This window comes from Fusarium poae, chromosome 2 (genome assembly GCF_019609905.1).
Source record: "Fusarium poae strain DAOMC 252244 chromosome 2, whole genome shotgun sequence".
Lineage (NCBI taxonomy): Eukaryota > Fungi > Ascomycota > Sordariomycetes > Hypocreales > Nectriaceae > Fusarium > Fusarium poae.
The window spans coordinates 3416314-3517319 of NC_058400.1; the positions used below are offsets into that span (position 1 = coordinate 3416314).

At 47.0% G+C, this 101006-nt stretch overlaps 31 protein-coding genes across 31 annotated transcripts; 16 read left to right on the top strand and 15 right to left on the bottom strand.

Moving 5' to 3' along the window:
- Positions 1–4252: 4252 nt before the first annotated feature.
- FPOAC1_005029 (uncharacterized protein) lies at positions 4253–5465 on the bottom strand (the record flags this gene model as incomplete). The annotated part of the gene is made up of 2 exons (XM_044849560.1): positions 4253–4534; positions 5325–5465. The coding sequence occupies 2 exons, from the start codon at positions 5463–5465 to the stop codon at positions 4253–4255; spliced, it is 423 nt and encodes a 140-aa protein (XP_044708270.1).
- Positions 5466–5540: 75 nt separating this feature from the next.
- Positions 5541–8397, top strand: FPOAC1_005030 (uncharacterized protein; the record flags this gene model as incomplete). Its single annotated transcript, XM_044849561.1, has 2 exons — positions 5541–5841; positions 5894–8397. The coding sequence occupies 2 exons, from the start codon at positions 5541–5543 to the stop codon at positions 8395–8397; spliced, it is 2805 nt and encodes a 934-aa protein (XP_044708271.1).
- A 1183-nt stretch (positions 8398–9580) lies between these two features.
- On the top strand, positions 9581–10069 carry FPOAC1_005031 (uncharacterized protein; the record flags this gene model as incomplete). The annotated part of the gene is made up of 3 exons (XM_044849562.1): positions 9581–9913; positions 9992–10003; positions 10055–10069. The coding sequence occupies 3 exons, from the start codon at positions 9581–9583 to the stop codon at positions 10067–10069; spliced, it is 360 nt and encodes a 119-aa protein (XP_044708272.1).
- A 3669-nt stretch (positions 10070–13738) lies between these two features.
- FPOAC1_005032 (uncharacterized protein) lies at positions 13739–14668 on the bottom strand (the record flags this gene model as incomplete). The annotated part of the gene is made up of 3 exons (XM_044849563.1): positions 13739–14071; positions 14124–14313; positions 14520–14668. 3 exons carry the CDS (start codon positions 14666–14668, stop codon positions 13739–13741), a joined length of 672 nt encoding a protein of 223 aa, XP_044708273.1.
- A 992-nt stretch (positions 14669–15660) lies between these two features.
- On the bottom strand, positions 15661–17199 carry TRM44 (tRNA(Ser) Um(44) 2'-O-methyltransferase; the record flags this gene model as incomplete). Its single annotated transcript, XM_044849564.1, has 1 exon — positions 15661–17199. The coding sequence occupies one exon, from the start codon at positions 17197–17199 to the stop codon at positions 15661–15663; it is 1539 nt and encodes a 512-aa protein (XP_044708274.1).
- Positions 17200–19269: 2070 nt separating this feature from the next.
- Positions 19270–20046, top strand: SUI1 (Eukaryotic translation initiation factor eIF-1; the record flags this gene model as incomplete). Its single annotated transcript, XM_044849565.1, has 4 exons — positions 19270–19297; positions 19529–19603; positions 19756–19848; positions 19898–20046. The coding sequence occupies 4 exons, from the start codon at positions 19270–19272 to the stop codon at positions 20044–20046; spliced, it is 345 nt and encodes a 114-aa protein (XP_044708275.1).
- Positions 20047–20774: 728 nt separating this feature from the next.
- FPOAC1_005035 (uncharacterized protein) lies at positions 20775–21866 on the bottom strand (the record flags this gene model as incomplete). The annotated part of the gene is made up of 4 exons (XM_044849566.1): positions 20775–21020; positions 21105–21252; positions 21325–21380; positions 21459–21866. The coding sequence occupies 4 exons, from the start codon at positions 21864–21866 to the stop codon at positions 20775–20777; spliced, it is 858 nt and encodes a 285-aa protein (XP_044708276.1).
- Positions 21867–22727: 861 nt separating this feature from the next.
- FPOAC1_005036 (uncharacterized protein) lies at positions 22728–24239 on the bottom strand (the record flags this gene model as incomplete). The annotated part of the gene is made up of 3 exons (XM_044849567.1): positions 22728–23991; positions 24056–24112; positions 24166–24239. The coding sequence occupies 3 exons, from the start codon at positions 24237–24239 to the stop codon at positions 22728–22730; spliced, it is 1395 nt and encodes a 464-aa protein (XP_044708277.1).
- A 9443-nt stretch (positions 24240–33682) lies between these two features.
- FPOAC1_005037 (uncharacterized protein) lies at positions 33683–37430 on the top strand (the record flags this gene model as incomplete). The annotated part of the gene is made up of 10 exons (XM_044849568.1): positions 33683–33815; positions 34280–34313; positions 34370–34450; positions 34505–34693; positions 34747–34876; positions 34930–35020; positions 35067–35254; positions 35304–35544; positions 35592–35659; positions 35718–37430. 10 exons carry the CDS (start codon positions 33683–33685, stop codon positions 37428–37430), a joined length of 2868 nt encoding a protein of 955 aa, XP_044708278.1.
- Positions 37431–38592: 1162 nt separating this feature from the next.
- Positions 38593–40932, top strand: FPOAC1_005038 (uncharacterized protein; the record flags this gene model as incomplete). Its single annotated transcript, XM_044849569.1, has 5 exons — positions 38593–38654; positions 38716–38795; positions 38867–38899; positions 39490–39834; positions 39884–40932. The coding sequence occupies 5 exons, from the start codon at positions 38593–38595 to the stop codon at positions 40930–40932; spliced, it is 1569 nt and encodes a 522-aa protein (XP_044708279.1).
- A 465-nt stretch (positions 40933–41397) lies between these two features.
- On the bottom strand, positions 41398–42433 carry FPOAC1_005039 (uncharacterized protein; the record flags this gene model as incomplete). The annotated part of the gene is made up of 2 exons (XM_044849570.1): positions 41398–42089; positions 42202–42433. The coding sequence occupies 2 exons, from the start codon at positions 42431–42433 to the stop codon at positions 41398–41400; spliced, it is 924 nt and encodes a 307-aa protein (XP_044708280.1).
- Positions 42434–42922: 489 nt separating this feature from the next.
- Positions 42923–43761, top strand: FPOAC1_005040 (uncharacterized protein; the record flags this gene model as incomplete). Its single annotated transcript, XM_044849571.1, has 2 exons — positions 42923–43001; positions 43049–43761. 2 exons carry the CDS (start codon positions 42923–42925, stop codon positions 43759–43761), a joined length of 792 nt encoding a protein of 263 aa, XP_044708281.1.
- A 171-nt stretch (positions 43762–43932) lies between these two features.
- Positions 43933–46391, bottom strand: FPOAC1_005041 (uncharacterized protein; the record flags this gene model as incomplete). The annotated part of the gene is made up of 4 exons (XM_044849572.1): positions 43933–45083; positions 45129–45436; positions 45489–45582; positions 45629–46391. 4 exons carry the CDS (start codon positions 46389–46391, stop codon positions 43933–43935), a joined length of 2316 nt encoding a protein of 771 aa, XP_044708282.1.
- Positions 46392–47402: 1011 nt separating this feature from the next.
- Positions 47403–48172, bottom strand: FPOAC1_005042 (uncharacterized protein; the record flags this gene model as incomplete). The annotated part of the gene is made up of 5 exons (XM_044849573.1): positions 47403–47448; positions 47591–47598; positions 47652–47811; positions 47935–47959; positions 48031–48172. 5 exons carry the CDS (start codon positions 48170–48172, stop codon positions 47403–47405), a joined length of 381 nt encoding a protein of 126 aa, XP_044708283.1.
- A 508-nt stretch (positions 48173–48680) lies between these two features.
- On the top strand, positions 48681–50771 carry FPOAC1_005043 (uncharacterized protein; the record flags this gene model as incomplete). The annotated part of the gene is made up of 6 exons (XM_044849574.1): positions 48681–48708; positions 48758–48770; positions 48819–48864; positions 48921–49053; positions 49100–50582; positions 50708–50771. The coding sequence occupies 6 exons, from the start codon at positions 48681–48683 to the stop codon at positions 50769–50771; spliced, it is 1767 nt and encodes a 588-aa protein (XP_044708284.1).
- An 899-nt stretch (positions 50772–51670) lies between these two features.
- Positions 51671–52529, bottom strand: FPOAC1_005044 (uncharacterized protein; the record flags this gene model as incomplete). The annotated part of the gene is made up of 3 exons (XM_044849575.1): positions 51671–51963; positions 52012–52274; positions 52330–52529. The coding sequence occupies 3 exons, from the start codon at positions 52527–52529 to the stop codon at positions 51671–51673; spliced, it is 756 nt and encodes a 251-aa protein (XP_044708285.1).
- Positions 52530–54183: 1654 nt separating this feature from the next.
- On the top strand, positions 54184–55047 carry FPOAC1_005045 (uncharacterized protein; the record flags this gene model as incomplete). Its single annotated transcript, XM_044849576.1, has 3 exons — positions 54184–54478; positions 54533–54877; positions 54929–55047. 3 exons carry the CDS (start codon positions 54184–54186, stop codon positions 55045–55047), a joined length of 759 nt encoding a protein of 252 aa, XP_044708286.1.
- Positions 55048–56355: 1308 nt separating this feature from the next.
- On the top strand, positions 56356–56813 carry FPOAC1_005046 (uncharacterized protein; the record flags this gene model as incomplete). The annotated part of the gene is made up of 3 exons (XM_044849577.1): positions 56356–56406; positions 56466–56663; positions 56733–56813. The coding sequence occupies 3 exons, from the start codon at positions 56356–56358 to the stop codon at positions 56811–56813; spliced, it is 330 nt and encodes a 109-aa protein (XP_044708287.1).
- A 1107-nt stretch (positions 56814–57920) lies between these two features.
- Positions 57921–61461, bottom strand: FPOAC1_005047 (uncharacterized protein; the record flags this gene model as incomplete). Its single annotated transcript, XM_044849578.1, has 5 exons — positions 57921–58007; positions 58218–60631; positions 60683–61170; positions 61227–61367; positions 61427–61461. 5 exons carry the CDS (start codon positions 61459–61461, stop codon positions 57921–57923), a joined length of 3165 nt encoding a protein of 1054 aa, XP_044708288.1.
- A 1928-nt stretch (positions 61462–63389) lies between these two features.
- Positions 63390–64056, bottom strand: FPOAC1_005048 (uncharacterized protein; the record flags this gene model as incomplete). Its single annotated transcript, XM_044849579.1, has 3 exons — positions 63390–63720; positions 63836–63951; positions 64021–64056. The coding sequence occupies 3 exons, from the start codon at positions 64054–64056 to the stop codon at positions 63390–63392; spliced, it is 483 nt and encodes a 160-aa protein (XP_044708289.1).
- A 65-nt stretch (positions 64057–64121) lies between these two features.
- RPS9 (40S ribosomal protein S9) lies at positions 64122–65153 on the top strand (the record flags this gene model as incomplete). Its single annotated transcript, XM_044849580.1, has 5 exons — positions 64122–64129; positions 64365–64385; positions 64438–64503; positions 64582–64680; positions 64742–65153. 5 exons carry the CDS (start codon positions 64122–64124, stop codon positions 65151–65153), a joined length of 606 nt encoding a protein of 201 aa, XP_044708290.1.
- A 464-nt stretch (positions 65154–65617) lies between these two features.
- SLU7 (mRNA splicing protein) lies at positions 65618–67009 on the bottom strand (the record flags this gene model as incomplete). Its single annotated transcript, XM_044849581.1, has 1 exon — positions 65618–67009. The coding sequence occupies one exon, from the start codon at positions 67007–67009 to the stop codon at positions 65618–65620; it is 1392 nt and encodes a 463-aa protein (XP_044708291.1).
- A 334-nt stretch (positions 67010–67343) lies between these two features.
- FPOAC1_005051 (uncharacterized protein) lies at positions 67344–72480 on the top strand (the record flags this gene model as incomplete). The annotated part of the gene is made up of 2 exons (XM_044849582.1): positions 67344–67578; positions 67631–72480. The coding sequence occupies 2 exons, from the start codon at positions 67344–67346 to the stop codon at positions 72478–72480; spliced, it is 5085 nt and encodes a 1694-aa protein (XP_044708292.1).
- A 978-nt stretch (positions 72481–73458) lies between these two features.
- On the bottom strand, positions 73459–75459 carry FPOAC1_005052 (uncharacterized protein; the record flags this gene model as incomplete). Its single annotated transcript, XM_044849583.1, has 1 exon — positions 73459–75459. One exon carries the CDS (start codon positions 75457–75459, stop codon positions 73459–73461), a length of 2001 nt encoding a protein of 666 aa, XP_044708293.1.
- Positions 75460–77224: 1765 nt separating this feature from the next.
- FPOAC1_005053 (uncharacterized protein) lies at positions 77225–77734 on the top strand (the record flags this gene model as incomplete). The annotated part of the gene is made up of 1 exon (XM_044849584.1): positions 77225–77734. The coding sequence occupies one exon, from the start codon at positions 77225–77227 to the stop codon at positions 77732–77734; it is 510 nt and encodes a 169-aa protein (XP_044708294.1).
- A 1530-nt stretch (positions 77735–79264) lies between these two features.
- On the bottom strand, positions 79265–80416 carry ATG3 (E2-like enzyme; the record flags this gene model as incomplete). The annotated part of the gene is made up of 3 exons (XM_044849585.1): positions 79265–79318; positions 79371–79845; positions 79896–80416. The coding sequence occupies 3 exons, from the start codon at positions 80414–80416 to the stop codon at positions 79265–79267; spliced, it is 1050 nt and encodes a 349-aa protein (XP_044708295.1).
- Positions 80417–81060: 644 nt separating this feature from the next.
- Positions 81061–82047, bottom strand: FPOAC1_005055 (uncharacterized protein; the record flags this gene model as incomplete). Its single annotated transcript, XM_044849586.1, has 1 exon — positions 81061–82047. The coding sequence occupies one exon, from the start codon at positions 82045–82047 to the stop codon at positions 81061–81063; it is 987 nt and encodes a 328-aa protein (XP_044708296.1).
- A 396-nt stretch (positions 82048–82443) lies between these two features.
- FPOAC1_005056 (uncharacterized protein) lies at positions 82444–83046 on the top strand (the record flags this gene model as incomplete). Its single annotated transcript, XM_044849587.1, has 3 exons — positions 82444–82611; positions 82766–82794; positions 83004–83046. The coding sequence occupies 3 exons, from the start codon at positions 82444–82446 to the stop codon at positions 83044–83046; spliced, it is 240 nt and encodes a 79-aa protein (XP_044708297.1).
- Positions 83047–84243: 1197 nt separating this feature from the next.
- FPOAC1_005057 (uncharacterized protein) lies at positions 84244–85182 on the top strand (the record flags this gene model as incomplete). The annotated part of the gene is made up of 2 exons (XM_044849588.1): positions 84244–84502; positions 84557–85182. 2 exons carry the CDS (start codon positions 84244–84246, stop codon positions 85180–85182), a joined length of 885 nt encoding a protein of 294 aa, XP_044708298.1.
- Positions 85183–90015: 4833 nt separating this feature from the next.
- Positions 90016–95715, top strand: FPOAC1_005058 (uncharacterized protein; the record flags this gene model as incomplete). The annotated part of the gene is made up of 3 exons (XM_044849589.1): positions 90016–90486; positions 90547–95530; positions 95579–95715. 3 exons carry the CDS (start codon positions 90016–90018, stop codon positions 95713–95715), a joined length of 5592 nt encoding a protein of 1863 aa, XP_044708299.1.
- A 1434-nt stretch (positions 95716–97149) lies between these two features.
- Positions 97150–100160, top strand: FPOAC1_005059 (uncharacterized protein; the record flags this gene model as incomplete). Its single annotated transcript, XM_044849590.1, has 2 exons — positions 97150–97625; positions 97676–100160. The coding sequence occupies 2 exons, from the start codon at positions 97150–97152 to the stop codon at positions 100158–100160; spliced, it is 2961 nt and encodes a 986-aa protein (XP_044708300.1).
- Positions 100161–101006: the final 846 nt, after the last annotated feature.

A 101006-nucleotide genomic window follows, 5' to 3' on the forward strand; every position in this document is an offset into this window, starting at 1 on the left:
AAATTTATTAAAGAGTTTTTATATACTTTTAATAGTTTTTTTTAATATATCTCTAATAATTAAAATAGCCTAGTTATTAGTATAACTATATTAATTATTAATTAGCTTATTAGCTAATTCTTTATATAGTAAATATAGAATTAATAAAATAAGTAAGCCTTATAGAAGTAAATTACTTAAAAATAAAGTAAAAGTAATAATATAGGTTTTATACTTTATATAGGCTTTTTAATTTCTTATAAAAAAGTTAATCTAGTTAATTATATATTAAGGCTAGCTTTATTTTTAAAGTCTTTTAATTAAAATATAGTAAATAATAGTATTAAAGGCACTTTATATATTAAAAGTAATTAAAGTATAGACTTTTTTTTCTATAAAGGCTTTCTTAATATTATAGGCTAGGGCTATTATAATATCTATTAATAAGTACTTATTAAAAGTACTTACTATATTAAAGGCTAGGATTTATTAAGAGATTATTACTTTTATTATTTTATAAGTAAATAAGTAATAGACTCTTTTAATAATAATAAATAGAAAGGAGATTAATTTTTATTTTTTAATAATAAAGCTATTTTATTTTACCTTAAGTATTATAATAATCTTAGCCAGTTTAAGTTCTTTAGGCTTATAATTAAGCTTAATATAAATATATATAATACTATAGAAAGCTAGCTTAATAATATTTTAAATTATTTTAATTATTTTTATTATTATTTTATTAATACTAGGAATAATATTACTTATTATTAAGGCTTATTAAATTTCTTTATTAATAATTAAGTTATCCTAGAGAAGTAATTTCCTAGGGATAATAAGGAGTTTATTTAATAGGTTACTTATATATAAGGATTATTTTAGTAATTTAATATAGAGAAATTATACTTTAGTATTAGGCTTTAAGATAGTTTTACTATTATTTTCTTAAAGAAGGGAATTAATAAACTAAGATTTAAAGAATCTTTACTTAAGTACCTAGTATAAGTCTTTATTAGATTTAATATTATTAATAAGATAAATAAAATAATTATTCTTAGCTTTATATATTACTTAGATAAATATATTATAAATATTCTCCTTATTTTATATACTAAGGTAAATACTTTAGTATATTATAAGCTAATAAGAATAAGCTTTATTTATTTCTTTAGTTTATTAATTTATAGTCTTTCTATCTATTTAATATAAGGTTTTAATTAATTCTTTAGCTATAAAGAAGATTAATATAAAGTCTTAGTAGGCTTATTATAACTTTGCCTTTATTTAAGGGTAAGTATTTATTAAGTAAATATTTATTATAATTTATTTAATAAAGTTTAATAGTTTTATCTTTAGAATATTATACTTAAGGGGGCAAAGGCAAGGCTATTAAATAAAAAAGATAATTATAGAGATTATTTTATAATTTAATATAATATAAAGTTTATATATAACTTAGGATTATATACTTAAGGTATTAAATATTATTAGGTTAATTATATTACTTTAATATATTAATTCCTTAGGCTTATTTAATAAGGTAAGGTTAATTAAATTAAGCTAGTTAATAACTCTAGTCTTTATTAAGTCCTCTATATAGCCTAGTTCTTATAATTAGTAATAGGTATTAAAGTCTTTTATAATTATTATATATATATAGATATTAGAGTTTTTAAGAATTTATAATGCCTTATAGTTACCTTAAGGTTAATATATATTAATAATAGTTTAATTAAATATATATAAGGTAATTATATTATAATATAATTTAATAAAAAGGTTAAAAGTCTTATAATTCTTAATAAGATCTTTTTATATATATATAATAGCCTATAGATAATTAAAGTCTCTTTATTATTATTATATAAAGAAGTAAAAAAAGTAAGTAAAGTATTACTTTATTTTAAAGAAGCTATCTTTAATATAAAATAGTTTTTAAATAAGAATAATATTTATTTTAGTTTAATTAATAAAGTTAAGTATAATTATTTAGGCTAGGCTAGATTTACTTATATTAATAAATATAATATATAGTTTAAATTATTTATTTAGTTTTAAACTTTTATTTATATTAATAAGGGGGGCTATTTATATTTTATATAGGTAATAAGAAGTTCTATTTAATATTAATTATAATAGCTAGTATATTTATTTAATACTTAATTTCCTTAAGGGTATTATCCTTAAGTATATCCCTATTAATAATTATTATTATAATAGTAATTAAGGTTATATTAAAGTCTATAATATCTTTATTTATTATATATAAGGTATCTTTAGAGAGATAGCTTTAAATAGCCTTAGTTTATATAGTTTTATTTTTAATAAGATAGGTAATTTTATTCTTTATAAGGTAAGGCTAAAGGGAATAGTTTAATAAGTTATTAGTATAAGGGCTATAATAAACTAGGTATTTATAGTTAATTGCAATATAATTATTATTATAACTATATTTTTTACTATAGTCTTAATAAAAAATCTTATAGTAGAGGTCTAAGTTATATTAATTTTAGTATTTTTAATACTATATAGGTTTTAATTTACTATTAAATTTAATTATAAGCTTACTATTAAAGATATAGAAAAGTCTAATATAAGTTAAATCCTTAAAACTAATATACTAAGATTAATATATAAGATTAATTTTAAACTTAAAGCTAACTTTAATTATATAAAGTTATAAGCTAATAATTTAAAAGACTTTCTTTATTATAACTTTTTTAAAGATTTTAATATTATTAATAGAATATATATCTCTATTAGTTTATAATTATAGTAATATCTTAGGTATATTATAAATTTATATTATATACTAGGTTTTAAAGATATTAAAGTAATCTATAGTAAAGTATTAATATAGCTTAATATTACTTTTAAATAAAGCTTTTTTTATCTCTTTATCTTATATAATAATAATAAAGCTAGAGATAATTTTAATAATATAGCTAATTTTATATTTCTTAAAAGTATTAATACTTATAATAGTAAATTTAAGTCTTTTAAGTTTAAGTTTCTAGGTAAAAGAGTCTATAGAGTATTAAAAGAATAATTAATTATTACTTTTAAAAATAATAAGAATTTAATTTTATATTTATCTTTAGCTATTTTAAATTTACTTAATAAGATATTAACTTAAGTTTAATTAAATTATTAAGGTAATTAGCTTAATAAATAAAGCTTATTAAGTCTTAAGAGCCTTATAAGCTATTAAAGTAATAAAAATAAAAGGCTTTAAAGAAAAAATATTAAGCTTATATTTTATTATTTTCTTTCTAGAGATATTTTACTATATATTTATTAAGCTAGATCTAAGGATATAAAGTAAAACTAAGAAAATAATAAAAATAAAGGCTTTAATTTATATTTATAGTATTATTATTAAAGTATTTAAAGTAAATTATTAAGATTTAAAGGCTTTAAAAATAAAAATACTTTATATAAAGCTAATTATTAAGGTTTATTAAATTTCTTTTCTTTTTAAATATAATTCTTAAAGTATATTATTAAAGATTTAAGTAATAATATTAAAAAGGTATTTAATAGTTAAAAATTAATATAATTTAATAATTACTTAAGTAAAAAAGTTTTTAATATAAATTAGAAATAATTTATAAAATATAATATAGAAATCTTTATTAAAAATAAGCTAATTTAAAGTATATAAAGGTAAATATAAATAAAAAGTAAAAGAAAAAAAAAGTAATAATTATATCTCTTAGAATAGTAATAAAGATAAAATTACTTAAGGCCTAGAAAAAAATAGAGAAATTATTTATATAAAAGTACTTCTTTTAAATAGAATTATTTTAATATTAAGTATTTTTAATAAAAATAATAAATATACTTAACTTATTTATAAAGATAAATATCTATTTAGTATTTTTTTATTACTTTATAGGTAATAAACTAGAGATATTAAGGCCTATAGTGCCTAGCCTTTAGCTAAATATAGTAATAAATATAATTATTAGTATTATTAAGGTTTTTATATATATATAGCGTAGGGCATTAATAGCCCTACTTAGGAAAAATTTTTAAAGGAGAGAGTGTATTTCTATGGATATAGTATTCTAAAATAGTAGTGAAAAAAAATGATGATCGTATATTTTGATGCTTACGAGGGAGCTGTGATTTGAAAACAGCTTGACTTAGTACTGAAGATGAGGTCTTAATCGCGCATTCCCTGCCCTGTCTACAAGTCTCTTGTAAAGTCTTCTACCATTTTACCAGGAAGTCAAACAAGATTCAGTAAGCAAGATTTACAAAGGTCTACTCATTTGGAAGCGATGCACCTGGCGCCGGTAACATAAACAGTCTTCATCGCCTGTGCACGCAACCGCTGTTGTCGGTTGACAAAACTTGCCCGCCCCAAGTTTCCCCAATCAGAGGTGTTCTCTCGAGTCGCCAAGTTCCAACAAAACTGTCGCAATCGCTGGAGGCTCGACACGTGGAAAGGACCATTCCCCGCCTCTCGAATTTTGGCAGGTGTAGGCCAACCAATACAAGCCCACTCCTTGATGGTGGCGCGATGAACAAGCAGGGCGAGCAACACTCGCTCGAGTCGTGTTGCATTGACTGCTGAAAAAAGGATTTTGTCGCGTGAGTTTCGTTCTACGCTCGGAGGTGAATGACTACTTATTGAAGTAAGATGATGAACAAAGTATTTAGGCGAGATGATTAATTTAACAATAAGGATTTCTTATCAGTCACCCGTGGTCGAGACCATTGGATGTCGTGATGGAAAAATGATACAAAAAGCGATAGTTTGTTTTCGTAAATGGGAAGGCGCAATCTGTGTTGGCTTGTACCTTACCTACTAAGGTAGTATTGTGAAGACTTGCCTCTCCAATTTAGGAACTTGCCTAGAAATTTCAAGATCAGAATCCCAACCTTCCTTGTTTCTGTGCATATTGAATTCGCACTATTTTCTTGTCATCATCATCATCATTCTGAAAAATGTCACTTTTGTCAAATTGAATTGAATAAACCGTGTCGCATGTTTCAACTCAAATAATCCGTCGTGAATTTACAACCCATCGTCGACTCCTTCCCCTAATTAAAGCCCCTGCAGCTGCCAACCTTATTCGAGGTCGATCTTTAGTGGCTTCTCCCAGTCGCTGCGCCACCATTGTGTCTTGGAGGTTACACCTACGTCAAACAAACACGAGATTTTGCATTGGCACAAAGAACACCAAGGTTTAATCTCCCGTTACTCGGCGTCTCTTGTCTCCTCTCTTTTGGCAACCTTCCGATGATCGACCATCAATAACGCCCAGTTTACGCTTCACGACGACTCCTTACCGCCAGTATTAGCGGCTTGCGTAGTCAGTCTACGAAACACTCACCGAGAACATCAATTCTGAGACCTGCATTTCAACCTTAATGTTCAAATCGGCCGATCTCCCACCGCCAGACTTTTTAGCCTCACAACACGTTCCCTTCAACTGTTCAGCATCATAATCGATTTCAGATAGCGACATCTGCATTGCAGTATCTGCCCTGGCGGGCTTGCCCGCATTCCGCCTCTTCCGACCCCTAAGCACTACATCCCAGTCGTCGAAATGTTTGCGACTCGCCAGCCCTTGACAGCATTGGCATGCCTCTTTGCTGCGCTGGGAATAATTCCTACTGCATACGCTCAAGACAAGATCTTCATCAATGGGACTGGTGACGATGGCGTATTTCACGACCGTTTGGATGTTAGCAGGACCCCTTCTCTCTACACAGGCGACTTCGACGACTGCTTAAACGATGGAAGCTTGTTCAACGTGACTGGCTTTGACACAGCATACTACTCCGATAATCTCACAGTGTCATTTCATATGTACGGAAGTTCCAATATTCGACGGGAAAATGTCATGAGTATGTTATTGAACCTTCCCAGTCCTGCCGGACCTTACTGACTAGATCAAAGTGCATCTTTCTATCGAGGTTTACGGGGAGGAGCGTTTCAACAAAACCTACGATCCATGCGCGGATAACGTCACAAGTCTTTGTCCACTCGAGGCTGGAAAGCCCATTGAAGCATATATCACCACTTCCATTTCAGCTGGTGACATTGCTGGCATTCCCTCAATCGCGTTGAATATTCCCGACCTAGAAGGTTTCTCCCGCCTACGGATCTTTGCCAATTCAACACGGACCGAAATTGGATGTCTCCAGGCCACCATGAGTAACGGTAGAACCTTTTCTCAGCCACAAATTGTTGGAACGATCCTTGGAGTTTTCACTGTATTTGCAGTTCTGGCCTCATTTGCAACTGCTATCTATGGTGTACAAATTCCGCATATGAGAATGCACTATGCCCATTCCTTTTCCATCTTGATCATTTTCGAGACCTTCCAATCCATCTTTTTCTCAGGAGCGTTGTCTGTCAACTGGCCCGCTTTGCTCCCTGCCTGGTGGAGCAACTTTGCTTGGACTGCCGGCATGATCGCGAGTAACAATATGATCGAGGCCATCAGTCCCTTTGCTGGTGTCTCAGGAAACGCAAGCCAGGTTGGTTCCGCAGGATCGATCCCTATCAACAACGGAGGTGGTTTGGCACAACAAATTTTCGGCAGAAATCTAAAGAGTAGGGCAACTGTTCAACAAGACGATATCCTACAGGCACTCGTCCGTCGAAACAACTTCAACTCCAGCAACCCATATGATTACAGTTGGGCTGGAGGACCTCGTAATCCGGGAATGCCACTACCAGGTGACTATTCTGGCTTTCCGGGAGTGTTGTCTGTACTTGGGATTCCTCGGAACGACGCATTTATCGTCGGTCTTATCTGGTTCCTCGTCGTCTTGGCAGCTGTTGCCCTCTTTATAATTTTTTCCAAACTCGCGCTTGAATCATGTGCCAAGTGCAAACTGATCAAGTCGGATGGCTTCAATTACTTCCGCTCCCATTGGCTTGGATACATGGCCGCTGCCCTACTCCGAACAATCTTCATTGCGTTCTTCGTCATAACAACCCTTGCGATGTTCCAATTCTCTATTAAAGCACCGTCAGGGCCGACTGCAATCGCCGCTATCATTTTCATCATGTTCATGGGATTTGCCGGACTTACAGCTTATGCTTGCTCTGCAAGATTGCGTGAAGGCAAATATGAAGTGGTGTCTGACACTCTTCGCTTCGAGCAAGGCAAGATCTTAAAGAAGGTCCCGTTTGTTGCGACCACTCTCGAAAGTTCTATTGGCGAGGAAGAACAGGCACGAAAGCCACGTCTATTTGCCAGTGTACCAATCCGACGAATCAGATTTGTTGACAAAGACCCTGAAAGGCCTAAAGTTCACCAAGATGAGCCATACATCAACCGTTTTGGGTGGCTTTCGGCTCGATATCGAACCGCCCGTTGGTGGTTTTTCGCAGTGTACTTGGCGTACCAGTTTGTGCGCGCATGTTTTATTGGTGGTGGTCGAGCAAGCCCACTGGCTCAAGTTTACGGTCTTTTCATATTCGAGATCATTGCTCTGACCATTATTATCAAACTCAAACCCTTTGAAGGGTCCCGTAACACAACCGCAGCTATCTGGCTACTGTCGATCTCCAAGATTGTTACCACTGGCCTTTCCATCGCGTTCTTGAGAACTTTGGACCTGAGCCGTGTTGCAGCTACAGCTATTGGCATGATCATCCTTGTGGTTCAGTGCTTCCTTGCTGCGGCCATCTTGGTTCTAGTAGTGCTTGGCATGGTGTCGACATGGATGTCCTTATCTCGCAACCGTGAGGATTTTCCCGAAAAGATCGACGATATTCGTGTCCGATATTTCGAACACATGGAGAACAGGGCAGGCACCTCCAAGCCCAAGGAAGATGGAGTGGATGAACTTGCAGAGTTGTCCCAGTCCATTTTCAATGTGAGCAATGTGCGGCGTAACACTCAAAACAATGCGTTCCCGACAGTGGAAAGCACAAGATCGCAAGTCCCGTCTCATCCGGCACACCCACTCAACCGACCCCGCCGAACAAACAGTGCTGGTTCTCGTCACTCGGTCAACAGCCTGCCTCGGAGTGGGCGCACCCATCGTGCTTCATGGAGTTCAAAAGACTTTGCCGAATGGGATGCTGATATGAATAGAGGCGACACCTCCCGAATCAGTCGCATTCGAAGCAGCTCTCTGCGCTTGCAAGCTTCCAAGTACTCTGTAAGTCGGCCGCCAATGACACCGACTCGGGAATCTGCAGAGTTTCCTCGTATGAGTACGAATACTGTGGACAAGGACGCGATTGTCCAAGACAAAATCGAGGAGAATGTAGCTACTCCAAAGAGAAGGAAGAGAACGGTAAGCTGGGCAGACCAAAGCTCGATATGCGAAGAGCCTTCCGAAGAAGCTTCAAAGGACGACACAAAGGACGACAAACCGCTAGAGAAGATTGACTCGACAGGTGGTCGAGATGAAGCAAGCATACCAAGAGCCGAACAATAATTGTTGCATATCTACGACGGAGAGTCTGGATTTAACCACGCAAGTCGATGTATTATCTGCTTGCATTTGCCTTTGGAATTTTATTACGACCCTAACGTTTTGCACTTATCCGGATTCCCCCTCTCGCCAGTCAGTAAATCTCAGCTGCTGGGCGTTGAACGTATGCATTTTGTAAATCCCAAGCATGTTGCTGTCTTCCTGCAGGGACAGGAAGCGGCTTGCAGGTTTTGATTTCTTGATTGAAGTATATTGAGATGTGGTATGAAAACACACACAGAGACTAGAAACTTCTCAGCAATGATGTCTGGAGTTTTATAACCGAGAAACTCAGATTGAGAGCACGTGGCATAGATAGTTAATTCATTATTTTATGGTATATGTGCGCCTTGACTCGACTGTGAAGGATGTGACTCAAGTTAAGCAAGGCGGTCGCTGTTTATTGATGTTAAATGTATTACCTGGCAGTATCCTTGAAGATAGTTGTAGGTAGGTCATCGCAGTGTGTCCCAGGTACAGCAGAACACAAGCCTTGTCATGAAGCTAAGCAGTTGACAATGGCGTGTTGCACGATCAACTTGATGTCTGACAGATAAAAGACGACCATTCAGGTCACTATAAATAAAAAGTAGACTGGGCACAAGATATCACCTCATTAGTTTCTCATCAATATCGTGGTGTATACTTGGAGTCTTTAGACGTGGAAGTTCGGACTCTCCGATGTCGCACGCTTGCTTCAAGCAACTGAGGCGTTGCAGCCTTGAATATCGATAAAACCTCGTTTGTGGCGTATTTGGCAGCTGCGAGCTGTTCGCGATGTGTTCGTTTGGGTTTGTAATTTCCAGCGTAGCTTCGACTGCCGTTTTATGCCAAGCAAACAGTGATGCACTCTCTTCTCTAGGTATTTTCTAATCAAAAGAATCGCTCGTTTTCAAATAATCTTTGTGGTGGCCATTCTTTCTTTACTCGACAAACGTCGTGTTAATGGCAGAAGTTGCAAATGAAGCGTTTGAGGTCGCTCGTTGTTCCTTCTCTATGAGTGAGCGCCTTTTCTTCAATTATCCCGTTACGACTGACGATTTCTTCCCTTGCCACCATCAACATCACTTCAAGAATCAGCTCATCTTTGGGAAGCGCTATTTACTACACAGTTTGATACATCTTGATCGCTACCTAGCTATCAACAATGTCTGATGCCAACAACCACTCCGGAGTTGACCAGCCGTTGAGCGAGGAGACCCGCGAAGATCTCCGTCGAATGACCCTTGGTCTAACAAACCAAAGAACCATAGAAACACTCACACGAACCGCAATGATGGCCAAGTTCAAGCGCCAGAGTTTGCGTGCTCTTCGCGAAGACAACATGGATCACTGTGAGGCTGAGAAGCAAACGCCGACCGAGAAGAAGAATGGACATAGCCAGCAGAAGGCCACCACCGCCAAGGCCGTCGATGAGCATGCCAACAAGGAGCATATCTCCCAGGGCAATTTCAACGATGGAGGTACCGAGCCTGACAGGGTCAATAACAAGAAGCAAACCTAAGTCCTCCTGACAATGTGAAACTCTCACTACTCGAACCTTTTGAGCCTTGATAAGACTGCCCCAGAGGTATGGCAAGCACTTACTTGCTATATATCACCTATACTGACATTGTATTAGATACCCCTGTTCTAAGAGAATGTATCGATAGGCTATCGAAGCATGCGATCAGATACAAACCCCGAGTTTCTCTTAGGACCAACTGAACTGAGAAGGACAAATGTACCGTGGCGAATCGGAACACCATCTGTGACTATATGAGGGCGTGGATCGATTACATTTCGGAAACAGGGTTGTGTCTTTCTTTCTTTCTTTCTTTCTTTCTTTTGTTTTGCAAGGCGTACCGGAACCAGGGCCTCTTTCCGTTGCTTTTTCCTTCAACAGTCACGTTAATAGGTGCAGAAAAGTAGAATGCAGCCCCAAACCTTTACAGAGATAGCAGCATCTATCCGCTGTATCTACACTCTCTCTTCCTTGTATGGGATTCTCAGGGTGACAGTGAAGCCGCGGCCCCCCCCCTTCTGTGTCTACCTGCATTGGTGTGAGGCAAGCAGCACGACACCCTGCAATGCTCTGCAACACCCATTTGCACTTTTGGAGCCTGACATTCAAAGGGTGGCCTTTGGACGAAGTCGGATCATATTTGTCTATCGTGGTTCCAGTAATCAACAGCATAGAGGCGCTTCTATGCATCTGCATGGAGAAAACAAAAGAGAAACCAAGATGACGATCACAATACGTGTTGCCCCGGGTAAGACAGATCGTGTTCCGCTGCATTATGCTGTATCGCTGGCAGAGGTTCCTGCAGCCAACAGAGGCCATCGCATGGTGTGTACCCGTCACTCGTTTACTGCCAACTTTGCTCCGTCTCTCCAGTCTGGGGAACCAAAGGGTTTCGAGAGACGCCAATGAGGGTTGAAAGACGTCTCTCCGCAATAACAGGAGAATGATGTTATCTGTACCCTGCGAACCCATGTAATATTGGCTGTCTTGAATTGATTAATAGACAGTCTAGTGGGTAACAGAAAAGTTGGCCCCCTAAGTCCTAGGGTACAGAAATAAATAGTCCAAGGGGTATGGTCCAAGAAGCATAAGCTGACCTACTAAATTAGTCTCTTATGCTTACAGTGGTTAACTTTTCTGTTACCCTGAGGACAGCCAACACAAAGTGCTTGTCAGCAGCAGGGCACCCATGCTAGACCAACTCGCAACCTGCAATGCAACACCTCTTGGCGGCTCGGACCAAACTTGCCCGTCTGTTGTTTCCGTCCGGCAGCACCGCCCGCATAGAGGTCTGTTCTCGATTTGAGGCCCCAAGTCAAACAGAGTGAAGGAGTCTAACCAAGCTGGGAGAAGCTGCCATGTAACGAAACGCCACTATGCCCAGTTGTGAGACCTCAATCCTGCATCCGAGCATAATGGTGTACAAGGGTCAAGTACGGATGACATGATAATGACATTGTTTTTATAATCTTACCCAGATGGATTCTATCGTATCGATCTCGCGTCCGAGGATCTGGACCGCAAATAGTTCGCTCTTGAATCGAGCTAGCTGCCAGATCTATATCCAAGAGACCCATCGAGAGCATGGCTTGTTCGTACAAGCAATGGGATGAGACAAAGCCCACAAAATACTCGATCGTTTTCTCCGACCTGAGATCCATCAAGGGTCTTTTCTGTACCCTGTCACTTGACGACTAATCGGAGTGGCTGCAGTTGGATCGAGAAACATGACTGCTGATACTAATGTCCTGTTCTTGTACTTCACACCCACAGCACGAGCGGAGTCTGCCGAATCAGTCCATAATACTTAATGCCTGCTTTGATATTGGACGCAGAATGTACTGCACAGTATGATACAGTAGTAACTAATCTACTCTATCCTCGTGCGGGCAAGGGTAGCCACGCTCTTGCTCGCCTATACATACCTACATAGTCTTATGCAGTGTAATAATAAGCCATCTGCACATATCCGCAACTAAATGTGGCGTCCTGCAACGCTGAAAGATCAACTCTGAGACGCAAAGGGTCCATCTCAGAGCTTTCTTCTCCTCTTGACAAGATGGCAAGCGTACACCATTGGAGCCTTTAATCAAGACGACGGATAAAGAGAGAGAAAAGCAAGATCACAGACTATGCAACAGGGGGAAAAAAACCCTGGAGGAACAATGGAAATCGATTGCTCCATTCGCTTGACCTTTCTTCGTAAAACGGTAAATAAGACATATTTGCTTCTTCTCCGCCGACTTATTTTTACTGTCGCGTTTAGACTGGATCGGGGAGGCGGGTGGAAGATAGTAACATGGAAAGACAAGAGTGGTGGCACCATCAACAAACGCTCAAGGTATCATACAGGCAAGCTGCTTGCCTTCTGCAGCGGGAGTAGAAAGGTAGGCTGCAAATTGAGCCATGGTGCAGCCTTGACTGGCGGTAGTCTGAGTTTGAAACTTAGCAGAACAGGTAGGTGTAACTCCAGGACATGATTGTTGTTTGCTTGAAGCTTGCAACCAGAGAGTCAGTTGTGCTAGGCCAACAACTTAGGATACAACGTAATAGAGTGGCATTTTGTTGTCTTGGGCCATCCTCATTATTGCCATGGGACTAATGACAATGTTACCTTGGCTTGAATGGCCCTTCTCATGATTCATACATCGTAAAGGAACTGTCGGGTACTCGATCGCTATGGGGAGAATCGACTCCCTTTATCTTCCAGTACACCCATTCGGGTCAGGACGTCTTGCCGCAATCTCCATTTGACTTCAATTCTGCCGTCGCACTTGGTAGAACTTGACAATAATCCTGAATCATCGAACCCATCCTCGCAAGGCCGTCTCGGATAGAGGCATGGGCTGGTGAATTTGGATACACCATGGTGTTCTAACGCTCTCCAGTTCTTTACATAGATTCCTCAAAGACGCAGATTAGTCCCGTTATGTCTCCTGCAACAGTGACGTCCCTCCCATATGCCACAGCCTAGAATTGCTGTGCTTGTATCTGGGTATTCAAGCTCGTATTGACTGGTCTCTGATGGCAGTGCGTAGCAATCAATTCCCGACTTGTGATAATTGCACTTTGGCCTCCTTCTTCTAAACATCTGTAGCAACGTATCGGGTTGCACCAGCAGCTGACGGTTGTCCACGCGACACAGTCTGAAAGGTAGTATGATCAAGTGCTTCTATAGCACTGTGATGTGGCAGAAATCGAGTTGACAAGGCTCGTGTCAGGCAATGTCACAGAACGGATTCTCAAAGGATTTCGAATTACTGAAAAAATATACGAGTGTTGGACAGCTGTGCTAACGAGATTCTTTCAATAATAAGTTGAGGTAACCCCGATATACATCATGCCAAAGCTCCGCCCGTAAGGCCCTTGCGGCACAAGACCACTTGCGATTATTCCATCGTTACAAATTGGTTTACTTCTCTCTTATCCAAAACTGCATTTCCGATGAGCCGACCAGACACTCCCATTCAATACGAGTGCTTTGAGATACCGTCGCTTGTTCACGACCTACTCAGGTGTGGAGTAAGGTCTCTTCATAAGATTATGAACCTTGATATTGGAGCTGATGTCCATTCAAGCCCCAAGTTGTCGTTCAGATCCCGGCCTTGGAAAAAAAAAAAAAGTGTTGAAATGACCGATGTCATGTAGTTCGATGAACGAGATGATAGTGATGGTTGAGGTGACTGTACAAGCATCGACTTGACACTTACAATCAGCACAGCCAAACAACTGAGATTGTCATGCTTCCGAAACGAGAGACGTCGAGCAGCCTTTCTTTAGCTCACGTCCAGTGCACGCCCTTCACCAGACATGAAATTCAGGGTAACGCGCCGTCTGGAAAAGAATGTAGATAAACCGAACACTCCCGTTCCCCTGGAATTCAAAGCCCATCTCGTTCAAATGAATGACGGTGCGTGGATCCCAATCATGGGCAACTCTGTCTTTACTTCCACGTGGAAGTAAATCGATCTTGGCGTTGCCGTTGCTCAGAGGCACAAGCAGAGCCGTAGAATTTCTCCCTGGCCACAGAGCACTGCCCTTCTGTAGTCTGAAGGCCTCGGATCGGAAGTTTGGTCTGTTAAGGTCGTTGATGACAAGGCCACAGCCGTTAGCCCACCTAGCCAGAGGTCCATTCTATAATACCTAGTCAGCCGGTGCCCCATAAGATGTGGAAGCTTAAACTCACCATGCCTCGTATAACTTCATCACTGAGTTCTTCGCATAGCTTGTCTAGGCCGTACGAATCCAATCTCAGTTGCTTCTCTGCCGGTGTTGAAGTAAGAACCTCCACAATGGCTTTCTCTTGCAAAACCTTGATTTGGTCATCGAATCGGTAAACTTCATAGCGCGGTTCCTGCACCATGGTTTCGGGAACACTGTGCAACAATCGGTGAGGTTAGGAAAATGCTGGTTATAATGTTGGAATGCTAGACTGGGTGGCAGAACCAGACTGAGATAGCGAAATTTGTAAGGCGAGCGTCGAGAATACGAAGAGGGTGCGGACGGGAATAGCGCCTTTTATGCATCATACATGATAAGATACTAATTAAGTGATCGCACACACAAACGCCGAATTGCTCACCTGAAGCAGCTGCTTTGGTTTGCTTCAACATGGGTAGTATTAGCAACCCATGATGTGTAAAGCGGCAAGGTGCCTAGGGTGAGACCAGTCGGTATATTAGCCCGATACTGTGCATCTGACTTAAAAGACTCCCTCGATAAGCATTGCATTGCATTGCAGTAGTTCTATCGTTTGCTTATTCCACCCCGCGGCAGCCCGGACCCTTGTGCCGTGGGCCAGATGTCTCAGTGCCTCGCTTATAAATGAGGCAGACGGGAGTCTTGGCACAAATGGATGCTTGCAGAGGCGATTCCAACGTCAACGTTGGAGACGACCGTAGTGGATGGAGAATCCGCTTGCTGTGATTTGCTCATCAGTGCGACCGGGGTGTCGAGATGTTTGTTGTAGACCCTTGCTAATGATTCATGGGTAGTGATCAGCAACGGGCGAGCTGCACTCAGCCGTTGTGCATAAGAGGGCTTGCGTGATGTGTCTGCCATCTTCCGAAGTACAAGGAGAATTGGGAGAGGCGCATACTCAGCTCGTTTGTGATTGCCTGGCCATACATATGCCGCCTTCCGTGTGTGAAGCACCTTCTTAACTTTCCTGACAGAAAGTTCGATTGTTGAGGTTGTATGAGACAAAATTAACAAGCCAGCTTGTACCATTTCAGACCTAATTCTGACATCATTTAATTTTTGTATCTGGAAGCTCAGAGGTACCTTTTTCTGATGACCCCGAGGCTTTGCAGAGTCTGGTTTCCACATCAAGACACGGCTGCAGTACCCATGCATGCATGTGCAAACGGAACCGTCACATTTTCGAGCCAATACGGTTAACTCGTTCTGGTGTGTGACGAGAGCCGTACTGATTCAAGAGAGCACAGTATCGGTGGTATTGACTGTTGGATGGATTGTCTGTTGTCCCTTTCAATATCATACCACCATTGAAAGTCATGGATGCTGTGAATATGCTGGAATCCATAATAGTGAGGGTGCAATTCGAAAATAGAGCAGCCACAACCAATTGTTCCCTTTACTCTGCTCTCCCCAGACTTCATTCGCGGAATGTGTGAGTAGGTTTCAGTGTACACCATGCTTATATGGCGTCACACCAACAAAGGCAGCGTGGATGCAGAGAACAAAACATTGGGTTTGATATCTCAGTGGCCTCTTGGAGACGACTTGAGTAGTTTTGCGACATTGCTGTAGTAACCCTGAACTCCCCCGTATTTTTGCAACACCGCATGTATATCGGCTTCTCCAACGTCTTTTGTGTTTCTGCGGCCAACCAAGCCTATGTTCCTGGTGCTTGGAATCCTCAACATTTCTGTCTCGACATCCCATCCACAGTCCTCTGCAATTTGTGCAACCCAGTCAACCAACGACGCAAACATACTCTTCGGCTTGGACTTGTCCCGTGGCGGAGGGGCTCGCCACCTATCACCCGTGAGGTTGTGGCTACAACACGGGATTGAGATGAAGGGACACTGAGAGACAGCGGCAAGTATGGGTGTCCACGGCGTGAGCTCGTCGGCATGATTCGAAATGATGAAGGTGCCTTTCGGGAAGATACCATTATGAACGTCTTTGGAGTCGATAGCCTTTGTACTCCCATCAAGTGTTTCCACAGGTATTATGCTGGGTAGTAGGAGTAGTCTCTGAAGAGAATTTCCAGAGGGCGAGCCTGCGTATGAGGAGTTGTATTGGGACCATGACTTGCGTTCGCGAGCGTCAAAACCCCAGCCATCATATCCTTCAAGGTTCAGAATATGAACTAACAGACCGTTCCCACAGCCAATGTCCACGAAGCCAGGGAAATCTATACCTCTGTACATATCTCGCCACAGTTCAATGAGAAAGGCCGCTATACCTAGGTCCTCAAACACGTGCTTTGTAGGATCAGTGGTTTCGAGCCAGGACTGCACTAGAGACCTGGCGTATTTGTTCTTTAGTTCAGAATACTTATCCTGAAACCGCTCTCTGGGAACAATCACGTCGTGGTGAACCCTCTTGATGTAGCCTGCAGCCTTTCCGTGACCATGCTTATGGAGAGTTTGAAGCAGGTGATAAGCAATTCTACCGAGTTTGACTTTGTCAACCTCTTCGGCGTCTTCTTTGGCGTCAAAGAGTGAGAAATGGACGGATATGGTGCCTGTCTCTGTGACTTGATCCCATTCGTGAAGCTGACAGATGCCTTTAACCTTGGGGTGATAAAAAGGTAGCTTTTCTGCAGAAGATGCATGTGGCATATACAAAACAAGAGATCGCATCAAACCAATTTGCCCACTAGAGTCCAATTCCCCTATGCCAGGATGGGATTGATAGAATGAGCATGTCTGATTCAAAGGGGCATCACGAAGAGTGTTTCGTGGTATCAGCCGCCGCACCATGGTTCTTTGACGACCAAATCCCATAAAGTCTCGAATGCGGGGGCTGTCCTCGGTGGTTTTGACATCTGCAGGAACAGGAGAGTGGGTATTATCATCATGGATGACATCTGCACGGAAGAGCCATTTGGAGTTGAGGTTTGGGTTCTCGACAAGATTGAGCATAATCTCGTCGAAGTGCCGAGTCTCAAATGTGCATGTGTGGTGGCACATAGGTATCCAGTTTGCTTCGCCGCATCTTTCATGGAGCAAGGGCAATGATCCTGGAGGATATTCCACAGGCTCAAATGGAGCCTTTTTCCGATTTTCCATTTTCAGTTGAGAACCGTGGGCGGGAGAGTTGCCGATACGACCGGATATGCAGGCTAGAATGATGGACCATACAAAGATTGAAAAGTGGTGAGATACTGTTCTTTCAGAAGAGGCGTACAGCGCCGCAGGTCTATGCGCGTCAACGTCTACGGTGACAATCACCGTTACGGTGCACTGAATCTTCGATCCAGGCCGTCCAAATATTAACAGGTCAATCGTTGATGCCGTCCTGGTGGTGATAGAGGCAAAGATGTGTTCAGGTCGTCCTTGAAACGAGGCTAGCTGTCAGACCCTAGCATCAAGGCAGCTGAAGCCCTAAAGTTTCGGCCCCAGCAAGCAAGGCAGAGCAAAATGAAACACCAGAATTGTATCGGACCACGCTGAAAACAATGGATCCGCTCCAAGATTAGTAGTCTAGATCTGGGGAATATCAAGACAAAGTGGCACCTAGAAAATACAGGAACCGTGCCTACCCTATGTTTTTCGAGCGCTCTGACTTGCAGTGATACTTACATCCAATGTTGTCCATTTTCTTGATTATTCGTATTTGGCCCTGTGTAATATTTCATCAGACTTGATATTGGATTTGAGTTAATATGTCAGGAGGTAGGCATAATGATGCCGATGCTTCTGCCCACTGAGCAGGAATAGATACACGTCATTTAGAAAGACCACATATGGTTGCAAGGGTAAATTGGATTTTTGTTTCAACTTTCATCTTGTTCCTATCAACATTTGATGATTTTTGGCATTCAAAATCTAGGTACCCAGCATTGACTTTTCCCCTCATGTTGTAACTTAGGTTGCTCCTACTTACGTGTTATTGCATCATCACATTGACTCAAATTATTCATGCCTGCGTCAGGTAATGGCAAGTAGCTGATTGCAACACTAAAGTCAGGAAAAAGACGAGAATAACGTAATGAACATCTTTTAAACTTGTAAGGACTCATGTTCTACGAGAAAAGAGTCATACTTTACATGATTGTCCCAAGGTACCAGTGGATGCCTGTGTCATGATACTGGACCATGACTCTCCTCTCTGTGCGTCACATGGAAGGAAGGTCCAGGTGACTTGCAGATGGCTGGTTGTAAGCGTCAGCTTTACGCCGCAGTTTTCAGGCGAACAAGAGATGCAGAGGCCCTGGCAGTGCCATTACATTAAACATCACGATATTATATGATATGATGTACTCTGTAGATACCTAGCCGTTCGATTGTGGCCTGGCTTAGGTTAGTACAGTACCTCCTAAAAGTGCAGTGCCGCAAGGTACCCGCCAGAGCCTTGTGCCCGACAGGAAGCTTAGATCGCCCAAATAATTACTACATGCCCAACTTGAGGATAAGACATTTGCCGTTTTCGACGGCTTCCCCGAAACGGGAAAATCATATTGAATTAGTAGCGGTTGGACCATGCACTATTGTGTGAGACAGTGATTGTACATACTAAGAGCTTCGTCCGAGCCGTCAATCAGAAAGACTTAGCTGAACAAGGCTGTAGGGGCCCGTCATCCCGGCTTCATATTTCTTTTGCTGGTATCTTTTGAGTCAGTGCTGCGATAAAAACAAACAAAATGCATGCATGTATCTACTAATCTGTCTGTATTTCCTACCCGTCCATGGATATTAGGTACTAAGTTACTGCCCAGCCACTGACTTTGTGGTTCAAAGCCCCATTCAATGGATGACAGTGGATGGCTGCCGAAATCATCTCACGAGGCTTTCTGCCTGAAAATTTAGGCAGGAGCCGCCCTCACCGTGCTTCCCTCTCACCCTTTCCCACTGGGCCTCCCACCAAAGCTAAAGGACTTACTCATCTTTGCCCCTCCCCCCTTCTACCAAAATCCCATTCCCTTTCTTCTCCCTACAACGTCACCAACACAAATACACGCAAACTTCTAAAGACTTTGCATCTCGCAAACCGTCGCAAGACATATTCATCCCTCGTACCCAAACCAGTACTTTCGATACCTACACAGCGAGGCGCTATTCTAGCCAGCGGTCGCTGAACACATCCCCAACCCTTTTACAAAACCCATTTCCCAAGGTAACCCCAGTACCTCCGAGTTTATGTCCATCGAAAATCTCAAGACCTACGGTAAGCCTCTTTGCTGTTCCCACGGGAAATACTCTCTTCTCCCTACCAAGACCGCCTTTTTGCTTGCGCAGCTCCCTTCGACCCGACCCCTGGACTGAACGCCGGCGTCTTATCGTCCTGTACCTGCATTTGTTGGTGTAAAGCCACATGTCAATCCCCACTCGACCGCCATGTCCATCAATACTATCAATAAGTCTCAAGAACATGACAACTAACTGCCTCGCTCATTAGACCCCTTCGCCGAAGCCGACGAGGATACCGGAGAAACCAAGCAGACGCAGAATTACATCCATATACGCATTCAGCGTAAGTTACCTGTCTAGTCACCCCAACTGCTGTCGCCCTCGAATCATACTACACCGCAATTCCACGAGACACTGCTGTATGATTGTGTGGATCCATGCCACAGCTGTTTGTGGGAATCGTCACGTTTGCGCACACTGCTAACGAGTCTCCAGAGCGTAATGGACGTAAGACTTTGACCACTGTTCAGGGTCTCCCCAAGAAGTTTGACCAGAAGAAGATTCTCAAGGTCATCAAGAAGAAATTCGGTAAGCGACACATCTGCCAGTTCCCGCTACTCAAGCTAACACGACGCAGCCTGCAATGGCACCATCGTCAACGACTCCGAGATGGGAGAGGTGATCCAGCTCCAGGGTGATCAGCGTAAAGATGTTCAGGATTTTCTTGTCGATAAGAAGGAAGGCCTCGAGCTAGATGCCAAGACCATCAAGGTCCACGGTTTCTAAAGCTCTGCATGCCCCGTCGTCCTGTCAGTCGCCGTTCCCGGGCGTCTTGACGTAGAGGGACAGGGATGCATGGCCACCTCGGCTTGTGCCTTTTCCGGACGTGTTCTCTTGCTCTCGCAACAGACACACCGAGGCTCGGCTCCGATTACTCTAGGACGACGGGCATCCACTCAGGGTGAGCTTTTGCTCCTGGTGGCTTTTGGAAGAGTATTTATTCTATGCTGCACGTTCCGCGGCGGGTAGGAACCGTATTCGACATCTACCTCGCTCACGTGCACGAGGACGAGGCTACGGGCAAAGCATCTGTTTATCAAACATGGCTTGTCAGTCACTCGTTAGTCAGATATGTCTACATGGGCAAGCCCCGCAGTAGTCTCAGGCAAATACAATGTCGATTCCGAATTCGAACGTGTCTCAAATTTAATGTGTGATTGTATCCTAGTTTATGCCGCAGTTGACGTCAGGCCCCACCTGTATAGGTAGGACAACTGGGCTATACCCATCTGTTTTTCTCATGACTTCTTGAACCGCAGGTTGCCAGCACCATGTAGAGAAGCGCTTCACACCACACCCTGAACAATGGCGGGTTGGAGGAGTTCAACCCGGCGCAGATGGTGCAAGGGAGGAATATGATAGTGGCTACAGATCAGTCGCTTGTTCATCATATTGCCCCTGCAAGCAGAGTGTTGCTGGGCGCACAAGAGCGTAGATATACAGCGTGCGATGTGCTACAAGTCGCCGTGTTGTTCAACGCTTCCCCTGACCTGAGCAACCACGCGCGACGCCTCATCCCATGCGCGTCGTCCATTAGTTACTATTGGCATTTGAGGGTATTCGGGCGTGAACTGGTGCATATGCGCCAGTAGAGTCACCATACTAAAGAAACTGGCTATGGAAAAAACGTTGATGGAAGTCGACGTCTCCTTGCGGATGTTGATCTTTTGGTGGGTGATGTGGTACATCACGGTCAGAGTCTGCGGCGGAGCTTGTCAGTGAACCCGTCTGTTAATTGCGGTGAATGCCCCATGTGTCGCGTGTGCGGGGGGAGGAGAGCGTACCGTGGCTATACCAATCCAGCCCGGGAGAAAGAGGCGAGGGTCTTCAAAACCACCCGCGATGGAGAGAACGACTTGGGTGAGATAGGCGTTGCAGATGTTGGTTGTGAGAAGCCGGACCATGGTCGCTTGAGGTGTATAGTTGATGAGCCTGTGCATTGGTCAATATGGTGTTGCGTCGCGAGACCAATTTAGCTGGACGTGTCAAGGAAGCCAATCATACCATCTGGACATTAGACAGTCTGTAAAGAAGAACGAAAGATAGCCCGACGCAAAACACTAAACTAGCATATCAGCACAGCACTTTTCTTTGACGTGTCTTGTCCAGCTCTTGTTCAGGACATATCCCACACGCACCCATATCGTTGCAAGCCCAGTTTCAGTCAGGGCGTACCGCGCATCTTGCTCAACGCTCATGGCCACAGATCCTCCCGTCGTCGAGGGCACCACAACGACTATTTCTGGCCCTGGCAGGATACGCAGGAGCAGCTGAACAGCAGAAGGCAATCCCCACCACAACGCTGGCAGGATGGAGAACAGCCGTAGAGCAAACAGCCAAGGATGCCATGGCGTAGGGACATTGAGGACGACAGCTACGCGAGGCTGAAGGAGAGACGGGTGTACAGGACGAGCGTCATCCGAAGCTATCGTCGTTGTCGTGGGCTGCGACGGGGAAGATTTGATCGTGTTCGAAGTCACGGACGTAAGCGGTTGTGGAAGATGGCCGGTGGAAGAGCCCCGACGAATGGGGGGAGGATTGCCCATCTCACGTCTGACGTTTCAGGCCATTTGTAGCAATACAAAAAGCTGACTGTGTGGGAGAGTTGAAAATGAATAGAAGAGGCGAGAGAAGTTGGGTGGACGCAAGGGCGGGGGGTAAGCTACCTTGACAAGTACTCTAGGTTCAGAGGTAGCTGTTGGCGATGCGATGGCGTCAAAGAGGACATGGAAGCTGCCTCCAGATTGAACTGAGCGTCTAACAGGGGTCGTGGGGGGAAAGTGCGCCAAGGTTTCTCGCCAAGTGGGACGTGGCCGTAGGGTATCAAAATTTTGGGTGATGTCTGCTGGAGAGATGAAATTAGCAAGTCAGTTTGCACTACTAAGAGGCACAGTTCCAAGCTGGTTTATTTTTGTAAGCCAAATCTTAAGGGCCATCTTTTCTGTTCCTCCCTAGCGTCACTACTAAGGTAGGTAGGTAGTGGACACTCCATCACGCCCATGGGTTAGGGTTAATAAGATGAAGAATGGATGGGTACTTCATCTACTCGTGTATGTATATCAAATTGGATGTCTAGGATGTGACATCGACGCATATATGAGGATGGGAAGCTTGCAGTCTTCTAGAACTTCTCGTAGCGATCCTTATGGTGAGTTGTCTGGAAACATCTCACCGTGACATTGGCGGCGTTTGCGAATAGCATACAATTCTTTTGGGCATGTAGTTCTTTCTGACACTAACTTGTCTTCCTGTGCTTGACCTGCCCGTTTTCCCTGTTGCATCTGATATCCACCTTGCCACGTACATCCAAGCGACCCTGAACTCCTGGATATCGCTGACTGATAACGCCACAAATGACAAATCCTTTCCCTTTCATTCATAAATAGTATAGCTTTTGGTATTCATCACTAGCTTGCACTGGAGCTAGAATCGACGTCATGTCTGGAGCGTTTCGAAGGTGCGTTGCTGTGGCTTTGTACAGCTTCTGCCGAGATACTCTCGAGACGAGAACGTTTCTTGCTTTCGCTTTGCTGCAACCCACCATATTCACTTATCGATGAGGTACAGGATAAGGCGGCGCCAGAACCCTGGCTGTCACTCTCATCACTGTCAGTTTCTGCAAGCATGTTGCTTTCCAGAACCAGATGCATTGTTGAACATGGAAGTCCAAGATCCTTTTCGATCAACGGTATTTGTTGCTGTATCCAATGTAGAAGTATTTGGTGACGTTGAGCTCCGGCTCTTGCTTCTCTGTAAGTTGACGTGCTATCTCGATATTTTCTGATTGTGTCGACACGATGCTGAAGACGATCGAATGCCTCAATGGCAGAGTTGAGTTTAGCCTGGGCTTCGAACAGCTTACGTTGAGTTTTGGGCCCCCTCAAAGATGGATTCAATGAATCCCTTTCTGCCAACAGAACTTCTGAGCTGGCAGCTTCAACAGCTTGTCTTAAACTCGACCTCTCGTCATCATGTAAGGACGCATACTGAACAGTCTCAACTAGACTTCGACTTTCGTGAGGATGCAATACTTTGGAGTCAACGATAGTTTTCCAAGCATTTTCGTAAGTTTTATGATATCGCTTGTACCATGAGTATCTTTTGGACTCGGATAGCTCAAAACACAGATACTCGAGCCACTGTGATAGAGCATCCTGATCTTTCGTATCTTGCTTCATGTGGAGCGCTGTAAGTGACGATTGTTTGTGTAGTCGTCGAGTACATCGCGCTAAGTATTCTCTAAACGCGTCTGAGTTTCGTCTCACCCTATTTTGATAGCGGCGGAACAGAGTCCACCTTTCTAGTTGCCGTTCAAACACCCTCCATTGCTCTTTGCTTGACCCATTGGAGTCATATCTCCAATACTGAAGAAGCTCGTCGTAGTTGCCTGGGTTTGTTACAACTCGGTCGATGAGCGTCCTTGAGTACCATGGGCGTCCTCCAGCGTTAACTAGCAGGTCGTAGAACGCCTTTTCATTTTTAATGTCATTGATTCGCTCTTTGTTGAGTGAATCTATGCAATTAAGTTGAGTTTTCGAAGAGGTTCTTCCCGCATTGGTGTTGGATTGGAGATGCGAAGTCCACAACTTGAGCATGTCTATGTAGCTGTCGGATTTGTCAACCGGGCGCACTACATTGGAAATGTCTGGTAGGCGATCGCAATACAGAACTCTGTTGGGCCGTTAGGAAATGACCTAATCAAGTAGAGACGAATGTAATCAATGGGGTGTCGTACTGTAGACCATCTCTCATCCAACGAGTGACATTGTCCTGTCCTAAAGCATCGAGAGATCTGGTCTTCATGTCAGTCATGCTTCAAGAAAAGAGCATGGTGTTCAGACTCACAGTTGCTGATCATTCTTTTCATCGTTCCCAGTCCAGTTAACAGGCTTAAAGATAGGACCCATCGGCTGGTCCATTGATGCAAAGAGAAGTTCTGAGAGGTGCGTATCGTTGATTCGAGTGAGGGATTGCGATTCCAAGGCTTGTTTTTCTTCTTTCTCGTTTGCTTAGGCTGTGACGACAGAACCATACACACTCTGTCACGGTTGTGATCGGATAGGAGTAATACGTTGTAAAAGGGTTGATGTTTGCAAATGGGAAAGTCAAGTTGTGTATGACGGTTGATAGGTGCAGCAAGCATCAGCGTATGCGTCACAGATGCATGCAGTATGGGCGAGACAACATGAAAAGAAAATAAGCTGGATCGTGAACTGGAATGAGGCTAAGTCTCCTCGTAATAGGCCGTTGGGCCAACCTATGGTACCTGCCTGTACAGAGTACCTTGGTTATTTTATTTTATTTTCCCTTTCATTTCAGTGTGAGTAGGGAAGTTGCATGTCAAGTTGCACGCACGTACCTGTTTGCTGCTTGGCTTGTCGCAGGTTCTGATTTAATGGATGGAAAGCGCGGCCTAAAGGCCATTCGTCCCCTGTATACCTACTAAGTTAGCACGGGCAGGCCCGGGGACACCCATGATCCGCGCCCTGCAGCGACAAAGGCAACTACGGATGTCTACCCGCCAGTAGCGTCGGCCAACTCCCATTGGTTGCTGACATGGTGTTTTGACGGAGGGGGTCTTCTGTGGAGAAGGAATTGCCCTGGAACTCTTGATCTTCACATTCATCAGGTCAGACTCATCTTTACCATTGCCGCGGGTTAAGCGCCAGAAAGTTCTAGGTGAACTGTCAAACCGTTTAGCTTGATATAACCCTGTCTTATCCTCTAATAGTATGGAACTGATGCCCATGCTAATCGGCATCAACATCATCGTCATCATCATACCAGCCCTGCCTGCCCTGCACTGCCCTGGTCCTTGATTGCCTTGCCCCACGCATGTATGTACATACAGTACATACCGTAAAGAGCATGCAGGTTGCCTAGCTCTCGGTGTTCCTACATGGCCTTGTGATCTTTACTGCACGTTGACTTGTCGGGAAGTTGGTTACTAGAGGGAGGTTCTGTTTGGAAACTCCAATGTTACATCATTGCGACTTGCCTCTTCCAAGTAACGCATCCTCCATCTGACTGTCTCCCTTCAATTGTATGCCATCGTTTACTTTGGGCCTCATCAGGGACTCCATAAAGTGGAAACCGAGGCGGCCCTTGCCGTCGAATATCTCGAAGCGCCATAACCTCACAATAATTACGGCATTAATGCCAGAACATGTGTGTTGGACACGGATAAATGACACCTAGACGGATCGTCAGTTGATTGCTTGCTGATCACTCTTCACGCATTGAAAATTCAGGTGTAACCTGCATGTCCCTTTATACGCCTGCCCACAGATTTGTGCTATGGAAAAGTAGCTGGCTTATTACGCAATCCTGTAACGTCAACTAAAGTGCTGGTGTGCTAGTTCTAGCGCATCTACAGATGATACCAGAGTAACGAGATGTCAATGTTTTGATTCTGGTGATGCAGGCGGCCGCATAAAAACTGGCACTGACTCAGTGACTGGTAAATATACTAGACCAGTTTAGTGATATAGCCAAAGTGAACACCAGTATTTTTAAAAGCCTGTGACGATAAGACTAATGTGAAGGATATTTCGTACATGATAGGGTGCCATCGCATGGTCAATGCTAGAACAAGCAATTCCATCTGATTCATGCAAAGTCAATTCTCAGCCAGCAGTTGAGTCAATGGAAGTAGTGAAACTGACTGTGGAGCTAGCTGTCTTGTCTTTCTTTCATCCAGAGACTAGCGTCAGTTGGTACGTTCGAGTCTGAGCTCTGCCCTGCAGCTCTCAGGATCAACTTGACCAACTAATCGGTGGTCTCGGATGCGCTCTGACTCTTCTACATCCTGCCGTAATAAACACTGTTCCTATCGATTTCGTTGTCTACTGAGTAGGTCTCAGACTCTAGCCATCTATGAGACGGGACCTCCCCTAGCCAATCCTGCCAATACCGAAAAGGGATAGGAATTGCCTGGCAGCAGGGATACTACTCTGACATTGAAACGCATTTGATCATGTTGGTATTCATGGCCACCGTCAAATGGCAAGATGCTGACTTCTCGTGATGCTACGACTCCCAAGAGCTTGAAGCATTTGGCCCGTAGCAAGTAATTGAATCTCAATCTGACAGTCAGCAATAGCCAATAGGTTTCAAGAAAGTTTGGACAGTTGATGATTCAGGCCTGTTGTTATATCGCCTTGCTAAAGATCTTGCCAGAGACTTAGCATCGATGAGTCTGCTCTTATTGTGTGGCAAAGTTTCTCTGAGACTGTCACGTATACCGCACTAACAGCCCAAATAGCCGCGACAAACATTATATACGCTCCAATGTCCCTGAAACACTCGAAATAAGGCGTGTGCGACTTTTTGTTGTTCAATTCTATCTGCTCGAGGAACATTGTCGAATATGTATCGGGGTAGGAATTTCAACGTTTTCGTTTGGTCTAAAGTCTGGACGTTAGCCGATTTTGCCTACTTAAGAGTAAAGAGAATACTTCCTGCTCTTCATTCTTTATCTTATTAAGTTTACTGAATGACATATGAAAGATACACATACCTTAAAGCTCGAACAGTTGGTCCTGTTCTGGCGATAGCATGGCTCGGAGGGTCTTGTTGTTATACTCATTCGCCTGGCATATGCTTCGTTGATGTTACCAGCAGCGTCTAGTCTGTTGCATGTATATTCAATATCGAAAAGTACGAATGGATACTGCATCGCTGGTCAGCCTCCTTTTCAAATGGGTAAGGAACCTACCCCTGTGTATCCTTGGATAACTCACTTGGGATATAAAGCTCGAAACCTTTTACATCAAAGAAGACGTGCTTGAAACGTTTCTCCTTTTCAAGTGCCATCGTATCGAATAGTTAAAGCCATATGTTGACAGCTTTCTCGCGAATTCGTTCAGGCCCGCGGAATTGCGGCAGGCTCATTCTCAGAAACATCTTCAAAGTCGAGAGTATTCTGCAACGAGATCAGGGTTCAAATCCACGACACTCCACGACACATTTGTGAATATGGCGTGGATATGGATGCTGACTAATAACTTCGATGTGGAATGGGTGGAAATGGATCCATTATGGAAATGAATCCATATTGTGGAATTTGTGGAATGAAACCTACTTTGTCCAACAATGGTAATTAGTGGGCCGCATCCAGGTCTTGGTCGTCGACGTTTTTGTCACTCGTCCATTAGAATCCTATCTAGCGACCCGATCAAACCGGCACGCAACCAACTCCGTAGTGTCTGACAAAGCCCAATTGTACTGGCATCTAGCCTATTGCGGCTCTTGGTAACCATGCGGCCAGTGGTCGAGAATAGCCTCTCACACTCGGCTGACATTGGTGGCACAGTAAGCAGATCCAAGGCCATTCTAGACAACCGGGGGTATTTGAGCCGCCTTATGTGCCAGTATTCGTAGGGATCTGTGACAGAAGCATCAGCATCCTCGATATCACGCTGCCACTGCTCGTATTCATCAAGATCCAGACCGCCAACCGAGGACCTAGGGGATTGAGCTGGGGATTGAATTGGCGACTCGGTAACAGAAATCCCTCCAGCCGTCAGTCCTCGCTTCTTTGTGCGCCACGCTGTGAACTTGTTTCTTGAGGTCTTCAGCCGCTTATTGGCAGGCAACTCAATCTCTGGGTCATCAACCTCCAGGTCCCTATACTCTCTCTCCCAGAGATCCTGGACCATCTCCTTCGCCTTGGTAATCCACAACTGTCTTTCGTCGTCGTCTCCCCACAAATCGTCAAACAGTGCCCACCGGTAGGCAGGATGAAGAACTGCGGCGCCATAGATCAGGGGGCTGTCGTTCAGATGCTCGTAGTATTCGTTCAATTTGAGCCAGCCCAGGTTGATGTTGACAGCGAGATGATGGCCGTCCGGAAAATTGGCGACTGCTCTTTTCCCGGATTCGAGGGTTTCGAGAAGAAATTCGTACGCGTGAATAAGATCCCAGCTTGTTCCTGTACAAGTCAGCTGTTAAAATAGGAATCAGGCCGCTTTTGAGAAGTCTAAGGCTTACCAGACAGTGGAGGGTCGATCTCGTTTTCTTCGACCTTTCTCTGGTGTTTTCCCTGTCCATCACCCTCAAGGCCTCTCACAACCAGCTGGAAGTCAAGCAAAATGTCGTAAAGAGTCCCGAGCACATGCCAATCATCAGCTGTCATGCGATTCTCTTCCTTCAGGAAGAAGGGCAGCTTGGAGCCCTTTTTGATGTGGCCAGCTCTCGTCAAGTTGACCTTCTCCCACTCGTTTGATGCTCTCTGGACAAAAGAATTATAAAATGGCCTCAAGGCGAGAGCGCGCTCAATCATCGAGAATTGAGAAAGCCACCGGGTAGCATTGTCGACCACAACTCCAACTGGACGGTGTTTCTTGAGCTGAGCATCATCAGAGAGTTGGCTCTCGACAGCTTGTACCTTCTTGAGCATATCGGTCCACGTGTCCGATCTGCTCACCTCCTAGGTCTTCGTGAGTATAACAAATAAAGCAGGTGACTCAGCCACCTACAACAGCAAAGTTATGCCATTTTCCAACAGAGCCTCGCCTCCTCCAGACTTCATGCTCCTTCGCTGCCGTGTGAAGTCCTTCGAAGACCTCTTTCTCGAAAGCATCCGGGTTCTTGCCATACAGCATCTGTTTCACTACTATGTTGACAACGTGGCCAACGCAGCGAACCCATCGCTTCGCCCAGTCGAAACCAAATTCTAATCCAATCTCCCCCATCGAGGTTTTATTGTTACCGGCATTATCCAGTGTAAAATATCCGAGTTTATCGCTGATCTCGTACTCCCGAATGATCTCGATAATTTGCCCGGCGATATTCTCGCCTGTGTGCCGCTCCGTAAGCTCAGGCAGTCCGAGAACGCACTTCTGCGGCCGATTGTTTGAATCCCGAAACACACATGTGATGCCGTATAAGGCGTGTCGGTTACCAGACTTCCAGCCATCGTACTGGATATGGATCTGTCCCGGACTCTTTCGCAAAGCATCCTTCACTCTTTCCATATTGTTGGTAAATTCTCGTTCTGCGATGGCACGCACGGTCACGTCAGTAATGTTAGCTTTTGTGATCTCAACAGATGGATTGAGGTAGTTGAAGATGTCTCGAAGATCTTGATCGTTGACGATCGAGAAGGATTGGTTAGAATTGACAATCCAGTTGACAAGTTTCTGCTGGAATACAGTTTTGTCGAAACGTTTGATCAAGGTATTGATCAAATCTTGTTCCTTCGGCTCCTTCGGGTTCAACTGTAGGATTGTTGCAATGGACTGATGTGCTTTCTCGGATGCCTTCGCAGGCTTTTGCCTCTTGCCTGTCGGATCCATGATGCCATTGTGGTCCGTGTACAGGTGACCCTCAGCGTTCTGCAACCCTTTGATGGCATAACTCTTTGGCCTCGGCCGCTTTTGCTTGATGCAAAGGCAACACACCCATCGGCGTTCCCCCTTTTGGGCATGCTGGATATCGTAGCCGAACTGATATACCCATTGACGCACTTGGCCGTCTCTCTCCGTCAAGGTCCAGCCTTTGTAGAGCTGGAAGAGTCGTTGATTGTCTTCTTCTGTACGTTCTGGAACGGGTGTGGTTGACTTGGTAGGATGAAGGGTGGCCATTTCGATTTGGGATAGTAAGGGCGTGAGTAATAGTAAACCGTCCTAGAATAGACTTGTTTGAACTTTGTGTACGGGTAAAACGGAGTGGAAAATTGTTGCTGTTGCGTTGTTATTGCCGATGGAAAGTACTTAGGGTATGCGCTATTTCATAAGGAAATCCAGGTATTTTCAAACCCCACCTAAATTTCCATTCCTTGCCACAATTTCCACATGTGGAACATGTGGAAGGGATTCCGTGGCGTGGATATGGAAATGCTGAAGCCTACGTGGAATGGAATGGAATGGATATGGATCCACATTATGGATCCATATGTGGATTTCGTGGTATGGATTTGAACCCTGAACGAGATCATGCATTCACCGCTGGTAGATCACAATCTCGTAAACTTCCTTGGTTGGGAATTTTGACTCGATACTTTTGACTATCAAACCAGTGATTGTTAGTACTCTCTGCAACTTTCAAGTTCAATATTCATGTAATCGCGGCATGGCCTTGATCAGGGTCAAGAACGTACAATAATGGGCCTAGGGGCCCCAAGTCTCTTGTATATTTAGCATTTACATTGCGATTTTCTGTTGTAGCAAGGATTCAACTGTAAGTGCCGCCAGCATAAGGCGGTCTGCTTCAAAACTCGTGTAAGGTTGACTCAAGGTTGAGCGGTTGCGATATGTCCTCTGGCACTAGCTGTTCACTCGTGAATATAAGCTTCCGATGTCAATTGGACGTTCGTAAACAGCCTTTCTGTGTCGGATCTCTTTACTAAGACTAGTTTCCAAGGGTTTCGAGGTATATATTTCACCCAGGGGGTGTTGCCGAAGGGTTCAACTCAGGGGGCGGCGATTGATAATTTTCCCAGACCGAAAAAGCAAAGAAGCTTCAACACTCGAAGACAGTATAGTATGCTATTCGTGATTTCTAACGGCGGTAGACGTATATAGTGATAGTAGAGAGAGAGAGAGAGTGTGTGTGTGTATTCTGAAGATAGACCTCCTGAAAAGTGGTCAGCTGAAATAGTCATATTAGTCAAACAAACAAAACATGAAAGTAGATGGTAATGCACCCAGCCTGTAATATCCCCGAGTTCTTTCAGGGACACACTGCAATACACAATGGCAATAAGCCTTGTCAACAGATATAGGAGCTCACACCCAAGTAATGATGATAGATACTATTACCAAAACAAACCTAAGTAGTGTTGCAGGGATTCTTGGACTATTACTTTCCCATGGTCCCATGCAATTGACTGATATTGTTGAATGGCAGTTGACGATATATCATGCTCTCGTCCGGTATATCGGTAAGATTCGTCTTTCGAGACAAGAGAAGAGCCCGGCGCTCTGGTTTTATCAAAAGGGTATCGAATATCTCGGAGTTTCACAAGTATAGTTCCTAGGACTAAGATTACTGTCAGAGTACATGTACGACTTGAAATACTAAACTCACCGAGTTTATAGGAAGTAGCGAGTCCGTATTTTTAAGCCCTGGGTTACTTGGGTGGATTCTTGCCCTCTATCGACTTTCCGAAGCATGATAGATTCCATAAAGACATACGGGTAATGGCCCAGTATTAGCTTGTGTCCTGCTGGTTGTTTGGCGCGCTCGAGTGCTCGAAAGGGCCTCTTCCTGGACCATAGATTAGTTACTGCATAGCTTTATTCCATCTTAGTTTTATATACATGAATGGCTCACTCATGGCGTTCCGATACCCCAAAGATCAACAGCAGTGTGTCATGGGTGTTGTAGTGGTGTTGAGATCCGGACGATAGGTTTGGCCGCCATTTCGGTTTTCTCTGCAACCACAAGATCTAGAAAGCCGCTCTTTGGAGTTTCTAAGGCTTTGTGTGACGTAGTATCTGATGGTAGGACTTAGGGTTGATTTTTCAAAGCCTTCAGCAATATATGGCGGCACTCGTGGGCGTCTGACGCCTGCTACTACAGCAAGACGACAGATGTTCGAGCTTTTCCACCCGAGCCGCCGTATGTATACTCCGGGGGACTCTTCGATAAGACTATGGGGGTGATATACTAGTAATTTAGGATAGTTCTTTGGTAAGAAGATACTGCTGGCGGCTTTGGTGATCGGTCGTGTTGGGTTGAGCAACCTCGCATATTAGTTTGCGCCCCTGGCATCTCCGATTCGATAGATTGCAAAGAATTCTGGGATATTGAAAGGTCAGTAAAAGGTACTCAGATGGTAATTGGACCTATCGACTGGTCTTGGGTGTAATTCAATGCATACACAAAGAAGCAGAGCCGAGTGTTGTAGGATGTGATTTGACAGTACCTTGTATCTTCAAAATGTTCTCCTGGGAAGAACATTATGAGTGATTCAAAAACAATATTCCTAGACCGGATTCTCTTTAAATACTGATGGGAAGCCATTCATTCAGGATTTCAGTCAAGGTCGTGCATAGTAGAATCAGGTAGGGCAAGGAAATTGCCAAGAGGCCTACAACATTTTTGCACAAAAACCAAATCAGTAATCCACATTGATAATTAGAATAACATCATAATGCTTCAAGTATAATCCCAGCTAATTCGACAGACGGCATCAAGATTTATGGGCGAGTGTTTGGTATGAATAAACAATCTTTTGTGACATTTTCTTTGGCATTCTATAGTTTTTGCTCTTCCATGGTTTACCAATGTTGCCATTAAGGCAAACATAGTTCAAGGAGATGCATGCAAACATTCCATGCGTCGATACTACTACAAAAGTGTGATCCAATGTATTTCCTGGTACTATGTAGCCACGTACTATATGCTTGGAACTCGCTTTGTTACAGGAAGACTGTTGGAATGGTTATCTCATAGAAACTACAAAAGCAAACCATGCAATAGCTTTTGGGTTAATTCGATTTATTGGTAGTGGTTAATGGTAGCCTGTATATGCACAGTTACAGCACCTGTCTTCGTCTGTAGAATAACCCCAAAACCTCTTTATCGCTACGACTGTCCAACAACGATTAAAAGATAGAATGGCGTCAGTAGAGTCATCTTGTATAGTGTTGGTAAGATATTCCCAGTAGTCCATGGCTTCATAGATAGTCTTCTTCCTACTCCTGAGTGCTTTGTAGTGTCAGTTTCAGTAATTGTTCCACTGACACCTGTCGCATAGGTTAGTACCTAGCTTCCATGGTTTTTTACGCCTGAGTTATTGTGTTTCAGCTTCGTCTAGTGCCTGACCCCTTGGCCAGTGACTCTCTCGTCCACTACAGTACCGCCACTCCCCTATTGTTGCCCCCATAGACACCAAGGCACAAGGCACACCATAGCATCGCAGAGTTTACTGTAAGTCATGTTCTTTCTTGTCACTTGTATAGTATCCTTTTCCTTTGAATAAGACCATACTATCCTATTGTAAGGAAGATCTTGCTTATCTACACTCCCAATGCTATTCATTCCGCCCCTATATCATCTCAGGACAGCATATCGTGACCTCCGTCTTGTCTCCTGACACATAGCTATAGATCATACATATAGCGGAGAAAGTATTCCCCGCCCACCCCGTCGCCTTACAAGTTCTCGTGGTCGTTGAGCCAGTGGAGGGTTTCTTTACACAAAACAACACCCCGAAACCAAGGTAACTATTTCTTGCTCTTCCTCGCCTGCACCCACCCCCCCCTCTTCTCCCTCCTCTTCCATCCCTCTTAACCCAAAGCTGACATCACATCCTCGCCGCTCACCAGCCGCTACCATCACTATCTTGTCGTCGCTACTATCCTGCCGCTACTACTCCTATCCTGCCGCCAACATCCCTCCCGACGACATCAACATGTCGTCGTCCCCTGAATATCGCCGCCCACGCGAGCCGGCTACTTCAAACCGGCAGCTGAGGCATGCCTTCGCGGAGTTTGGCATCGACGCCTCCGATTTTGAAACGCAGTCAGATGCTGGCTCACCTAGGGGTAAGTGACCTTCTCCTACTTCCACTGTTATCTCTCCTCCTGTTGCCTTTCATCCTCATTTCTTCCTCATGTTGTTTATGTGTTATTCTCTTCCACTCCTTCTACCGCCCTCAGCTTCCATTTAATCCATGTTACGAACTCTCCCCTTGTGTTTTGTGCCCATTCTTCTCTCGTCTGTTGCCCTCATTCCATATCTGCGAGCGCAGAGGCTATCAGAATACCAAGTTTATGCAGCCTGAAATGCCTCCCCATTCCTCCGAGGACACGTTCAATTCAGTTTTTGATGACGAGTCGGGTATATAACTCGAAACTACTGTCGGTCCTATCGAGCTGTTCGACTAGATGCACTACTGTTGCAACTTTTGTGTCCTCTCAACATCAGGACCCCTAAAAAGTCCATGTCTCTCAACCGCCATTCTTTGTCATACATTATACCCCAAGAATGGTTAGCTAACACATCTCAGGCCCACCCTCTCGTACTTTATCTAGTGCTAAAAGGTATGTTTTGGTTTATGGTTGTCTTCCATCTTGCCCTTCCTAACGAAACTCCACAGTCTCCCTACCCTCACCAAGACGGCTTACGACTCACTCGAGTTCAACCAGAACTACGATGACGGTATTCAGCCGTACTGGGGGTTTGTTTAATCAAGTTGAAGTTTCAGTTGAGAAAGACGTGCTAACTCCACCAGAAACCTCTCCCCCAACACTGATCACAACGGAGAAGCTGAAGCAACCCCTTTCCATGACCTTGAACAAAAGGGCGAGTCTCAAATCCAGATCGGTGCCACCAACGAAACCCCTCGGCACTTCACCAGATCTCGAAGGACATTTGATGCTCAAGCTGTTTATCCGGCTGAGGCTTGTCTCTTCGTTGCCAAGTAAGTAGCTTATTTTATTATCAGATATATTACCTACTAACTTATTCTTCAAGTCTTGCTCAGAATATTGATGATATAAGCATCGAAAAAGATCTTACTCGATTCTTTGGTCAATATGGAACTGTCTTCATCAAAGTGAAGCGTGATCGACGACTCATGCCTTACGCCTTTGCCCAGTTCACCGTAAGTTGTCCCTGAATTTCTGTCAAGTCGTCCGTAGTTAACTCTTTATCCAGGAACGCAAACATGCCGACTTTGCTTTGAAGAATGCAGCTGGAAAAGAACTCATGGGTCGCATTCCTCGCTTGGAAAAGTGCGGAGGAAACTGTACGTTGCTTCCTCACGATCTTGACCCGATCTAACTGTCCTTTAGTATCCTACATCATCTTCCGCAGAAACAAACGCGCAGTTCAGTATGACGAGGCCCACAATATCTTCTCCCCATATGGGAAGATTGCCAAGATTGAGACTTTGGACTATAAAATTCAAATCAAGCTCAATGTGCCTCCATCCATGATGGTACAGTATGAGAAATTCGATCCTAAGCGAGACGTCATCAAAGTAGGTAAAGTTGCTAAGAGTTTGAAGAAGATGCCTGACAACCTCTTAGTCTTTCGGTCCTTCTGATGTCTTCATCATCATGTCATACGACCCCAAGATCGCTCAAGATCCTTCCGAACGTGCTCCAGGCGACCGAACTTTCATGGAACAGTATGACAAGAATCGTCGCTCAATCTTCATGGGCAATTTGCCACCCCACACGGGTGAGCATCTTGTCCACAGAGTTGCCTCTCTCTGTGGAAATGTCATTTCTATTGATCTCCGGATCATCCCTGATATTAACGGTGGTTGTAAGAAACATAAACCCTTCATCTGACTACTTAGCTAACTGTTGTAGCCCCTAATGTCTATGCCTTTGTTGAATTCGAGCGTCCTAATGCCCCTGACGAGGCCGTCCGTCAGTTCGTAAGTTTTACAACTCCTTCGTTTCCTCAACTCTCAACTTACCAACTTATGCTTCTAGAACGGGACACAAGTCGAGGGTTCTATCTTGAAAGTTGAGCGAAGGCGAACCAGGCCTACTCGTGATGCGCGAAGCTATTCGAACTCGCTGGCGATGCGACCACTGCCATTAGTGCCGCCTCTGCGTCCTTATCGTGCAGCTTCTATCGCTCTGGCACTGGCGATGAGACAAGATGATGATCACAATGCAGGCTCTCTGGCTACTGCACTTGTCCATTGTGGACCCAACCACAGCCGCCCAGGATCGATGGCTGCCGCACCCACTCACCACCAAGGACAGCATAGCTGTTCCGTATCTATGGCTGTCGATGGGCTTACGGTCGATCAAAGTAACAACAGCCGCATAGAATCGACTGATGAAATCTCCCTTCCCCTTCCTCAGGACATCCAAGCAATGCCAGTTCAACCTGAACAACTCAACCCGCGACGTGTGTTTCTTTCTCCCAACAAGATGGCTCAGTTTGGTGCTGGTGAGCTAGACGAGTACACTCCCATTAACTCGCCCGACAAAGTCAGTGGTCCTAATGCCACCGGAAACAACGTTCACTGGGGACAGTCGCAATTCATTGACGCCTCTCCCTTGTATGTATCTCCTACAGGATCGTCTCCTGTGCATCACAAACCCAATGATGCCCCGGTTAAATCCTTTGCGGAGCGCTTAGCTACTTCTGGAAGGCCAACGTCATATGCGTTCTCGTCGGCTGCTCAGCATGCGGTAGACCGATGCGAGATGGCTATAGAAGAGAAGGAGAACGGCTCTGCCAAGGGGCACCGTCGTGGCCCTTCTGCCCTCTACCCAGTCGCACCAGCCCTGGATCTTGAGGTCTCAGAAAGTGATGGACCCAGCGAGTGGCGAACTACTGGTACCACAGAGGAGGAAGAGGGCTTTAAGGAGAAAAAGGCAAAGAGCAGAAAGAAACTCCGACGCGGCTGCCTATCAGAACAAAACCTGAAGCTAAACGAACTTTCCGACTCACAGCTCAACAAAGACCACAAGTCGGAGGAGAACCTCAAAGTGAAGAAGAGAGTTTCCTTCAGAAAGGAGGCATCTGTCATCAACAACAGCCCTGAGCCAGTTCACGAGACACCTATCCGCCAAGCGCCCATTCACTCTCCCTATATGGGGCCTACTCTACAGACACAACTGATGCCAGCACCGCCTCCTCTCCCTGGCGGCCTTGTATATGTAGCGGTCCCTTACGAGTCTGTTGCCGCGCAGTTGGGCACTCCGCACTTTTACAGCTATCCGTCCCACCAGCATGAGGTTCAGTATCAGGCCCATCCTCACGTCTACCAGGAGCATCCGCAAGTCTACCAAGAGCATCCCCAGGCTCGCTACCAGGCTCATAACCAGAACGTTTACGGAGAGAGCGCCCGTACTATTTACCGAGCCCAATCCCAGGTCCCCTTCCAGGAAAGTATCCAAACACCGTACCCTGGATATGCTCAAGCATCCTATGGCGAGTATGCCCCGATGTACCAGAATCATCAGGTTCGGTACCAAGGCCCCCAGCATGTCGATCTTCAAGGTCGCCGTTATGCCTCATATGCTCACCCTCAGGAGTACCGCGAACCTCCCCTGCAGCCTCACTATCCCACCTACAGTAACATGGCTTCTTCTAGCAACGTCTACATGCCCCGTGCTCCGGCCGAGTCTCCTCACCAGAGACGACAGCGTATTGAAGCGGAACGATACCGTCGCTACAACGCCTAATTTTGATCACAGCAAGTATGGTCATGTCGGGTGAGTATCTCGATCAGACTTTGATTGACATCTCAATCAACGCCATCTCTCTTTCGGCCCTTCCATTTTGACAACCTAATTTCATTCTATTTCGGACTCTTTGATTCGACGCATTTTCGATCCAGTTTGTATGCACGTATGTATGTTCACCCGCGTTTATTCCAGCAACAGTTCTTCAGTTCAGCAGCATCAATCCCTTCAGCATTTCTTTCTTGGCACTCCGCTTTCCCGACATCAACCTGTCAGCATATCAGCGCAAGTTCACCTAGCGGTGATGATGCTGCGCCTAGTTTCCATTTGTCTTTCTCAGAACTGTCCCCAGCACCAGTCATCGAGCCTAGCAGCTTAGGCTCGCTCAGCAACTATGATGCACGACTCAGTTCGGTTCGGCATCTTTTATTTTTGGTCAACGCCCCCTCCAGCACATATCGGCACAGTTGCCAGACAGATCTTCCTGCCCAGAGACAGACATTAAATCCAACAGATAGATGTCGTTTGGTGCCAAGATGGCACGTCAGGTTGAAAGACCTGGCTAGAGGCTAGGAGGTCCTCGTGTTGGTGCAGTCGGGATTGAGATGAATAAAATTGTATATAAAAACACAAAAAAAATAAAAAAGAGAGCCATGTTCTCAACAAAGGGTTTTTACCCACCAAAATTTGTGTCCCTTGTTTATCGTGATGTGATGTGTATGCCTACTGTTACCAAATTGAACTATTGACCAAGAGCAATAAAAGGACCGAAATGGCGATGTATGATATGATGTGTCTCTCTATATCGTCGGCCGATCAGTTATCGTGAAGGATGGATCAGTCATCGCATCAGGCGGTTTATAATGAAATGACCCCCACTCTCTGATGGAACGAAAAGACAAGACAAGCATTTGATGGCCCGAAAGTGTTGGCCAAGAGTTCTCTTAACAGTTAATTTGGCGGTAGGACGTAACTCGATCGGGAATAGGACATATTCTTTCTAAAACGCTAAATAAATAGTCAGTCCAGGCCCAGCGCGACTTTTATTTTATTTATTGTCTTGGACAACAGTTTTCATCCTTGCTCTTCTCCCTTTTCTTGTTTGTATTTTGGTCAAACGACGTCCCCAACTTTACACGACATAAACTATAAACCTTGCGCAATGGGTTTCCCATCTTTCGCGGCATCAAACGCCGTCATATACGTCACTTATGGCGCTTTCCTGTTCGTGATCCTAAACTACTAAGGTAACTAACTTATAATCAAAGCTGACAATTGAAAACAGAATCATGGGAACTGGAATCGCTTGGAAGATGAGAAACCAGTCCAAGGCCGACTTTCTCTCTGGCAATGGAACTCAGACGGGTCAGAAATTCCCAGCATCTCATCACTCATCATATCCCCTCTCAAGACTGCAAGCTAACCACCACAAACAGCCTTTCCTCTGGCCCTCAACTTCATCGCTTCCGGTGAGTAGAGCTATTCGAGCTCTCACTACACTACTCCGGAGCGGTAGCAATTGCAAACGCAACAGCAAAATGACAGCAAAGACTTGCCCAGTCATATAGAAGGCGGCTGCGATGACTCGGAAGAGCTCCATCTAACCTGATACTTCTCATGGTCGAGTATACCAATCAAGAATGAACGATCAGGTTCGTACATTGAATGAAAGGATCTTCTTCTTCTCTCCCCCTCTCTAAACGCCCCCGAGTTTGCCTCGGAACTCTGTTGCTACTAACCATTTCCCACGCTCAGTTGAGAGGATACTCTCTTCTGAGCCTGGCTCACTCGAAACTGCTCCAGAGAGGCAATCTCGGGAGGCTAGGGGGAGAGGATGCGGCTCACTACGGGCGCTGAGTTGACGTATCGTCCGGATCCAACCTCGGAACACTTGTGTAGCACATGTGTCTTCTGGGGAGATCATGGCGTACGACGACAAAGCTGAGATTGTACCGTAAATACTCGATCAAGTTAATGCTTGCGTGGGAAAAGTGTTGCCGCTCCAATTCCATCCCCTGTCCTCCCCCAAACACTTTAGAATGACAACTGACTCTTATAGCACTCGGTTCCGGTATTCTCTTCTCGTACCCCGAGCTGGCCACAATCTCTGGTGTGCAGGGCATGATGGTGTACGCTCTTGCGTCCTCGCTTCCTATGCTCATCTTTGGCTACCTTGGTCCTATCATCCGACGCCGATGCCCCGAAGGCTTCGTCCTCACTGAGTGGACTCGACAGCGATATGGCGTTATCACTATGCTGTACTTGAGCTTCATGTCAATGGTAACTCTATTCCTATACATGGTCTCCGAGCTCTCCGCTATCGGCCAGGTGGTTCAAGCCTTGACCGGCCTCGACCCCCTTCCGGTCATGATTGTTCAGTGTGTTATCACTACCATCTATACCTGTAGGTATTTTCTGGTCCTGCAGCTTTGATTTCCTTCTAACTTTGTAAGCCCTTGGTGGGTTTAGGATCTCCTTCATTACAGATGTTGTTCAAGGTACCATGGTTATTGGCCTTGTCATCATCGCTGCCATCACTATTGGTGCCAAGACTGAGATCCAGCGACCTCTCATCGACGAGTCCGGTCTTACCAAGCCCAACCTTCTCGGCTGGCAGCTTCTCTACATCCTTCCTGTTGCCGTTCTGACCAACGACTTCTTCCTTTCGTCTTTCTGGCTGCGAACCTTTGCTTCCAAGACTGATAAGGATCTCCGAATTGGAACCACTATTGCCACGATTGTCATCCTGTGCGTTCTTACCCTCGTTGGTTCCACTGGTCTCATCGCTGTTTGGTCAGGAGCCTTGCCTCTTGAAGACAGTGCCGGTTCTGGCTCAGTTGCCTTCTTCGTCCTTCTCGAGACCCTCCCCAGCTGGGTCGTTGGCATTGTTCTCGTCATGGTTGTCACCATGAGCACAGCTGCCTTTGACAGTCTTCAGTCTGCCATGGTCTCGTCAGGCTCCAACGATCTGTTCCGTAACAAGCTCAACATCTGGTACATCCGAGCCATTGTGGTGCTCATCATCATTCCCGTCATTGCCATTGCTCTCAAGGCCCCGTCTGTTCTTCAGATCTGGCTCATCACCGATCTCATCTCTGCTGCCACTATTCCCGTCCTTGTGATCGGTCTTGTTGACAAGTTCTACTGGTGGCACGGCTTTGAGGTTGTTGTAGGAGGTCTTGGTGGTATTTTGACCGTCTTCATCTTCGGTTGTGTTTACTATGGAAACGCCCAGGAGGCTGGAGAACTCCTCCTTGTGCAGAAGGGTCTGTACGGCAATGATTGGAGTGCATTTGGCGCCTTTGTCGCTGCACCTGTTGGTAGTCTTCTTTGGGGCTTAGGGGCTATGGTTGTTCGCATTACTTTCCAGTATGTGTATGCCAAGGTCCGCGGACATCGCTTTGATGCTCTGGACCGTCCCCTGAATCTGCGTCCCGCCAGCAGGGATGATGATACCCCTTCTGAGAACCTTGTGTCTCAGACCACAGGCAAGTTCTTCTAAACGAAGTTTAAACAGATACCGTTGGATTCTGTTTCATGATTGGGGAATGGCATACGATTTATAGTCATCGGTGCAGTATTGGTCCCATGCTTGGGATGTGTGGCAAAAGTAAATTTAGTTTGATCAAATGTTTTATCGTTAGTGAAGCTCTGTTGAGCCTCAAATGTTAAGTCGTTTTTGCGTATATCTATGCTCTTCTTTGTTTATATCGTGGCATTTGTCAAGTTTGTCAAACTCAACTTCACTTGAGACCCAGTACAAAGCCCAAAGAACCCTCTTCGCAAAGGTGAATTATCCAAAATTGAATTGGAGATGCTTCGCAAACATCCGTTCGCCGGCACCCAATGCTATTTTATAGTACATCTATGCTCCTCGTACAATATACACTGTCGTTTTACACATTTGCCTCTTTCTCGGCTCACTCATGGTAAGCGCCCGTCACTTGAGGTATACAATTAGATCTCTCTATTTCAGAGGACCTTTCCATCCAGCGCGCTGAGCCTGCTCTCGCATAATCCAATCTTGCTCTTCTTGGTATGACTCAAGCGTTGTGGCAGGAACAGTGCCCCAGATTCGCCACGGTGTGGCCTGGAACGTCTTCTCGCTGACCTGTCTTGAGAGCACCACGTACTCCAGCTTGTCCTGCACCTTTGTACTGCCAGGTATGAGCTGGTCGGAAGGCTTCTTGTACTTTGCGACACGCTGCGTTGAGGAAATCGCGATAACGGCTTGTTCTGTGCAGTTGTCCTTGTCGTGGGGGTTGATGTTGTGAACTTGGTGTGCTACCACGCGGGGATAGAACAATGACTTGTTGAGCTTGAGAAGCTCGAATGTGACACGCTCGCCAGCGTTACGACGGTCGATGGCAGCAGTGAGCTTCTTTCCGAATTGGCCAAGGCATAAGTTGTTGATCGTGGACTTGTCACCCGCAGCAAACGCCCCAAGCATCTCCATGTACATGTTCTTTGCTGTGGGTGCAATCTTGCCCCGACCGATCTTCCACTTGGGCCGTGTTGTCCAACCAGGCATGGACTTGAGCTTGAATTGAAGGAGGGAAAGGAATTCGATCCCCCATTGGCGGAATCGGTACCATGTGTAGTTTAGAGCGCTGGAGACGCTGGAGGGATATCGTGAGAGAGGGAGAGGGACGAATGTGCCTGTTCCACCGTTAGCTCTTCTCTGTTGTTAGAGTACCAGAGGAAGCTATATCAATTGGCGCATGTGATGACCAAAAAGTTTGTCAATTCCTCACTTCCATCTTCCACTCACCAGGAAACAATGGGCCGCCGCCAGACTTGAAGTACTCGTCATTGGCCTTCTTCTGGATAGCAGACATGGACTCAACATCGGTCTTCTTGGAGTCCTTTGTGGCCGCCCTTCGCATCTCTCGCAACATCCTCTCCCTTGAGGGCATCGACATGTATCGGCATTGTACCCTCGTCGCTCCGAGAATGCTCTGGCGCAAGATGGCTGGGCGCAGCGCCATTACTGAGGAAGACATTGGCGGACCTCTAAACCGAAATGTCGAAACGCTCAAAAGGTATGGATAGACACCCGGTAGTTACCGGCGGCGCAGGGTCATAATCGAGCTCGAGCTGGCTTCGGCCATCATAGTCTGCTGCCACTGAAGAATTTCATGGGTTCTGGGCCGATGACGGAACAATTAAATGCCGAGAACGACGCATAGGGTGGTGTCAAGGTGGGGTTGGCATGACGGGAAATATCACAGTATACACATGGTATCAGGTGCCAATCTTAAATGTTCCTTACCTATGGGCAGAGCCTCAACACTACTAAGGTACGCTCGACATCATAGCTCGACAGCCCATTCCACGAGTGAAGGCTCACTCACTATCACAGCCTTAGCTGCTTTTACGATTAAACCTCATGTTCTTCGACTCCCGGTGAGCCAATTGGGCTCCACGAAAGCTTGCGGCAGCTTGGGCATCGAATCTAAACTCTACCGAACCATCAAAATAAATCACCCATCATGAGGGTCACGCATATGCTCTTGTCGAGAAGCTTTTTTGGCCGAAGCGTGGACGAGCTGAAGAGGCGCACGCGAATAGGTATACTCTGGTTGTCCTCAAGTAAAACTCAAAACTAACCATTGCAGCTGTGAGCTTCGAGGCTATCAAAGGCGCTACACAACCCAAGCCGCTATACGATTTCAACGCCCTCGAAAGCGTTCGCGATTGCATTGTTATGTCTGACAAAACCATTGGCGGTTTCTCACAAAGCAACTTTGACTTTCACAAGTCTACAGAGTCGAATACTGGTTCAGATACACCTTCCGCCTATGCCCGCTTTCACGGCAACATCTCTACCCGCCTCCCAGATGACCGTCCCAATATCCAGCGTACAGGTTTCGCCGGCTTCCGATCTCCTGACCAAAGACCTACCATGTTTGGTCGTTCAATGTGGGATATTGACCCCTATATCTACCTCGCCCTGCGTGTCAAGTCCGATGGCCGCAGTTACTTCGTCAATGTGCAGACAGAGAGTGTTGAGCCCTCAGACCTGCACCAACATCGACTGTTTCCGAAACGGCCGGGTCAATGGGAAACTGTGCTAATCAAATGGAACGACTTTGTTAGAACGAACCATGGCTTCGTCGTGGAGCCGCAGACTGAAATGTTGCGACAGAAGGTGTTGACTGTTGGTGTTGGGTTGACAGACCGCGTTGACGGTCCTTTTGAGCTTTGTATCGAAAGAGCCTGGGCCACGAACGACGCAAGTGAGGCTGACATAATAAAAGAGCCTCAAACTTCGGCTATCTCAGACGGAGGTGAACTGAGGAATAAAAAAGGTGAAAAGGTGCGGTGGTAGATCCTAGCCATGGACAAGGTGGTATGGCTCATGTGTTTATAAACTTTATGCTCTTGGATGAGCCTCTATGGACTGACTGATACGTTGCTGAGTTTTGTACAAATAAAGGCATAACGAGTTACAATTTGGTTGCGATGGTAGACATACAATTATCCCAGCAATCATCAAACATTACCCTTCGAGGCTGAGTGATTCAGCAGTCTTCTTGAGTGATACGTACGCCGCAGCGTAATCTGCTGCCAATGTTAGATCCCCCGTCAACTTCATAATCATGGCCTTCTTCGCCATCATTTGGCATTGCATGTTGATGTCTTCGATACTTGAGTAATGATCAAAGGATTTCTGCACAGCAGCGAGAGCCTTGGTCAGGTATTCCGTTCGTTTCGACGATCTGGGCTCGCATTTTCCAGCAAGTCCCATATTAGCATCAGCGAGATAGCTGTAGAGCTGAGCTGCCAAGCTTGCGGTCTCACACTCTAAAGAGCGAGGAATGATAGCGAGCAAAAGTTGAGAAGCGGCCTCGAATTCTCCTAACGAAATAAGAATGTTCGACACAAATCCGATCGCCTGCCAGAGACAGGGAATGAGACGAGCTCCCCACGAAATGCTTGCAGCTCGCATAGCGGTTGTGAAACCTCTCTGCGGTCGGCCACACTTGTCAAGAAGAGAGGCTTTGAGTAGTAGGAGTTTGACTCGAAGAACAACATCCTTCTTTTCGTCTTGGAGTTGCGACATCATGTCGTCGACCTTGGAAAAAGCTGCTTGCAAGTCTCCCCGACGAGTAAGATAGTCAATATGTAGAGTATCGACCAAAAACGCCATGTCAGGTTCAAGGTCGTCCATCTTAGACTGCAGAATCTGAGACAGCAGTCTCTCAGCTCCTTCGAGGTTGTTATGATTTAGGTCTCTCTTGAGCTTGGTGATTCCTCGATACTTGTGCCAGTATTGGCTTGGTTTCCAAGATCGTAAAGAGTTTTCTTCCAGTTGTTCCAATTTTCTTAATGCTTCATCATAACGACCACGCGATACCAGCAAAAGAGCAAGGCGGCAAGTAAGCTTAAGCTCATCGTCAAATATGGCGTTGCGGGCATGGCATCTCAAGAAGACCTCGCAAGTGGCTGACGAAAGAGTCGACAACCCAAGTCTATCCCACAGAGCCGAGGTGAGCGAAAAATGAGAGCCAAACATGTTCTTCATGTTCCTCTCGACTATGACGTGCGAGCTTCGAACTATAGACTCAAATGCCGTAGCCACACTGTCACCGTTGAGAAGTCCGAGTTTGGCTTCGCTGAGCAGAACCGAGCTCCACAACGTCCACATGCCTGTCTCCTTAGCCTTCACTCTGAGAAAGGCCAAACTTTCCTTACCCGTACCAAGCATACTATTAGACTCCAAATTCTGGACGAGGTCGGGATGTGCGCGACCGAAGTGAAAGAGCCAGTTCAAGGCAAAATTGAGACATGTCATGTCGCGATTCTCCCGTGCTGTTGAAACAGTTTCGAGCATGGCAGCCACTGCTTCTTTGTGGCAGCCAAAATCGGCTTGCAGAACAGCAAGATTCATCAGAGCGTACTGGTAAAACAAACGGTCTCGATTCTGCATCGTGTAGTCGAAGTATCTGTGAAGATAATCGAATGCAGTAGGATAATCTCCAGCTCTCCATGAGTCAAGAAACCTGTCTGCTGTTAGAGATCACAAAACACTACATGTGATAATTGCCGACTTACTTGAGGTAGTGTGTCAGACTGGGGACAAGGTAACTATCATTGAGTAGGTCATGAAACTGATGGCGGATCTCGAGAGGTACTCTGTTGCCGAATTCTGGCCGAATTAGCATCTATGAACAAATACAATCGGAGTCTCTTACTCTGCATCTGTTCGATTTGGAATTCCAGGAGACTCTCAATGTCGTCAGTACTCACAGGGAGTGACCCGCTCTGGTCTCCTGTCAGCATGTCGCCATAAGCCACTGACGCCAATTCCATGACACTCTGGTGATCCCAGTCCTCTTGTTCACCCATCAAAAGAACGCTGTCAAAACTCAGTCGCCCAAATCCGGGGATTTTGCGCTTCAGATAAGAGGCAGTTGGTTGTCGATATCGTACAAAGTGTTTCCACAACTCTGTACAGTCGTGGAATTGTAGTCGTTGGTATTCAAGTCTCGCCCTCCGTACGAATGTTCCAAGTGGAGAGTTTGGGGATAGTTTGATGCCTTCCTCCTCTTCTACAGGCTGGCCCAATTCAGCCAGTCTCTTTCGCTCCTCCTTTGTCTTGGCCAGCATCCCAGACAAATTGTCAAAGAAGTTGTGGAGCGCATCTAAAGAGTTGATATCCCAAAGCTTGCCGAGGAACTGGTCCCATAATCTTCGTCCAGGCATACCCATTAGAAAAGGGTAGCTTCCGAGGAGTTTTTCAAAATCTTTGATACTGATGACGAGCCCAACGGTGCGCTCTGCTTTGCTCCATCTCTCGGAGTGGTCGGCGGAGGCTTTTGAAGGAGTGTGGTCCATGAGATGAGAAGTGACAAAGGACAGCACAGGTAAGATAGCATCACTCAGCACGGCGCCTTCAACATAGAGCTCTACGAGGGCGAGAAGGCCGATTTTGGCCGGGTTGAGATATCGAGCCATGGTTTCGAGACATGAATCAAAACACTCTATGGAGGGGAAGTTTTCGAGGAAGAAAGATGATATAGAGCGATATGTCCAGAGGCAAGCGACGTTCTTTCTACTCGGCACTCAGACGCGCCTGCCCAAAAGTTAATCAGATGCCCGAAGATCACCCTTACCAAAGATACAAGCTAGAGAGAGGTAGGTACCTCTAGCTAACAAGTACCTCTTTGAGGCCAGATTTGTCTGATCTTCTCCAGGAATTAAATCCCAGTAAACGGTATTTTAATTGCTTGACCACTTATCGCGTTTGCTGTTATGTTATTTAGTGGTTGTTTTTTTAGCCGAGGTTTCCTCAGACGTTATTGAAGTGGGATGACACAATCTCAGTTGGTGGGGGACCTACGCTCCTGAACCTCTATTTACTGTCCCCTCTCTTGTACTGACATACTTCGTCTAATTTTTGTCTAATGTCTTCTAAATGTCTTCAGAACTCTCCTAAGTTTATGAGCTACCTAGTCTAAATGGCTATTGTTTATCTTCTAGAATTTGACAATTATCGTCTAAGGTTTATCCTATTTACGATGAATTCTACCTCGGTATCATCATAATTCCTTCTAAATCTCATCTAAATACTCCCTTAAACTTGTCTAAACTTGTCTAATGTTAGTATTGTTGTGTTAAGATATATTTTGACAGTATTATTATCACCATTCACCCGAGATCTTCATGCGACGAACGCTAGCATTCTCTGCTCGCTCTAATGGAAACGTGTGATTCATCATCTATTTAAGTATCACCAAAAACTCAAAGATGAGTAGACAAATCCGATGGTAGATACAAAGCTCTATCTGTAGGATGTGAGATGCTACCAGGTTTGCCTTATTTAGTTCACACATTAACTTAGAGTCCAACACTTCAACAATCAATCAATTTGAATCTAGGGAACATGTACGAAGCATCTCCAGAGGGAGTAGTCCATGAAGGGCGATCCAGTAATTGTCCAACGTATGAGCCATCAACAGATCATACTTAAGCGACCTTGTCCTTGTTGTGGTAGTTAACCTCGTCGTTCCAGCTATACAATGTTAGTACGTGATCTCTTGGAACTGTAGAGCAAGAAAGTTTCAAGCTCGATAGCGTGAAGCTGGTATCCAAGCTTATTATAGCTTTACTGGAGCTGCCCAAGCCTCTTCAACTACAATGATGTCACAACTTACAAGAGAGTCTACAATAATGTTAGTATGTACAAATCAGCCAGGGATTTCCAACCAGACTCACCTTGTCTCCGTCACCCCACTGGTAGTTCTTGGAACGGATGTTCTGGTAAGGATACTCGGTGCGCTCCTCCAGAGGAGGCATGTGAGACCAGTGCTCCCAGTGCTCGCTCCAGAGCCAGTAGGCGTTGGCGCCGGCGGCGATAAGGCAGGGGGCAATGCCGCTTCAATCATGTTAGCCATTGCTATCCCAACTCATCACCACAATCTCGTCGTCTCCAACATTCGATACTTCCGGATTCGATGCCGGGTTCGTAATTCGCTCAAAGGATCGGACTCGGACGTACTAGAGGGAGATCTTCTTCCAGAGTTCTGTCCACCATCAGCAGCCATACTTTACACCTCCAATTGATCCAATTCGGCGTCGTCGGTTGTAGACTCACCAGTGGTACCAGCAGCGTGCTCCTTGATGTGCTGACGCTCCTTGATGAACTCGTTCTGTGTGCTGGCAAATCGGCGCTGGATGGGAGCGCGAATCTGGGCAGTAGCGCGCGTGGCAGCGCGGGTGAATCGGACGGCGGACATTGTGGACGTTGTTGTTCGCTCTGACGGCTGATGAGTCTAAGCAAGTTTGTGATCAGGTCATTCTTGGACGAGCTCGGTTAGAACCACCAATGAAAGCTGCCTCAATTGTAAGGTATCAAATTTCCCCAGCCGCAATTTTGAGCACGTGACCTCGTGCTGGGGGGCGCGCTTGGAGGCTCAACACCACGCGGTGGAGCTCTGCGTCATTGCAAGAATCGCGACGTCTTATACTCGAGTATATTGCTGTTCAGGGAGCATCACTCAATACGGACATGCTCAAATCTCCTATACTTTTCACGTGCTCTGTTTCAAAGCTTTTTCATAACGTAAATATCCTCAAATTCTCTCAATTGCTGCCTCTTGCCTCTCATACCGAATCCTCTGACACTTCGACTCATGACCACGAGATAATCAGTATTCCGAAATGAGTCTTGAGACTCTCACAACATCCACATCTACTCTTGTGACAATTTCCCACCATTAATCTCAAATCTTTGTATCTGGAATCATGGCGTTTCGACTGACCACCTGGAATGGTGAGTTCACCCACTTCTTCTGAGCCCCTCGCACTAACACCTTCTGCAGTCAACGGCATCAGGTTAGTCACAGTGAATCACAGCAAAATCTAATACTAAGGGAGCCTCAGGAATCCTTTCGGTTATCAGCCTTGGAGGGAAAAGAGAACCTTCCAAGTAAGCTTCTTCCTCTCACACCTTACACCCAATTCCTTCCACTCACCTCTAATTAGGCTATGTTCGATATTCTAGAAGCGGATATTGTTGTCATTCAGGAGACTAAGATCCAACAAAGAGACTTAAGCGACGACATGGTTCTCGTTCCAGGATGGGATGTCTTCTTTAGTTTGCCGAAGCACAAGAAAGGTTAGACACTTCCTCTCCTCAAAGGCATTTCCTAACACATTCTCAGGATACTCTGGCGTCGCCATCTATACGCGCAACTCTACATGTGCTCCTATACGAGCTGAAGAAGGAATCACCGGCATCTTGACTTCTCCAAAGTCCACGACTAGATACCGCGATCTTCCAGAAGACCAACAGATCGGTGGCTATCCTCGACCTGGCCAGCTCGACGGCGTCGTCGACGAAGCAACTCTGGACTCAGAGGGCCGCTGCGTCATCCTCGAGTTTCCAGGTTTTGTACTCCTTGGGGTCTACAGTCCTGTAAACCGTGATGAAACCCGCGACGATTTTCGCATCGGTTTCCTTCAAGCCCTTGATGTGAGAATACGAAATCTAATCGCTGCAGGGAAGCAAGTCGTCCTCACAGGCGACTTGAACATTGTTCGCTCTGAAGTTGATTCTACCCATGTCTCGGAGATGCTTCGCAAAGGAAATTTCGACCTGAGCGAATGGATGAGCATGCCTGCGCGGCGCATCTTCAACCAACTCATCTTTGAAGGGAGCGTACTTGGCGACAGAGACCAAGGTCGCAAAGATCCTGTCCTTTGGGATTTGTGTCGCTGCTTTCACCCCGAGCGAGCTGGCATGAATACCTGCTGGGATACAAAGCGCAACACACGCCCTGCCAATAACGGCAGTCGTATCGACTACGTCTTATGTAGCGACGGTATCAAGAGCTGGTTCAACTTCTCGAATATTCAGGAGGGTTTGATGGGATCTGATCATTGTCCTGTCTTTGCCACTTTCTCTGACAAAGTTATGGTACACGGCGAGGAACGTGCTTTACCGGAAATGATGAACCCACCTGGCATGTTTGAAGGCGAACGGCGCCTTCGAGATTGGAATACGAAGGATCTTCTTCCTTTGTCTGCGAAGCTAATACCAGAGTTTGACCGACGCCAGAGCATCCGCGATATGTTCACAAAGAAAGCTGCCTCAGCCGCCCCCCCACAAGAACTTGCGAATGCAGGCGCCACTGCAAAATCTTCAACAAATGAGGATAGCAGTGCTGAAGAGTTCAAGGAGAAGTCAGATGAAGCTTCAGGGCCTCGGATCAGCACTACACCTGCACCAAAGCCGAATGAGACTACTGACCCAACCAAACAGTCCGTCTTTCCACTGAATGCTAAAAGACCTGGATATGTCACCGACACGATAAGCCGGCCACTCAAGAAGACCAAGTCTTCGATAAGTGCCAAAGATCCCAAGAGCAAGGTGGCGCCTGGTCAACGCACGCTACAAGGGTTCTTCAAGCCCAAAGCGCCAGCGGCTCAACATGACAGGTCGGAGCGAGTGGAGGCAAGTTCCATTCCCTCCCTGACAAAGAAACCAACAGTTTCGACAAGAGGAACAACCAGTCCGCAACAAACAAACACCCAAGAAGCTATGCTCACAGAGCGGTCACCCCTCAGAATCTCTCAACGCGGAAACGAGCCTGACTCTTCCGACAGAGTGTTCGACCCAATAGAAGCTAAGGAGTCATGGTCCAAGTTGCTGGGGAAAAGGGTTGCACCAAGATGCGAACACGACGAACCCTGCATAAGCTTTACTACCAAGAAACCGGGAGTCAATTGTGGTACGTATCACAACGGCAGCTGATTCAACGTTCATGCAGTGGCGTTCCCGTTACACAACGCCGTGGCTGCAATGTTGACTACCTACGCAACGTCAAGCCTTGAAAGCTAATTCCGTCGACAGGTCGTTCCTTTTACATTTGCCCGCGTCCACTGGGACCGTCGGGGGAGAAGGAGAGGAACTCGGAGTGGCGTTGTGGTACATTCATCTGGAGCAGTGATTGGAGTGGTTCGTGACTGAGCTGTTGACGTGAGCAGTACCTCTGCTGCATGTTCTGGACATATACATAATTGGGTAAACTACGTGTCGTAGTCTTGGGAGCATGTTTAGGTTGTTCGTGGTGAGTGAGTAGTTACGTATGCACATATTTATACTCGCATAAGAGTAGGGTAGTAGTCAGTTGTAGAGAAGACTGAAAGCAAGAGAAGATAGATCATAATAGAACATGTTCAAGTAGTATAACATGATTTTCACCAGTGTTGTGATTTTGAATCCGAGGTAGACATTTCACAAATGGCATGGCAAACGAGTGAGAGTCTAGTGATTGACCTCGATTAATTTCCACCACGAGACAACGTATATTGTTGTCAATGGGCAGGGTATCTATGTATCCGGCTAGCCATTGATATTAATAGCAACCTTTTTACCATAAATCAGTGTAACAGTAAACAGAGCAAGTGCGTTACAAGCTGTGCTAGCACCGTTGTCGCTGGTGTTGTTCCTTAGTCCGCAGACCCAGGAGACTCATTATACAAAGAACCAGAGCAACGATGTGTAACTATGGGTATCATCAAATCCATGAAAACAGTACCACCTCATGTCCTTGTCCTAAAATTCCATCAACCGAGATCAGTGGTCGTCCATCCTCTGTACAACTGAATAATGTTAGCTATCATTCTGCGTCCACCCCGAGGCAACTTACTCTATTCCGATCGAAAACAAAGCGTTAGGCCTGAGCGGGACGTTTGTGCTTGCTTATTAAGTCGAGGAGGTCGTCAATCAATTAGACGTCGTTCGACAGAGCAGTAGCAAACAGAGCAGGTGCTACAATCTGAGCAGGGCCAGAGAACTGAGGCTGATGAACAGGCTGAGCGGGAGCTGAAGGCTGAGCACTGGACACATGAGGGACAGTGTGGGGAGGGTGCTGGCGGCGGCGTCGCTCAGAAGACTTGCGAGGGCGGTACTGGTAATCAGGGTAGAGACGCTTGTGCTCCTCCTTGATCTCGTCGGCCTTCTTCTTGTAGTAACGGCGAACGTCAGGTGTCTCCGCGTTCCAGCATCGGCCAAGAACTTGAGCTGCACAAGGGTCAGTGGTCGTCCAGTAGAATGGCACATGCTACTCACAAATCTCATTGTTGGTGATACCAGGACGCTTTCCCTTGACGATCTGGTGACGCTCCTTGCGGTAAAGGATGTAAGCATTGGGGGGTCGTGGGATGCGGGGACGGGGAATCGAAAGCTCAGGGCGCTGGGCATAAATCGTCTCGGGAGCACCAGGAGCAGTCAAGAGCATTCCGCCATCAGCGACCAAATCACGGGGAACTCCAAGGTACCAACAACCCTTCTCGTTGTCACGAGCGTAGAGAACGGACTCTCCGAACTCAACCCTGGAGAAGAAAATGAGCAAACAAAAGTGAATACATTCAAGACAAGAGAGCTCACATGAAGAGGTTGGCGATAGCAGCTCTGGCACCTTCATCCATCTGCCCATAGAGTTCGGTAGAGATTTCGACAAACTTGAGGTTCTGTTTCTCCCTAGGCAGGAGTAACTGAAAGACGCTGTCAATGTGCTCGGTAGTCCACCCAGATTGGTAAACAGAGGGAGCGATAGACGCCTGGCCCATCAGGATGAGGGTGCTCATGGTGAAGATTGTTGTGGTCTGAGCTGGTCCTGTTGGTGTTCTGAAAGTTGGAAGAAATCTTCTTCGGGGGAAGGCTAGTAAGTGAAAGAAGAAGATCACAAATGATTTTGGTGTGAGAAGGAGAAAAAAGAAAACTACATGAGCATTCTCAATGGAAATTTGTAGTAGCACTGACAGTTGCAAACACCTGAACTGGGTAAACGCCCTGAATGACTTATTGATGCACGTAAGTGGGGCAGTCTACCTACTAGGTACTAAGGTACTAACCTAGTAGCAGTGGCGTGCACTGCGAGCAAGTGTCAGATGGTACGTATCTTTCTAGCATTCTCCTCCCGTTCTCCTACCCCCATGTTTTCTTTGTTTATGTCCTGGCCCGTGCGATTAAAGGGCTTCAAGTAAACACTGTGAAATTGCGGAACGGGATCCAAGGGTGAGCTGACTTGGCATGCAAAAGAGTATACTCAGAAATGCAACTAAGCTTATCTGAGAATTGGCATTACTTATATTGAAACAAAATGAGCGCCATTGTTAGAAATAGCTAGTTTTTATTTTAAGTAGACATGATTATTCTTCTTATATCTTTTAATACTGTGAACATAATTTCTATCCTGAATGCAGTTCGCCTTCAAGCTCTACTTATAGAACAAGTTTATAAACTAACTTAGTGTAGACTGTAGTATGTCTCTCTCCTCAAACTACATTTATTATTGTAAGTTATTTTCCCGGCAGTATAACTATCTTATTATATTACAATATCATTTTTGAATCTCTTATTTAGTTAAATCAGGTGGTATTTAATAATGTGTAACTTGTTACGTTAATTTCTTATTATTACCAGTGTCTTCTGTAAAATCTCTTTTGATAAACCTACTATCTAGTATACTCATGGCTATATATACGTGGCACTGCTGTAAAGTCCATTATCATTCTATACTTAGAACTTGAGCTGATAATTTCAATTCCTTCTTCAGGGTTGTTCAACAAGCTTCCAAGTCATAGTTGATGGACTTAACCTAGTGCCGCTGAAGAACTGAAGTTCCTAATTAATGTTTAGATTCGTGTGTCTCTCATTATTGTTTATTAAATCTGTATTTCAACATGAGCTACAATTGCTGAAGCTAGGGTTCATACTGGTTATAATATATGACATCCATCATGAGTTTCAGAACTTGGTTATATTTTATATATCATTTGATAAATTAATTTATTTTGAAGTCTGAAAAGTAGTGTAACTAAATAGCTAGAACAGTATATGAGGTTTTGAGAAGAGAAACTTGTTTCATGGGAGCTTTTCTTGCAAACATAGGACTTGTTATTAACAGAACTTACATCTCTGGGACATGTCTAGTGAATTTCGTACAGTCAAATGGCGCCAGAGTGCTTGCCAGTAATAGTATGGTTCTGTCAGTGCCAAGACCTGGCGGCGCTTCCACGTTACCCATACACCAGCCCCAAATTCGGAATTGGCGTTGGCGTGGTTTGCTATGATGGGCGTGAAGTTTCTAGACCCCCCATTCCCGGCATTCAATCTTCTCTGTTTCTGCCACAGCGCAGTAAACATTCTTCTCCCAGCTCACACACCTTACACACCGGTTTCCATATCGCTCTTGTGCTTCTTGCATTTCAAACTTCTCTTTCTTTACACACTTCAGCAATGGAGTCTCAGTCTCAACCCCAAACTGGAACTCCTCTTCCGCCTCAGAATGGCCCTGCTATGCCTACCAAAGCTACAAAGCATGACATTGACGCTATTTTGAACGGGTCAGCGTTGAACCATCTGGCTCCTATTTCTGGAGGCCGCTGGAAGCTGGTATCTCAACACTACAACACGATAGTGGTCGCCTACCACGTAAACCGCCGTGCAGTCTTTACTACCACTGTCCAAATTGGCACCAACCCTGATACGGTCAATAACCAATGTTGGCAATATGTGTATGGCTACCCAACAGGTAAGCAATTGATTTCTTTGATAACATCTCCGACTTCTCGACTAATGAAGAAAGCTGTGGCTTCGCTCACTGATGGTGGTCTCCAAGAATGGACTCCTCCTGTCTCGAATATTGGCAACCGGGCTGAGGAGGTGGCGTCCCTTACCCAGACGTACAACCAGATATTGGACGCCAACCACATCATGGCAACAGGTGCCCCTCTCCGTCAGTCTGGCGTATTCCCAGGTCCCATCGATGCTCAGCTTCCCGAAGCTGGCGATTTCTCCATCTCAATGCTCGACCAAGCACAGCCTCAGAGCCAGGCGCAAGAGCACAATGAGACGATTGTGTCGGATGTAGGATCGTTTCACAACATGCAGTCGCTGAACATGGCTGGAGTTGAACCGGGTGATTTTACTGGTAAGTCCGTCCACTTAACTTAGGCAAAGACACTTACTCACCTTCTAATAGCTTTCCAGAATGTGGATGACTCGGCCCATGGTGGCATCAACCCGATCATGCTTCATGATGGAAATGACGATGAGGCTGATATCAGCCCTCACTGGAACTCTTTCTCTGAGAGCATTTGACTGGGATACACTTGGATATCTTGTCCTTGATGAAGGATGACGAGGTACAAGATTGAAAGTTGCGAAAATGGGACAATCGGACAATCGGACTTGATCATCAAGTACCTCAACACAGTTCTCCATGCAACCAATGTGTAACAACAGGATGTTAAAATATTCAACTCCGAACTGCGCTTTATTAGTCTAGCGATATATTCATGTAGCGCAATATTATGCATGAACTCCATTTTGGGAATCATCCCATCCCCTCCTAACAGCTTCTAGGCTGATATTCTCGAGTTCACGGAATAGCTCGGTTAAAAGAGGTTCGATAATTATCCAGGTTATTTATCATTATGGTCATTCAGGGGAAATGACTGAACAGGCCGGGAATTTTACAAGATATAATATAGCAGCACTCATTGAGGTCCAAATTATGTTTTGCACGGCGCATTCCCCTGTGGGGCAGAGCGGAGTGTTTGACAGCTAGGGGCGTGGGACACTAGTCACTTGGCGATCGTCAGGATCTGAGGACATGGATGTTGATGAGCCTGTTAGCCTGGCCTTGCCGTTGGCTCAGTGTGACACTACGGTGATTTGACTGGCCTGATTTCATCTACCAAGGTATGTACTTTTATGTTTCCGCTTTGAACTACCTTACACAAGAGCTAGACTACTTGGGTGCCTACCATGTTGGAGTCCATCTGCTGATAGGCTCGTGAGCCTTGAACCTAGACGTTCCAGACACCACCATGATGTTGCAGCAGGCACACACACGTCTGCCCAAATTCTGTCGTCCCTTGCGCTCCAACACACTCGACTCCAAAATCATATTCTACTGTTGGCGGGTTTTTTTGTCTCGGCTGACACTGACAGTTGACTGCCAGTGCAACCATTGCATTTTTGTCGCTGGGCAACGAACTGACTGCAGCTCAAGTAAACACCGAGGTGCATTGCTCGTGGGACCACAAAGAACAGAAAAGTACCTACGTACCCGGCAGCCCGATTTTAGTAGGTAGGTGAGCACAGACTGATGAGCAGACCCCTATCAGTCTAGCCCATTGTGGTAAGGTGGATCAGCCCCTGGAGGAACAAGCAAGTCCAGACCCCTACAAGCAAATGTGACAAAAATGGTCCAGCACAGGGTTTCCAGGCATGGGTACCTACTAATGCATGGACGTCAAAGTCCCGATACCAGCGGGATTCTCAGCTGATGACTTGAGTGTACGCTATCCGATGAATGTCTCGATTACGGCTACTATGCATCAATCGATATCAATTACACTGGTATCTCCATCAATTACGTTTTTCACAAATCGTCAATCATGCATGACCAGTCCTCCAGGCTCGCAATCATCGCCCACTTCAGTTACGTTCCTGGTCCGTGATCCCTCCTCAGCCCTACTCTCCAACATCGAAGAGGTCTAAAACGGAAATAGCATGGATGTATGAAAGGGTTGCATCAAGTAGCTCGACGTACCAGGGACCGGGCTGATAGGCATAGTTGGACCTTGTGGCCTTGGCATGTTTTCTGCCCATGTATCAGTGGCCAGACTACCTGGTACGGGCTTGACCGGCCAGTCTTTCTATCGATACACACTTCACCTGCCTTCTTTCAGAAGGCCAAGCTTGCCAAGGTATGGATGAACCATAGGCCTCCAGTCTCCCGTCTCCTTGAGCAAAGGGGCTACCGCTAACCATCCCAGAGGCTTGCTTTAGAAGCACATCTTGGCCCCGCATGTACAGTACTGCACAGTACAGCATTGCGGTCCCGTCGTCTAGACTAGATAGGTAGTAGGTTTTATGGACTACCTTCGTGGTCGCACCACCGCTTGAGAAGCGTTCGTCATCTTGAAACCGCCAGGCATCGTCTGTTTCGTTGCATCTGCGCGAGCGCGAGTTCCCTCCATACAGCCTACGCCAGCCACGAACACTACGACTGGTGCCCTACCGGGCATGGCTTGTCTGCATGGGTCAGGAACGTAAAACATGGCTGTCGCTATCTACGTCGTCTGCATGGAAAAAGAAAAGACACAGAAATGTAATTTGACTGTTCTGGCTACATTAAAGGGTCGCGGAGCCGGACATAACGATCATCCAGTTCAAAGCGCCACCAGACTCAGGTTCTTAATGGAAGTTAACGCTCTAGATACTATGTGCATACAAAGATCTCAGGGTTAAATTCCAGCAATTGAGGGAATAAGGGAGTCAAGGTATGTACAGAAGATCCAAGAATTCGGAAAGCGCATAACCCACTGACCTATCCCATTCTTGTCTAGCATACCACTCTTCCCCGTCATAGTCTTAGGCCGGACACTTTACTCTAAGCTGTCAAATTTAGACTTCCGGCACTGTACGAGCGATTTACGGTTACGGTTACGGGCAGTCCGTCTCTGAGCTTATCACTACTGTAATTCAGTAGCTCGCGTTACTACTCGCGTCGCGAAAGAAAGCGTTCTATCCCTTGGCCAAGTCCCATGCGAAACATCTTGTTAACACTCTGCAAGGGCTGAACTTTGTCTCTGCGTTTGCGTTTCATCCTTTTTTTCCCAGACTACCATGGTTTCTTTTAATTGGTTCCTTGGGTGAGGCCAAGAACGGCACTGGGGTTTAATTACACAACAGGTCGATGACGGATGATGAACATGGCATTACCGGGCGTTCAATCCCATGGTACTCCGACATTCACTTTTGCAGAAGCATCATAGATTCCAATTCATAGTAAAGGAATTGGCGATAATTGGTAAATGATACAGAACTCCGTCAGATTATGCAAGAATCCCTGCGATTAAATGTCTTAATTGAAGCATCTACCTCAAGATGATGAGGCCAGCCCGGAACACTCTTGGCCCCGGATACCACAAATACCTGTCAGCAAGCCCACATTCGCGCCCTTACTCTTCCTGGTAAGAGATCTTCCGCATCTCGCCCAAACGATGACGAGCCGATGCCAAGGCGTTCTCCAATTGGAGGATCTCGACCTATTTGTTGGTGGCTTGTCAGTCACTGATCTTACACGAGAAGCTAATCGGAACTTTGCCGGATATAGAAACCGTTGCGCTCGCACAGGTCCGGGAATGACCTTTGTGAGGGGGGGAACAGGGGAATCGGAGATAGGAGTGGGGCGTGGTATGAGACACGAGAGCGAAAAGATTGGCAAACAAATGACAGGAAACTGTTTCTAAACTTACTTGCTGTTCCATTTCCCGCACCTTGAACTCGTGCGCGCCAAGCTTGGTGTAGTCTACCTGGTCGTCCTCTTGGCTGCGCTCCTTGATCAGGCTCTGGACCTGGCGCACCAATGCTCGACAAGCGGCACCCACGGCCTTGCTGGCTTGCTCGAGCTTTTCTTGGCTCTTGGACATGAACCCTGCCTTGACTCTGCTTGCAGCGACGAGCTGGGCGGTCGAGGCAGCCACATCGTTCGAGGCCACGATGAGCTGCTCTGGACTGTTGCGGCCAGAAATGACACCGTCTGCTGTCTCAATCAGAGTGTTGGTCGACGACGCCACTGCCTTGGCAGCAGAAATGAGACCCTCCGTCCATCGGTTGTTCTTCTTGTAGAACGCTGTCCTGGACGTCGATCCACGTCCCGCCTGGACGATCTCCTGCTGTGTCACAGTGGCCGCCTGGATCAGTTGCGTAATGGCGTTGGTGATCGCCGTGGCCGCATCCAGGATCGAATCGTTTACCTTGAGCTCATAGGTTGAGTAGCCGTCACGAGGCTTGTTCCTGAGCTTGGCCAGTCGTGCAGCGGCAGCTGCGATGGCATCCGCAGCCTTGCTGAGTTCTGAATCGACGAGATCGCCCAAGTCTCCCTTCTTATTGGCCAGCTGACCGAAGCCTGGAGCGAATGTCTCAACCAGCTTGTTGAGTTTCTGCAAGTTCATCTGGACATCGTTATTGTTGTTGATGACCACATCGGTCTTCTGCAGGGGGTCCATGCCTTCCAGACGGAAGCTCTGGAGGCCTCGGAGGAACTGGACCGCTGATATAGCAGGCTGTCGGGTTCCGTTCATAAGTGAGTCGGTCTTCTTGTCGTCCGTAGCTAAACGGGTGAGGCCCTTGGTGTTGCTGCACACGTCGGCAATTGCACCAGAGAAAACGTTGATGGCTTTGATGAGGTCAGAGTGTGTCGCATTGGGACCATCCGCGATGAAGTTGTTAAAGGACGTAGCAAACTCCATAGCACTGGCCGATGCCTTCTCGATCTGTGACAGTACGTAAGAGGGAGATGCATTTTGGTTACCAGCTTGCATGTTGGAATCCAACTCATACAAAGCATCATCCACACGCGCAACACCAGCCTGAAGAACCGAGTCAATAATATCGTTGATCTTGTCGAGGTTCGACATGATAAGCGCATCAATCTGACCATCGAGAGCGTTGTCGGTATCGCCCTGGCTCATCTTGAGTTCGTTGAGCTCAATGAGTGTCTGGTCCATGCCGGCCTTGTACACCTCAAGCTCCTCCTCCTTGTCTCGCAGAAGCTGCTCAAGATCAGAGCTACCATCTCGGACGTTCATCTGAGCGTCCTCTAGCTGGCGCGACTTGTTACGCAGCGCCTCTTCGAGATCAGCCATCTCACGGTTGTACTTGGAAAGCATTGTCGACAGCTCGTTGCCCTTGCTGCGCTCAAGGTTGTCGGCCTTATCTTGGGCGAGACGAAGCTCACGCTTGAGCTTCTCAACCTCATCCTTGCTGCTGCCACTCGCGCGGTCCTTGTCGTGAAGAGCACGGTCACGCTCACGGATCATATCGGCCAACTCGAGGTTCTTCGTCTTGATCTCACGCTCGAGCTTCTCTCGTCGGTCGATAGCCTCCTGTGCGCTGGCTGCCTTGAGCTGAACCGCCTTGAATTTCTGTAGAAGATCGAGATGCTCGTGCCGCAATTGAGAGTAAAGTTTTGCCAACGCCTCGTATTTCGTCCTCCATGTGTTAACCTGCTCCTGGAGAGCTCGGATCTGATCATCCTTGCTATTCATCTGCTGGCCAAGGCTGTTTTGGATATGCGATAGCTCACCCTCCAAAGCCTTGACTCGCTGGTCATATTGCTGTAGCATCAACTGGTCACGCTCATACTGAGCCCGTGCGTTGAGGTTCTCACGCTCCAGCTCCGCAAGGCGCCCCTGGGTTTGCCATTGGGCCTGCTGTGCCATAAGCGCCTCCTGCTCTCGCTGCTGCTGTTCCATGAGCTGTTGTTGTTGTTGCTCAAACTCACGCTGCGCTTGCATCTGTGCCTGCTGCTGCGCCATGAGAGCTTGCTGTTGTTGCTGCTCAAGAATGCGTTGCTGCTCTTCGTACTCTCGGTTCTGACGATCCAACTCGCTCTTCCAAAACTCGTTCATCTCATCGGGGGCGTCATTCTTGGGCTCAGGTAGAGGAGATGGCTTACGCTCAATCTCCTGCTTCGGTCGCGCAGGAAGGGCAGGGGCGTCATCATCTTCAGCCAAGAGATTTGGAGGGTCTTGAGGAAGCTTAGGTATGGTGATGAGACTGGTAAGGTATCGGAGGTTTGAGCACTCGTAGTAGAATTTAACCAAGCGATAATGTTGTGCGTTGTAACGCTCACGAAGGGGTTCAAGAGCTTCGTCGTCACCGGTGGCTAAAGAGATGTTAACCCTAAGGATCGTAAGAAGGTAGGTGAATCACTGACTCGAATGCATTGCGCGAAGCATGCTTGTGATGAATTTGTAAATTCCATAACTCTCCTGCACAAGGGGCACGAGAGCCGCAATGCGACACTCATTGTTTCCCACGTTCCGGAAGTGGGAGAAGATCAACTTTTGGAACTGCTCAATCTTGTCTTGCAGCACCATCAGGTCGCTGATGGTCTCGTAGCCTTCGTTGGGGTCGTTGATAGCCTTGAGACTCAGATACTCCTCATACTCGAATGTCCCGTTGAACTCGGGGTGCTGGTGGTGAAACGAGAGCTTCGCAAGGAGGTAATAAACGTATTCACGGATCAGAGGCGCGTAGCCGCGCATGCCTTCACCTCCTCCGCCCATACCGCGGTTCAAGCTATCGATCCAGGCGCGGTTCGCCATGGCTTCTTTCAGGGCGCTAGGATGGCCTTCTTGGAGCACCTTGTGAATTGTAATGAGGGCCTTGAATGTCTGGACTTCGTCGGCGAGGATCGGTTGACTGTTGGGGCGCTCGATCAGTGAAAGTTGACATGATAGAATGCGTGTAAGACATACACCTTGATGCCGGACCAGAAGGCGGCGGAAGACCGGTGGTCCCATGTGTAGACAATGCATGCACGAACATGCTTACGCTTCGGGGAGATCTCTTCGGCGTTTGTTGCTTTCTTGATGTTGATGGCGAGCTCTTGGTCAGACCTGCGCATGATGGAGTCAGCTTGGTGTTTCCAGAGCGAGCGCTGCGATGTGTCACTGACTTGGTATGCTCAGTACCGCGCACAGCTGCAGACATGTTTGCAATTGGTTGCGGACAAGCTCCGCGATGCTATTAATGTATGCAAGGTAAAGATGTTTGTATAGTAGACTTCGTCGCGAGCTTCAAAAGGCAATGTGCTGCTGGAACCCCTGGAAATCACGAGACAATTTCCCCGTCGAGCCCAACGCCGCGCAAGCTAAATGAATTAGGCAGAGGGTAACTGGTCGGCAATCGATATAGGTAAAGTAGGATTCGGACGGTAATTAATTAGCAGACCCTTCCATAGGACAAGAATTTGAGGTCGTCGTCAGCCTTGACAAGTTCGGGCGACTGTTGGGCGTCTTGGCTGCAATTCGATGCCGTAGCTTTCGTGGCTGGGCCGGGCCTGGACGGGCAGCGTCATATGGGGTACGTATTCTTGTTTTGTGGGGCACCGTAGATTCCATGAAGATGAGGGCCCTCAAGGAGTTGTCTGCGGAACCGAGGTATATTTAAATAAGTTGTATTAAAAACAGTAAAGAGCAAAGATCTAATCGTACCTTCTTCAGTGCTGGGTTTCAAATGTTTGCTTTCCCTCTAAAAGTCCAAAGAGTGCCTACACAGGGCTGATGGGACAACTACGAAGGTAATCCCATATTGACACTGCAGTCAACCATCGCTTCAAATATGCAGTATAACCGCTGAATGTAATAGTTATCAGTAAGTGTGGAGGGTAATAGTAGCGAGGATTGCTGACTGTATAATAGCAAAAACATGATTTAACTAACATTTGCTGGAAAATAAAAGTGCCAATGAAACAGTAAAGATCTTATGAATCTGAATGGTAAGAAAGACTGATGCATGTAAGAGTTGTATTTAATACTTTTATGGCACTTTACTAATAATCATCCAGGAGCTCTACTATAATCTTCTGAAGATCAACGTTTCGCCAAAATGCAACACAGAGATTGCATATAGATGGGACATGCCATCTAAGTATGTTTATGCTATGTGAAAGGGTGAGGGGCCAAGTTAGTATCAGGCTTTTGAAACCACGTACAGCTACCGAACGCTGTATGATCGAGACTTACCTGTCCATAAGGTATAATCGAGGCCAAGAGACAATGTACATGATATATTAGCCTCAACACTAGGAATACCGTGCAATTGATGAATTACTGGCACTGACAAAGTTGAGCTGCACATCACGTGCTAGTGGGAATATTGACTTGTAACCTATCTCAGGATAAACTAACTTATGTCGTCTGTATGGTCGTTTCAATTGAGGAGGTATAAGCAGTAATGGTTGATATCTTGGTCCTGTTATGGATGCTACAGAATGCTGATATTAGGTCGTTGAATGTACAGGGTAGGTAATTATCGTTTGGCAAGTGACAAGACATCGAAATAAACACCAGAATTTTGGCATGGGATGATGAATAATACACAATTCAAAGTGTTACTGAAGACCAGAACCAATTCTTCATTTATGTCGACTTGTGCTGTTTTAATTATTTATTGTCGTTCGACCTAGTCGTGACGGTACATATCAGTCTAGGACGATCAGTGTCCAGCATTGTGTTGGTAGGTGAGATGCTGCGTATTGTTCTACTGCATAATAAACAGATATCATGGAGAGCGCCTGATCACATAGTAGGTCATCAACAATACAACATTCACATGAAACTTTGAGACTCTGCTTGATGCCAGGATTACAAGACAGCATATTGGAAGGACGTTGGGAGAAGCGTCAGTTCATTTTACGCCAAGTCATAACCGGGCCTTCTATATGGGCCGGTCACAGTTCACCAGAGGTATCTTCTAATACAGAGAAGGGGCATGCTTCAAACGATGTCATTTTTCTGGTCCTATGCCGTACAGACATCAAAAGGCAAGCCCTTGCCATGCAGAATTCTTTCCCATCCGGACGCAATACCCCAAATAAATAGAAGCAAGCACCACCAACCCCCGCAATATCTTTTCTTTTAGATCGTGGTCTCGTAGGGAAGAGGGGTAACGGTCATGGGGGGGTTCTCGGAGAGTGACAGTGTGTGGGCGCCACGAGGTCCAAGGGGCTGACGCTTGACCTGGACGACGGTGCCGTTGGCCTTGGCCTCACGCTTGGCCTCGGCGTTAGCCTTGACACGCTTGAGGAAATCCTCACGAGATCGGGACTGCGAGATGTGCTCGATTCGGACGTTGATTCGCTTCTCGATGTATCGGTGCTTGACCTGCTTGTAGATGATGACACCGACAGCAGACTTGGTGACGTTGTAGATGACACCAGTCTTTCCGTGGTAGACCTTGAAGGGCATACTGAAATCCATTGTTAGCCCTCCTGCTACATTTTCCACAAGATTCCCAAAAAGCGTCCAAGTTCCGCAATTTCGCGTAGGATTTGTCGCATGTTGGTAAAAAGGGCGCTGCTTACCCCTTCTGGACGGCACCGTTCGCCTTAATATCGACGATATCTCCAACGCGGTACTGTCGGAGGTAGGTGTTCAGGGCAATCATACCCTTCTTGCGGAAGTCCCGGCTGAAGGCATACTATAATTTCACATCGTCAGTCTCATGCCCCGACGTCGTCGAAATTCGCAATTCGCTGGTTGAACATACGCGGGTGCCCGCTCTCTTTCCGTATGAGTGACCCATCTCGAATCGTGTGATCTGCCGGTCGCGGGAGGGTTGGGGTTAGTAGTCGTGGGTTGGCGAAAGAGATGGTGAAGTCCGTCGCTTTGGTGTTCTGGATTTCTGGAGCGGCCTTGTGGGACGGCACCTCAGATTTTCCGAAGTTTTTTTTTTTCTCAGTAGGGCAAGGGCGACTGTGGGTGGGACCCCACTCGCACCTTCCAAACTTAGGGTTGAGTCAAGTACACGTGATCACGAATTGGCGGCCAAATTCCTTCGCACATTTTGCTTTGCCTCAAGATTTGGCTCTCGTGAAAGTTCATCTCCCGCAGAACCACCAAGGAGCAAGTCAAGTAAGTGCTGCCAGAGAATATCGCCAAGTTCTTCAATTAACAAAGACTTCAGGATGCCTCCCCGCGCCCACTCCAAGACCTCTCGTGTCCCCCGCCGACCCTTCGAGTCTGCCCGACTGTCAGTATCACCGGCCACTGAACATGAGCTTGACTCTGTTTAAGTCGATTGTGAATCAAGACTGACCGATAATAATAGTGACTCCGAGCTTAAGCTCGTCGGCGAGTATGGCCTGCGCAATAAGCGTGAGGTCTGGCGAGTCGGTCTGACTCTGTCCAAGATCCGTCGTGCTGCCCGGTATGAGAACCTTTGCATTTTCGGTGTGCGCCGATCCAAAATTTTCTAACACACCAAATAGTCAGCTCCTTACCCTCGACGAGAAGGACCCCAAGCGTCTCTTCGAAGGCAATGCCCTCATTCGACGTCTCGTCCGTGTCGGTGTTCTCGACGAGTCCCGCATGAAGCTGGATTACGTCCTGGCCCTCAAGATTGAGGATTTCCTTGAGCGTCGTCTCCAGACCTGTGTCTGGAAGCTCGGTCTCGCCAAGTCTATCCACCACGCCCGTGTCCTGATCCGCCAGCGTCACATCCGAGTCGGAAAGCAGATCGTCAACGTTCCTTCTTTCATCGTCCGTCTCGACTCCCAGAAGCACATCGACTTCGCTCTTACCTCGCCCTTCGGTGGTGGCCGTCCCGGCCGTGTCCGCAGAAAGAAGGCCAAGGCCGCCGAGGGCGGTGAGGGTGGCGAGGATGAGGAGGACGAGGAGTAAATGCAACTAAAAAATGCAAAAGCGGTTCTCCCTGTCTAGGGCACTTGGTGATGGGATACCACTCATGGGAAGGGGATTCTCTTCATAGCTTGCGGCGTTGGCCAGAGGATAAAAATGGAATGATTTCACCGGATAACGACAAACAAAACCTTCCCGGTGTCTCTCCACTGTGTATATGAATCCCATGGAACATGAATCCAATCATGACATCTACCCACTACGCTTGCTTATCGTGAATGCACCAATGTTATCTGCGCCGCCATAATAAGTGGACGTATCTATCTAGTCAACGCCAGAAAACTCGACCTCTAAACTTCAAGGTACAAAATAACAAAAAGCTCAACAAATCTGGTCCTAGTAACATCAACCAACCTACTCACTTCGTCCTCTTTACCTCCATGACCAATGTTTCAAGTACCTTGAATGGTATGATGTATCAATTATAATTCTAAGTGAACGCCTGGCTATGTCAAGAGCTCATCCGTGCCCAGCATCTTAGCCATGGGATCATCCGTCGCTCGTCTCTTTTTCCTAAACTCTTCCATCTCCTCTTCTGTCACCCCATTCATCATTTCTTCTCTTGTACGTTTTTGCGGCTGCTCTTCTTTGTCCTTTTGCTCATCCCCTTGGACTGCCTCTTCTGGCTCTTCTTCCTTGGCCTCGATCAGATTGGCTCCCGTGCGTTGACGTTCAGCGGCTTCCCATGCCATCTTGCCATCATCTCCAGTGCAGTAGCTGTTCTTGATGAATGAATGACAACAAGAGTAGCCCCATTTGAAGTTGGACCACCAGCTACCCCATACTGAGGTGTGGTTGTTGATCATGACATCCTCAGCGTACTTTGACTTGGCCTCCTTCTTGGGTGCACCCTTGATCAAACCAGCTTCGTCGTATTCGACAAATGTCTCGGACTCAGTCACAGCCATATTTCTTAAAGCAGCTGGCATGGCCTTTTGATTTCCACCATACTTCTCGGCAAGTAACCTCTCTCGTTCCGCACGCTTTGCCTCGGCCTCTTCCCTCTCCTTCTTCCGGTAGAACTCTCCTGCCGTTGGGTTGGCTTGTAAATGCTGGGTTGTGTCTCCGGATTTCTCCTGGGCCTCCCATGCGTAGCGCTGAGCGTTCTCGAAAGCACCAGCATCACCAGACGATCGCATGAAGCCCTCTTCTGCAAAAACATCGGCCGCCTTGTCAGCTGTTGCGCCGGCATCCACCAATGATCTCGTCTTTGGGTCGTATTTTGCAGATTCTAAATCGAGGTTCAGTAGATATTTGGCCGTATCTTCTCGTATTCGCAGTTGTCGGGTAGCTGTGCTCTGATGCTTGCTCATGTCATTTTCTTCCGCGTACTTATCACCCTCGTCCGCTTCTTCATCGCCAACTTCTCCCTTGGTAGCTTGCTTGCGCAGCTCTTCCATCTGGTTGAACTCGTCCACTACGTTGCGGTATTCCTTTGCGTCATAGCCGTTCCAGCGGTCACGTTTAGCATCCCAGCCCATCTTGACGTCTTGAATTACTTCATCGGCCTGAATATCTCTTCCCGTCCATTTTGCGCCCTTTGCGCGCGGCCGGCTCAGACAGTCTTTTTTCTTGTGTGTCATGGCGCCACAGTTCTCGCATGCGCCCTTTCGATATTTGGTGGACGCTGGACCAGCCTTCCTGCCGCGATCGTACCATTGAGACTTTTCATCTTTCTCCTCGCGACGCTGATGCTTGAGGTAATCGTTGTCGTCGCCCTCATCGCCAGCGTAGAACGGTCGCTTACTGATGAAGGATGGGATATAGATGTTCTCCTCCTTCGATGCGGCACCCGCACCGGTGCCAGATGGTGGCGGTTTCGGAGGGGGGGCAGGCATCCTGATGGATCGGCGAGGTTTTTGGCGGCCAAAAATTGATTCAAACGAAGTAATGCGATTGATGAGAAGATGCAAGAGAAAGACAAGCGGCAATACTTGTGTCGTTGCAGATCGCGGAACTCTGAGAGCAGACAATTGTGTTGATAAGAGCTTATCGGCACGTGATGGCGCGTGTCTGTAAATCGCCGACAGGGATAGCAAACGCGTCTCAATAAGATATTCCCAAAAGATCAAAGAACTGTGCTTACTTAAAATTGTTACTCCAGCGATGTTTGGTTATTCTGCTCCCTGAAAGATAATTTTGAGCCCCTGATGGATCCGAACTCCGGAGAATATGGACTTGTTCCGGATCAGACTGAACTGTATCGACCACTATCAAGCGACAGCAACACAATACGACCCCCAGCTTCGCAATGATATACGCCCTTCCCAGATTTCCAAAGGTCCAAAAGTTCCTATAGTCCGCGTTTTTGGAGCCACTGAAACGGGCCAGAAAGTATGCGCCCATATTCATGGCGCGTTCCCGTACTTGTACGTGGAATACGGAGGAGGTTTATCTCCCGATGAAGGTTTGTTGAACAGTACTTATTAATCTATCGGTGAATTACTGACTTACCCTAGTCGGTGCTTACATCTATCGTTTTCATCTCTCTATCGACCATGCGTTAGCTGTGAGCTACCGCAGAGATCAGAAGAACGATAATGCCAGGTTCGTTGCGAGGATTACCCTTGTCAAGGGCATTCCCTTCTATGGTTTTCATGTCGGTTATCGGTTTTTCTTGAAGATCTATATGTTCAACCCCGTCGTTATGACTCGGTTAGCAGATCTCCTTCAGCAAGGTGTCATTATGAAGCACAAGTTCCAACCGTACGAAGCACATCTCCAATTCCTTCTTCAGTTCATGACGGACTTCAATTTGTATGGATGCGACTATCTAGAGTCTTCCAGTACAGGGTTTCGGTCCCCAGTTCCTGAATATGACGAAGAAACGAATTCTTCACATCTTTGGCACAGCGAATCTATCCCACAGGAGGACATTACCGACGAAACCGCACTCCCTCGGAGCAGCCACTGCTCAGTTGAGGTTGATATATGTGTTCAAGATATACTCAACAGACATCGAGTCAAAGAAAGACCACTCCATCATGACTTTACCGAGCGGGCCAACCCCCTTCCCTCAGATATGAAGCTCGTTTACAGCATGGCTGGTCTCTGGAAAGACGAAACCAAGCGACGCAAACAAAAAATGCAAGGCCCTAGTGAAGGAAGCAGTCCGTTTCCGCCAGAGGTTCTTGTATCAATGTCGGCCAATCCGCGCAACTCACAGCCTCAAAGCTGGATTCATGAGGAGGAGCACCGAATTGAGATTCAGAATCTCATTTCAGAGGAGAAGATTTCCATTGATGGAGACGAGCTTACCTTTGAGACCTTTGCAAAGCCTCACCCCTATGAAGAAAACGTCAGCACTGTATTGGAGTCGGTTGAGGATCTTTTCCCGGCCAAACTCGCACTCGCTTTGGGACTTCCCTCAGGCATGCAACCCGATCAGGATCCGGGAAGTAGCATTCTTGTTGATGAAGGCAGAGTCCGCCAAGTTGGAGAGGCTCACAACGACTTCTTGCCTGATGATTCAGACGAAGAAGCCATCATAACATTGGTGGCGATGGAGAAAGCTGCTGCAGAAGGCTCCCGTATTTCTACAAGTAAACTACCAGAAGGAGACCCAGAACAGGCCGCAGCGCTCGATATAGGCCTTGACGAACTAGGTCTGAGGCCGTTTTGGTCATCAATCCTTGGTGTTGGTCGAAGTGGCCTGGCCTCTGGTAATTTGCCTAGCATTCCCTTGTGTCCGGATTTATTTGATTACGCTGAGGATTACGGGCTGGTCGGACGCGCATTTGACGCACCGAAATACACATCCTCCAGTTCAATACAACTCAAACGGCCTTTGCCCGACCTCCCACCAGTCCAAATGTCCAATAAAAGGCTTAGATTTGACGAGCAACCATTGGTCGATGAGGACGAGATGGTCTTGGTTCCTATCCCTTCAACAGGCCTAAACAACCCAGTCACATCTTCTTTCAGGGGACCATCCATTCTAAAAGGTCCTTCTGGTATCAGCAAGAGCATTGTATCCAAAGGTGCTGTAGGGTCAAATCAGAAACTGAATTTCCCTACTGTTAAAGATCAGAACGATCCTAACACTAAGCTCCGTCTTAGTCAATTGAGTCAAAAGTCGGCTTCGCAACAAACCGATGGAGGCCGACACACCAAACATGTCTCCTTCGATCCCAGCAGCTTTCTGCCTGCTGAGGCAGGACCCTCCCAAATGACTTTGTCGTCGTCTTTGGTATCATCTGGAGGAGACGAAGCAGAGAATGATAGCCAACACTCTAAGATTCAGCAAGCTATGCGCAGGTTCGCCAGTCCGCAAGTGCATTTGTTTTCTTCTCTGCCCCCCTCTGCGGCTTCTGTGGTTTCCTCTTTAAAGGAACACATGCTCCCTGATGTCCTCTATCAAGATGCATATTACAGTAAGGAGAAAGATGTCCCTGGTCGAACGCGCGAGTACGCTGGAAAAGAGTTCCGGTTGGAAGGTAACACTTTGCCATTTCTTCCCGAATTCGACCCAACAGCTAGATCACCAGCTACCTACGGTCTGAAATATGAAATTCTTGATAGGGTCACCACTGAACTCCAGTATGAACGACAAAGAAAGGAATGTTCTTGGAGGAGCTGGGAGTTTGCAACCCCTCCACCCACATATAAGGAGGTCGAGGATTGGGGGTTTGAACAGGAGCGCAAAGCCAATACGCCAGACGGATCCGGGTTACCGTCAACGCATAGACACTATCATTCTCAGATCGAAGGGCCAACGCCGAAGAATAAGCACGGTTTCAAGTACACGCCAGGCAAGAAAGCGACAAGCGTTCAGCACGAGGTTCAATACATGAGCACCATGAGTCTGGAGGTTCATGTGAACACAAGAGGTAATTTCGTGCCAAACCCAGAAGAAGATGAGGTCCAGTGTGTTTTCTGGGCAATAAAGTCCGACGGAACTTCTACCGACAGCCAGAACTCAGCAGGGGCTGTCCAGACTGGGATGCTGCTATTATCTAATGATATCCAGTTCACACAGCGTGTTCAGCGCCAGACGTCTGCCGATGTTATCGAGGAAACGTCTGAACTGGATCTTATGGTCCGAATGGTAGAAATTGTGCGAAATCATGATCCTGATATCCTGACAGGGTACGAAGTTCATGGCAGCTCATGGGGTTACCTGATAGAGAGAGCGCGATTGAAATATGACTACAATCTCTGTGACGAGTTTTCTCGTATGAAAACAGAGTCGCATGGCAGATTCGGCAAAGAGAACGACCGATGGGGGTTCAATACCACATCCACGATTCGAGTCACGGGTCGACATATGGTCAATGTATGGCGTGCAATGCGAGGAGAGCTCAATCTTCTTCAATACACGATGGAAAACGTCGTGTGGCATCTACTCCATAGGCGGATACCCCATTACTCTTGGAAATCATTGACAAGCTGGTACAAAAGTGGCAAGCATCGAGAACTCAGCAGGATGTTGAAATACTACCAGAACCGCACCAAACTCGATATTGAGATATTGGATGCCAACGAATTGATTGCCAGAACTAGTGAACAGGCTCGACTCCTTGGCGTAGACTTCTTCTCGGTTTTCTCGCGAGGATCGCAGTTCAAGGTAGAGTCGATCATGTTCAGGATCGCCAAGCCAGAGAACTTTCTTCTCGTGTCGCCTACTCGCAAACAAGTCGGCAGCCAGAACGCTCTCGAGTGTTTGCCACTTGTCATGGAACCACAGAGCGCCTTCTACAGCAGCCCCCTCTTAGTCCTTGACTTTCAGAGTCTCTATCCAAGTGTCATGATCGCCTACAATTATTGCTATTCGACCTTTCTGGGCCGAGTCACTAATTGGAGAGGCACAAGCAAGATGGGCTTCACCGAGTATAAACGCCAGCAAGGTCTTCTCACACTCTTGAAGGATTATATCAACATCGCACCAAATGGTATGATGTATGCAAAGACGGAAATCCGCAAGTCACTCCTTGCCAAGATGCTAACTGAGATCCTCGAAACCCGAGTCATGGTTAAGAGTGGCATGAAGCAAGATAAAGATGACAAGACTCTCCAGCAGCTTCTCAACAACCGACAGCTTGCTCTCAAGTTGCTTGCTAACGTCACTTATGGTTATACTTCAGCTTCCTTCTCTGGCCGCATGCCTTGCTCGGAGATTGCGGACAGTATCGTACAAACTGGCAGGGAGACTCTTGAAAGAGCAATAGCTTATATCCATTCTGTCGAGAAATGGGGCGCAGAGGTTGTGTATGGCGACACTGATAGTCTGTTCATTTCCCTCAAAGGTCGAACGAAAGATGAAGCGTTCGACATTGGCAACGAAATCTCCAAGGCGATCACTGAGATGAACCCACGACCGATCAAACTCAAGTTCGAAAAAGTCTACCACCCTTGCGTCCTCCTCGCCAAGAAAAGATATGTCGGTTACAAGTACGAGAGCAAGGACCAAGTGAAGCCTGAGTTTGATGCCAAGGGAATCGAGACTGTCCGCCGTGATGGTACGCCCGCGGAACAAATGATTGAGGAAAAGGCTCTCCGTCTACTATTCGAGACAGCAGATCTCAGCCAGGTAAAGGAGTACTTCCAAAAGCAATGCCAAAAGATCATGCGCAACAATGTGTCAGTTCAAGACTTTTGCTTTGCGAAAGAAGTTCGTCTAGGCACATATTCTGACAAGGGCGCACCGCCTGCTGGTGCCCTCATCAGCACCAAGCGCATGCTCCAGGATGCTCGCGCAGAACCACAGTATGGCGAGAGAGTTCCTTACGTTGTCATCAGTGGTGCTCCAGGAGCTCGACTTATCGATCGATGTGTTGCCCCCGAAGAGCTTCTCGGTAATCCACAGTGGCAGCTGGATGCCGAGTACTACATCTCCAAGAATCTTATACCCCCTCTCGAACGGATCTTTAATCTCGTAGGTGCAAATGTGCGCCAGTGGTATGATGAGATGCCAAAGGTGCAGCGTGTTCACCATGCAACTACACTAAGCAACAAGAAGACGACGCTAGAATCGTACATGAAGTCCACGCACTGTCTTGTCTGCAACATCAAATTCTCACAGGAAGACAATCCTCTCTGCCCCGCCTGTCGCACAAACATTCCCTTGGCGCTGTTTTCGCTCCAGACGCGATTGACTACCGAGGAGCATCGTTTACAGGAGATACTCTCCCTCTGTCGTAGCTGCTCTGGTGTTGGGCCTGTGGAGGATGTTCAGTGCGATAGCAAGGATTGTCCTGTGTTTTGGACACGTATGAAACAAGTCAGCAAGACAAGAGGGGTGCGGAATACCAGTCAGCCTGTGATTCAATCCCTGGTAGAGGATATTGAGAAGTTATCGCTGGATTGGTGAAAACATAAAGGTTGGGGAAGCAACTGTGTATTATTTCTGACTTCAAGTCTTTATTCTTCATCTGCATTGCGAGGCGAATTGGATAGTGAGCTTAGAGAAAACTATAGACACATCACAGCAGATAACAAAAGTCGCAGTATTTGATAGGGGATGATTCCACATGTTGATCGATGAAGGGATCAATATATTATTTCTTATGTCATACGCTGTATTGTCAGGCACGCTTCTGCTGCCCATATTGTACTTGGAAGTCTTGTATCGATCTTTGCTAATGAACCCATCCCTCAACTCCTGTCCCTGTGGGATTTTCATCTATCCCATCTGCTCATGAGACTACGTCAGACTCGGATGTCTCTCCCAAAACGAAAACTCCTGTTTTTCTCCTTCGCTCGCTTGATCATTTCATGGCTCAAACAGACTTCCTTCTGTGTGCCGGGTATTCAAACACAGTTCTCCTCCCATGCTTTGACTTGCATAAACAATTCCAAATGAACCTGCCGTCCTGTCGTAAGCTCGTAAACGCGTTACTGTTTCCGCTGCTGCATCCATAATTTTGCAGAAACCCATGATCCCTAAATAACAAACGCAAAAGGTCTGGTAACCAGCCCCCGGTACTCCTATTCTATGTTTGTGCATCCTTTTGCCCCCTATTCCACAAAATTGCATGTAAGCTCGCTTGCCATTAAACCTGGTTCGAAACCTAAACCAAGGTGAAGAGACAATTCGAAAAATCGATAGACGGATGCATCGCTGGCGTTGCATGTAAATCATAGCGTGCGTTCAAGACAGCTTCAAAAGCGTTCAGGGCGTAATTACTTCATCATCATGAGTGTGACACCGACTGGTCGGCGTTGTAGAGACAAGATCATCCTCCGTAGGTGTGGTGGTGGGTAGTCGTACGGGAGTACCCGATGACGGATCTGAAAGTCGGAGAGGTGTTGTCGAGGAGCAACCACCTACACCTTTTCTGGTGCTGTCCTACATAACACCGAAAGGGGCGCCAAAATTGGACGTACTCTTCAATTTCAACGGAACATCAACTTCGATGGCTTTACCATCGGTTTCGCCATCACTAGCATCTACACCAGCTTGGACGTCGGCAGATCCATCACCTCCGACAGAACCACTCTGTTTCAACCCGGAAGGACCAGCAGTAGGCCCCGGTTCCTGAGATTGCATAACAGCCGGAAGAGCGTTCTGTCCTTGGCTGATGGGCTCTAGTTTCTTGTGTACTTCTTCCCAGAAGAGTTCGTCTTTGGCCGGCATATTTCTGAGCATGAGGGGACCTTTAAGGGGTTTATCGCCGTCACTGGGTTCCATCATGACGTCTAGTGCATTTGGGTCTAACTCTTCGGTAAATGATATAAACGACACTTTGGAGTCGCGCCTTTCGTTTGATTCCGGCACGGGCACAGGCAAGGTGTCTTTTTTCTCTTCTTCAACAATAGTAGCTGCTGTACCGAGATCGATAGTTGTTTCAACAGTTGGCGTGGCGCCCTCTCCAATGATGGATGCTGGGTCGGTCGGGTTGATTTTGGGGAAAACTGAAAGGGAATGGTTTGGGGTGTGGCCAGCGTGCATTGTGAGTCGGCGAGATTCTACAGCGGAAAGAACTTGTAACGTATATTCCTTGGACGAGCCGCGGATGTTTGTCGGCTGTCTAGACTGCTCCAGGTTTTCAGTAGCGAGTCCAGGAGGGGACGTCACTGAAGAGGCTGCAATTTCGGGAGGAGATGCGCCGGCAGCGAATGTGGATTTCTGGACCGCAGTGGCTTTGATCGGGATACCTTCCAGCTTAGGGTCGATTTCTTGCACGTCGATGACTGGCACAGGCGTGGCCATGTCTTCTGTTGGGGACGGAAGAAAGTCCTTGGCTACCGGATTTTGTGTTTGCATTCTGGGATCAAGAGGGACAAAAGGCGACGATTCGGGTTGTGTTGTGGGAGACACGCGAGCACTACCTGGTGAGAAATAGTGAGGTCGTCGAGACGCACCATCAAGGCCGGGTGGAAGAGATGACGCATCGGCCATGGAAACACCGACCGGGATGGTTGGATTTTGTGCCCTTGACATGAGTCGTCCTGGTGGAGCAGGGAAGTAGGAATTGTCCAAGGAGCCCTCACCGCTTCCACCACGCTGACTCGCCAGAGGCGAAACCACGCCTGTAACCTGAATGCTTTGGGCTGTGACAGCTTTGAGAGCACTGTTTTCTCCTTCCAGTCGATGAACTCGTTCCTTGAGTTCTTCAATTTCTCGAGCCATGGCTTCTTTCTCAGTCTCCCAACTCTCCCGGACCTCGTCCATTATGATCCGCTCTTCTTGATAAACTTCCTCGACACGTCGACGGTTGGCTTCAAGATGATTTCGTTCTGCTTCCCAGGCTTCACGAATTGATTGGTTTTGCTGCATGAGGCGTTGAACCACATGCAGCGAAGATTGAGAAGCAGCCACGGCGTCTGCGGAAACGGATCTCGATAAAGACGCACCAACGAGGCCAGAAGACGAGGCAACGTTGGGTAGAGGAGCTGTAGATGATGCAGGGAAGCGGAATTCGTGTGCAGGAGGCGGGCCTCCGTGAGTAGGAGACACAGACACAGGGTGCCCGTGAAAAGCGTTGGAAGAATCGACCTGCTGTGGGTGACGCCGGTTGTTTGGCGGAACGGACTGGGCTGCCCGTAAAGAGTCTAACGAGAGAGGGGATAAGTCGTTGTGATGAAGCGGTAGAGCACTCGCTGGAGGTATTCGGCCGCGTTGTAATTGACTCTGACTATAATCTTGGTTGTGTGGTTGACATGGGTCGAGATAGTGCTGTGGGTATTGATGACGAAGAGTTCCGGCTCGAGGATACGAGTTGGGCGGAGACGGGAAACTGGAAGCATTGTGATATGAAATGTGGCTATTGAGGGAAAGAGCCGCATCAGAGTCGTAGCCGCCCGATGGCAGAAAAGCCTCGGGCGTGAATCTCGCAGCCATAATCATGGAAGGCACGTAGAAGGTTGGTCGCAGTGGAGCGTGGAATAAATCGGAGGAGTAGTGGGGGATCGATTTTTCGTTAGGAAGGCATAGGGCGGTTGAAGTTGTTCTAGTTGATTTCTTCAAGACTGGATGTTGTTGGTGCAGGCGCTACTGAGCAATTGTCGTTGAGGTGTGGACTTGAATCCTGATTTGGTAACGTCGAGCAAGGTGAGATAAGGAAGGCCCGGTCAAGTTATTCTTCTTTTCCCCTTTGCTTGGATACTTTCGAGGGCGAGTGAGACTGGATCCGAGACCAAATCCAAGGGATACTTCGAAATCTAGTATGACGCAGACCAGGTGGGTCGCGTACTGACACTGATTAAGTGGTTGATAGAAATATCAGGACAGGTTTGGTGAGTATACGGCATGAGAGCGTGCTAATATTTTCGTCTGATCTTGTTCAAGTCCCTGTTTTATTTCTTTGCGACCCGCCCATCCGCCAAGCGCAAGGCACAAGGACCCTTTATCTCGAAGAAGGTTGTAGTGGGAGTGGGAGGGTGACGCTTTGCGTTAGGGTGCGCTGCGTAGTGATAAGCTTGGAAGATGCGAGAACAGAGCAATGATGTTGAGCAAGAGAAGAATTGACATGCAATCAGAAAGAGCAGGCTATGAAATGAAGTACTCCGTACAAAGGTGGAGAGATGAGACGGCGAGGTATGGAAATGAGCCAAACGAGGCAAGAGCAAATTAATTACCTTAGGTACATTGGAAAAGACGGTGACATTGATGATTTGTTCCTGCGCCAAAGCCAAGTCAAGTTCGGGTCGGTACCTGCCACCCCATCCATGGAAAAGTATCCGACCTTCCATTTGGTTAGTACCTACTCCGTAAGGTTGCTCATTATTGCTGCCCAGACGCTGGGGAGGGTGCGCGTGCCGTGAAAAGACCAGGGATGAGAAGGTGTGGGGAGGGGGAGGCTTGCATGCCACATCCAATGATCGTTAGAAAGCACTTATTACCGGTCGGCGAGACTTCTACAACATGCTCTGTACAGCACATGTATGTACTAGGCTCTCCTCGCAATCACTCGGGCTGATTATTGAGAACCAAAATATCCCTGGTTCAATCAAGTCATTCACATTTATATGGGTATCATATCAACCGTCAATCTCGCTTGATGTTATCATATTTATTCGGGGTCTCATGACCAGATATCTTTAGTGGTTTTTGGTGTTACCCCTCGCCGCATATCCTCGTACTGATGTTATTTCCAATTTGGCTGAACGACCCCTGAACCCCCAGATTTTCTCTTTCATCAGATGAGAGGAATGTCTGAAAACGGATGCGACTACCTTTCCGAGAAGAGGATATTTCCCTAAATGGACCATGTCTTGCTGTCATATCTCGGTCTTGTAGACGGACTACGGATTATTGTACATAGGCGACTTGATGCTGAATTAAAGACAACTTGTGGCGAGGTTCCGTTGCTTGTCTAATTTGAAATCACAAGCATTCCACTATCTCAGCCTACCAATATTATCTGTCATGCCTCCCTCGACATACCCTCAGTTCGCTTGTTTGCTTCTTTTTACTTTTCTACCTGCTTGTTAGCGAGTAGTTTGCAAGGGACGGTGCGTTGCGGCAGAGACCGGACCAGAGGGTGGGCGTGCCGACGGGTCCTGCTCTAAGAAATCAGCCAAATTCTGTCGCAAAATCGAGATAGTGCACTACGTGTACAGTATGTACGCATCAGTGTCCGCTGTTTCAGGCTCTGGCACATTATCTTGTTATGTACGCATGTACTGCACTTCGGCGGGCTCTCTGCGGCCATCCTTCGGGGATTCATGCTGGACCACTTCTCTTGGCTGAATTGCCATACCGACAGGGCAAGGGACCAACAGCATGGGGCTGGTTCAATGCAAAGAAAGTTCATAAGACCCTTTGTACAGGTCATACAACTTCTCACCTTTGTCTAGCACCAAAGTCACTATCGAGGTGCTTTTGGTTACAGAGACACAACATCGATTCCAATACCGGATCTGTTTGGCACAACAGACTGTACTTCCCATCCCTTGATGCTGTGCCTCTTAAACGTGTACCTGGTGTCGAGCTTGCCAATGTCAAGGTCGCATCCTGGCCTCAGATCATCATCGATATTGGCCACTCGATCTACATGATTGGCAGTGTGTGCAACAGTCACCAAACGGAACGCCTCCAAACTTTCCCACTGCAAGGGCGACCTCCACTGCGGTTCGGCCCCTTCAACGTTCTAGTTCGAGTTGGTGTTGGTGTTATCTAGAATCTTTCATTGGGTCTCGAGACTAATTTTTGCCATCTTTCTGGCCAACGCTCAGGCACACCCAAACACGCATTGATAGGTAGGTAGCTTTTGTACAGTAGTACGTACTCGACACATAAAACAGGCCCAACCTTCCATTATCAATGCTCCACATTGAAGCCGAGTGTACTGAACAACACATCAATGGATGGTACAGTACGCCTCACACCGCGCATTATCTGAAAGGGTTTGCTGCCAACGCATTGCAGCCTAGCCAAGCCTAGTCTTGCTCAGCTCAACCCCCTCTTTCTATTCCCCTGTTTATCGCCTTTCTCGTCAATTACGCCAGAGTCAGCTTTGCCATGTGGCTGGCTGGCTGTGGCCTTGAAGAATGTGTGTAACCCAAGCCATCCAAGCTAGGAAGGCCTGGTTCCTGATCTAGATCGTTAAGCTTTACTCTCGATCCTGGTCTGCTTCACATGTCAGTGATTGTCTGACTTGAACTGTACCTGATTCTATTTGTGGGTTGGTGTCACGCTTAGTGCCAGCGAGTTGTAGATGTACGAGGCATGTGATTTCTTACATCTCAGAGAGGCTTTTGCATGCCATTGGAAATGATTTTATGATTCAGCAGCCATTGTCGGGAAGTTCTGTCAGTTCCCCGTGTCTCTTTACAAGGATCTATCCCGGTAGGCTTGACTGATTAGCTAAGAATCTATATAGTGACGATGTGTCGCTACATCAATTTACCTAGATGATTCATCTTTTGTCATTGACTCTGATATTTGAATTGTCCGTGAGTTAGAGACAACAAGCGTCCGTTAATCAGAAATCTTCAATCCAGCAAGGTTCGGACGAAACAAAGGCGGGGCCGCAGATACGGGCCACCGGTGCGTCGGGGAAATCGGTCATGAACCCGTCAAGATACTATATATAATCAATGTCTTTTGGGCTACACGTCCAGCTATCAACTATCGAGTAAATGGTAAATATCTAAAAATGGCGTCAGTACGGAGGTATAAAGTTTGCTATACCACTCTGCTTGGCAACCAGGTAGGTCACAGAAAAACAGGGACTAGGAAATGCCAGACAGACTTATTAACAAGTGCTTCCTGCGGATGGAACTCACTAAAGATGATATAATATTCCTGTCAATCACCGAATCAGTACCGGTTTCTATGCGACCCATTGGCAGTATGATTGTATGTAAGATGGCTGATATTGCCATGCCTACTTTAGAAGATTGAAGGATACGTTCACATTTCGCAAAGGGTAATAGCAATAATATATTAACATGACAGTGATACTATATAGAAGTATTGTATTGTGATAACACTTAATAATCTAAGGAATTACTCCATTGTTCGTCGTGCAGAATGAGAAGTCTACGTTGTCTTACCACGACAGTTGCTATAGAAAGTCATTCGATGTAATAAACACGGGTAGTAAGAACAAAACACCGTTAACGCCAGCCCCCCTGATATAGTCATCCGAAATACACCCTTTTATGGCAGCATGACAATTCTCAACATTCGATAACAGCCATGCACTCTAGACGCCCATGGTGAAATCGTGCTCGATACCAGGCGTCACACTGGCCATAAACTGAACACATGTTAGCACAAAAATATCCTCGTTGATTGAGTGGTAAACATACCTTGAGGAAGACAACCAAGTACTGATCCACTCGGATAGCAACCTCGTGATCATCAATCTCGGCTTCCTGTACCTCCTCCCATTCATCCTTGTCAGCCGCCTCCTGAGCACCCTTGACATCTAGCTTTCCAATCTCATCAACCAACCCTTCCATTCCCGAAGTTGCCTGGTTACTGCTGGCATTACCGGCACGGAGCTTCTCGCGGCGCAGGCGTAGAGCGGCATCAGCGCGATCAAGCAATGTCTTCATGACCGAGGCATGCTTGCAAGGGTGCACGGAGGCCATCTTGATGTTGTTGGCAAAGAATGGGAAATCCTCGAGTGTCACTGTCTTATCTTTGTAGTCACCGACAATATCCTCTGTCATGTCGGTGGGAGGAAGAGGCTGACCGTTGGCGAGATAGCCCGAGAGATATAGACGAGGCGTTCTATAGTATGGAGAGTACATAATGTACAATGTGTACGTTCGGTGGGCGCTGATACTGTTAGTAGATATCATCATAGCTTGGACAAAATACCATCATACCTGTTCTTGGAATCGGCTCCAGAATCCCGGATAATAGCTTCATCGTCGTCTTCATCCTCCATATCGGGAATCTCATCATCCTCCACGACCTCTCTGTCACCGACATTTCCCGAGTCATCCACCGTCCTCACCTCCTTGACCTTGAGCGGCTGCGAGCTGGCCAACCCACCAGTCCGCAGCCAGCCATCTTCATCGTCACCTGCGTTACCCTTGAAGTCGTCACCATCGTTAACAAGAGCTTCCTCGTGTCCAGCGTCGCCAGCAAAGTCGTCGTTTAGACGGCGATGGCAGGGAACATTGCGTGTGACGAGGAACTGCTTGCCGGGAGGCAGGTGGCTGACTCGGCGTTCGGGAGAGTCGGCGTCGCCCCAGGACCAGGTTGGGAACTTGTAGACGAGATAGTCACCAGCAGCAACGAACTCTTCGGGTGTGATTTGACCAGTCTGGCGGAAGGTCGACTTGTGGGATACGGGTGTATAACGATCCCGGAGGGTATTGACTGTTGAGTAGAGGAAATTCATGACGGTCTCGGTATAGCTTTGGCTTATGTTTCTCGGCAGTTTCCAGACTATTGAATGAAAGGAAATAAATAGATTTTGTAGTAGAACGGACTCGTATCTTGTGTTGCTTAAAAATTGCGGGGTTTGAGTTAGTGAGCAAGGTTTGCGAAAAGTTGTAGAAAGTAAAGTAAGTTTGGATTGTACGGAGAGGAACTATGTGAATATCCCTCGTCCTTTAGTCACGCCTACCAGAGAAGAGATAGGATGACTGATAAAGACCAGGCAGAAAAATGAGGTTTGCCTGAGTAGTGCTCATCATGCCTACCTCTTACTGTCCACCGATGAAGCGATCACATGAAGGTGGAGGTGTGCGTACCTGGACCCCTCATTGGCTGTGATGGGAGATCAACCAATGGAAATTTATTGAGCTTTGACAGAGTGGGTCTCATAGCAGTCTTATCTTATCGAGATGCACGTCATCTTTTGGAGCTATTCACTTGACTTAAGTCCGGTGCCCGAGTCACGAGAAGGATAGATGGAATACCTAGGCAGTACAAATGTTATATAAGTCCTGATCAAGACAATATTCTACGATATCTTGGTATCTTCTTCTGTCCTTCGCCTGCGCAACAAATCTTGATAAACCACATCTATAAACGCCTGCCTTATTCTTCGGCAGCTTCCTCCTCTTCTGCCTTTTTCTTTTTCTCTTCGCGTTCCTTCTTCTTCTCCAGTAATTTCTTTAGCTTCTTGGCTGAATTAAACACTCCGTTTGTGCCAGCTCCACATGATGCACATGTCGGGTCCTTTCTGTATCTCTTCAGAGCACATGGCTCACAAAAGTAGTGCCCACACCTCGTCACGATTGGTTCCCTATATGACCCCTCGCAGATGATGCATGCGAATGGAATCTTCTCCAGCATGGCTATCTCTGACTCGTCCTCAGTAGCTTGCTCTTTCTTGTCACGATTGGCACTTGCAATGATGGTGCCGCCCAGGTTCTTCTTGCCCTTTGTGACTTCTTCCCATTCCTTATCGAGCTGCCACCCTTGTTTGACGTCTGTTCGATCGTGCAGGAAAATACAACTATCGCCAAATCCACAGTGGCCAGTCTTTTTATAATCTTTGCAGATATCGGGCTTGAAGTCCATGACAGTGATTGTCCGAATATTTGTGGAGGCCTTGACAGGACCTTTCGCTCTCTGGGGCGCATCGGGATTCTTCTGGATGAATGACGTCTGATTCGCGAGTCCCTTGTATGTTCCATCCGGCTGTGAATCTTTCACAGAACCTCTTGTTGAACCTAGAAGGTTCTTTGCTGAGAGCTCGCTCTTGTCTTCTTCGTACCAGTTGCTGTGTTTTGTCGCGTCGTTCGTGCTTGTAATAGGTACGTTACGGTCCGCCGAGTAGATTGTAGCCGAGAAATCCTTCTTCCCTGAAGCCAGGTCTTTGGAAGATGCCGTAACGGTAGCGTTCTTTTTGCGCCGTTTGACGCGCTGTCCAGACTCGTCCTCTGAGGATGAGTAGTCGCTGTCGTCGCTATCGGCTGGAGGTGGCGTCGCAGGTCGCTTTCGAATATTTGCCTTGCCCTTTGCGCCTCTCTTCTTGAAAACAGCGACGGGCGCTTGGGGTTCTATAGTTGAGTCTGCCATATTTGTGAATTTCGATGGCCAATTTTGAAATGGTGAGCGTTGGTTATAAATGCGACATTTGGCGATTGGAAATCAAACTTTCTAGCTCAGATGGGGAATCAAAAATAAGGGGTCATGTGACTGCGCGTCGGAGCAAGAAAACTTGAGTTTCTTCAAAGCAGCATTGAGAAAACATATAGTTGTCATTCTTGTAAGTGAAGCCTATTCTTTTTCTCTTTTAATGCGATTTGATTAAAACCACATGGCCGTGGAATCATTCGCGTATGATCACACTAAATGATTAATTTCCCTCACTTTACAAGATTATATTGTTTCTTTAGGTTCGTGATATACAATTAAACATTCTAAAACTTTGGACTGTTCTCGTGAGTTTATCATCGACCCTACCCTTTCTATATGGTCTTCATTTTTATTCATAGTGTAAGGTTTAAATTAAACACACCCAGCTCACCCGCAAACATGAGCTTACTGCTATACGTATCTTCCTCTAAGAGCCCTATTTTTCGTGACGAAGCTGCATCTTCCGACATCACATTAAACTTCGAGGGATACCCATATCAATACGTATCTTCCTATCAGCCATGGTGACTATCTCGCCATGATCCAATAAAAAGATGCTCAACAAGAATACTCGGGTCTCCCTTTTCATGGGTATTATCGTGTGGCAACCATCCAAAGCTATCCTTTGGTAAAACAAGCACGTCTCCAATCAGTCTAGGCTCAGAAAGACTGTCTAGTTCATCGCCAGTATGTTCCGTTCCCGTCATTTCTTTAAAGTAGTCCATGAGTACTTTTGTAAAAGCAAAAGGCCCAGTCGTGCTCATGACCTCTTCAAACGAGACTCCTTCCCCGGGCTTCTTAGACGCAAAGAGCGTCTTGAGATCCTTCGCCACTTGTTCAACAACTGTCTTCATAGCCGGATGGTTTGGCTTTGCTAATACTGAGTACTGGCATAGCTGTACGGAATATGGTGAACCAGGCCAGATTGGCTTCTTGTGATGATCGTTTTCTATCCCGATGACCAGATTTACTGAGCCTTGATATTGCTTGGGTATCCATTTTGAGACAGGCTGGTGTGGATACACATCGATGTCTGCCCATACACCACCTTCGCGCAGTAGGATAAGGTATCTCAAGAAATCAGCTTTCAGTATGGGGTCTTTCAGGCTTGTAAAAACATTCGAAATATTGGTGTCGAAGCGATTAATAACGTAAGCGTCATTGTTGGCGTCGGTTATACGCTCGTACCGCCAGCCAGGGTTTACGACACGCCATTGATGAGGGAAGCCAACTGTCCGTTCAGTGGGATTCTCGGAGTCATCTTTCCAGCTCTGCCAAATCTTATGAGGAAATGCTTCTGTTTTTAATGTTGTAGCACTTGTCGTTTCCGACTCTTGAGGTGCGGTGTTTGCTGTTGCGCATATTAACATTTGATTGCATCAGCAGCCAGGGGATCCAGGACTCACGACTTATATGGCCATTATATGCGTAGTTGCTAGCCAAAAGCACGACAATCACAACAGCCGCCAGAAGAGTATACGCATATTTTCTATGCGTTGCCGTCGATAACAACATTGTGGCCAGATATGTGTTTGTAGTTCAAGGGATGGCAAGCAAGAGGATGCAATCAATTGAGAATTGGCTTCTATCAAGGTAATAATAATAAGACATTCCAGCCCTGTCGCTCACATCAAGAGCGGTAACGTGGGGGAAGCCCTGGTCTGGCTAAGATGCTCAACTTTCATGCCTCAGCCAATTACCAACGTCCTCTTACCGCCCAACGCTGGGCATTTTTGGAACTTCAAATATCGACAACCAACACACCAAACAGATGTCGCGATGATGTCTAGTGCTGCGTTCTGCTACCAACAGCATACTCCAACTTGGTAGAATTCATCCTGGATCCTAAGCCAGGACCAATCACAGCCCCTTGTATAGCTAGCTGTATGTTGGATCATGGCATGTCGTTTTTCTTCCTCATACATTGCAACAATGGCCATACCCGCGCGGCTTAATGCAGCTTTAGGTACTTCAGACGAAACAAATAAATGAGTGCGGCCAACATGCATGGATATTGGGAGATCTTTTCCCTCATGACTGGCCTTCACTCAAACTTCCCATTCTGTGTCCTTTTACACTTCATTCCAAATTACACGTACACGTCTCTTTGGGGCTGCATACAACACACTTGTTACGATGACAAGGCTCATCGCTGCGTTGTTTCTTTACTTTCTCCCGATATGTTTTGCTGCTAACAAGTGCTACTATCCCAATGGTATCGAGGCCAATGATTTTCCTTGCGACCCAGATGCGAAGAACAGCGTCTGCTGTGGGGGAGGCTTAGGCACCGTATGTCTGTCCAACAAGTTGTGCATTGGAGCAGATGGAAACACTTTGAGAGGCTCGTGTACAGATAAGAACTGGGCGTCGCCCGAGTGTGCTATGTATTGTCTGGGTGAGTGATGCTCTGCCTTGGGCTTACATAACCATATTAACGAATATGACAAAGGTGCGGATAGAGGAGGGACGGACTTGATCTCGTGCTCAAACGTCACGGGTAGCGATACATCATTTTGTTGCGATCACAACCCAGGCTGTTGCAATAGTGGTGTCGGGAGATTCGCTGTCCTCCCATCTAATCCAAAAGTATGGGCGACATGGGATCGAAGAGCAACCAAGTATACCGTCGTAGGGACGGTGTTCATCGACGAAGCCACCTCAACACCTGCGCCGGCTACTTCAGACGCGTCGTCTTTGGTCACATCTGCATCAACATATGTCACTACGACCAGCGAGGCATCTGCATCAAGTTCTGCGTCCAATACGCCAGCATCGGCCGATGAGCCTGCAGGAATATCCACCAGTGCGAAAGCAGGAATTGGTGCTGGTGTCGGTGTCGGGGCAGTGCTGGCTATGACAGTCGTATATCTTCTGTGGAGGATACGCAAGAATAAGGCTACCGAGAGGGAGAAGCAATTGCCACCCACATACTATGGACCAGGCACCGATGCATCTTGGCAACAACATCATTATGCGCTTGGCGTGAAGGAGCTCCAGCCTCAACCGCCACAGGAACTTCACGGACAGGCGTTACAAGGTTACAACGTAAGGGCAGAATTACCAGCACATAATTAAAGGTTTTGTGAATGACTTTGACTTGGTATCATGGCGTTGAAGATCATTAGGGATCTGTTCAGGGCCTTGTATTATGTCGCATAGCTATAGTGTATTTTCCATCCTGGGTCATGATGTCTGTTGACGCTAATGAACAATCACACGAAATTATCGCAGTTGGGCATCACTTTGTAAGGCTATTGAAAACTCACGTAGGGCTGTCACATGGATTTCAACTCTCGTGAAGAGATTTACTAATCTTGATGAAATAGAGAGTTCGCACAGACCTGGAGATTGTTTAAATTTGGACCCTGATGTTCAACGACGAAGCCCTTGACAGCCTCATTGAATCCACATACCGATCTTTGGACTGGGAATACCCCCGATATAACAAGGCCCAAGGATTGAAAGAGAATACAGACAACCGAGTTTTCAGCAGTCTGCGGGGAGTTTCGACGCGGTGCTAATTGTTTGTTTCCTTTGTTGCAGTTGAACTGAACCTACCCTGTACTAACATTCTCTTGTCGAGTTTCGTGTTAGTCACTAAGGTTTACATGGTTTATTCGTTGTCACTGAGTATTAAGTCAACTGACGATTTGGATTATGTGGTGTCGAGTAGTTATCTGTCTGATCATCGGCGTTTACGACACAATGCTCTAGTGAAGTTCGACGTTCAAAGTAATCCCTTCGTTGTGACAACGCATCTTCCAAACACCTCAACTGGACAACACAACAATATGACAGTTTACACGACAATACTCCTTACCCCCGCAGGACACATATGCATGTACATGAACTACGGTGGCCCCAAAAAAAGGCCATCGCCCAAGCAGTGCATGGAAGCGACATTGAGATGTGAGGCTTATGTCTGACGTGTCTGGAGGACTTAAATAACGATGCGGCGATTGGCCAAGTCACCAAATAATAGTCCAGGAACCAATGCAACTCGTGTTAACCATACAGAATAGAGAACTGGACACCCTAAACAGCCATTACACGCAAGATAAAACTTTACTTAGAGCTATGCTCAGCATCGTGTTATTTTTGGACGCGGTATGGATCGATAACGGGAAGCTGCCTAGCCAAATCACAGATCTGATGAACCATCACACCTCAGCCATAGAAACGCGAAATAGCACACGGAGGAGACGAAGTAGGTGTTTCTAACGCACTAAAAAGTATGCTTCTCCACTGCCGGACAGGGCCAGGTTCAGGATGGTATTTAAGCGTAATTGGCCAAATAGAGACCCTGGTTCAGGATAGCCATGGCAGCGAAATGAGATGAGAGACTATGTTTATGCGGGAGTCTTTGCGAACCTAGACACCAATCGAAGTTTTCTTTGCGCATGCCTCATCTACCATGACGGCATTTGAAGGACAATCATGCGGAAGATGGCGTTGTGGTTTAACTGCTGTGGCTGCCTCTCCGTAACACAGACAGGCTCAAAGTCACATCGCGAACCGCGTTATTTGTTTTCATCCATTCTTGACCATACATACATACAGTGTAAATTAGTATTCTGACCATCTGCTGTATGCACATGCAGCAGACTATACCTTCATCATTACTCGCATAAACCCCGCAGCCTTACTGAATGTGCCGTGTGGCAATGCGTAATATTGAGCTGTCTATCGCTTTAAGAGACAAGGTCGAAGAAACAGGGAACATGCCTACAATTGAGTTCAAGACTGGATGATCGTTTTGTATGCGGCAGTTATCGAATACTTCTAGAGACGGGCTGGAAGCTCAGTTTACACTTTATAGTACAGTATGACACGAGGCGTGCGCCACGGCGAACCCAGCGACAACTTTAAAAAGAACTGGGAGCTGTTCGCGATTTGGTGCAAAACCCTCATGAACGCCTCAAGGTCGAGGCTAGGGCTTATTAGTTCAATGTGCGCTCTTGAACTCATCACGACCACTGTCAAAGTTGAGGGGGCAAACCGCTTGCAGGGAGCGGGAAAAATGGCATATGTTTAAAAGAATGGACAGGTATAGATAGGTAGATAGATTCCTTGATTGCATCGGTTAGTGATTTCGATATGCAGATAATAGCGTCATTTGTTCATCCGTAGCTGGTAGACAAGAGGATGAAGCTAGGATGAGCATAGTGGGTATTAGTGAGTTGTAGCATTGAGAACCAATTCCATTAGCCAAGCCAGTACATACATACCCTTGTAGATTGATCCCTTCACGGAAGGTTCTGGCCATGAAAATGATCAAATTTAACAGTGCTTTACGAAACCGAGCTGATAAGAAGCAACGACGAGAAACAGCATTGAGATAGAACAAGAAAGTGAATAGACAACACAATCCTCTCCAACTTCATTAATTAACATGAGTGGCTGTGAGAACTGAGCTATGTACTGTATCCGTACTGCCTCAACAACATAGCGGTGTCGCGAATTCTCCACGTCCCACCAGACTCCACGTTTATCCCAGACAATCCACGAAAGTCTCAATCTTCGCTTGTCTCTCATGGCTTTATACAAGTTTACCAAGATACATGAACTGCCAAGTATCAAGGGTTCAAATATGGTGGTTCAATATATAGCGATCGGATATAGTCATATCAAAAGCGAAGTTATTCATCTCAAATTGTGTATAGTATGCCTTAGATAGTAGTCCTAGCGAAAGAATTAATATTTTATCGGATCACCCCTGGAAGTTGACCGGGGTCAAAACGAACCCACAGTCCCATCAGCAGACCAACAAACCAGACCAGGCCCTTATGCATCTCTCGAGTTTATTAACGCAGGTACATATGTGCTGGACGCAGGGGGAAGAGGACTTACCTCTAGAGCTGAAGTAATCATACCGTGCAGGAACACTAACAAGGGACCTCCAGTCGCCAGCATAGAGACAGCTAGGAATAGCAACACCAAATACATACATAGTATACACATAGATTCATTGGTAGCAATTTGCATATTTCATGTCAAAAGCATAGCTTCCATAAACGCACAGTCCTTGAGCTGGAGCATATTCCCTGCAAGATCTCCATCAATCAAGGCAACAAGAGGAGAAAAGAGAAGAAAAGAGTCTCCAGCTTCGCCTGTACCCTGGCCTAGTCTGGGAAGCGAAGCTCCCCAGTCAGGCCTGTCTCCTTACCTTGAGCTCATATCTCTCGGAGTTGATTGATCTTGAACCTCTCTCTTCTCCTTCTTTCGTCTTTTGACCTTTTCCACTGTCCCTTTTCGTAATACTAACCCAACAGCAAAACCTTCGACTTTCGAAACGGGCGATAAGCGACTACCGCCAAAGATCGGAACAAAGGGAGGCGCGTCTACTTTACGACTTTTGGATGCCCTCTACCAATCACTCGGCATTGTCGTCCCCCTTTCGATATCGTCTTGAACTTTAGGTCACCGTCACGGGGCCGTCCATTCATTCTTCCTGGGACAGTCGATTATCTGAGAGTCGTTGTTTTCATCCATCTTTAGACTCTAATGTCCAGCATCTCTCACTAGCGACAACATTTCTCGACCATCTACGTATCTCTATTATAGGACTGCGACTTTCGTTACACTTTATACTTTCTTCTCTCTCGTCTTTGTCGTATATCAGCCAACCTCGGTCCCTTTCCCTAGGGCTATTCCGACACCAATTCCTCACGAAACCTCAAACGTCACCGGCAGGCCGCCCTTGAAATCAGACGATCCACCCCAGTCCACTCTGGAATTAAAAAGAGACTTCGCCGCCCGAGCCCACTCCACCAGAAGCTCAGGTACCAGTGCTTCTCGACTCCCATCTCCTACTCGGAGTCTGGACTCATCAACTCTTCTCCTTAGTCTGTTTCCTCTCTTTCTCTCTCGCGGGAAATTTTGGTCAAACTGCTGCATCGTTCGCGTCACCGTGAACTCTGTCGACAGTAATAAGCCAATTCATCCGGTTATTTGAGCTTCCAGTTGTCGAATTTCACCGGGGAATGAGCAACGGGTTCGCTGTCAGATAATTCTTTGGAAACACATTCCAGAAGTCAGAAGCCAGCAGCAGAACAGCTTCCCAGAATACTGCGACTTTCTGGGGACCTTGGCAAAGTTGCGACAACTCGAACCGACAGGGGTACAGTCCACTAATTACTGATCTTGGTACAACCCACTCACTTGCTCACTCATTCGCCGTGTTGTGCAGTGTGCGTGCTTGTGCTTGTGCGTCGTTCGCTCTTGCGTGTACCTGACTAAGGTTTAATCGCTGGCGCGCTTTCGACAGGACAAGTGTGTCAATAATTAGACACCTTGCTCACCCACAAACCTCTGGGCATTTCCAATCACATCTTCCTCTGAACCATCCAGTGGTATCTCTCAAGTTGCTCCTTGCCTGCGCTTCATCACACTCATTCTTTTTTTATTATTAATATTCTTCCTATTCTTCTTCTTATACTGCCGACCGCTTCCTTTTTCATTCGGATAATTTCGTTCTTTCCGTCCAATTTCTTGCAATAATCTGTCTTTTCTTCCACTTGTTCTGTGGGAATTGTCTTTGTTTTTCCTCGCAGCCGGGTCTGCTTTTACGGGCAGTAGCTCCAATCTTACGCACTCTCCCTGCAGTTCGCTTTACTGCAACCTGACTGGTCGATATATTGAGGCACACGCCAAACCAGCTCTAATCAACTACGGTACTGTGCTGTCCTAGGGTGGTACTGGTACTTTAACGGCAGTACCCCATCTTTTTCGACACAAACAAACAACACAACACGTTGAGAACACCCTGCACCACAACTCGGAACAAACACAGAACTTCAATCCCTGCGACGGGCCTGCTACGTCGTCCGTCTGCGCATCTTGATGGTTTCAAGGCGTGATTGAGGAAGTTCTCCTTGCCCTGAAGAGGGCCACATTTGCTTCGCAATCATGGCTTCTTCGCTGGCTTACGACAAGCCAAGCTTGCCCGCACCTGGCGCAGCGCCGTGCGACCCGTTTGTTGTCACCGACGACACCACCACAACAACACCCGCTCACCACCGATATTCACAATACGATCATGACTTTTTCGTCACTGGCCCTGCTTCGCCAGAATCTGCAAAAAGAGCCCTGGCTGCTCATCTTCAAGAAACGGAGCGACGCCTTGAGGAGGCGGGCAAACTTGGTAATGCCTTGGTCGCCCAGCGCAAAGAGCTCACCGAACAACTTAAGGAGATTGAGAAGGTGAACAGCGAGGAGGAATTATCTCAAGAACTCCGCGAGCGAATGGTCGACATCGAGAAGGAATTCAACACACTAACTCGAGAGTCTGCGCGAAATCTGTTGCCGAAACAGAGGGTTCCCAGCAATGAGGCTCATCCTAGTTCTCCCTTTGCGCCTGACACCAAGGGCCCCAGAGTAGTATGTTACCTTCAGTTTCCCATTCTTTTATGTCTGAAATCAATTAACAATGGACTTTAGCGATCTGTCAGCCCATCTAAATTCGAGATTCAAGCAACAGGATCCCCTACCAAGCTTACCGTCCCGAATCGCAAGGTTCGCAACCAGCCTTCAAACAGGGTCCACGACATCGAATTCGCCACCGAGATCAGCACGTCACTCATCGCTCAAGTCCGAAATTTGCAAGGCGTACTCGCTGAAAGAGATGAAGAGAGCAAAGACCTAAAAGCCGACAAGGCGCGACTTGAGCTTGAATCGGAGGGATTCCAGCAACGCTTCAAGTCCCTTGATGAAAGCGAGAACCGATATAAGGAGGAAAACTGGAATCTTGAGACCAAGTTGCAAGAGCTCACTACTCAACACAAGGAGGCGCTCGATCGTGAGAAGAAGCTTACACAATCCCTCAATGTGATCAAGATGGAAAAGGTCAACACGCAACGAGAACTTGACGAAGTCAAGGTGACCCACGCGCGGTTGATTGACCAGCACGCCGCTGCTGTCAAGCTACATGATATTGAGCTTGGTACTGTCAGACGTAATATTGCAATGGCAGAGGGTGAGCGTGCCGCCATGCAGCGCAGGATCGACGACCTCACTGGGCAGAACCAAGAACTTGCCAGGGCTTTTGCATCCCAACGCCGAACTGTTACGGAACTTGAACCCACCATCCGAGCCAGCGATGACGATCTTGAATCGTCTACCGACCATCTGACACCCGAGCACTCGCCTCCCCAGTCACCGATGAAGGGCACTCCCCGCCATGCCATGCTGGAGACTGAGACCATGAAATCCTCTCTTCACCACGCTCAACGTACTATCCAGAGCCAGCGAGGTCTCCTTCACCGCGAGAAGACCGAGAAACTGGAGCTTCGACGTATCATCCAGGATCTTCGCGACGATCTCGAGAAGGCACGTAGCGACCCAAGTGAACCCAAGCCTCAACGACCCCGTCGCACCAAAGATTCAAAGGAATTTAAGAAGCCTCCTCGTCTACTTGGATCATTCCGCTCCAGCCGACAAGAGGTTATCACCGATGATGGCGAGTGGGAGGACCAGACCGAGATTTCTCCTCATGCTTCTGTGTCTCCTTCATTGGCTAGGGCTTCCTTGGCCAATAGCAGTCACACTGTTCTACCAAGCATCGAGATTCCTGATATGACGGATACTGAGCACTTTGACACTGCAAATGAAGGTGCGGACTCCGCCTTTGAGACGGCCAACGAGCGAGCCACCGAAACTGAGGATTTCCAGACTGGAAATGAGGAAATGTCGGCAAGCGATGATACTGAAACTGAGGGCACCACTCGAGGCTTTGGCAGCATGCGAAATGCTCCCCGATTACCGGCCGGTGGCTTTGTTCGTCACGGAAGCACCAACTCTCTACACAGCACTGCATCCACCTCAGCCGATGAGGACGACGTACCGTACACCAAGACTCCAAGTGGTACCATCAGGTCCCAGAGAAGCAGCCGTTTCCGCATGAGCCGTAGCGTCTTCAACCGTTCCAGACAAGCCAGCGAGGAACCCACGTTTCAGAGCAGCCCTGTCAGCTATGCTGGCAGCCGAGACGCAACACCTCATGGGCAGAGTCTGTTTGCCGAGCTGCAAGATTTCGACGGTAGTGACGACGACTCAGCTGGACCTGGAACTCCCAGCCGACTTCGTGCTCGTTCCATGACTCCTGGCTCTATCCGCTCCTTCCGCCGAGGATCATCCCCACGACCTGCGGTTCCTCCCCTGCCAAAGGTCATCATGGTTGATTCTGGTGTCATGACAGAGCCTGTCAAGATTGTGCCCAGACTCTCGGGCTTCCAATCGGCTCAGACGGTTTCAACTGGTTCAATGACGGAAGATGGAGAAGAGCACTTTGCTGAATCGCCCGTAAGTGTGGTAACTGCCAACCGTCCTGGTTCCATGCAGTCAGCTATTGGTCCCCTGAGCCAGCGCGCGCCTCCTTCTTGGCCCGTTGACTACGCTTTCGGCAGTTCTAGGCCAGTATCTATGGCTTACAGCGATGCTGGTGCTCAGCACGATCCTGACATGGAAGAGAAGCTTGCTCAGTTCCCCGCTCCTCCCTCTATGCTCTCTCCCATCCTACCTCCTATCTTGAGTATGTCATCAATCGCATCTGAGGATGTCGTGCCAAGGGAAGAAGTCGTGGTGCCCCCAACTCCTCTGGCATTGACTTTTACACCCCTCTCCAACCAGAGCGTCGAGCCTTTGGCCGAGCCTGAGAGCCCTCTTCCTGATCTAACAATGACATCGATCATATCTGAGGAGCTGGAGCCTCGTGCTGAGCCCGCCATTCTTCCTCCAGCCCTCAGCCTGTCCACTATCTCTGCTGAGCATTTGGAACCCCGCGCAGAGCCTGATATTCCCGCTCCGACACTCACCATGTCTGCTATTGCGGTACACAGCCTAGAGCCTTTGGCTGAACCTGAGGCCCCTGTACCTGACTTGTCGTTGACCAACATCATTGCCGAGGAGCTAGAGCCCATTGCTGAACCTCCTGTTGAGCCCGTCATGTTCATGCCCCCTCCTCCAGCATTGTCCATGTCCTCCATTGCTGCTGAACACGTTGAGCCCATCGCATCCAAGAACCCTGAGCTCAGAATGTCTAACATTAAGGGTGAGCACATTGTGCCAATCTCTGAGCCGGCTGCGCCTGCTCCCAAGCTCCTTCTATCCACTATCCGAAGCGAGCATGTCCAGCCGATCGCGGAACGGGAGACCAACTCCACTATGCCAGTCGTTCTCGCTCCCTCACTGCCCCCAGCTCCTGCACTGAGCTTTTCCGTGATCCATGGAGAGAATGTCGAGCCTATTGCCACCAAGGCACCTGAGCTCGCCATGTCTGAGATTGTGGGCGAGGCTGTTGAGCCTGTTGCGGAATCAGCACCGGTGCCCAAGCTCTCCTTCTCTACAGTCAGGGGCGAGTGTGTTGAGCCAACTGATCTTCCTGCTCCTGATTTGGCTCTCTCATCTATTGTTGCGGAGTCACTCGAACCCATTGGCGAACCTGAGAAGGTAGTTCCCATGCCGTCCCTGAAGATGTCGTCTATCTATGCCGAAGGCTGCGAACCAAGGGAGGAGTTGCCTCCCACACCAACTACACTCGTGTTTTCGGGTTTATCGACGCAAGATGTTCAGCCTATTTCCGAGCCTGCGCCATCTCTGGCCTTCTCTGGCATTACTTCCGAGAACGTGAAGCCTGTCCTCGAGGCAGTACCTGCCCCACCAGCTTTGGCCATCTCTTCCATTGCTACCCAGAGCGTTGAACCCATCAGCCCTATCCCCAACACACCTACGCTGCCCGCCTTTGGATTCTCTTCCATAGAGTCTGTCGAGACTATGCCTATCTCACCACGGACCCCCAAGAGAGAGGGTTTCATTCTTCCCCGCGATATGCACTCGCCATTCATGGAGCGGGACATTCCTCGAACCCCAGACAACCAGAGAACCTACAATGGTGACATTGACCAAAGCTCTTCACCTCTTATGGATGAGAACGCTCAGACTCCAAGCGATACTCCTGAGCCCGCCACACCCGACTCTCATCGACCATTTGACAAGCCGTTGGTCATCATGAACGACCAGGGCGCACAAACATCTCTCACTGCTGATGCCATTGACGCCATGTTTAAGGCTCGTGCTCAACCTCTTATTGAACTTCAGAAGAAGCTTTCAATGACGAGCCCTGACACGCCTGCAACCACTGGTACTGCCGGCACTGTCAGAATCCACCGGCGCGACAGCTTCGAGAGCCCCGTCCGACAAGATAGAGATGATGATGTCTTTGACGCATCTTTTGCTCGTCCGGGCAGCTCTAGAAGCGGCATGGCATCCATGCATGATGCACCTCCTCTGCCCGCTAACCATCGTCAAGTCATCGAGGCTGCACGATCTGGTTCGTCTCATAGCAACCACAACAACATGGGACCTCCACTATGGCCAGCATCTGCACTCAAGCAACGTCCTACTACGCCCGGACAGGGTGCCTCGCCGTCTCTTCGTACTGGCACACCTCGTGCTACTCGCAACCCTGTCAGCTACGGTGAGCTTGGAAGACAATCACCATCCAAGCTTACAACGACATCGCGCAAGTCATCTGTGTCATCGTTCGCCTCAGAGCTTGATACTCGCTTCAACATCCGGCCTGGCGAGATGGGCATGGATCCCGCTGGTTTCGGGCCCAACACCGATCCCCGCATGATCCAGGCCATCACCCAGACCATGATCGGAGAGTATCTTTGGAAGTATACTCGCAAGACAGGTCGTGGCGAGATGTCGGAGAACCGACACCGTCGTTACTTCTGGGTTCACCCTTACACCAGGACTCTTTATTGGAGTGACCGAGACCCTTCGACTGCTGGACGCACCGAGTTGAAGGCCAAGAGTGTTCCTATTGAGGCTGTCCGTGTCGTCACCGACGATAACCCAAGCCCCCCAGGACTCCACCGCAAGAGCTTGGTCATCATTTCGCCTGGCCGAACTATCAAGTTCACCTGCGCGACCGGACAGCGACACGAGACATGGTTCAATGCTCTCTCATATCTGCTACTCCGCACCAACAACGAACAAGCCAATGTCGAAGATATCGCAGAGAACTTCACCCGTGAGGATGTGGATGAGTTTAACCCTCAAATTGGACAACGCCCTGGTCTTTCAACGCGCCCAGGAGCTGCGCCTTCTCTGTCCTCTTACCATTCCCGAACAACCCGTAATGAGTCACCGGCTGTTGGCATGTCCATGAACATCCCAACTCTGACACCTAAGGCGCAGCCACAGCGCCCCGCCGGAACATTAAGCAAATTGAGTGGCTACTGGAAAGGCAGCCAGCTGTCTGGCACCTTCTCAACTCTTCGTGGCCGGGGCCCTAGCGCACAGAACGTTCATATCTATGAGGCTAGTGAGGCACACGACAGTGCTGAGGATGTGAGGGAGATTATCGAACGGCAAGATAGGGATGCTGACCGCCTCGAAAATGTCCGAGCATGCTGCGATGGTAAGTCTTCAGAGCACTTTGAAATCATACAATCTAACAAGTGACTAGGCAAGCATGATGTTGGAACCCTCCATCTTACCTCTAAGCGAGGCCGTCCTGGAAACAACCACGCGCACTCTACGCACTCTCAGCCTGGACTTACACACTCTCATACTACCATGTCTTCTGTACGCTCTCGAGTTTAAGCAGGCGCATTCATATACACAACTATTCCGTTCCCTGTAGATCACCTTTGTTGACCATTTCACTGTTTGTCAAACTCACCTGTTACGACCGACATCCTTACGGACTTTCACGATACTTATGATTTTCTTGACTTTTCTGCTGTGCGTCCTCGACAACGAAACCAGGAGCCGGTACTCAAAAGACTATAATCACCTACTACAGCCATCAGCTGGCTACGAACAACCAAACCTTTCTTACATTGTCATTGTCCTTATAATACTGCATCATTCGCGAATAGATCTGCCGATCCAAAGTACGTTCGACGCAGACGAAAACAAAATACCAAAAAAAACATCAACAGTACCGCATTACTGCATTTCCTTTTTTCAGCCAAAACGCATTGTTTGTTTGACCAGACTTCTTTTCACCGGATCAGCGCACGGGATGCTGGGACCTACAGGAGTTTCTGTCTTTTGTAAAATCCAGGTGTTGGTGAATATAGTACACCTGAGAGATAATGTTCTCGAAGCTGTGGTCAGAAGAACATGAGAGGTTAGCAGATAGACGTTGTGTTTGGAGATAGTTGTTAGGCGGAGGGTCTTGATGACTGAATGAGACTTTGCATTAAATTGAGTTAATCCTGTGTGAAGTTTTGGAATCATCTTCAGAATAAGTCGACCACAACATTCGAATGAAAGTGTCGGCTTCATGAGCTCTGATGACCTGTTCACAAGTTGCCGAGATGGAGGACAGATTTCCACTTAATAGTGGTCATCCACCGGAGGAACCTTGTGATACCTCCAGGGGCTTTAGTTTCAGGTCTCAGCTCGTCGGTACGTATTCGGTACTTGGTGTTCGTCTCAATATTTGGTTCCGATCCGATGGGCGATCATCTGGCTTTACCTTTTTGAAACTTTACTTGGGAGACGCGCTTTCTTTGGTTGAACAAAGCTCCAAAGAGATAGAGAGGTTAGTAGGTAACTATACGTGTAGCAGTTGATTGCGTCTTACCTCATAACAAATCTCGGCAACTTCAGACCCGCTGGATGGAGGTCCTTTCCACGGCCTTCCCTAAGTAGGTTACCTGTCAGCGGAACAGTTGGGGGAGCGAGCACTGTTAGCCAGTGGATTCATCACATGACGTATGTAGCCAATACCTATCTCTAAGTTCACCTCTGCCTCTCTACCTACCTACTAAGCCTGTAGCGGTGTCACTTACACTCAGTCGCCAGCCTATCAAGTAACTCCGCGTATAATCATTCCGCCTCCCCCAACCAAGAATCAACATCCTCGACTTTTCTCCCTTCGAAAACGAAATCCAAGCAATTCTCTCGATACCTCCGATGCATCTTTCTCGTCATAGTTTCTAGCTACGGAAGAGCCGAGGCTGTAGAGCCCCTCCTACGCCCAAGCTCGCTCGCTCTTAAGCCTTTGTGGCTCCGGAACTCGGAGCCATGGCCAGCTTCACCTCTCTTCTTGTAGCATACGTGCTGGGCGGTTTCACATTCATACCTCTAGTGATTGCGTCAGTACTGGCGTTCATTTTCTACACGTCTCCTGTTCTTGACGATGCCACGAACGAACACAAATACAGCCTTATTGTTGATAAGGACGATGATACAACCGCCCTTGAGGCCGCTAAGCGGTCGCACAAGAAAGACAACCGCGCGCACGAGAACGACCTCGATGTAGCAGCTGGCTTCTTCGCGGTGTGCAGAGAGTACACGCCCATGGGTATTAACGCAAAGCCCATCGAAAGATCAACCCCAGTGGGCTCGGCGACCGTGGCCCCTTCAAGCCCCAGCGTCTATCAGACTATGTACCGGAGCATATTTGAGAGGAAGCCCACACCAGGGCCTATGGACAACAACAGTACCACCACGAGTCAGCGACCCAAGAATGCTGGCAACGTATTTTACGTGGTCTTGAGGTTCGTGTAGCTTATCCATGCCCCGCGTCCCTTTGCTGACATTGATCTAGACATGGTCACCTAATGCTGTTCGATGACGAAGAGCAAGTCGAAGTTCGACATGTTATTTCCTTAGCATATCATGACATCAGCATATACTCTGGCGGCGATGTCACTCCAGAAGGCGAGCTTTTCATCAAGCGAAATGCCATCCGATTATCCCGAAAACCAGCTGGCACCGAATTGGCCCCCGATAGTCCCGTTTCAAAACCCTTCTTCCTATTCTCAGAAAACTGTTCAGCCAAAGAAGACTTTTATTTCGCTTTACTCAAAAACCAAGAGCAGACGTATGGGGCAGATGGACAAATACCAAAGCCCTTGCATTTTGACGTCAAGAACATTATCTCCCTGGTTCAGAAGCTTCATTCGACGGAAGAGAATGTCCATTCGAGATGGATCAATGCGCTGTTGGGGAGAATCTTCTTGGGGGTCAACAAGACGAAGGACATCGAGGCTTTCATTCGTGAGAAACTCACCAAAAAGATCTCTCGTGTTAAGAAACCCGCCTTTCTCACCAACATCACCATCAACGGGATCGACACTGGCGATGCGGCTCCCTTCTTCAGCAACTTCAAATTGAAGGACCTCACAGTTGAAGGAGAATGTGTCGTGGAAGCCGATGTCAAGTACTCAGGAAACGCTCGTATCGAAATTGCCGCCACAGCAAAGATTGATCTCGGAAGTAGATTCAAAACCCGAGAGGTTAATCTTGTTCTTGCAGCTGTACTCAAGAGAACCGAAGGCCACATGCTGATCAAGATCAAGCCACCACCGAGCAATCGAATTTGGGTCACTTTTCAGAGCATGCCAAAGATGGAAATGGATATTGAGCCCATCGTTAGTGCGAGACAAATCACTTATACAGTAATCCTTCGCCAGATTGAGAACCGTATCAAGGAAGTCATCGCGGAAACTGTTGTATTGCCATTCTGGGACGATATGCCATTCTTTAAGACAGAGCACAAGAAATGGCGAGGTGGTGTTTTCGAAGGAGACAATGCCACAGTCCCAACTGACGATGCCGAAAGCATCGTAGCAGCCGCAGGAGACGTTGCTGCTGTCAGCCATCTTGACGGAAACCCAGACCTGACAGAGGAGACACGACCTCTCGAGAAGAGTCATACCATCCCCGTTATGGAAGCGACGCCACCACCAACAGGCCTTTTCGGGCGTAGGCTTAGCAGGACAGGCACCAACCCTCAAGCTTCTGCTTCATCAACCAGTGTCGACTCCAAAGGTCCAGGAGCGAGCCCAGTTCTAAAGCCTAAGATCTCAAAGACATCCCTCCAACCTGTTGTGGACACCGATATCGCCCACGCCGACGTTTTCAAACCGTCAACATCACCCCCTGACCATGCTACCAATTACATGGCAGCTCTGCACTCACGCTCACAAGATGCATCTCCTCGGCCGCCCCAAGCAGCAGATACACCACCAGTGGCTTCATCCGCTTCTCAACGTTCAAATCGCTCTTCACGCTCATCCTCGTCTGTTAACGATGCTGTAAATAACGGCGCAGCAGATGATTCCCAGAAAACACCAGTTGCTATGGGACGTCGCAACACAACTTCGTCGGCTAGTTCAGGGTCTCACGCCGATGAAAGACCTGCTTCCTCTGCTTCATCCCTTAAGGAATCTATCAGGAGCCAAACAGGTTCCCTGGGAAGGGGTTTCTTCACAAAACATAACCATGGGGAGACACCAGTGCATGAAGAAGAGGAAGAACCAGAGCATAGTGAAGCTTTTCGGGACTCACAGCAAGATCAGAACTCAAGTCACAGGCAGACTACACTGGCTGCTGTCTCGAACGCAGCAATGCAAGCCAAGCAGTGGGGTTGGAACGCCTATCAGCGACACAAGGAGGCACGAAGACTGGCTGAGCAAGCAAGCCAACTTGATCTTAGCCAACCCATGGGCCGAGGTCAACCACTGCCTCCTCCTGGAACACCCCTTCCTAAGCCTACTAATGGCATGACGCGGATAGCACCCCCAACGAGCGTTCCTGCGAGAAAGCCAGTCCCCAACTCAGCTGCGCACAATTCAGCCGAGTCTCTGGAGACTCATCATGAGACTTATCACGATCATGATCATGACAACCATGGTGAATACCGTCCTCCGCTGCCCCAGCGCGGACGACGTAGACAGAGTCACGCTCCCGAACCAGATAACGGGCAGAATGTGCTTGTCGTCGCTGCTCCAGAAGACTCCGAGCCAGCTACACCTTCTGGGGATGAACCCTTGACCCATCAGATCTGGGCTTCGAGCGATGAACAGACCGTGACAGACAGCGGTACTTCTCACCCTCCCTCAATGCTCACCAATGAGTCCTCTCTTGTGCAGGAGGACAACAAGCCAGACGATCCAGTGGAGGCACTACCCGCCGCCTCTGCAGCGGCTGACGATGACGACGACTTCTCTGGCTGGATGGATAATGAAACTTTAGATATGGAAATCAATAGCCCTGTACGGTCTACTGCTGCACAGGAAGTCAAGTAGACATTCCACCTCACCATTGAGAAAGAAAGAGAGAACAGGCGTTTTGGACTAAACAGAATCGGGTTGACCAATAGTCCCCGATGGAGCAAACTCCCTTCTAACTTGTCTTTTTTACTTCTGTTTGTTATTGATTTGGCGTTACTGGACGGCGGACAGGCTTTTGGTTGAGTGAGGGTATTACACCATAGTGAATTGAGTAGTCACAAAGACCTGCCTATATTGGCTATGTAAACATTCATGTTTGTTTAGCAAAGTGAGACAATTGTTGATTGAGCATCTATTGTCTGGACCTTTTATCAAAATGCGCACATACATGTACATACCACGTCTTCTATGTGCATGGAAGACAAACACAATGAATGTTTCGTACTGCCGAGTTGGGTATCTTTGATAAGAGGTTGAATCACGATATTACATTGTGTGTGTTTGGGTATGGAAAGGTTGCGCCTTGCCAAGAGGACAATCCAATGGGTTCCTCAATACCAGGTGTGGGTAGGCAATGTTTATCGATGTCTCTTTACATCTTCTGGTACTATATTTCACCTCCATTTTGATGGGAGAGACAAGTCAGATGTCCGGGTAGGGAGTGTCTTGGTACCGAACATCTATTATCATGGCCCTGGAATGCCCGAACTCGGTGCCCCCAATTTCTATCAATAACTGGTGGTTGGAAACCCGCTTGAGATGACGTTCTAAAAAGTTGTAATGACCAACAAGCTATACAACTTGCAATAGGCTAATATGATGATTCAGTATCCCAACAATTTACCCTCGGCTTTCAGACGCGGACGAGGGGAGGTTATGCTTGAGGCTGGGAAACCAATCAACAGCTTACCTCAGATGGAA